Raw genomic sequence first — 144,179 nt, forward strand, 5'->3', positions numbered from 1 at the left:
AAGGTTTAGGTATAGGTATAGGTTTTAGGATATAGGTTTAGGTTTAGGTTTAGGTTTAGGTTTAGGTTATAAGTTATAGGTTTAGGTTATAGGTTATAGGTTAATGTTTAGGTTATAGGTTTTGGTTAAGCTTTATGTTTATGTTTAGGTTATAGGTTATAGGTTATAGCTTTAGGGAATTGAGAATAGGTTAAGGTTTAGGTTTAGGAAATTGGGTTTGGGTTTAGGATCGGGTTTAGGTTTGGGTTTTGAAGTTTAGGTTTAGGTTTAGGTTAGGAAGTTGAGATTAGGATTAGGTGTAGGTTTAGGTTTAGGGATTTGAGAATACATTTAGGTTTTATGTTTAGGTTTAGGTTTAGGTTTTAGCTTATAGGTTTAGGTTATAGGTTTAGGTTTTAGTTTTAGGTTTAGGTTATGGGTTATAGGTTATGGGTTAAGGTTTAGGTTAAGGTTATAGGTTTTGGTTTAGGTTTAGGTTAACGTTATAGATTTAGGTTATATGTTTTCGTTAGATTTAGGTTTAGGTTATAGGTTATGGTTATAGGCTATAGCTTTAAGGAATTGAGAATAGGTTAAGGTTTAGGTTTAGGAAATCGGGTTCGGAATCGAGTTTAGGTTTGGGTTTTCAAGTTTAAGTGTAGGTTAAGTAGTTGAGATTAGGATTAGGTGTAGGTTTAGGTTTAAGGATTTGAGAATACATTTATGTTTTATATTATAAGTGTAGGAAATAGGTTTAGGTTTAAGTTAGATTATAGGTTAAGGTTTAGGGAATTGAGAATAGGTTAAGGTTTAGGTTTAGGAAATCGGGTTCAGGTTCGGGTTTAGGTTTGGGTTTTCAAGTTTATGTTTAGGGTAATGAGTTGAGATTAGGATTAGGTGTAGGTTTAGGTTTAGGAATTTCAGAATATATTTAGGTTTAGGTTTTAGTTTATAGGTTTAGGTTTAGGTTAAGGTTAGGTTATAGGTTACAAGTTTAGGTTATAGGTTATAGGTTATAGGTTAAGGTTTAGGTTATAGGTTTAGGTGAGGTTTAGGTTATAGGTTATAACTTTAGGGAATTGAGAATAGGTCAAGGTTTAGGTTTAGGAAATCGGGTTCGAGTTCAGGATCGGGTTTAGGTTTAGGTTTTCAAGTTTAGGTTTAGGTTTAGGTTAGGAAGTTGAGATTAGGATTAGGTGTAGGTTTATGTTTAGGGATTTGAGATTACATTTAGGTTTTAGGTTTAGGTTTAGGGATTTGAGATTACATTTAGGTTTTAGGTTTAGGTTATAAGTTTAGGTTTAGGTTAAGGTTAAGTTATAGGTTATAAGTTTCAGTTATAGGTTATAAGTTATAGGTTAAGGTTTAGGTTATAGGTTTTAGTTTAGGTTTAGGTTTAGGTAATAGGTTATATGTTATAGGTTATAGCTTTAGGGAATTGAGAATAGGTTAAGGTTTAGGTTTAGAAAATCAGGCTCGGGTTCGTGATCGGGTTTAGGTTTGGGTTTTCAAGTTTAGGTTTAGGTTTAGGTTAGGGAATTGAGATTGGGATTAGGTGTAGGTTTAGGTTTAGGGATTTAAAAATACATTTAGGTTTTAGGTTTAGGTTTAGGTTTAGGTTTTAGTTTATAGGTTTAGGTTATAGGTTTAGGTTTTGGTTTAGGTTTAGGTTTAGGTTTATGTTATATGTTATAGATTATAAGTTATAGGTTATAGGTTTAGGTTTTAGGTTTAGGTTATAGGTTTTGGTTTAGGTTATAGGTTATAAGTTATAGGTTATAGGTTGAGGTTTTAAGTTTAGGTTATAGGTTTTGGTTTAGGTTAAGGTTATAGGTTTTGGTTTAGGTTTAGGTTATAAGTTTTAGGTTTAGGTTAAGGATATAAGTTTAAGTTATAGGTTTAGGTTAGGTTTAGGTTTAGGTTTAGGTTATAGGTTATAGGTTATAGGTTTAGGGAATTGAGAATAGGTTAAGGTTTAGGTTTAGGTTATAGGTTATAGGTTATAGGTTTAGGGATTTAAGAATACATTTAGGTTATAGGTTTAGGTTATAGGATATAAGTTTAGATTATAGGTTATATGTTATAGGTTATAAGTTTAGGTTATAGGTTATATGTTATAGGTTATAAGTTTAGGTTATAGGTTATATGTTATAAGTTATAAGTTTAGGTTATAGGTTATAGGTTATAGGTTAAGGTTTAGGTTGTAGGTTTTGATTTAGGTTAAGGTTATAGGTTTTGGTTTAGGTTTTAGGTTTATGTTAAGGTTATAGGTTTAAGTTATAGGTTTAGGTTATAGGTTATAGGTTTAGGGAATTGAGAATAGGTTAAGGTTTAGGTTTAGGACATTGGGTTGGGGTTCGGGATCGGGTTTAAGTTTGGGTTTTCAAGTTTAGGTTTAGGTTTAGGTTATGGAGTTGAGATTAGGATTAGGTGTACGTTTAGGTTACGGAGGTGAGATTAGGACTAGGTGTAGGTTTAAGTTTAGGGATTTGAGAATACCTTTAGGTTTTAGGTTTAAGTTTAGGCTATAGATTTAGGTTATAAGTGTAGGTTATAGGTTTAGTTTTAAGTTAGGTTATAGGTTAAGGTTTAGTGTTGAGGGTCAAATATTGCATATCAGACCCATTTATTGCATAGATTTACAAGCATGATATCGTTTAATAGCCTGATTTAATTGTATTTGTGATGCAGAGTATATTTACAAGCATGAACTGAAAAAGGGTGCTTAAACCATAGATTTGACGCTCTGATGACACCCAAGGCAAGGGACGGACTCCAGGGGACCAAGATCGATGGAATTACACACCAGGGATCCGAGGAAATCAAGTTATTCACGTTAAAGAGGCCCGAAATTGGTGAAAAATGCAAGATCATATAGTTCTCGCCATATGATTGGCTCAAAACTTCATACATGGCCTGAGGGCCATAAATTAACCGTACATATCAAATTTCAACCCTCGGATCACTATGGAAGTACCCCAACTGACAGATCAGCCCATAAACCGTTGATTCTGGGCCCACCTGATATCTAGAACTGTCTCAACTTTGGTCTCGACGGTTTAAATAAGATGAGAGAGTAAATGGCTGGATCAGATTTTCAAATCACATCACATTGGGGCTTGTACGTGAGGCGTGTACACTACACGTGTACACGTGCTGAGCCGCACCGAACCACGTTACGCGGGTCAGCAGCGCTGACTCGCATCTCCTTCTCAAATATGGCAACTGCCGTTTCACGTAAAACGGACGGACGCTGTCCGTTTTTACGGACGCTAGTGGGCCCCACAGAGCATACGTACGGACAATCCAAACCGTTCATCGTGTAGAGGGCCTCGACTACTACAAAACCTTGCTGAACTTTTGGACCCATGCAAGCACACGTGTGCGATACAGAGGCCATAAACAGGCGGTCCTGCGACCTTCAAAACGATTTTTGAGGTGATTTCTTCTCTGGGCCGCGTCAATGGACGTTCAAAACCACCCATTCTTCACTGAAATTTCATCCTGAATCTAATGGACAGGGTGGATTTCTCCAAAAATACCTCTATGGGGCCCACCGATCACGTCACCGCCGGACGTGCGAAAGGCTACGCACGTCCGCGAAATCAGACTTTCCAGGCAGTTGTGGCCCACCATTTTTTATCATATGGCAGATCTGAACCGTCCATCGTGTAGGCCAGCCAAAATACTTTCAAGAGACGCTGATTTTATAGAAATAATGCAAGGAACGCCAGAGTTATGAAGCCCCGAACTTGGCTGCGAAAAGGCTTTCGCTACGCGTGCGATAGCTTCCCAAATCCAATTTCCACCACTCCAAAAGCTATAAAAAGAGTTCCAAACGTGGAGAAGAGGGTATTCTTGAATAGGGGATGTTAGATAGAGAGAAAAAGGCGGAGAGAGAAGTGTTTGGAATTTTTATGTATTTTTTCTTTATTTTTCTTCTTTTTCCTATGATTATGTTAGGCTAAATCCCTTAGCTAGGGCTAAGAGGTGAAGCCTGTAGCGAGATGGGAGATTCTACTTTGTACCTTTAATTCATAAATTGAATTTGATTTAGTTAATTATTAAAGGAATATTTTTTTTAGTCTTTTATGGTCTGTTGTGACTGAAATTACAATGGGTTTACAATGGCTTTGAGTATCTCCTTCCCTTTTTTTATGTTTATGAAGTCAGGAAGCCCTGTTGTTCATCATTGTCCCATGGGCATGGTAGGATGACAGTACCCTTCCTGATCTTCATACATTGTTGATTAGTTGGTAATTAGTTTAATCCTGTTGTTTGCTTTATCTCCTGGGCATGGTTAGATGATGGAATCCATTCTAATTCATATACTTTTCATCTCTTAAAAACCAGATCAAGTAGGTTCAGATTGATTTCCATAAATCTTAATGCAGGCATAAGATCTCCCTGATCCCTACAAGTGGATCCTCTGAATCCCTAGTTTCCTTCCTCTGAATTCCTTAAAGTTTTAGATAATTGTTCCACAATTATTTCTTAAATTCTATTTGGTTTAGATCACATCTTAGTCTAGTTCTAGTTCAACTTGGTTTCAGATAACGTACAGGTATCAGTCCCTGTGGATTCGACCTCGGTCTTACCGAGTTTATTACTACATCACAATCCTGCACTTGGGGTGTGAACATTTAGGGAATTGAGAATAGGTTAAGGTTTAGGTTTAGGAAATCGGGTTCGGGTTCGGGATCGGGTTTAGGTTTGGGTTTTCAAGTTTAGATTTATGCTAAGGAGTTGAGATTAGGATTAGGTGTAGGTTTAGGTTTAGGGATTTGAGAATACATTTAGGTTTTAGGTTTAGGTTTTAGTTTATAGGTTTAGGTTATAGGTTTAGGTTTTGGTTTCGGTTATAGGTTTAGGTTTTGGTTAGGTTTAGGTTTAGGTTATAGGTTATAGGTTATAGGTTATAGGTTTAGGTTTTAGTTTTAGGTTATAGGTTTTGGTTTAGGTTATAGGCTATAAGTTATAGGTTATAGGTTTGGGTTTTATGTTTAGGTTATAGGTTTTGGTTAAGGTTATAGGTTTTGGTTTAGGTTTAGGTTAAGGATATAGGTTTAAGTTATAGGTTTAGGTTAGGTTTAGGTTTAGGTTATAGGTTATAAGTTATAGGTTTAGGGAATTGAGAATAGGTTAAGGTTTAGGTTTGGGTTATAGATTATAGGTTATAGGTTTAGGGATTTGAGAATACATTTAGGTTATAGGTTTAGGTTTAGGTTATAGGTTTAAGTTAAGGTTAGGTTATAGGTTATAAGTTTAGGTTATAGGTTATAGGTTATAAGTTTAAGTTATAGGTTATAGGTTATAAGTTTAGGTTATAGGTTATAGGTTATAGGTTAAGGTTTAGGTTATAAGTTTTGGTTTAGGTTAAGGTTATAGGTTATAGGTTAAGGTTTAGGTTGTAGGTTTTGGTTTAGGTTAAGGTTATAGGTTTTGGTTTAGGTTTATGTTTAGGTTTATATTAAGGTTATAGGTTTAAGTTATAGGTTTAGGTTATAGGTTATAGGTTATAGGTTTAGGGAATTGAGAATAGGTTAAGGTTTAGGTTTAGGACATCGGGTTGGGGTTCGGGATTGGGTTTAGGTTTGGGTTTTCAAGTTTAGGTTTAAGTGTAGGTTACGGGGTTGAGATTAGGATTAGGTGTAGGTTTAGATTACGGAGTTGAGATTAGGACTAGGTGTAGGTTTAGGTTTAGGGATTTGAGAATACATTTAGGTTTAGGTTTAGGTATATATTTTAAGTTATAGGTTTAGGTTTAGGTTTAGGTTAAGGTTTAGGTTATAGGTTTTGGTTTAGGGTTAGGTTTAGATTATAGGTTACAGGTTATAGGTTATAGGTTTTGAGAATTGAGAATAGGTTATAGGTTATAGGTTAAGGGTTTGGTTTAGGTTAATGATGTGGTCCCTGCAAATACAAATATAAACACGACCTGCTCCAATTGGCCAGGCCCCTCCAATGTTGTCCATAGAAAATGGACAGCTTTATCATGGTCATAACAGCGGTTCTTATCTTCCAGGGACCCCCGTTCAACATCCGGGTAGCTTCAACACACATCCAGGTCTACTCTATTAATTTTGAGCAAATACAAATATAAACACAGCCTGCTTCAAATGGTCAGGCCACTCCAATGCTGTCCATAGGAAATGGATAGCTTCATCATGGTCATAACAGCGGTTCTCACCTTCCAGGGACCCCCGCTCAACATCCGGATAGCATCGACGCAAATCCAGGTATGTTCCATCAATTTCGAGCTAATACATTTAAAAACAAGCTAGACATCTATTTTTTTATGGATGAGAACTAATTTTCCAGACTATTTATAAGGCAGTCCCTATAATGTAATATTTCATCTATACAGCTATTGACCAACAAATGAGATCCAATCTTCCAGACTATTCATCAGGCCATCCACACAAGAAACAATCCCCATTCTATAGGAATTCAACATCTATAAAATAAAAAATTACAACTTAGAATACAAAATTCATCGGGTAACTTGGACAGCCCAATAAATCAATCAAAACTGTCCATAAGTGTAAAACACATTTCAAGGGCTACCATGCAAAACAAAAAGGCTGATTGGATGATCAAACCATCCTAGACTCTGCCTTGTTTGTTGTAACCATCCTTTTTCCAACCCACAGATGGGATGGTTAGGATTGCCTAACAGAAGTGATTCCTTAGAATCATATGCAATCCTTTATGGAAGGTATCAAATAGATGGTTCATATTGTTGGTTAGACATATTTTTGAACAAATGATCTTGATTCTTGACCGTCCATACTGGAGGCCATTGATCAGATGGTTAAGATCATCACCCATAAAATGTGTTCCGAACCTAGTGGATAGTCTACATCAATCGATTGGACCATTTATTTCCCAATGCAAACTATGAGCACCATAACTTACACTGCATCTAAGAGCACTGGAGCATATCTCATAACAAGAGTTTTTCTTTTCTTTTCCTTTTTTTTTTTTTGGAGAGATGCTCCAGTGCTCTCAGAGAACTATAATAGTGCTCCTAGTTGTGTTGGATCATTTGACAGTCCAATCGATAGTTCTAAATTGTCTATCAAGTCCAAAACTCATTCCATGGGCTACCATGTAAAAAACACACTGATCATATGATCCAACCCATCCTTGATTTAACTTTATTTTCTTGGCCATCCTTTTTCTAAGCCATGGGACATTTAGGATTGCCCAACAAAAGTGATCCTTTGGAATCATAAGCAATCCATGATGGGACCTAAAAAATACATTGGTTAAACGTTTATTTGACATGGTAGTGCATGAAATGTTCATTGAACACAATGAACAATCTAGATAAATGTGTTGGAATGTCTAAGTGTCCCAATGCAACTGGACAGAGAAGAGCACCGGAGCATTACTCCTTTTGGAATCGCAATATAAAGAAAGAGGACACAAGTTATCGATGTGATTGCATGGAAAAACATGCATGAATCCTAAATAACTATTGAAGAAGATTTCCAGTTCGCACAATGGATGCATGTACATGCATACCAATGACCTCAATCAATTCACAAGAGTGAAAGCAATCTCAACCAATGATTTACCAATTTCACCTAAATACCAACTAGTGAGAGTGGAAATGGAAGTGCATACCTTGCAGCGTTGTGCAACATCTTGTGTTGCAAGCATGGCAGCATAGGGAGAGGACTCATCCCTGTCTGCCTTGACTTTCATCCCGCCTATATATAAAAAAAAAATGATGTAACCAATCATTTTAGCTTCATTAATATTAACCAAGATATAGTCCTAATACTGGAAATAGAATCGCAAAATGGTAGAAAATTAAATGACCAATAATCAAACTTTAAGTTTTAGGAACAAATAATAACACTGCTTTCAGATTTTTACAGCAATCTTCAGAGAAGTAGCGTCTCTTGGACAAGTTTTAAGTTAATGCAGAAGGATGCAATAATATATGGTTCTCATTACAATTTAAATTCAAGGGCTTGTTTTTTAAGCTTGTAAAGTATTTGGGTGGAAAATACTTTCCATGAAAATGACATTTTCCCCTAATTGGGAGTTCACTTTTTGGTGGAAAACATTTTCCAAGAATGTGTTTCCATAGAGATCCTAAAAAATTCCCAACTCTCCACCTAGTGTTTTTATTATTATTATTTTTATTATTATTTTTTGTATCTTCTCTCCAAATGCTTTCTTGAAAAAGAAAATGTTACTTCCTCTCATATTATTTTACAAGCTCCCAACAGTCCCTAAAAATCTACTTTGGCATAGTGCTGGAAACAGGCCAGGCCTGGGGTTGGCTTCAGCTTGTATTTTGAATAGTTTAGACTGGGCCTGACAGGCCGGTCCTATTCAAAATTTTGATTATGCAAGGCCCAAGACCTGCCCATCGACAGCCCTACTTCAGAACAGTCAATTTCAAATGCAGTTTGTATGTTTTCTTTTCTAAATGGAAAATTGAATTTTATCCTGCAAGTTGGGAGTAAATTTATACAGCTCTTTTTATATTCTTTATAGCAAAAAAGGATATCTTGTTCACTTAAATTAGCATAGATGTTGCACCAACTCTTCTCCAAAAAGCATCTAACAAAAAAAGTTCAAAACTAAAGGCATCTCATACCAGTAACGCGGACCATGGTTTCTCTTCCAGATAAATCTGTCACATGCTGCAATCCAGGAAAAAACAAAAAGAAAGATTGGGGCCTCTGAGAATGTCAGGAGAAGCAAAAAGGAACTGAAAGAAAAGAAATGGGACTTAACGATAAAAGTATCATTAAAAGATGCAAAGATGTGAGCGACATCGAAAACATTCTCTCCCTCTCATATAGTTGGTCCTAGTGTCACATTCTCCTCCTTGGGCTCCCTGGTCTTCCTTCGTGACTGTAAAATGCCTCACCAAAAAAAAAGCACCCAGATTAAAAATGACATTTTTCCAAAATTATGAGAAAAGCAAAACCGCAATAGCACCCTAGAACGTTTCGTATTTAATTCAAGCTTTGAAAAAAAAAACTTGTCATGTGTTACATAAATGCTGCCAATGGCTAAATTTTAAAATTAGACCTAGATGACATTCAGGGCTATAAATTTGAATCATATTTAAAAAAGAATGCATTGATTCCTTTGAATATTAGAATCTACAAACTAAAATAATTGTCAGGAATCGATACAAATGATGGGAAGTTCATTGTGTTAAGTACTAATCTATTGAACACCTCATTGGATTCAAAGAGAAACATACATCAAAAAGAAATAAATGCTTGGAACAGTATCTGACCTGGAATTGTTATTTGTAATATTTTAGCGTTGCCAAATGCTTCAAGAACTGGATTCGACTGCAATCATATCAATCAATACAATGTCAAATTCACTAAGAAGAGATGGTTTCAATGTATTCTAATTGAAAATAAAGGAAGGAAATCGATATAAAAGGATAGATGAAATAAAATGGCTTCCATTTTGGTAAAATCAGATCTGTGAGTGTGAATGATTGCAGGAGACAGTTGCTTCCTTTAGGCTTTAACATAGTCCACCCAAACTATAAAAGTTTTTTTTTCTTGAAATTTCTAATTTTAGTTTATCACTTTTTTATTGAAGAAATAGGAACTCAACTAAATAAACAATACTTTTGAAATATATATAAAAAAAAAAAAAAAAAAAAAATAGTTATTGAGGTAGACAGTACTGACCAAATCCAACCACTTGTAAGGCCATCATTTCTAATTTTATTGTTTTACATATTTCAAATTTCAACTGTAAGCCCTCTCTGAAAATGTGAGATAGTTAATAATCCTGCTCTTTAAATTTATACGTGGCGTAAATTAGTTTAACCAAAAGGTCCAAGATATAAGACCCAGGTTAAATAGATTAGTTTCAAATTTTGATTTGATGTAATGATTGTAATTTATAATTAATAAGCAGGAATTCTAAATGTTTTCTAAACCCAACCATGGACTCAAGTAGTTCATAACTTAAGGTTGTTGGTATAATAATTTGGTCTTTTGAAACATGAGATTAGATGGTATGGAATTGCATTTGGTCCCCTGCAAATTTCATTGGAGATTTGGAAAGCGATGGAAATGATTGGATTAATCGAGGCATCTTATCATTCAATCCTGATAGTAGATACTACTATGAGATTGTTTTTTGTGGATTGAGCAGATGGGCATTCTGCCTGCTACTATATATGTGACTCAGATGGGCATTATGCCAGCTACTCACTCTACCTTTGTTTGTTTAGAAAGCCCACTTCTTGGAAAATGATAAGTGCTTTCAACATTGAGCAGAGATTCACTAGAATACATCCATCCCTACATTTTGGAATAGGATATGGCGGGACTATAACCATTAGATCTGGGATTGGCTGGTGATTCAAACCATTTCCAAGATATGCCTTGCGGTCAATTGAGGATATCTAATAAGTAAGCCCTCCAATTATGGTGAAAATCCACTGTGGTGTGAGTACTTGTGTGTGTGTATGAAAAAAAAAAAAAAAAGCCCTCCAATTGGAGTACTCTAGCACCTAGATTGCTTAACATATTTCCATTGAATGTGGACCATCTCTTTAATTGTTGCTATGTGGGCCATTAATTTGAAAGTCTAGGATCGATGTTACAATGTTGAGATTTTTGAGACAGCCACCTTCATCATTGTTTTTCGTCAAATTAACAATGTGGATCACTGAATATCATCCCCAATCCAATGCCTTTAATCCCTACACATCGTATTGCAATATGCCATGAGTGGGAGATTCATAAAAATTGAGGGTTCAACAGAGTTTGCCACCCAAGTCTATACTGTGGTGTCATTGAGCCTCCACTCATCATTTTTTTTGGCAAAATAGTCTGCACCAACAACTGGTTTGCCCATGCAACCATCAACATATTGCTACAAACTACTTCCAAGCAAAACATTATGCATCAAGAAGGCCAATATATATGTTTGCTTTTGTATGTGTGTCCAATTTAACATAAACAACTAGCACCAGATCTGAAGCCTTTACAAAGAATAACTAATCTTACTCTACAAATACAAGGACCAATAGATCCCTACTTTGTACAGAACACATGCAGAGAAATACCCCTATTTTAACAAAATAACAAATATAATCTTTAGTAGGAATGGACATTTAATAGGTGATGAGAGCTGGAAGTGGCTGCAATGCTAATATAGCTGAAGGAAACATGGTTTTGATTGAATTACATTACTTACAAGTGCTAAGACAGACTGTCATGAATTACATTACTTACAAGTGCTAAGACAGACTGTCATGAATTACATTACTTACAAGTGCTAAGACAGACTGCGTTAAACAACACACAAGTGACTGAGTGATAACTATACCTCGGTGCATCTCTTAAAAAAAGTCGCACAGAGTCACAAGCTTAGGGACAGGTCTGCCCCACTGAATGATCATGAACAAAAAATAAATAAATCTTCCTGAAGGAATACTTCCTCGAAATTTCAGTAGGCAGGCACAAAGAAACAATTAAAAAGGACAAAACCCACACATCACAGTGGCCCCTCAGAGGCCCTTCTGCCCCTAGCTAGAGACAGGGAAGTTACAATGGGGATTGACGGCCCACCATTGGAAACTTTGTGGGGATTTAAAAAGTTTTGCTTCAGGATATTTGTGCCTACAGTTTATCTGAGTAGTAATAACCCTACGAACGGTTTGGATGACATATAAACATCATGTTCGGCATTCAAAATCCCCAAATCCCTAATTTGTAATATAAAAAAATTTCCAATTCGGGGTCCACATTCAAATCTATAAGCCATAAAATATCCAAATCCCTAAATGAGGGTCCACATCAAATTGGGAATCCACAAATTACTAAATCCCCCAATTCCTAAATCAACATTAAGATTGAGAGAGATTGAAAGAGGGAGATACCTCGCATTCATGATTAAGTCTTCCACCGAGCTCAGAGAGAGAGAAGGGCGAGCATGGGCAGGGAGGGCGTCGTTTCGGCTCCCTCCCTTTTTTGGATCAAACAGAGAGAGAGAGAGAGAGAGAGAGAGAGAGAGAGAGAGAGAGAGAGATGATGGACTGCATTTGGGCACGCGAGATAGAGAGGGGATGGAGAGGATTAGAGAGAGAGAGAGGGAGGGAGAGAGAGATGGGGTTCGGGAGAGGATTAGGGCACGAGAGAGAGAGAGAGAGAGAGAGGATGGAGAGGAATTTGGGGATTGAGAGGGTCGAGAGAGCGCTGATGCTCCTCAAACTCTGAGTTGTATGAACGGTTTAAAGGTAATCAAAGTTAAATGGGCCCCACTGTGATGCGTGTCGACCATCAACACCGTGCATTTGATGGGTCCCCTTTAAATTATGGGATATCCCAAAAATCAGCCGTATACGGAACTTAGGTGGGCCATACCATCTAAAATCATGTGAAGAAATGCCTAAAACATATAAAAGCACTTGGTGGGGCCCACTAAAATTTTGATGCATATGAAACTTGGTCTAACTCCTCATCCAAGTGGGACACACATAATGGATGGTCTGGATTTGTGAACCACATCTCAGCGGGCTTAACAAATGATTATGAATGATTTAATGGAGGGTAACCCCTCTCAACTTTTGTATGTGGTGTGGCCCGAAAGAGTCACGGATTGACTTGATTTTTAAGCCCCAGGCCCACCATGGAATGGTGCATCTGACTGGTGGGGTAGATGTTCGACACCCATCACGGTGGGGCCCACACAGCTCAACCGTATGAGAAGTTCCCATGAGCTCGACTGTACGGAACCTTTTCCATACATACATACATACATACATACATACATACATACATACATACATACATATATATATATATATATATATTATAAAAATATTATATATCCATCATTAAAATCCTCCTAAGGCCCACTTACTGTTTATTTGACATCCAATATGTTGATTAGGTCATACATGGCTAGATGAAGGGGAAAAACAAAAATCAATCTGATCCAAAACTTTTATGACCCCCAAATGTTTTTTAATGGTTAACGCTTATTCAACACCATTTCCTGGAAAGTGGTCCACTCAAGATTTGGATATATCTCATTTTTGGTCTCATACCGTAGGATGATCGTTAAAAATAGATAGACGACATGGATTAAACACATACATCATGGCAGGGCTCACATAGCACCAACCACCAGCCATTGGATGGTGTCAGGGGGAGTAGCCAATCTGCTCCCCTTATTTGTGGTGTGGTCCATTTAATCTTTGGATATGATTCATTTTTTGGATAATTCTCTAAAATTATCTTCAAAAGATGGATGAACGGTGTGGGTTGATCCCAAATTTTCGATAAATCCAAGTGCAATAAATCCACCAAACAGGGAAGGTGCCTTGGGAAATATGGGTGCTTGGAAGGTGGGTGGCGGACAAGGGAATCTTCAGCTTATAAAGCTTCGCCCTTGTGGAAAGGGAACTCCTCCGTGAAATAGGCATTCTTGGAAAGGGTTGGATTATCCTTGGGAAATGGTGAATAAAATCAGGTTTTGGGAAGACATGTGGGTGGGAACTTTCACCTTAAAAGGCGATTTTCCCATGCTGCTCAGGTTGGCCTTGGACCCTTATGTGGTGGTGGTCGGCTGTTTCTCCTGTGTTTTGAATCAAGCTGATATGTTCATTTTTCCATCTCATTTTATAACATGATCTAAAAATGAGGCCATTCTAAATCTTAAGTGGACCACATTGTAGGAAACAGTAGTGATTAGAGGTGTTTTGAATCAAGTTGATATGTGTTTGGATCAAACAGTGGCTATTAGTCTGTGTGACCTGAGTACTAGGTTAAATGACAATTAAACATTACAACAGGCCCTAAGAAGTTTTTGGTAGTACGTTGTCAGCCTGAAATGTAAATCTGCCTCATTTTTTAGCCCATGCCCTAAAACAAGCTGAAATAATGGACAGATGGTGTGAATAAAACATTACAACAGGCCCTGAAATAACGGTGTGATATGTGTTTGGATCAAACAGTGACCATTAGTCTGTGTGACCTGAGTACTAGGTTAAATGACAATTAAACATTATAGCAGGCCCTGGGAAGTTTTTAGCAGTACGTTGTTAGCCTAAAATGTAAATCTGCCTCATTTTGCCCTAAAACAAGCTAAAATAATCAACGAATGGTGTGAATAAAACACGTGCATCATAATAGGGTCCAAATGGATTGACACTGGCTAGCAGGCTGGTGTTGGAACACCAGCCAAAATGCCTGATTGGATACTGACACTACAAGTGACGACCTAGCTAGTGGTCGGTGTTTTATAAGCCCCACCATGATGTATGTGTTTCATCCTAGCCATCCATTCATTTTTTAGCAAATTTTAGGCATGATGCCAAAGATGGTATAGATCTAAGCCTCAGGTGGGCCACACCATGGGAAATAACGGTGATACAGATAGCCACCAACCTGTAGGGCCCACCGAAGTTGGGAAATGATAATATCTTGCTAGTTGCTATCTCCTGAAATTTCCAATATACCGAAGTTGGGAAATGATAATATCTTGCTAGTTGCTATCTCCTGAAATTTCCAATATCTCGTGATGAGATGACTACGTACATTTTTGCCAATTGGCATGGCCCACTAGATGGACAAACTGGATCACCACATGCACATTTAGCACTAGAACAAGGACCTTGCAAGTTACAACATTTGGATAGATGCCACTACCTTAACCATTCACTCATTCATACAATTAGGAGCAAGCCATGGTGTAATAATCACACCGGTCGGATGATCATAACCCTTTAAATGGACCCAATTTGCTAACAACCATCCATTGTTTGCGAGCCATAATTCACATGGTGCCCCTATCCATAATTGGCAATGGACCTGGATGGTTTCAAGCATAACCATCAATTAGGGCTGTCCAAGGGCCCTGGCTCGGTCAGTCTGTTCTCAGGTTTTGAACTACAGGTGACAATGTATTGGGTCAGTTAGCAGGTTAACAGACCCAAGTTGTTCCTAATGAAGGTTGGAGTAAGCCAAATGGGTATGGGTATGAGTAGGGTTGAACCATATCTAACCTAACCCAACCCAGCCATATAAATAATCAATGGGATGGGCTAGATGAACTAATTCAGCCCGGACCATATAGCCCAATGTTCCATTCTTAAACTTATGGCTACAACTTGTGTTCGAATCGAACCAAACCCAATTGACCCAAACCTTTAATCGGATCAAGTTGTTAAGGTCCTCGGTTCGGGTTAGGATTAGAAAATACCAACCTAAATTGCATTTGGGTTGAGCATATTCGGGTCAGGTTAAGTCAGATTGGGAATAATGAAAACATCAACCTGCCTGAGAGTCCTACTCGAATCTTTGTGTGGTTGTGCAGATCAGTTCCAGTTGATCGAGCCCAACTGAACTACTATTAAACTACATGAAGCTGCCCACTGCGACCTGTGGTCTTGGCTGCTCCGGTCCATTCAGATTCAAGTTCGGGTCTCACCGTTTCCGTTTTCACTGTTTCCCCGTAGTATGGCCCACTTCGACAATGGATCTATCTCATTTTTTAGATCTCATTCCATCATAGTACGGAGAAAATGATGGACAGTATATTTTACACTATCATCGTAGTTGGCCCACATTAATTCATATCTTCTCGTGTTTTCTCTTTATTCATATTTTTTTGATATTATGAACATGTTGGATGTCAAATAAACATTACTATGCGCCCAAGGAAGGTATCAACGGTGGAAATCATTATTCCACATTGTTTTGTGTGGCATGGTCCACTTGAGTTTTGGATTTACCAAAAATTCGAGATCATTGGCTTGTTCATTCATTTATCGAGATCATTTTAGAGAGCTATCCAAAAAATTATTCATATCCAAAGATTAATTAAATGAACCACACCACAAATAAGGGAAACAAATTGGCTGCTCCCCCTAACACCATCCGATGGCCTGTGGTTGGTGCTCTGTGGGCCCCACCATGACGTATGTGTTTAATCCATGCTGTCCATTTATTTTTAAAAATCATCCTACGGCATGAGACAAAAAATGAGGCATATCCCAATATGAAATGGATCACATTAATAGGAAACATTATTGAATAAGTGTCAACCATTTAAAACATTTCGAGGGCCATAAAAGTCTTGGATTGAGATGGTTTTTGTTTTTCCCCTTTATCTAGGCTTGTATGATCTAATCAACTGATTGGATGTCAAATAAAAAGTACACTAGGCCTTAGGAGGGTTTTAATGATGGATAATCAATTATTATTGTTTTTATGTGGTGTGGTTGGCCTGATATTTATATATAAGGCAATGGCTGGTGGTCAGTGCTATGTGGGCCCCACCATGGTGTATGTTTTTCATCCATGCTTTCCATCTATTTTTATGGATCATTTTATGATATGAGAGAAAAAATAAGGTATATCTAAGTCTCAAGTGGACCGCATTACAGGAAAAAGTGTTGGATGAACGTTGACCATTAAAAACGTTTTGGGGGCCATAAAAGTTTTGGATCAAGCTGATATTTATTGTTTCCCTTCATCTGGGTCTTTATGACCTAATCAACATATTAGATTTCAAATAAACAGTACAGTGGGCCTTAGGAGGATTTTAATAGTGGATATCCAACCATTATTAATTTCGTGTGGTGTGGTCCACCAGAGGCTTATATACCTATCATTTATTGTATAAAGCCCTACAATGATCTCTAAAAATAGATGAACGGAATGGATGAAACACATACATCATGGTGGGGCCCACAGAGCACCCACCACCAATAGCCAATCCACCTCCCAAATTTGGGTGCGCGCTTAAAACAAAGCCGCGCCTAAAGTCCTGGGATTTCATGCTCTCTCTCTCTCTCTCTTCTCTATCTCTCTCCGTTCCCTAATGAAAGCACCACTTAAACCCTTCTTTCCCTAATCCTCTCTCTCCCTCCTGATCTCTGCTCCATCTCTCTTTCTCCTCCCTCTCTCTCCAATGCACCAGCTGTGAAGAAACACCGGCCATGAACGCCCTCTTCTCTCTCTCTCTCTCTCTCTCTCTCTCTCTCTCTCTCTCTCCATTGCAGCAGTCGTGAATCTCCTACCTAAAGAAACACACGCCATGAAGCTCCTCTCCATAGGTTTGATATCTTCTTCTATTTATATCTCTTTTCATGTCTTTCAGATTTGATATAGGCTGACTGTTTGATGAAATGGCATGTTATCTCTTTGTTTCCCGCTAATGTATCATTTGTATAGAATTTCTTAGCCGTACATGCCGTTGGAAGAGATTACCTGGGGCGTGGTCCACTTATCAGGCGAGATACCCGACGAAATCAATGGAAAAAGGATGGCCTGACTCAATGTACGGGTTTGGCCCCCCTGATAAGTAGATTCATCTAGTTTTCTCCGCAGGTGTTGTTTGTGGTGAGGCCCACCTTTTCCATGGCTCAGATGTTCTGCACAGGTGCCATGTTTGATGGAAGGAAAGCATTGTATGTGAAAGTTCTCGTACAATGTTGTATATGAAAATTTCTCTATATTGACTGTTTGATCGCTGACGGTGTCTAGAAATTATTTTTTTCCATGGATTTTTTCCTTCACTAATTTTTTTATTTTTTTATTTCGTTTATTTTCAGTAATTTGAGAGTTTGAGAACGAAATTTGATGACATTGTTACATTCAAATAATGAAAGTTGATTGAAAAATAATGTGGGTTCTTTGCTGTTGAATTTAAATTGGTGCCGGGATTTTGTGGGCCCCGCACAACAGCGGACATAAAATTGTCCACCACCGCCTACGATTCTATACATGTGGGGCCTGTTTGGTGCTCCAGACTGTTGTTTTACTGGGTCCCACTATTAATGGGGGATTCCCTCAAATTTCTCTTCAACTAGGATGTTCGTTGAGGCTTGCTAGTTCTGTATGCACCTTGATGAAATATATCCAAGCCATGCGCAAATCTGTATGCACCTTTATGAAATGGCTTGCTAGTCCTGTATGCACCTCAAATTCTCTTTTTAAGCTTAAAATCTGATTAGTCCATACACACAGATTTCCAGCAAAAGGAAGAAGAAATAAAGACAGTTTTGTTACAGTGTGGTCCACTTGAGATTCAAATATGACTCTTTTTTAGGCTCCTGCCCTAAAATAATGATCCAAGTGAATGGACCACATGGCTAAAATACATGCATCATTGTGGGGTCCACCGAGCACTGTCCATATCTCTAATACATAATTACCATTAGCTAAAATGAGAGGAAGTCATTTTTAAGTGGCTGCCAAACAAGGCCTTGGATTTTGGTCAAAACCTCAGTAAAAGTTTCTGCATGTTTTGAAGGAAATAAAGAAATGAAGTTTGGGCCATTAAACAAAGGTAAACCATGTTGATAGAAACCAATCTACTTAGGCCACTGTTTGGTAGACACCTACAAACGAGTTCATCTCATTTTAGTTTACCGCCATAATGTATCCATAATGTATCAGAGGTCATGTTTTCTATTACATAGTTACTGTTATTATGAACTCATTATTCATTATAGATCTAGATTTCACTATTTTGTAGTAGATCATGTTTCTTTGCCTTTGCTAATAACCATTGCCCTGTAATTTTCAAATACATCTAGTATTATGAGAAGGGTTGGGGGAAATTTTAAGGAAAGATTACAAGAACTTGGAGGACTTTATGCAGTCTTTGATTTTGCTGTAAGTTGCCACTCTGTTATGGAGGTGAGCTTGCATGTTGATTTGATCTCATCTTAGACATCCATGATGAAAGTATCGAATGCATAAAGTGGAGACAATAGTTATATGTCATTACAATGTAGGAATTAGAAATTTGCAGTTATATATATTACAAACAAGCGACCCCTTTCTGGATATGATGTCAGTTCATGTTCTAGGCATTTGCTAGACCTATTACTTGGACACTTACTTTCTGAGGTTTGCCAAGCTGACATTTTGAGACACTTGGACAGTCCTAGACACATGCCACTTCAAAACCTACATGGACAAAGAGTAGTCTTAGCAATGTCATAAAAAGTGTTGCTTATGGAACATTTTAATTGAAGCGTGAAAATTCTCTACAAACTTCATTTCATCATTCTTAGTTCTTTTTGTTATGCAATTTCCTTTGTCAAACCAAAGATTCTTAGGCCTCAAGCTTGCCTTAATTCTCTTGTTGTGAAGAAATTTCTTGCAAGGACTTACTCTCACTCTAAGTTTTAGTTCATTTTCTTTTATAGCTACGATGACCCATGTGACAAAAGAGCACAGCTTTGTTGTCCTTTTTCCTCTTTTGTTCTTTTGTTGGAGTTCTGATTTTTTAAAAGAATAGGTAATGTTCAGATAATCTACTAGTTCTTGAAATGATCATGCATGATTTTAATGTTTCATTAGCTAATTATTTGTTAGTTTAGATTACTAATTTATTTTTATTTGAACTATGTGAATATCCTTATCTAATTTCCGCTGTCTTTGTTGTTTTCATTGTTAGGTTTTTCAACCTTACAACACATATACATGACTTCCAATATTTTGAGTAATGTACATTGCCTTTTTATTGTCTGGCCGACCTTACGATGAATCATGTCAATTTTGTCTTATCCAATAATCAGTGTGGGTTGCATTTTCCTTTTTGGGTGAATGGTTGATCTGATTCATTGGGGCTTTGCTTCGGATCAAACTGAAGAAACTCTATTAGCAACAAGTAACAACAACTTAAATCATGGTATCAAAAGCTACCCCAACCTGTAATTTTATATTGTTCTTCTTCCATTGTCTTTTTTTTTTTTTTATAGAAAAAATCTTTCAGGCCTAACTTAGAAAAATACCCTTTTTAGATTAGAAGCAGAACCCCCTTATTTTTCAGAAGATTGATTCTTTGGACCAAATTGAGGGTAGTTCCATTCCATTATTGATATATGTCTAGGCCCAAATTGAGATTATAATAGTTTCTTGTTCAACTTCAAATGCATGGACTCACAACTAGCTGTCATTTTGAAATTATGAACTAAAAATGGCGCCACTCATGTGTTGGTCATTTCTTCCATATTGAGTTAGATTATTGCAGTTCATTTGAAATGAGCATCCTAATGCGACCTTTGAACTTGATTTAAAATATGTTTTTCATGGCACAAATGCTTACATATGATTATCGTTCAGAAAGAATTTTTCTTCCGTCAAGAAATGCTATCATGTTACCTATTTCATAGAAGTTATATGAAGTATATCCTGCACATGGCAAGTACATATGGTGATTGGGACTGTTCGCTGGTTGTCACTACATTGGTGAGCAATGAGCCAAAATGACAGAGATTGGACTGCTCTAATCACCCATTTATGGCAAGTTTCGCTGGTTAAATGTGGAAGGATGTTTGTATTTTGAGTTAACTGTACCTTTTCAACAAACGTCTCAACAAAATGACTTCATCTAATAAAGATAATATAGGGTGAAAGCTATAGTAGTCTATTCATAATACTGGTTACAACGCCATAGCCAATGGACTGCAGATTGTCACCAATATAGCCTATCTAATGAGTATATTGTTGTAATTTCGCCCCAAGTGATCTTTGAAATATGAACCACGTTTTTCACAGCTCATATATTTAGACTGAGATGATAAATTGTAGGAAAATAAAGATGGTGTATGCAAACATTTCTTGTATATCAGTCCCTCGGGAGGACATGTTGCGAAGGAAGGTGGATTGTCTATTGACACCCTTGTGAGCTGACTTGGCATGATTTGATTGAGTCGCGTGTTGATGATAGAAATGGAAGAGTGGATTAGATGTGCCTTGGCCTCATCCAAGATGGTGCAACCCTTACCTTGAGGCCCACTTTGATGAATGTATTCATGATTCCCATCTATTTTGCTAGGTCATTTTAGCTTATGAGCTCATAAATGAAGTAGATTAAAATCTAAGGTGGACCACACTATAAGAAATAGTTGTGATTTAATATTGGACCATTAAAAACTTCCCAAGGCACACTGTAATGTTTATTTCTCTACCATTAAAAACTTCATAAGGCTTATCATAATGTTTGTGTTCTATCCAATTTGTTAATATGGTCACAAAAATCCATATGGAGGAAAAAAAAACTAATATCAACTTCATCCAAAACTTTTGTGGCCACCTTAAAAGTTTTTAATGGTCAATCACACCACTGTTTCCTATTATATGGTCCACCTGATATTTAAATTTATTTCATTTTCTGGGCTCATGCATTAAACTAATATGAAACAATGGATGGACAAAATAGAGCATGGGATAGCCTAATGATCAAGTCACCAAGGATAACTTTGGGTGACCTGACCTGACCTGACCTGACGTGAAAGGATTTGATTTGGCACATGTTTAGCTGAGTATGTATTTGATTAGGCCTATCTTTATGGCACAGTTAGACAACTTGTTTGTCATGGACAATCCCATCCATCATTCCATTTGATTCATGGCCATTAAGGTAGCATTGGAAAGAAATCAGCCATTTTTAAATAAAATGAGTGAAAAAACGAGGCAAATCCAAATCGAAAGTGAACCATACATCATGAAACGGTGGTTATTGAATGCTTGTAGGCCGTAAACGCTTTGAATTTTAAATCTTGGTAGACATGGGCATTTGAGTGACTGACACAAGTATTTAAAAGTTGGTTTATTCATGTTTTGATTTTCTAAACATTGTTATTGTGTGATTGATGAAAGGGAATTGCTAACTGTAATCAAGGAGAAATCCAGTGAAAGTTTGTTTGCTTTTATGATTCCTATTCTTACTTCCTCATTTATGAATAGTGTGAAAGATATTTGGATGATGTTTCAAATTGTAGCATGAGGATGTTTGTACGCTTCAATATTACAAAGAGTTTCCGTAATGTTTGACTTGTATTAGTGATTTGGATGTAAGATGCCTATTCAAAGTTGAAGCAATCATTAAGAGTGTAGGCTCAGGGTTCCACAATGCTTACATGGATGCATGATATAATCTGCTTATCAGGTGCAAGCCACTATATGGGTTGCCTTGTGTAAAATTCACGACAGTGTACAGATTTGATGGGCCACACATGTACATTAAATGCTTATTGTCCATTTCTTTTGCATATGTTTGCCTGTCAGATTTGTGACTGACTTGATTCTTGGACCCATCCATTTCTTTTGGATATTGTCTCCAACTTGAAAATCAGAACTGCCTAAATTTTGCACAAGAAGATTTAATCAATCTGGTACATCTAATAGAATTGTGCAAAGCTGGGATCTCACACGCATCTTTCATATTAGCATGTGCAGCTACATGTGGACGGGCATGGCTCCAACTTGAAAAGTAGAACTGCCGAGATGCTCACAAGGTGTGGTATAGGACATCTTTTGTTGTACGATTGTGACACAATCTAGTTAGCTAACATGAATCGGCTCATCTTTCTTCCAAACCAGGCATGCATTATTCCACATCCTGTCAATTTTCTCTGTATGGATGCATTGTGCATGAGGGCACAATAGTTTAACTATAACTTGCATGAGTAGTGAACCCTTGGAACAATTTGCAATTTGTAATAATGGAAGATACATGAACGCATCTAACACTGAAAATCATTTTGATGGAGAATCTACTTGTATGACCCTTAACATCTATGCATCTTATTTCTCTTCCATCTCAAGGTGGCATGACCAAGACAGACGCTCAGACCTTTCAGAAATTAATCCTGATGTTGTGCTTGAGGTAAGAATTCAACTAGGAATCTATTTATGTGGAAATTATTCATTAAAGGTCCTTGACTTGATTGTTTCAGATCTTTGCATATTGCTTGATGGTCATGTGTTGTTTATGCATTCACAGGTCCCATGATCATGCTAGGATGTGTGCTTATGCTATTAATTGTGTTCCTATATAATGCACATGCGTGGTTAGTTTCATGTGGATGCAGTGTCGCAATACTGAAGAATGTAGTGTAGTACCCATGGAAGGATCTTGGGAAGCAATCTTTAAGTGCTTACATTTAATAAAATGCACATTTAAGTTATTGATTATTGTGCTTACTGAAACACTAAAGATTTAAACTGAAGATACAATGGTATTTCAACACCATTTAGCTATCAAATTGGCATTTAGCAAATAAAATGGCTAGAGGCCCGAATTCAATGAGCAATATTAGATTGTTAAGATCGCAGAATCAAGTGTGGATTTGGGCTACATTCAACAATGGGGCCTCAATTTGTTATTTTGTATGCTCTTTGTTTTTTTTAAAGGGTAATTTGTATTGTCTGGGGTTGCCAACTTGCCATGCATTTATGCCATATGGTGGATGAGAACTAGACATTAAGAATTGTGCACTATTTGAATTCTAGCTCATGTTTTAATGGTAGCTACATTTTAGACAACAAATGCTACAAATGTCACACATTTGCTTGTTAAATGGGACTCAACAAATTTTATTTATTTTTACTTTTATTTGTAAATTATTCATTTATAAATGGAAAGGGTGAACATGTGAACACATGGTAGTGACGTAGCATTAGCTAGCAGCTCGAGCCAGAACAGATTTTGGCATGAGTGTGGGAATGCTGAACGAGTGGCACAATTGGTGATATGTACCATCTGCATATACTGTTTAATTTCCCCAGAAAACTGAAGCAAAACTTGTTCAATCTTAATTCTTTGCCAGGAATGAGCTATCTATACCAAGTTTCAATTTTTATTTTTATTTTTTGTCTCACTTTATATCTTTGTACAGACTGGATAAAAACCAGAAAACTAAGTTGAAATGGATAACGTCCAATATGGAAGCCTAAAATCGAACCCTTATTGCATTTTTATCACTCTAGTCTACCTAGCCTTGAGAAATTCTAGAAATTCTATACTCCCATAAGTTCTGATTCAAAAACAGGCAGAAGATAGGTGGAGTTAATATGTCCATCTCATCTTTCAATCCAAATTGCATTTTTTTTTCATATTTCAGAAATAGGAAAATACTTGTTCTTCGGGTGTCTTTTCTAATACTTTCAGGTGCTTTCTTGTACTAGCCAAGAAATCAAGTGCATGAAGATTCAAGTACTAGAAATCAAGTGATGCTAGCAATGATCTACAGATTTTCAATGCTGAGAACTTACAGAGCAACAGTAAAATCTACTACAGGTTTGTTTTCACAACCAAATTTAGGTGGATGCCCTTTTTTGTTGGTGGATTGGTGGTGGCCTTTTTCACCAACTTGGTGTCTACTTTGAGGCTAAATCATTTTTTGAGTTTTGCGATACTGAGTAATCTAAGAAAACCTGAAGTTTCTGACATAAGTTTCTAATGTAGAGTTTGAGAACCAAAAATGTTAGAAATATGAAGAAATTCTATGTCCACATTAAGATGTTTCTTGTTGCTTGATTTTTGCAGGTTCATATGTATGTAGATTCTCTCAGGAAAAGGTTATAGCTTAGTATCAGGTAACACCATTTTAAGCCAGGTTTTTTGTTTTTTTTTGCCAAACACGTAAGGAACCCATCAGAACATGAACTCAATGCTCGTGTACCATATCATTGGATAACCACATGCATTATGACTCATCAGATGTATAGTTCTGGATTCACCATCTATAAAAACATGTGTACAGTTGAGTGGGAATGAACCATCCATAAACCATGTGTGCAGTTGAGTGGGAATGAAAGGGACTAATTAAGTCTGGCAATAATGTGAAGGTTCATGTAACTTAAACTTTGCAATCTATTCTTGGTTGTCATTGTCATAAGGCTATAAGATCTAAACATTTTAGCCCTATCTATTAGTTGTTGCATGTTAAGGGTGTCTTCATGTGCAAATTTTTACACTTTGCTATATACCAATATGTGAAGACTTTAGCTGCATTGTACTTAGTGCTCTTTGCCTCCCGATATAAAGCAATCATTGTAATTTCTCCATTTCTCTATGTGATGTCTTCACTGTAACTTAGCTGCACTGGTCCTTTGCAATACTATTGTGTGGTTTTTGGCTTTTTGCTAATCCTTTGCTTTTGAGATGACTCAACATTGGGGAGATAAATGGACCCTCCTTGAAACCATAATGATAATTTGGTTTAAAAATCTCAACCATTTATTTTTATAAGCAGGCTTATTGTCATTTGGTCATGTTTCTATTCTTAATAACTTCTCTGAACTCTATGTGATGTGATAAGATTGTTTGTGTTTGGATGAATGTACTTTTATGTTTAGATGGCTAGTTTGGATTTATATGGATGTGAATGTGAATATGATGAACTATATTATATAACAGGTGTATATTAGGAAGAATATGATGAAATATGTATATATTGTAACAGGTATATATCAGAAAAAATATTCCAGCAATTTTGTGCTAGAATATTTTTTAAAAAAATTTTTAAAAAGAGACTTTTACCTACGAAAATTTTCGTAGGTAATAGTTTTTGTAATTATTTTTAGCAACGAAAATTTTCATCGCTAAAAGTTGAAGGAATATTTTTTAGCAGCGAATACTTTCGTTGCTAGAAGTAGAACGAATATTTTTAGCAGCAAAAATTTTCGCTGTTAAAAAGTCTTGTAAGTTTTTTTAGCGACGAAAATTTTCGTCACTAAAAGTGGAACGAATATTTTTAGCAGCGAAAACTTTCGCTGCTAAAAGTCTTGTAAAGTTTTTTTAGCGACGAAAATTTTCGTCGCTAAAAGTTGAACTAATATTTGTAGCAGCGAAAAGTTTCGCTGCTAAAAGTCTTGTAAGGTTTTTTTAACAACGAATTTCGTCGCTAAAAGTTGAACTTATATTTTTGGTAGCGAAAATTTTCGCTACTAAAAGTCTTGTACAGTTTTTTTAGCGACGAAAATTTTCGCCGCTAAAAGTTTAACGTATATTTTTGGCAGCGAAAATTTTCACTGCTAAAAGTCTTGTGATGTTTTTTTAGCGACGAAATTTTTGTCACTAAAAGTGGAATGTATATTTTTGGCAGCGAAAACTTTCGCTGCTAAAAGTCTTATGATGTTTTTTTAGCGACGAAATGTTTCGTCGCAAAAAATATTGCCTTTAACGACGAAAATTTTTGTCGCCAAAAGTTTTTAGCTACGAAAATTTGACTTTTAGCGACGAAAATTTTCATCGCTAAAAGTAGGATTTCTTGTAGTGACTCCGGCAACTCGATAATTTCATAATATGACAACCAATACCCATATAACATAACAACCGTGACTCCATGGGAAACCACAACCCATATAACATAACAACCACAACCCATCTAACATGATAACCACGACCATAATTACAATACAATATGAAGAACAGTTCTCTTCTACGGGCACCCAACGAGCTGAAAATCTCTGTTGAGAATGTCTTGTTTAAGCCTGACCGACCTTCTCTCAAGCTCTAGGCTTGGCATTGCGATACAATAGATGTTGCCCTTCTCTCAAGTTGTTATGGTTTATGGTAAGGTTCAAACAAAACATCCTTAACAAATTTTTTCAGCTCGCTGGGTGCCCGTTGAAGAGAATTGTTTTGCATATTGTATTGTAATTATGGTCGTAGTTGTCATGTTAGATGGGGTTGTGGTTGTTACGTTATATGGGTCATGGTTTCCCATGGAGTTGTGATTGTTATGTTATATGGGTCGTGGCTATTATGTTATATGTGTCGTGGTTGTTATGTTATATGAGTTGTGGTTGTCATATTAAATGGGTCGTGGTTGTCATGGATTGTAGTTATTAACATGGGTCGTGGTTCGCATGTTAAATGGGTCGTGGTTGTAATGGGTCATAGTTTTCATAGGTCGTGGTTGTTGTGTTATATGGGTCATAGTTGTCATGTTATATGAGTCGTGGTTCTCATTTTAGGCCCAAGGCCTATAAAATGAAGACTACGACGCATATAGCATGGTAACCACAACCCTTACCTCATGGGTCGTGATTGTTATGCTATGTGGGTCGTGGTTGTCATGTTGCATGGATCGTGGTTTCATTTGTTCACTTCCTTTTAAACCAAACCATTGGTACCCTAGCTTTAAGGCCCACAATGGGGTGATCTGATCCATCCACCTTGTCAGCCAGCTCACCGTGGGCCCAAAAAGTCCTGAGATAGGCAGTGTACACTTCTAACGAACATTACAATGAGCTTGAAAGTTTCAACAGTCACCATTATTTTTTATTATGTAGGCCACACGAGTACTGGATCGAGCTGATATTTGGGCCCTAGCCCTAAAATGACATGGCAAGAAGGATCGGTGGCATGGATGAAACACATACATGGTGGTGGAGCCCACAGACCACCGAGCACCAGCCATTGGTTGGTGGCAAGGGGAGTAGTCAATCCGTCTCTTTCTCGGGGGTTGAAACAGAAGGTAATTTCTTATTCACTCCAGGACCGTATGACTTCTGAACCAAGGACAGGGGCATTTTCATCCGAAATAATATCCAAAAGTTGTAGGAAGGCTACTCTTAGGATATCTAGAACGTCATAACTTTTTAAGTAATTTGACCAAACTTCGAGGTCAGTATGGTCAAAATCCCTTTTCTCATAATCAACATTAACTCCAGGATGCTATCCTTGCAAAACATCGGCCTTCATTTTATACGTTGGTTTCCAAAGCCATGGACGGATTATTTCACCTGATCAGCGTGAGTATTTCTTCTTAGATAAAGAAACGTTGGTAAAATCTGATGGACGATCCTGATCGTTGATTTTGATGATTTAGGTGTTTAAACCAAGAGACGCATTAAGAGCATTAACTTTCCCTAGACATACTGATTAATTTTCTAAGAGTATCCATGATTATACATATGCATGCGTAGGATCTACACCTGTCATCCATGTTTACAACGCAGACGGACTAATTCCTAAGCCTTCCTTTCGACGCCACTCACCCTGAAATTCACATGGTTAAATAGAACCCACCTGTTCGAGCAATGACTTTTAATTTGACGGTTGAAATTTGGAGTAAGATTACCTGATAATAGGGTATTGTTCACCATTAGATGGAGAATGCGTGTTCTATAATGTGTTGGTGAAATAGATGGACTGAGTGGATATATCACTGACATGATGGTGGCCCCACAGAGGTTAGGTTACAGGCTATTCATGTAAAAGTCTGTGAAGAGGAAAAGTGAAACATTTCTATTCCATCTTTAAAAAGCTCATCCTTTCTATCGAACATTTTCGTCCTTTCCTTTCCTTTCCTTCTCAGATTCTGAGTGAGTGGCGTGAAATTCTGGTTCCAAAAGCCAAACGCTGAGAGTTCCCCAACGCGTTCGAGTAGCAACCTATAATTTTAATTGCCGGTATGGCTCCCTCTCTCTCTCTCTCTTCTGCCCATCCATTGAGTTGGTTTTGGTCATGCACTCAGGCACACCAAGAAACGGATTTCATGGCCACTGTGATGTCCGTGTTTTATCCACACCGTCCATCCATTTTGGTAGCTCATTTTAGGGTGTGAACCGAAAAATAAAGCAAATCCGCTGCTCCAATAGACCACACCACAGTTAAAATCTTTCAAGGGCTAATCATGATGTTTTTTTTTCATCCAACCTGTTCATAAGGTCACACATCCCTTTATGAAGGGATAAAAACAATATCAGCATGATCTTTACCTTCCGAATCCAATAAGTTTTCAACGGTAGACATTCAATCCTCACTGTTGCCCGTAGTGTGGTCCACTTGAGGTTTGGATACAATTCTTTTTTAATCTCACAGGGTCATACGACCAGGGATAGCCCTGGTGGAGGGTTCCGTACGCAATCCAATTCTGCTTACCACTCACCAGTATTTGTCATCCGTAGCTTCCATTTCAATTTATTTATTTTATTTATTTATTTTTTAACTCGAATAAAATAAGATATGCATGATAACGGCATATACAGCTGAATAGATCTCTTAAGATATATTCTACTTGTACAAATACATTATTATAAAAGGAATTTTTTAAAAAATAGTACCTTATTAATATAATATCTATATTTCAATACTTTTTCAATTAAGTTTTCATTAAGCTGTCTCATTAATCAAATAGTTATCAAACGGTACCTTCACTTAGTTTTCTTTAAACTCAGTTAGTTTAAGGAATGATTATTTTTCTAAAATGACAAAAATTCACATTAATTAATGAGGTTGCTTAGGGCCCCTTGGATACAACCAAATAAGTTACTTTTTCTACTTATACAGTAGATATTTAAGTAACTTATTTCTGATAAGTAAGTTTGGTTTATGATTAATCATAAGTAATTTTTTTACTTAAAATTACTTAATTACTTCAGTTACTGTTTCTTTCTTGTTTACTTTTAATGAGCTGCTAAAAAGAGGAATCAAGAAAGACTAAAGAGAGGACAATCAAATAAGTATGTCTTTGCCAAACATACTTATTGTTTAATAGGTAAAAACTAAGATAAGCTACTTGAGGCATAAATAACTTATCGTAAGTAACATATGATCAAAATCCCATCTTAATAACAATTAAGTAGGTATGTACATGAGTAATGCTTCCCAATGAACGGTATTGTAGGTAAGCTACACGTGCTCAAAAGGAAAAGGTTTTTAACACTGAATTCATCCCCACGCAATCCGCTTCAATCTTATCATATATTTCCTGCCAATGGTTTTCGTGTGTAGGGAGTTCAAGTGGGGCCTATTGTGAAGTTCGTGAGAAATCTAATCTCGTCAATTTTTTAAGCTTATTTTAGGACATGCAACAAAAAAACGCGCAGAGAGAGAGAGAGAGAGAGAGAGAGAGAGAGGGAGCTGCTCCCCATAGGTGGGTTTGAGTCCTTACCTCAATGGTAGACTTTGAGGAGTTTGAACACGATGTCTTGCGTTCAATACCGATATGTGGTGAAATATGAGGTCTTGGTTTCGACTCCCATAGGTGGTGAAATCCCTGTATGGCGGTGAAAGAAATGCCTGCCTTTGAAACCTTTTAGGCTATACCTTGATGTTTATATGCCATCCAAACTATCTATAAGATCATTCCAACTGAGATAAAATGAAAACTCAAAAAACTTAGCCTGATATAAAACTTTTATATCCATATGAATGTTTCAATAGTAGTCATTCAATCATGGGTGTTTGCCCACTTGAGTTTTAGATCCACCTCATTTTTGGTCGCATGTCATAAAATGAGCTCTCAAAACAGGTGGACAAAGTGGATTTATCACAAATATCACGGTGGCCCACCTAGCTTCCGTGCAATAAAGCCTTGGCTAGGAAATCCATGTCCAGCTGGAAAAGGATTGCGTATGGCAGGAACGGGACTATTCTAGCACTATCCAGAGATGGTCTTAGCAGGGGCTTCGTGGGGTTAGCATGATATAAATGTTTTATCTAATCCGTCCATCCATTTTGAAAGACCATTTTAGGTCAAGAGCCCAAAACATGGGTAGATTGAATATTTGAATGGACCACACCATAGAAAGCAGTGGTGACAATGACCCCACTGTTGAAACCTTCCTAGGGCCCACCGTGATGTTTTTTTGACATTCAACATGTTCATAAGGTCACATGGACCTGGATGAAATGAAAAAATAAATATCAGCTTGATTGAAAACTTCCGTGGCTTTTAAGAGGTTTTTAGTGGTAGCTAATCAATCCCCACTGATTCAGTGGTGTGGTCCATTCGATCATTTATTCTTCTTAAATTTTGAGCTAACATAATAAAATGATTTTTAAAATTGGATGGACGGTGTGGATAAAATACATACATCATGGTGGGCCCACGGATCTCTGATAGGACTATCCGCCTCCATCTTTTTCTGGGCCGGGTAGTACCCAATCCACGCCCAACTTTAGTTAACATCACCAGGTTCTGTGGGCCTACCATGATGTGTGATATATCCAAACTGTTTATCCATTTGGTGTGATTATTTTAAGGCATGAGCACAAAAATTTGGTGGTTTCAAAGCTCAAATGGACCATACCACATAAAACAGGGGATAATAACGGCTGCCGTTGAAACCTTCCTAGGGCCCACCATGATGCTGATTTGCAATCCAACCTATTAAAAAGGTCACACGGACTTTGGTTAAGGGGAAAATAAATGTTAGTTTGATCCAAGACTTCGGTAGCTCAAGAAGATTTCAATGATAGGCGTTCAATCCATACTCCCTTACTTAGTGTGGGCCACTTGAGCTTTGGATTAGTCTCATTTTTTGGCACATTCTCTGAAATGAACTCCATAAATGGATGGACGGTTTGAATATAACACATAAATCATGGTGGCCCACGTAACTTGATCATGTCTCTCTCTACATATAACATTTTCACTATAATCATATTCCAAATAAGTTGTTGTGGATTCATCCTGATGCATCCATGACATCCATTGCAACCATGGTCCCTTGTTTGGCCGTGTGCCCAAAAATCAGGCCAATTGATGACTTAGGCGTGCCACATTAGCAGGAAAAGTTGTGTGGGGGAGGGCATGTGGCATGCCCTCTCAAGTGTTCCCTATTGATTTTTGCGTCCAGTATCAAACATGCATGGTTGCCCAATGCAGGTTAGAGTGGATGTCCCGAGCCCATCAAGATGACCCATGCAAATAATTGTGATGCAATTAGTTAGTCGTGAGCCCCATCGTGATGTGTTGACATGCATCCTAACCATCATGCATCTCGTCCACACCCTCTAAGCCCTTGGGAGGTTTCAACGGTGTGCATCACTGTCCCCTTGTTTTCTGTAACAGGGTTCACTTGAGCTTTGGACCTGCTTCATTTTTAAGCTCATGCTCTAAAATAATCTTGCCGAAATTGATGGACAGTATGTATTTAACACATACATCATGTTGGGCCCATAGAACTTGGTGACATCACTTCAGCAGCTTGATAGCTACTAAAGGCTTCAGTAGCTAATCTGCGTCCCGCATTCTTATACAAGACTAACCATGTTGCGTATATGCCATACAATCCATCTATATGAAATACCTACCCCAGGTGATGGTAGACTCAATTAAAAAATCAGGCTATTTTGAAACTAGGAAGGGGCGTCCACTTCAACTCTTCCTTATACGTTGGCCCGCAACTATTGGCCAGATTTTTGGAGGTCAAATGAGATAATACATAGATGATAGTCGAAGTGGATGTCATCAACAGATCACATGGGGCCGACAACAACCTTTCACCATTGCCCTTGATAATTTCCAACATGTGTGTATATATAGAGAGAGCATCCCCGCCAGGTCCGGCTAGGGCAGGCTCCACAGTCATGTGTATGTGAAATTCATTAGGACCATCAAGTTCGTCACCCTATGTTAGTCTAGGTCAAACATTCAGGCAGATCCGTGACTCAGGGGAGCTCCAGCAGTAGAAACTGTTTGGAGGGGACACCAAACCTTGATTTTTATAGGGTCCACTATATTGTGTATGTGAAATCCTATCCTTCTATTATGTGTATCACCCAATTTTATGCCCAGGGCTCAAATCGCAGGCTATCACACAATTCAGGTGGGCTCAGGTGTTATCAAGAGTGGTCATTCTCTCCCAACTTGCTCCCTTGGTGTAGCCCACCTAAATCACGGATTCCCTTGGTTTGTTTCACTCTTTACCAACATGATCCAATGTATATAATGGTCCGAGTAGATTTCACATACATGTCACGGTGAGGGCAACCGTGTTTGTCTTGGTTTTGTTCCAGGGAAGACCCTATATCTCTACAAATGGAGAGACACCCGTACATGGATACATATATATTCAAAACACAGTAATATACAGCTGAAAGAATAACTTAATATTTCTTTCTGACATTGATTGTCTTCGTTTTCTATTTTACAGAAATTGCGATGGCAGAGAGTGTTGTTAAATTATTGTTAGAAAAATTAAGTGCCCTTCTAAATGAAGAAGTATCTTTACTAAAAGGAGTACGCAGGGAAGTTAAAGAAATCAAGAAGGAACTTGATAGAATGCGAGCCTTGTTGAAGGATGCTGATAGAAGAAAGGATAGCAATGAAGAAATGAAAACATGGGTGGGAGAAGTAAGAGACGCTGCACATGATGTGGAGGATACCATCGACGAGTTCTTGTATCGCATGGACAGGCCACGACGAGGTGGATTCAAGGGTTTTCTCATTGACACTATCCATATCCCCAAGAATATTAGCGACAGTCATCAGTTGGCCAAGCGACTTCAAGAAACCAAGGTTAATGTTCAGAATATTTTTCAGCGAAGAGTTGGAGACGGTCCCAACCAAATAGAAGAAGTCACCAGATCCTATGATGTTAGCGAACTGTGGCGACGTGATGTAGAAACTTCTCTTTTCAAAGCGGACAATGACATTGTGGGGATGACAAAAGAAATAGATTTGATAGTAGGATGGTTAGTGGAGGAAGAACAACGGCCCACGGTGATTTCAGTGACAGGGATGGGTGGGGTGGGCAAGACCACTCTTGTCACTAAAGCCTACAAGAATCATCAAGTAAAGAAGCTCTTCAACTGCTACGCATGTGTTTCTGTCTCACAGTCTCTTAAAATTGATGAGCTACTACGAAGCATCATAAAACAATTACTTGAGGCTAAGAAAGAGGTCGTTCCAAATGACTTAGCCACCAAAGATGCTAGCGAGTTGAGGCGAATGGTTAGAGGACTTCTCGAATCAAAAAAGTACCTCATTATCTTGGATGATGTCTGGACCATGAATGATTGGAATAAACTAAGTGTCATATTTTCAGATTGTGGATGTGGAAGTAGGTTAGTAGTTACTACGAGAGACTTTAATGTCGCTTCTGCAGCAGGAGAGGGAAGACATGTCTGCAAGCTTAGGCTTCTGGATGAAGAAGAGGCTTGGGTGCTTTTCTGTAAGAAGGCATTTCCGAGTGAACCCTGTCCTTTAGAGCTTGAGCCATTGGCTCGATCTATAGTAGAAAAATGTGAAGGCTTGCCACTTGCAATTGTTGCCATCGGCGGCCTCCTGTCATTGAGAGACAAGACTGCATTGGAATGGAGTCGAATCTACAAAAGCCTAAGCTGGCAGTTGACAAACAATCAAATGCTTGAACCAGTAAAGCGCATCCTGCTGCTTAGCTTCCATGATCTACAGTACCGCCTAAAGCACTGTTTCCTATATTGTTGCATTTTTAATGAGGATTACTTAATTCACTGCAAGCAGCTAATTAGGTTGTGGGTGGCAGAGGGTTTTGTGGAGGAGACAGGTAAAATTACAATGGAGGAGGTGGCAGAAGACTACCTGAAGGAACTCATCCATCGAAACATACTTCAGGTTGTTGAGACGAACGAGTTTGGAAGGTTGAAAACTTGTCGAATGCACGATATTGTGCGTGAAGTGGCATTATCGGTAAGTCAGGAAGAAAAGTTCTGCATGACATATGATGAGCTGCAAGCAAGGCAAAATGGCAAAGTCCGCCGCATGTCAATCTACAGTAGTGGCGAAATTAATCATTCGATCGCAGGTATGACACATCTTCGTTCCCTCATGGTGTTTAATGGAAACATGTCTCTTTCATCTTCTTTAAATACGATGGCATCAAGCTTTAGATTGCTGAGGGTCCTAAATCTAGAAGGAGTTCCCATCGAAAGCATACCAGATGAAGTGACTAACATGTTCAATTTACGGTATCTAAATATAAGAGGAACTAATGTTAGGGAGCTTCCTGAATCTTTATGGAAGCTACAGAACCTTCAAACACAGGACGTCAGGAATACGGAGCTACAGAGGCTACCTAGTGGGATTGTGAAGCTACGGAAACTACGACACCTGTTTATTTATCGAATTACTGACAAGACTTATAATAGTTTTGATTACTTCAGTAGCATCCAAGTTCCTATAAGAATATGTAATTTAACAAGTTTACAGACTCTACGTGCTATCGAAGACAAAGAAGGGGAGATTGTTAGAAAAGTTGGAAACTTAACCCAACTGAGAACTCTTAGCATTTCTAAGGTCAGAAATCCATGGAGCTGAGTTGTGCAATTCAATCGGAAAGATGAAACACCTTCTGAAGTTGAGTGTCACTGCAAGTGCAGAGGAAGAATCACTTCAATTGGAAGCACTCTCTCATAACACTCCACCGCTTCTTCAGAAGCTTTACCTGAAGGGGCGTTTGGAGAAGGTGCCTCGATGGCTTAGCTCCCTTGTGAACCTCAACCGTTTGTTATTGAATTGGTCAAAGCTGAGAGAAGAAGATATGCTTTCATCACTCCAAGCATTGCCCAATCTGGCATTCCTTCACCTTCAGAATGCCTATGAAGGGCAGCACTTGTGTTTCCGCGATGGACGGTTTACTAAGCTCAGGAACCTTTGTTTACGGGATATGAAACAACTAAATCGGATAGTAATAGAAAAGGGAGCATTGGCAAGCATCCAAGAGCTAAATCTGATCAACTGTGGAGAGTTGAAGACCATTCCAGAAGGGATTGAATACCTCACCGGACTCCAAGTGCTCCTCTCATGGGACATGCCAACGGAATTGACATATAGGTTGAAACTAAAAGATGGATGCGAGGAGAACCGTAGAAAGGTGGGGCACATCCCCATCATTCAGCGTGGTCAATGGACAAAAGGAGAGGGATGGGTCGGGGAACCACTCAAGTAATCATCCATCCTTCATTCGTAGGTGAGGTAAGTCCAGCTGTACAAAGTTTCCTTTCTCGATGAATGTGCAAATTTACAAATTTATTTCTAAAATATATCGCGTCATGAGTAACTTGTCAGGCTAAGTGTACTAGGTCACCGTGATTTACGTATTTTATGGATTAAACTGATATTTGTGTTTCCCCTTCGTCCATGTCCATGTGATGTTGTGAACAGGTTGGTGACAAATAAGCATAGCTGTGGGACCTTGGAAGGTTTTAATAGTGTAAACCATGATTCCACTGTTTCCTGTGGTGTGGGCCACATTAGCTTTGAATATGCTTCAATTTTGGTCTAAACATGTAACACCCTGTATTTTTCAGTACTCGGTGTTACTAAGTAACCTAACTTAGTACAAATATTAATCTAGTTGGATTGGGTTGAGTTCCTTTTCCTTCAGAGGGCTAAGTGGTGGATTGGGTCCCTTTTCCACAGTCCCTCTTGAAGCCCACCCAGAGCAGCGCCCCCCCTATTAATCTAGTTGTGAAATGGATTAGGCCTGTCGAGGGGACATTCAAGCTGAATGTTGATGGATTGGCGCTGACCAATTCAGGTCCAGCAGGGGGTGGTGGAGTGTGCAGGGATAGCAACGGCAAAGTGATCTTCGCCTTCTATTTTGGCTTCGGGATTGCTTCCAACAATATGGCCGAAGTTCGGGCCATGTGCGAGGGGATGGAGTTATGCGTCAACCTCAGAATCGACAAGGTGTCAGTCGAATCAGATTCCAAATGGCTGATTGATTGCATTTTAGGAAAATCCACACCGGTTTGGATTTGGAGATATTGGCTAGAGAGGATCAAGGTGCTTGCCAGCCAAGGTAACTTTAGCTTTTTCCATATTCCGTGAGAGGTGAATGGGCCGGCTGATGGCCTGGCAAAGGAAGGTAGTTCGAAGCAAATTCATGACTTAGTCAAAAATCTGACGAGTCTTCCTCAGCTAGTGAGAGGAAGTTTATTTCTGGACAAAGTTGGGATCGGTTCCATTAGGAAGAGTAGAAGTACATTTGTATAGCACATGATAGATGGGGCCTCAGATTTTTGCATGGGCCCCATCCGAAGAGTTTTGTTCCTTTGTTCTGTTCCTTTGGGTTGTCAGTTTGTTGGTGGTGAGACCCATTCTTTGTGGTGCCCCCCACCCTTTTGTTCCGGTTTTTTTTAATCAGTGAACTCAGGTTGTCCGTTATTATTATTATTATTATTATTATTATTATTATTATTATTATTATTATTATTATTTTAAAGGTCCATGCAGTACATGTAAGTTATTTAGGAGCTTCTGACATATAGGCAAGTAGCTTGACCATGATGCTGTTGTTGTTGATGATGTAGTTGTTGGTAGTGACGATGATGGTCATGATCATGATCGTGATGCAGCTATTGGCAATGATGATAATGATTTAATGAACCACAATGTACTCCATAAGTTTAACAACCATAAAATGTTTTGCAATGGAGATAATGAAGATGATTACCAAAAAAAAAAAACCTAACTTAGTACAAATATCAACTTGACTTGAACATTTACGTTCATTACAGTTTAAATCTAACCGTTGAAAACAGTCTCAATCCATATATTAAGCCATCCATCCACTAATGTTGAGATGAACTATCACATCATCCGTATAACCCATTTTAGGACTCTTTATATAAACTATGAATCAATCATAACGTTCCATGGATCGATCGAATGATAAATTCCAATAATTTGACCATCGGGCTAGCAGGAATCATTAGTTGGCCGTAAGATCACTAAGTATGGTCCATCTGAGTTTAGGATACACCTCATCCTTTAGGTCGGCACCAATTCGAGTTGACAAAACAAATGGAAGATGTGGATTAGCTGATTTAGACCTTGAATCGATGGATCCACCATCCATCTAATGTATAAGTAATATCAAACGATTTAACACTCGAATACTATATATAGTTTATTGGCCCGATAAATAGGAGTGTTGTTGAGGATCATCTAAACTGGATTAGGGACCACTCAAATCAAATGTAGGCTCAATCTAACCGTCAACTTAACTTGAAACAACAAACTAGCTCAATATTGCATTATCAGTTATGACTCTTATAAAAGACAGGTCCTACAAATGAATAAATAAGTGTGTGTGTATATATATATATATATATATAAAACAAGTGATAATGGCATAATAAGATGAATAATATTATTAAAAATGGATTTTAATTAATAACAATAATGGAGCCATTAACATAGAGAGAGTAGGCTGGAACACAAACAAATGATCCCTAGAGCTTTTTGACCATTGATGCTCGAACCCATAGCAATCTGACCCTCAGATCGGTGGAAAGCCGCAAATAAATACTCCGACCACAGCTTGTGGCCCACCAAAGCCTTGGATCCACATAATCTTTAGCAAGGTGTCCTAATATGACCTATGGAATCATTTGAACGGAGTGGATTTTACCCAAACATCATGACGGACCCCACCTCAAAGCGCGAGTCACAGCGGAGATGTGCACTCGCGCTGCACCATTCCAGTACAACCGATCAGAGCTTGCTGACCCGTGCTCTTTCCAAAAACAGAGAGCTTTGCTCTCTCTCTCTCTCTCTCTCTCTCTCTCTCTCTCTCTGTCTCTGTTTTCTGACGGCCGACGGAAGCGTCCGTTTGGGACACGTGGTGGCCACCATCAAGCCTCACCTCGATGATCTAAACCGTCCATTCGGTCGAGGGTCCATGCGTGACCAAAACCTAATACATTTCACATGATCCGGCACGTACACCTGCACACGATCGTTTATGCAAGAAGACCCTACAAACACAAAGTTTCCATAAACGGAAACTGTTTTCCGTGAGCCAGCTTGGCGATCCGCGTGGGGGTTTTTGGGCGATCTAGACCGTCCCAAAAGAGGCCATCCTAGCCATCCATTTCCCTTTTTAGGAGCTAAGGACTTGGGAAGAAAACCTGCAACCGAAAATAGCTCTCCTGTAGCCGTTTCTTCCCTATTCGAACCCACCATGAAAATGTCCTTAAAGCTTCGAACAGTCGCCTCCACAAGCTCCTGTGGACCAATCTGAGGTGTCCAGTAGAAGCAAAACGAAGAAAAACTCGATGCAGCAAGGTCTGCCATTAACGACGGGTTTCCTTCTCCACCGCACCTGTCGGGCCATCAGGTGATTTTCTGGTCAGAATTAGAGTTCCCTCTGGCCAAGGATTGAGGGAAAGAAAGAAAGGAAAAAGGGAATGGAGAGAAGAGAGCGAGAAGGAGAGCTGCGACTGCCGCAACTGCTGCAACAGCACTACACCACGCAGCCGAGATTGCTGAGCAGGCCGCTCGTTTTGCTGAGTCCAGATGTTGGACGTGTGTTGCAGGTTTCGGAAATCCGATTCTCTCAGAGGTGATCTACCATCGAAATTGTTCCGTTTGCAGCAATTGCAAGTCCTTGATTTGAGTTACAATGATTCCTCTGGCTGTGATTTTATCTGAAAGGTGGGCCGAGACCAGCCCCTTGATGGACCGTAACTTGGGCTGAAACCAGCCCTTAGGCCACACCATATACAGTGGGCCGCGCCCTATAAGAGCAGGTGGGCGAAATCTGTTTCCCGGCCCAGAATTCAGGTTCTTTTGAAACCACGGTGGGCCACATTCCAAACCACGGTGGGCCTCACCAAGCTGCACGCTGGTATCAGGTGGGCCACACCATATACAGTGGGCCGCGCCCTATAAGAGCAGGTGGGCGAAATCTGTTTCCCGGCCCAGAATTCAGGTTCTCTGCTCATCAGGTGAGCCATTTATCTTGTTTGGTGTTGACCATTGGGCAGCTCTTTTGACTCTGTTCGGAAACATACGATCGGGAGCATTTGACCTATTGAAGTTTATCTGTGGGGCCCATTTTTATTTTATTTTTATAATCAAACCATTGCTGCAGTGGGACCCTGACGGACAGGAGATACCCAAGTTGGTCCGACCCATTCAATATATCCCTTGTTAAATTTTGACGGTGCCCACTAAATCAACAGCTTAGATTATCTTCAGGTGGGCCACCCTCAGAAATTGGGACGAGCCTGCTGGGGCACTTGTTTGGGGCCTAGCAAACTAGGCCAGTTAAGCCCAGTTCAGATTGGTTTGTAGATGGGAACCAGGCCCAGTTTCTGGGCCACCTTTGGAGCCATTAAGTTGGGCCAAATCAGGCCCAAGATTAAGTCTAGTTCGGGCCTTAGGCAAGGCCAAACTCTAGGCCCAATTTCCCATATTAATGAGCCCTTACAAACCCCACACAATGTCGATTATTTAAGGCCTTGGATAAGAGTGACTAATACAAACTATGACTATTAGCATTAGTCTTTACTATATTATCATTAATAAACATTCTATTATTATTACTTGAATTATTTAAGACATTATTAGTCATTATAAGAATATTAGATAATGTTGGCATATTTAAATATGAACTTGTGGATCATCATTTTTAATATTGAGCGGTTAATATTTCTACTATGAATGAATAGCCGTCAATAGACTATCTACGCTAATAACAGTCGTTATAAACAACGTTACGATTATTAGATATTCATATCCTATTCATTACTCAGAAATATTACCTTAGATAGCAGGTCATACCATGTACGACCATCATAACAATTATTATTATAATGATGAGCTAATATTAATTATATCATTAATGTTAATAGTTATGTTATAGCTATTAAATTAACATTTCAATTAATTGTCCATTAGCTAGAGCTCAAATCCCAAGACCTAAGCCTAGAACTAGACTCGAGGGTGAAACCCTAAACCTAAGTGATCCAAACCTTAGATTATAATCTTGGCCATAGATAGTTTGTAGAACTTTGATCTAACCATACAACTTATAATTCGTGATAAGATTCAAGTCTAAGGGCGTGCGCTCTTCCTAATAACATTGGGAGGCGAGGCAACAAATAAGGTGATGATTCTTCCCCTTAAGCTTTCCATCTCCAAATTAGTTTAAGTTATAGTCTTTATTAAGAATCAAAATTATTAATTCATAGCATGTGATCTTTTACATGATTTATATCTGATTTTCGGTTGATAATTGTGAAACATGATTGCATGCGATAGTTACTTACGTGATAGCTCTCATTTTAATTTATAGTTCACATCATGACCTGTTGTGATTATTATGCTTAACATATGCTTGCTATGATATAACGGTATATTTTCACATGAATTGTTGTAAGTCACTATGGACCTATATTCACTACACTTATTAGTAGGTAAGCCCTCTTGTGTATGTGAACTCATACTTAGGATGTAACATGATGGAGTGTGGAATGAAATGGACTCTCGATTGGAGGTTATGTGGGACATGAAATATTAATGTGGGATTTACTACCCATAGGTCATACGGCTTAAGTGGCTTAGAAACGATCTCTTTAACCGTCTTGGTTTAATCTTATCTAACCCATTTGCCTTTTCGATTTAATGTACCGAACACCCTTTTTCCACTGCGATTTAATGTCTGTCCGATGTTTCGATGATTTCCTTGTGTGCCTTAGGATGGCCTATACCATGAGGTGGAAATCCCTACTTATTGAGATTGATTGGCCATTGATCGATGGTTTCCATTAAGTCTCCTAAGCCGGGGGAATCTCATGAGCTGGGGATGGTGGTCATGGGAAACTATGCCCGAGCTGTTGGCCTACGTTGGGTGACGAGCCCCCCGTAATGACCATTGAGTTGCTAAAATTGGCTGATTGTAATTGGATTAATAACAGTTAACTAATCATGCATTCATAGCATATTGGCAATAACAGGTGGCTAATTCTTTATATTGTAGCACGTGCCCTAGAGTTGTTGGGGTATCGTTTCGCTAGCTCCCAGACCACCGACTATCGACCCATTGTTCCGACTAGATGATCAATTTCAGGTCGATGATTGCATGGGTGACGAGCCCAAGTCCGACTGGAAGTGCATTCATGCATCCATACATATAAAAAGACTGCATAATGTTTTGTTTTGATTCTCTTGTCATTTTAACTATGCTTAGCTAAGGCGACGATGTGTAATTTTGAGGGAAATTTACACTGAGTTAGCCACTCATCCATGAAATATATAACCGTACAGGTAGCACAGGTGGCTTAGGTGATATGCAGGTTCAGACTGATGAGGAGCTGTTATAACGGTCAAGGATGCGTAGTTGTACCTACCAAGGAAGCTGCGTGATCTTACGGCTTTCGTTTATTTACTTTTATATATTTCTCATATATGTAAATCTTGTAATGTTAACATGGAGATATTGGTTTGTATAAGTTATTATGGGCAAATTCTTGTATACTCTAAATGTAAATGAAAAATTTTCTTTATGCTAACTTGTCCATTTTATACTTATCTGTTAACTCTAATAAAAGAAAAAGATTATATATAGAATTTGGCTCTTTTTAAATTAACACTCGGATTCTTAGGAAACATGTCATATACTCGGGTCCTGAAAACACAAGGCATTACACAACACCCTATAATGAACTGGAAAAAACAGATCTTCAGTATAGATAAAATACATACATTCATGGTGGGCCCAACAGAATTTACTCATTGTCATAAAAGTGTGTTGAGTTACTTAGTGCGCAGATTAGCTAATGACACGTTGAGTAGCAAGACTCCCTATTGAAGTGACATCACCATGTTGTAGACCTCATCAGGGATGGCCATGTACGAAAAATCACACATATGTAGAGAATTTTAACTTTTCTAGTTGGAAGGATATTATAAAGACACACTACAAGAAAATGAGGCTTTAACCTCAGTTTAAAACCGTGGCTAAAAAGGTTAAAAACTGAGGCTAAAGCCTTTAGCCTCAATTTTACCTCAGTTATCCAAACCGAGCTTAAAACTCCCGTAGTTAAATGCTTTAGCCTCAGTTTTAACAATTGAGGTTGTCACGCCCCAAACTCGAAAACTGGGCTCACAGAATTTTCGATCACCGAATCCGGTACCGACAGCCTCCGTAATACCCTATTCTCAGCTCCCGACACCCATATGCCAGATTCTGATCTTGGGATCGTACAAGGAAGATTTTTAGTATGATTTTTTTGAATGGTTGATCTATTTAAGCGATTACACATTGTGTACGTGGTATCAACGCATATCGAAGAGACGAACCTGTTTGATATATCACACATACTATGGTGCACCAGCTTAATAGTAATGAGAGAAACAATAGCAACTCCAATAGCAATTGCATGCATCTTCAAAAAGTATAAGTCATCTATATGAGCAAACCACAACTCGTGAGTTTATTGCGTGGCGGGAATAAAACACGGCTTATCAGGGCGCTCCCGTAAAGACATGCAAAACAACCATAGGCATGTTATCAATCCAGCATATTATCATATGTGAGCAGGTTGTCAATTAAGCATGTTGTGTAACTGCATATGTTATTATGAACATGGCATCAATAATAGGCATGTCACTCAACAAGAGATCATGAATCATTAAAATAGCCAATCATTATGAATAAGATAATCCAATTTCATTTTCTACTCTAGGGTGTACAATGGAAAGGCAATGGCAGAGCTAGCATGTGGAGTCATAGTAAGCCAAATGTCACATGCTAAGGATGCAATGCAATATGCAATTTAAAAGAACTAACAAGCTGGAGTGTGTAGTCGAGATGATAGTATGTGGTATCATAAGCTGTGAGGTTTATTACAAGGAAATTCTATCCAAACCAGTCCCATACCTAAATTTGGATAGCTAGATTCAATGTGGCAAACTCCTGTAGCCATTGCGAAGATACATATAATGATTTGGTTACGCATCACCAACTTGAGTGGATAGTGGATGGATGAATGAATAAGTCAAGTACTGAGTATGCAACTGCTGTACAGTAGCCTACCAACCACTAGTAGCTCACCCAGGCCCTTAGGCCCCGCCCACATTAGTATTCGCCCACGTGTATCTGCCCACGTGAGCAACAGTGACAGGATGTCATTATATCAATACCGTATATCTTTGGGATCATCACCGGGGTCTAGCATAATGCTGTCAGCTATACCAAGGCTATGCGATGCAAGGCATGAATGTTATCTTCCGTATCAAGGCTATGCGATGCAAGGCATGAATGTTATTGGCCACACTAAGGCCATACAATGCGATGCAAGGCCTACATAACCAATGTCATATGCAAGATACAGCTCAAGCATACCAATCAACATATAAATCCAACTCATCTCTAGAGCATTATATATCAGTACAGTTCTCTCTGGATAATCACCGGGGTCTAATACACTATACACTACATTGTCGCCCTACACTGGACGCACAACTGTGCAAGCGAAAGAGACCTCACTACCTGCCTGACTAGTAGTCTGCCAATACCTACCCGGCACATCAGTAACGGACCCATTTACGAGCTGGTCAAACTCAGCCTAGCAATTGACCCCTACTCTCGGGCGGGTAAGGCCACACCCCCTTCTAACCGACCACGACATAGTGGGAGATGCGGCCTCTTGGTATTTGGCCCTCATGCGCTCATACATCCACTCGGTCTAGGCGTTGGAGCATCCTCCATGGTACCATAAGGGTTTAAGGGCTTTCACCCTGGGACATCCTTCGCCCCCCGTGCTTAACAAGAATTTTCGGTGTCCAATCCTGCCATCCACACTATATCTGTGGAGGCTACAACCCTAATGTTGCTAGGGCATGTAAGTGCAATGGTTATTTACCCCTTTGATTATCAAATTTTATTGTGTCAAAATCACAGTCTATGTCTTGTGTAGCATATTAATATACATGTTCAAGGCAATACATCACCTGCACAAGAACAAAGATCTACTTCAAGAACTAAGATGTACAAAGGGGGAGATTGACAATGCTTCAAGTCAAGAACAAAGAACTAAGATGTACAAAGGGGGAGATTAACAATACTTCAAGTCAAGAACAAAGATCTCCTTCAAGAATGTGCTGATGAGGGTCGAATATTGCATATCAGACCCTAAGTATTGCCGAATTTTACGTCCATGATAAGGCTTAATAGAATATTTTAATTGTGTTTTTGTTGCAGGGTGTAATTAGGAGTGTTGACTAAAAAAGAGTATTAAAAGTATTGATTTGATGCTACGAAGTCACCAAAGTAAAGGACAGACTCCAAAGGACTGAGATCAACAGATTTACATGCCAGGGATCCGAGAAAATCAAGCCGTTCATGTTAAAGAGGCCCAAAAATGGTCTAGAATGCAAGATCATAGGGTTCCCACCATCCGATTAACTCGAAACTTCATAAATGTGATGGGGACCATAAATTAACTGTACATATTAAATTTTAACCATTAGATCACTCGATAAGTGGCCCAAAGGACAGATCAACCCATTAATCTCCAATTTTAGGCCACCTACAATCTGGATATGCTTTAAAATTGTCCTCAACGGTTTAAATAAGATGATAAATAGGATGGACGGAACGGATTTCTTAAGAGCATTACAGTGGACCCCACTTCACGTGGATGGTGTACACAGTGGGTGTACACCGGACCAAACGAAAGGGTCAAAGTCAGTTTAACCGACCTTCTCTCGATAAAAATGAAAGTTTCCATTTTTATAGCGCCCATAAGGCTGATGGTCGGTTCACAGTTGTGGGCCCCATACATTATCCAAATGGACAATCTAAACCATCTATTAGAATTCCACAGCTCATATTACTATCTCCTAGGTGACGAAATTTCAAGGTACAGCAGAGATTGATTTTTAACCGCCCAAACGTTGGACGGACTGCTGAATAAAAACTATGTGGGTCACACCAAAACAGACTCAAAATTAGCCATTCCAAACCGAAATTGCAATGGGAATGAAATGAATGGAGTGGATTGTCCATAGAAACCAGATAATGGCCCCCACCATCAGTCCAGCGCAGAAACAACATAGGTTCTACGTCCGAGAAAATCGGACGATGTGGGCCGGTTGTGTGATATTGATCACGGCCGGATAATTGATTCGAACCATTCGAAATGTCATTCAAGGGATTCTTACCCTCACCACGATGGCAAATTTCAAAGAAGGAAAGAATTTTCATCTCAAAATGGACTTCAACCGCAATTAGTTTCTATGTTTTCTTGCATTGAAACAGAGGGTCCGCTGTAAACGAGAATGCATAAAGAAAGTCGACTCCAGCCAGCGCATCTTCTCCGCCTCCGTCAGTCGTCTATATAAGAAAGAGAAAGAAAACGTGAGAGTGATATCTTGGCTTGGCTTGGACGTGAGACGGAGATAGTAATTTTGTTTTGTTTCTTTTCTTTTTATTTTTCCTTTCTTTTAAGGTGTAGCCTAATCATGTTGCTAGGCTAAACCTCTGAGCTAGGGCTAAGATGTGAAGCTTGTAGTGTGATTGGGTTGTTAGCTTTGCTTTGATTCATGGTTATTGAACTTTTGTGGATTTTAGTTTGATTATTAAGGAATACTTTTAGTTTTTAATGGTTTATTGTGACTCAAATTAGCTTTGAGTATGTTCTTTTCATTATGAGATTGTGAACTTAGGAGGCCCTGTTGTTCACCATTGTCTCCTTGGCATGGTTAGGTGATGGAACCCCTTCATAACTTTCACAATTCTCTTGTAATTGGCTGTGAGTTTGGTAAATTGTTGTTGATTGCCATAGTCTCCTAAGCATGGTTAGGTGATGGAATCACTTCCAAATCTACACCAATCGTATCTGTTGATGATTAGATCCATGAGACATTCAGAGATCTGACAAATCTCTTCTTACCAACTGGATAGGATGAGACTCTGATTCCAGTTGTCTCCTTGAATCAATACAAGGTAACTTCCTAATTGCTACAAGTAGATCTTTGGCACCCTAGTTCCCACTTTTATTTTTATTATTTTTTAATTAATCTATTCACAATTATTTCCTCATATTCGCTTGATTTAGATTACATCTTAGTCTAGTTCTAGTTCTATTTAATTTCAGATTACGTATAGATTTCAGTCCCTTGTGATTCGACCTCGGTCTCACCGAGTTTATTACTACATCACAACCCTATACTTGGGGAGTGAACATGCAGGTACCATCTATTTTAGAATATATGCATTTATCAGCTACATTATGCATAAAATCATGAGATAGTATTTTGGAATTTTAGGTTAGAATTTTTTCTATTTTTAGAAACTAATCTGTTTTCCTGTTTTGTAGGATCCTGACATAAACTTCTAATTTGGTAACCCCTTTCTGATTTCTTTACTTCTTCTATTCTTAGAATTAGGATTTTAGTTTTAGAAACTTTCTTATTCTAGGTTTCCTTTTTAGAAACTAACTTTCTATTTTTAGGAATTTTCTATTTCTAGGCTTTCATTTATTTAGAATTTTTTTTCTTTTTTAGAAACTAACATTGCTTTCTATTTTTGGATTAGGATTTCTAAATTAGAACTTTTTAACTTTAGGTTTAGAACTTTCCACTTTTGCTTTTAAAAACTAGGTTAGTTATTTTCCTTTTTAGAAACTCTTCCTAATTTTAGAAACTAACTCATTTTTCCTTTATTTTTAGAAACTTTCTAATTCTAGGTTTAGGAAACTTTTTTTTAGAAACTAACTTTCTATTTCCATTTTAGAATTTTCTAACTTTAGAATTTCTATTTTTAGGAACTATTTTCTTTTGTTTTCTTTTGCAGGATCTTAACATAAGAATTTCTAACTTGGTACCTTCCTTCTAACTTCTCCTCCTCTTACTTTCCATATTGTTGTAAGATCTTTTCTTTTGCTTTTCTTAGGATTAGCTTCAGAGTTAGGGTTTCACCATGTATATGCACGAGTGGGAACATCAGTATGCTGAGAAGAATAACCTATATTGGGATGTTGATTATGATAGAAATAAACCAATGTCTCAAAACTTTTCTGAAGCTATCATCGAGAACCGACCGGAATATAAAGATCCACCGGTTAAGAAGTCCTTACGTGATCATGTGTAGGAGAACAATTACACCCCACGGATTAACAAAACAGTATGTGAGTGTTGGGGTTATCATAACTATGCGAGTGAGAATTATTATCACCCATCCGATAAAAAGAAAACAATGCGTGATTATATTATGAGTGATAATATGTATTATCAACTATCAGATTCTCCCGCCTATGATCTGTATAACTATAATCAGTGGAAACATCAATGTTGGGAAGATGAACTAGCAATATACCCTAGTGAACATTTTCTTGGGTCTTCTACCTTTGAAACTCAATTAGAAACGATCTAAAGGAGACACTTCAGGGCGACATATATGATTTTTCAAGCCTTAGAAAAACAATAGAAGCACTCGCATTTCGCATTGATCGGGCATTGGATGCTCGTTCATCCCAGTTACAACTCAATCTAGAAACACAATGCGAGGAAAGTGATCCTAACTCGCTTATGGAAGAAGCTAAAATTACAAATGAAGAGTTGGAGTCCATTAATGATCATATAGTTCAATTTCCCGATGAGTTGATCTCGATGACTATCCAAAGGAATAATCAAGAGACGTGAGTATCTTTCAAATATAATGATAGTGACATACTTCATGACACACATGATTACACTGATGAGGTAGAGGTTAGTTTATTCGAACCTCAACCCAATCTAGGAATAGAATGTGAGGAATCTGATCCCATCCCAAGTGCACACTGCACGGAACTTGACGATGATGAGTATTGGGATTCAATCTCAAGTGTGGCCCCTGTCAATGATCAAGAGGTTCAAGAAGTTGTCAACCATAATGATCTACTCCACCTGTCTGACATAACTGATTTGAATGTGGAGAATGAACCAATTTCAACTAACCCTTCCAACCCTTGTGATACATATTTGGACCACTGCCCTGAATTGAATGATGATATGATTCGGGTGATGGATGATTTGCTTGATATGACTCTGGAATTTGAAACTACCCAGTTGAGGCCACAATCTGAGCTACACACTTTAGATGATTCGATGCCTCCATTGAGAAGCTTCAATGGCCAGAGTCTTCACATCAATTCTTCGCTTATTGTTTGTCCATCTGTCTGTGAAGGGCAAGAGCAAGCGAGCATGCGTCCATCCACTTCAAAAGATGATGGAATCCTTAGACAAAACTTCGATGCAGGAGACGAGTCACTCTCAGTTGATTGTCCCAACCCTTTGACTACATGCGTGGCACACTTTGTGGATTCTGACGACCTCATGATACATGAAATAGTGGATGTCTCATAAGACAGTACCTCAGTAGTCATCACTGACCGAGAGAACCCTTACTCTGAAGCCCCTCCTTCCTCAGACCCTGAATGTTTACCATGAAAGGAAGAGGAGCTGAAAATTGAACCGAAGTCTGGAAGTTCGGAATGTGTTGAGACTACATTACTTCCTGAGAATTTTTTTGAATTTTATCTACCTGTAGTCTCCGATTCACCTTGGTGTAGTAACTCTGAAACTTTCTTTGTCACAGGTGAATTGTATATACTTTGGATACCTCGAGCAATTTAACGAAAAATTTCTTATAAGGTACATAAGTTTCTCTGAAAAGTCATGATCCAGGGCATCCAAGCCTATTGCCAAAAGAGCTTTTGGATGATCCTGTTGAGGAACTTACTGAGAAATTTATCAAGATATTGGCCGGAAGAGGAACCTTGTGACATGATCGAGTAGTTTTTCCTTGCTTTCATAGGACTATGATAGTTTGTATTATGCTGTTCTAGGATAGATGGTTTTATGCCGTTAGCTTAGTTTGTTTGATACATTGTTTTAGGACAGTTTGCTTTTGTTGGGTTCTCTCTTGTGCTGACCTGCTCTCACGTTGATATCTTTGGAAGGCCTCGTGATTCTTTCATCCAGGTACTATCTTCCCATCATGTTCCATTTACTTTCGTTGTCCCATGTGCATTGCATGCTCATATGTTTTAGATTGAGGACAATGTAGATTTTAAGTTGGGGGTGGGAGATTAGGTTTCCTAATTAGTGTTTTTTTGGTCTTGAGCAAAAATTGTGAAAATTTTTAATTTTTCTGGAATTTCTTATGAATTCGAAGTGATTTGACGACCATCTAGGGCACTTAGAATTTCAAGATACGTGATGTTAGTAATTTATGACTCTTGAATTTAGTATCTGTTAGATTTCACAGTTATGTTTGAATTGTTAATCCTTGATTAGAAGTTGTCAACATTGATTGAGTCGTGATTTCACAGGTCATATCTCGCTTGCACATTAAGGTTTCGGTTTGATATTGAATGGTTAACTTGGTAATCACTAAGCATGTAAGGAACCAGCCTGAAAAATTTGTCGGTCATGATCAATTGAAGAAAAAGAAAATACCTAGCTAAAAAAAAAAAAAAAAAAAAAACAGATACCTTTGGAAAGGGTTGGGCTAATAATCTACACCATAGGTTTGCTCCCTATAGGTGTAAACTTAATTCCCCATGGATGATATGTAAAAAGGGTTGGGTGTACGGTCCTCACCATAGGTTTGCTCCCTATAGGTGCAGATTCGATTCTCCTCTCCCTCGATGGAAAAATCAAAAAGTAAAAAAGAAAAGAAAAGAAGAGAACTGTAAGGCACGTTCTGGTTTACGTTTTGGTTGTCCTGAATGCTCATTCAATCATCAATGTATCATGGAAATTGACAATTGGATCTCTCAATGATGGTAAGCAGAGATTTCATTATACACTCATGGTACTCAATGTTTAGAATTATTCTAATTAATGCATAAATACTTTAAACTTGATTATAAAATTTATTGTGCGCTTGATTCCAAGAGGAAGTAATGCCCAACATTCATGAATCTTAAAGTTTTAGTATATGGATTGTTTTTCCAAAAACCGCTTGAGTTCATAAAAATTGTCATGTAATTCTCAACTTATTTTTCGCATACTTTGCTCGGACTAGCAAAATCTGCCTGACTAGTAGTCTGCCAATACCTACCCAGCATATCAATAACGGACCCATTTACGAGCTGGTCAAACTCAGCCTAGCAATTGACCCCTACTCTCGGGTGGGTAAGGCCACACCCCCTTCTAACCGACCACGACATAGTGGGAGATGCGGCCTCTTGGTATTTGGCCCTCATGCGCTCATACATCCACTCGGTCTAGGCGTTGGAGCATCCTCCATGGTACCATAAGGGTTTAAGGGCTTTCACCCTGGGACATCCTTCGCCCCCCGTGCTTAACAAGAATTTTCGGTGTCCAATCCTGCCATCCACACTATATCTGTGGAGGCTACAACCCTAATGTTGCTAGGGCATGTAAGTGCAATGGTTATTTACCCCTTTGATTATCAAATTTTATTGTGTCAAAATCACAGTCTATGTCTTGTGTAGCATATTAATATACATGTTCAAGGCAATACATCACCTGCACAAGAACAAAGATCTACTTCAAGAACTAAGATGTACAAAGGGGGAGATTGACAATGCTTCAAGTCAAGAACAAAGAACTAAGATGTACAAAGGGGGAGATTAACAATACTTCAAGTCAAGAACAAAGATCTCCTTCAAGAAATGCAAGATCAAACTCAAAGTAAAGAACAACTCATGTACTACAAAGTCAAGCTTCAAAAGATCTCAAGTATAAGCTTCATGAATTTTAAAGATCATCTATCATCTGAAGAAAAGAAGGTTTAATGTTCATACATCATGTCGAAGGTATGGAAGACCTTAAATTGACCTTAGGGTAGGTCATATTGAATCATTTTATAGGTGTTTGGTCTGTTCTTCGACTAGTCCTGGACTCTGTTCGACTAGTCCTAGAACTGGCTCGACCAGTCTAAGAAATTCCACGACCAGTCTTAAGTTGTTACAAATTTTTAAAATTTTTTAGTTGCGCCACGACCAGTCCTGGAGACTGCTCGACCGGTCGTGTGAATAGTGCACAACTCGTTCACAACTAGTCCTGCAGCTACGACTCAAACTCCAGCAACTTAATTTGGTTCCTCACAACCAGTCGTGGACATGTCACAACTAGTCATGGAGGTCTCACGACCGGTCACGCAAGCCCTCGACCAATCATGGAACAGTTTTATCTGATCGCGCTTAAAATTTTCAAATGTTGTTGGTTCTACGACCAGTCGTAGTGTCCTCACGACCAGTCGTAGATGTGTTTTTTGCAACTATAAATAGAGCACGATTTTCAGAGTTTGATAATCCAATTCAAGTAAAATCAAGGCATCACTCTGAGAGATAAGTTTGTAAACCTCTTGAGCTTGATTATGCATATTTAATATTATTTTTTTATTAGCGTTTTATATTTGATTTTGTTTCTGCATTCCAATATAATTTGAAAGAGGAATTATGATATTCCACTTCTTAGAATCAAAATTAAATAGAGCTAGCCCAAATTGATTTAATTTAAAATCAATTAGAACCTAGAACTATTTCATAAGTGAGTATTGGACATTGAACTTTTATTTGAATTTCTACTCCGTCTTGGTTCTTCCAGGATGCAATAAAATGAGAAATTTAGGTATTTTACATTATTGTAATTTCCATTGTGTTAGTTTCGTTTGAGATTAAACAAAAAAAATCTCATTCTTTTTGGTTATTTGAGGAAAGCCAGAAAACTCAGAGAGTGTGGTTTTTGAATTGTGTAAGCCCACTTGAAAGATATAATTGTGAGGGTTTTAGGTGAACCTAAGAAATACCTATTTTCATAGTGAACGTTAATATCCACTGTATGAGGATATTAAGAGTGGAGTAGCTGTGTGGCTGTTATTGAACAGTTGTGTACACACAAGCGAACCACTATAATTTTTTGTGTTTTATGGATATGTGATTTTTTTTCTATATCTTTTATCATTTAAAGTTGTGGGATATATTTGTGGATGTGAATGTTGTAATATTTTCATTTCAAGCATTGTGGGGAATGTTGTAATAATGTAGATTTCAATTCTTGCTATTTCCTTTTTTATTCCTCTTCGGTTTGAGTTTTTGATATTCAGATCATTCTAGTAAGGTTGTCCTTACCATAAATCCTTGGTTTTTATAGTGTAAGGTTGTCCTTAGAACAACATTTGTATCAACCTCTCAATACTAGAATTTGAGGTTGCTTTACATTTCCATATTGTGGTTTGTTTAAAGTGTTATCTTTCCTTTAATTGATTAAATTTCGTTGTTATCATTTTAATTTGGCATAGTCCTATTCACCTCCCCTCCCCTCCTATTCACCCCCCTCCCCTCTAGGACATATAGCTTGGCCTTTTCAAGTAGTATCAAAGCCTAATATCTCGTTCAAATTGTTATATTTTTGGATTTATTTCCTGAGCTAATCGATCTAAGCTATTTATAAGATGCCAAATTTTGATAGCCTTTTAGTCACTAGGCCTCCACCATTTAATGGCAACAATTATGCTTATTGGAAAGCCAGAATGAGGATTTTTTTTTTTAAATCCATGGATGAGAGTGTGTGACAAGCCACAGTGACTGAATGGACCCCTCCTACCACTGAAGTAATTGGAATCGATGGATCTAAATCTATGAGAATTACACCTTACTTCTCTTGGACCACACTTCAGAAAAGTGAGAGTAAGCACTAAATGCAATCACTTGCGCACTATCACTGGATGAATTCAAAAAAATTATATCCTGTGATTCTGCAAAGCAAGCCTGCGATATTTTAGAAATGACACACAAGGAAACATCAATTATCAAGAAATCTAAAGTCCAAATCCTCACATCCAAATTTGAGGAAATACGTATGGAAGAAAATGAAATGTTTATGGACTTCTATACAAGATTGAATGACATTGTGAACTCTATATGAGATCTTGGTGATAAAATTTTAGAAAGTAAAGTGTGTGCAAAAATACTATGCTCACTTCCTGAATGGTTTAATTCTAAGGTAACTGCGATATAGTAACTTCGTGATACGGATAATATGAGGGTAGAAGAATTAGTGGGCTCTTTATAGACTTATGAGTTAACTTTTAAAGCTCCTAAAGGTAAATCTATCGCCCTTAAATCTTCTAAAAATGTTTTTTAAGAAAATAATAGCAATTCTGATTTAGAAAACTCTGAAGATGATATGGCCTTTTTAACAAAAAAGTTTTACAAAATTTTTAAAAGTAAAAAGAGGGATGATTTTCAAAAATCTAATGATAAGAAGAAATCTAAACCTAAAACTCAAAAATCTTTAAAAGACAGTCAGTGTTACAACTGCCATGAATATGGGCATTTAGCAAACAGGTGTCCTAAAAAGGACAAACCTAAAAAGAAAGGAATGTTGGCTACTTGGGATGAATCCTCTAACTCTAAAGCCTCTTCTGAATCAAAAGATTCTGAAACTAAGTCAGGCAGTGAAGTTAAAGCCCTTATGACTCTAGCCAAATTCACTTTTTCAGATAATGATGATTTAACTAGTGAAAAAAATCTGAATAGTGATCATGAAAATGAAGATGATCTTCAAGGTACTTATAATGCCCTTTACAATGAGAGTTGTAAAATTGCTGTTAAACTTAAACTTCATAAAGAAAAGTTTTCAAAGCTTAAAGAAAATTTTGATTATCTTGTTTTATAAAAATTCTACATTTCAGATTGTTTTGAAAAATGCAAATGCGATTTAGAATTTAAAACCTCCCTTATTGAAAATCTGAAATCTGAAAATGAAAAACTTAAACTTGAAGTCTCTTCACTTTTGAGTTTAAAGGATACATGGTGGTATGCCTAAGGTGATCCAAAGTTAGAAAAACTTTTATCTGGATCAAGAAAATATGACGACCGATCCAGTTTGGGTTACGATAGAAATATTCCTCCTAAACAGATAACCTCTTTCTGATTTCTTTACTTCTTCTATTTTTAGAATTAGGATTTTAGTTTTAGAAACTTTCTTACTCTAGGTTTCCTTTTTAGAAACTAACTTTCTATTTTTTGAAATTTTCTATTTCTAGGCCTTCATTTATTTTAGAAATTTTTTTCCTTTTTAGAAACTAACATTACTTTCTATTTTAGGATTAGAATTTTTAATTTAGAACTTTCTAACTTTAGGTTTAGAACTTTCCACTTTTGCTTTTAAAAACTAGGTTAGTTATTTTCCTTTTTAGAAACTCTTCCTAATTTTAGAAACTAACTCATTTTTCCTTTATTTTTAGAAACTTTCTAATTCTAGGTTTAGGAAACTTTTTTTTAGAAACTAACTTTCTATTTCCATTTTAGAATTTTCTAACTTTAGAATTTCTATTTTTAGGAACTAATTTCTTTTGTTTTCTTTTGCAGGATCTTAACATAGGAATTTCTAACTTGGTATCTTCCTTCTAACTTCTCCTCCTCTTACTTTCCATATTGTTGTAGAATCTTTTCTTTTGTTTTTCTTAGAATTAGATTTAGAGTTCAGGTTTCACTATGTATATGCACGAGTGGGAACGTAAGTATGCTGAGAAGAATAACATATATTGGGATGATGATTATGATAAAAATCAACCTATGTTTCAAAACTTTTCTGAAACTATCATCGAGAACCGATCAGAATATAAAGATCTACCCGTTAAGAAGTCCTTACATGATCATGTGCAAGAGAACAATTACACCCCATGGATTAACAAAACAGTACGTGAGTGTGGGGTTATCATAACTATGCGAGTGAGAATTATTATCACCCATCCGATAAAAAGAAAACAATGCGTGATTATATTATGAGTGATAATATGTATTACCAACCACCATATTCTCCCACATATGATCCATATGACTATGATCAGTGGAAACATCAAAATTGGAAAGATAAACCAGCAATACACCCTAGTGAACATTTTCTTGGATCTTCTACCTCTGAAACTCAATCAGAAATGACCCAAGAGGAGACACTTCAGGGCGACATATATAATTTTTCGGGCCTTAGAAAAACAATAGAAGCACTCGCATTGCGCATTGATCAAGGGAAGAGGCTAGTTTATCCGGGCCTCAGCACAATCTAGAAACACAATGCGAGGAAAGTGATCCTAACTCGTTTGTGGAGAATACTGAAAGTGAGAATGAGGAGTTGGATTGTGTTAATGAGTATATGGTTCAATTTCTCGAAGAGTCGATCTTGATGATGGTCCAAAGGAAGGATCAAAAGACGTGGGTGTCTTTCAAATATAATGATAGTGACACACTTCACTCACATGACACGCGTGATTACACTGATGAGGTAGAGGTTATTTTATTCGAACCATAACCCCATCTAGGAATAGAATGTGAGGAATGTGATCCCATCCCAAGTGCACACTGCACGGAACTTGAAGATGATGGGTATTGGGATTCAATCTCAAGTGTGGTCCCTACCAATGCGATTTAGAATTTAAAACCTCCCTTATTGAAAATCTGAAATCTGAAAATGAAAAACTTAAACTTGAAGTCTCTTCACTTTTGAGTTTAAAGGATACATGGTGGTATGCCTAAGGTGATCCAAAGTTAGAAAAATTTTTATCTGGATCAAGAAAATATGACGACCGATCCAGTTTGGGTTACGATAGAAATATTCCTCCTAAACAGAAGAATACTCCTCCTAAGTTTGTAAAAGGAGAGTCCTCAAACTTAAAAGGGAATAGTTCAAATCAAAATTTTTCTTAAAATGCTAAAACTTTTCAATCTTTCAAACCTAAAAGTAATCATATCAACTATAAAAATCAAAATCGAAACCCTTAAGCTAAAAAAATAGTTGATTTTCTTAAGGATCTCTTAAAATCTAACTCAGTGGGTTATTCTTACAACAACTACAAACATAAGAAGACCAACTATACTTCTAAACCCAAAACAGTTATGAAATGGGTTCCTAAGGTTACCTGCTTGGTTGCCCACACGGCTTTCAAAGCTCCAAGTCATTCAAAGTGGTGTTTAGACAGTGGATGCTCAAGGCATATGACTGGTAATAAAGGTCTATTCACCGATCTTAAAGACATGACTGATGATTCGGTCACATTTGATGATGGTAGCAACTGCAAGATTATTGGACAAGGTATGGTTTAACTCTTTAACCTCCCTTTATTTAAGAATATTTTATACGTTGAAGGGTTAAAACACAACCTGTTAAGCATATCTCAAACATGCGATAACAATCATAGTGTAAAATTTACTAACCAAGGTTGTGAAATTTTAAACAAAAAGGGTTCTGTTATATTAACTGGTTGTAGAACTTCTGAAAACTGCTATATTGTTAGTGATTCTAGCTCATCTAGTCAATTGTGTTATATGGTCTATACTGATGAGACTGAGTTATGGTATAAACGCCTTGAACATGTACACTACCATAATTTGTATAGATTGAGCAAAAAAGAACTGATAAGAGGTCTACCTAAATTACAGAAAGTAGATAAAATATATGGCGAATGCCAGATTGGCAAGCAAACTAGGAGTACTCATAAAAAGGTACACTCCAATGTCACATCAAAACTGCTGCCCATATGGATCTTATAGGACCAACCAGGACGGAGAGTCGAGGTGACAAAAAATATATACTGGTAATCGTGGATGACTATACCAGATTCACCTAGGTAGCCTTTTTAAGGGATAAATCAGAAACCCTTGATGAAGTAAAAAAAGTTCTCAAACGAATCCAAATAGAAAAAAGTTCTTAAGTCTGTAAAATCTGTATTGATCATGGATTAGAATTTGAGAATAGCAGTTTTGAGAAATTCTGTTGCGATCAGGGAATATTACATGAATTCTCTGCACTCAAAACTCCACAACAAAATGGAATTGTTGAAAGAAAAAATAGAGTGCTTCAAGAAATGGCAAATGTAATGTTGAATAGTCTGAAGCTTCCTAAAAATCTTTGAGCTGAAGCTGTAAATACTGCATGCTATATAATCAACCGGGTTTATACAAGTAAAACTTATAATAAAACAGCTTATGAAATATGATTCGATAAGAAGCCTACTGTCAAATACTTTCGAGTTTTTGGTAGCAAGTGCTATATTTTACGTGACCATGAAAATCGGGGTAAGTTTGACACTAAAAGTGATAAAGGGATCTTTTTAGGGTATTCCTTGAACAGTCGAGCATATCGAGTGTTGAATAAGAGGACTGATGTTATTCAAGAGTCCATTAATGTGGTCATTGACGATCACCTAAATTCACCTGCCTCAAGTTCAGATAATGATGTTCTTTTAATTGACAAACCAGATACTTCATCAAATCAAACTAACACTGAACTGAGGACTGTTAAAGATCATCCAACCATCAAATTCTTGGAAACCCTATTACTGGTGTGCGCACTTGTAGACAATTAGAAAATATATGTAATTACGTGTGCTTTACATCCCAGATAGAACCAGCTAACGTAAAAGAAGCTCTTACTGATGAACACTAGATTGTTGCAATGCAAGAAGAGCTTAACTAATTTGTGAGAAATGATATTTGATATCTTGTTCCTAGACCTAAAGATAAACATATTATCAGAACTACGTGGATTTTCAAAAATAACTCTAATGAACTTGGTAATATAATTCGAAACAAGGCTAGACTATTGTACAAGGGTACACTCAAATTGAAGGCATCGATTATGATGAAACCTTTGCCCCAATAGCTCGTCTTGAATCAATTAGACTATTTATATCCATTGCTTTCTTTAGAAAATTTAAAATTTATCAAATGGATGTAAAGAGTGCTTTCTTAAATGGTAATCTGCATGAAGAAGTGTATGTTGAACAACCAATGGGTTTTGAAGACCCTAAGAATGTTGATCATGTCTATTGCCTTAAAAAGGCTCTCTACAGTTTGAAACAAGCTCCCCGGGCATGGTATGAAAAATTGACTAAGTTTCTACTAAGTCATAATTTTCTAATGGGAAGTGTTAATAAGTCTCTTTTTGTTAAGAAACATATCGATCATATCTTAATAGTGCAGATCTATGTTGATGATATTATTCATGGATCTACCTGTACTAACATGACTGTTGAGTTTGCATATTTAATGAAATCTAAGTTCTAAATAAGCATGGTTGGGGAATTGAATTATTTTCGAGGGTTGTAAGTAAAACAACAACTTGATGTTATTTTTATTTCTTAAACCAAAGATGCTTTGAACTTAATTAAAAAAATTTGGATTTGAGAATGGGAAATTTTTTGATACTCTTATGAGTACAACATGTTCACTCCCCAAGTATAGGGTTGTGATGTAGTAATAAACTCGGTGAGACCGAGGTCGAATCCCAAGGGACTGAACCTGTACGTTATCTGAAACTAGGTAGAATTAGAACTAGACTAAGATGAAATCTAAATTGATTATACTTTGAGGAATAATGGTGAAATATTAATGTAAAACTTAAGAAATTTAGAGGTAGGAAACTAGGGATTCAGAGGATCCACTTGTAGAAATCAGGGAGATCTTATGCCTACATCAAAAACTCAACTGGACTTAGAGTCCCATCTTCATCCAGTTAAAGGGTGTAACCATGGAAATCAAACTGAACTTACTTTGATCTAGTTCTTAAGAGAGAAAGGTATATGAATTAGAATGGATTCCATCACCAAACCATGCCCAGGAGACAAAATAAACAACAGAATTAAACTAATTCCAACCAATCAACAATGTATGAAGGTTAGGAATGGTACCGTCATCCGACCATGCCTAGGAGACGATGATGGACAAAAGGACTTCCTGACATCATAAACATAAAAAGGAAGGAACATGCTCAAAGCTATCGCAGACCCATTGTAATTATTTCTTTTACATTGAGGACAATGTAGATTTTAGGTTGGGGGTGGGAGATTAGGTAACCTAATTAGTGTTTTCTTGGTCTTGAGCAAAAATTGAGAAATTTTTTTAGAATTTCTTGTGACTTCATAGTGCTTTTGACAGCGATCTAGGGCACTTAGAATTTCAAGATACGTGATGTTGGTAATTTACGACTCTGGATTCAGTTATCTATTATATTAGATTTTACAGTTAAGTTTGAATTGTTAATCCAGAAGTAGAAGTTGTAAACATTGATTGACTCATGATTTCACATGTCACATCTCGCTTACACATTAAGGTTTCAGTTGATATTGAAGTGTTAACTTGGTAATCACTAAGCATGTAAGGAACCAGCATACAAAATTTGTCGGTCATGATCAATTGAAGAAAAAGAAAATACCTAGTTAAAATTAAAAAAAAAAAAAACAGATAACTTTGAAAAAGGTTGGGCGAATAATCTTCACTGTAGGTTTGCTCCCTATAGGTGTAGCTTTAATTCCCCATGGGTGATATGTGAAAAGGGTTGGGTGTACGGTCTTCACATAGGTTTGCTCCCTATAGGTGCAGATTCGATTCTCCTCTCCCTCGATGGAAAAATCAAATGAGTAAAAAAGAAAAGAAAAGAAGAGAACTGTAAGGCACGTTCTGGTTTACGTTTTGGTTGTCCTGAATGCTCATTCAATCATCAATGTATCATGGAAATTGACAATTGGATCTCTCAATGATGGTAAGCAGAGATTTCATTATACACTCATGGTACTCAATGTTTAGAATTATTCTAATTAATGCATAAATACTTTAAACTTGATTATAAAATTTATTGTGCGCTTGATTCCAAGAGGAAGTAATGCCCAACATTCATGAATCTTAAAGTTTTAGTATATGGATTGTTTTTCCAAAAACCGCTTGAGTTCATAAAAATTGTCATGTAATTCTCAACTTATTTTTCGAATACTTTGCTCGGACTAGCAAAATGCTGCCTGACTAGTAGTCTGCCAATACCTACCCGGCACATCAGTAACGGACCCATTTACGAGCTGGTCAGACTCAGCCTAGCATTGCCCCTACCCTTAGGCGGGTAAGGCCACACCCCCTTCTAACCAACTATGACACAGTGGGAGACGCAGCCTCTTGGTATTTGGCCCTCATGCGCTCATACATCCACTCGGTCTAGGCATTGGAGCATCCTCCATGGTACCATAAGGGTTTAGGGGCTTTCACCCTGGGACATCCTTCGCTCCCCGTGCTTAACAAGAATTTTCGGTGTCCAATCCTGCCATCCACACTATATCTATGGAGGCTACAACCCTGATGTTGCTAGGGCATGTAAGTGCAATGGTTATTTACCCCTTTGATTATCAAATTTTATTGTGTTAAAATCACAGTCTGTGTCTTGTGTAGCATATTAATATACATGTTCAAGGCAATACATCACCTGCACAAGAACAAAGATCTACTTCAAGAACTAAGATGTACAAAGGGGGAGATTGACAATGCTTCAAGTTAAGAACAAAGAACTAAGATGTACAAAGGGGGAGATTAACAATACTTCAAGTCAAGAACAAAGATCTCCTTCAAGAAATGCAAGATTAAACTCAAAGTAAAGAACAACTCATGTACTACAAAGTCAAGCTTCAAAAGATCTCAAGTATAAGCTTCATGAACTTCAAAGATCGTCTATCATCTGAAGAAAAGAAGGTTCAATGTTCATACATCATGTCTACGGTATGAAAGACCTTAGATTGACCATAGGGTAGGTCATTTTGTATACACAATTTAAATTGAATAATTTTATAAGTGTGCTTAAACTGTTCTTCAACTAGTCCTGGACTCTGTTCAACTAGTCGTAGTACTGGCTCGACCAGTCAAAGAAATTTTAAGACCAATCCTAAGTTTGTTACAAATTTTCAAAATTTTTTGGTAAGCTATGACTAGTCCTGGAGACTGCTCGACCGGTCGTGTGAACAGTGCACGACTCGTCCTCGACCAGTCCTGCAGCTATGACTCAAACTCCAATAACTATTTCTGGCTCCTCACGACCAGTTGTGGGCAAGTCACGACCAGTCATGGAGGCCTCACGACTGGTCATGAAGTGCCTATGACCAGTCGTGGAACGGTTTTATCCGATCGCGCTTAAAATTTTCAAATGTTGTTGGTTCTACGACCAGTCGTAGTGTCCTCATGACCAGTCGTAGATGTGTTTTTTGCAACTATAAATAGAGCACGATTTTCAGAGTTTGATAATCCAATTCAAGTAAAATCAAGGCATCACTCTGAGAGATAAGTTTGTAAACCTCTTGAGCTTGATTGTGCATATTTAATATTATTTTTTTATTAGCATTTTATATTTGATTTTGTTTCTGCATTCCAATCTAATTTGAAAGAGGAATTATGATATTCCACTTCTTAGAATCAAAATCAAATAGAGCTAGCCCAACTTGATTTAATTTAAAATCAATTAGAAGCTAGAACCATTTCAAAGTGAGTGTGGACATTGAACTTCTATATTTGAATTTCTACTCCGACTTGATTCTTCCGGGCTGCAACAAAAGGAGAAATCCAGGTATTTTACATTATTGTAATTTCCATTGTGTTAGTTTCTTTTGAGATTAAGGCAGAAAAATCTCATTCTTTTTGGTTATCTGAGGAGAGCCAGAAAACTCAGAGTATGGGGTTCTTGAATTGTGTAAGCCCACTAGAAAGACACAATTGTAAAGGTTTTAGGTGAACTTGAGAAAAACCTATTTTCATAGTGAACGCTAATATCCACTGTGTGAGGATATTAAGAGTGGAGTAGTAGGCTCTGTGACTGTTGTTTAACAGTTGCTGTACACACAGGCGAACCACTATAATTTTTTGTGTTTTATGGATATGTGATTTATTTTCTATATCTTTTATCATTCAAAGTTGTGGGATGTATTTGTGGATGTGAATATTGTAATATTTTCATTTCAAGCACTGTGGGGAATGTTGTAATAATGTAGATTTCAATTCTTGCTATTTCCTTTTTTATTCCTCTTCGGTTTGAGTTTTTGATATTCAGATCATTCTAGTAAGGTTGTCCTTACCATAAATCCTTGGTTTTTATAGTGTAAGGTTGTCCTTAGAACAACATTTGTATCAACCTCTCAATACTAGATTTTGTGGTTGTTGCTTCCTTTGATTATTTGCAATTCATTTGGCTATCTTATTGTTTAATTCTGTTGTTATTTTTTATCATTTTAATTTGGCATAGTCCTATTCACCCCCCATTTAGGACATATAACTTGGCCTTTTCAAGTGGTATCAAAGCCTAATAGCTCATTCTAATTGTTATATTTTTGGATTTATTTCCTGAGCTAATCGATCTAAGCTATTTATAAGATGTCAAATTTTGATAGCCTTTCAGTCACTAGGCCTCCACCATTTGATGGCACCAATTATGCCTATTGGAAAGCCAGAATGAGGATTTTCTTAAAATCCATGGATGAGAGCGTGTGGCAAGCCACAGTGACTGAATGGACCCCTCCTACCACTGAAGTAACTGGTATCGATGGATCCAAATCTATGAGAATTACACCTTACTTCTCTTGGACCACACTTCAGAAAAGTGAGAGTAGTGCAAATGCAAAAGCACTAAATGCAATCACTTGCGCACTATCACCGGATGAATTCAAAAGAATTATATCCTATGATTCTGCAAAGCAAGCCTGGGATATTTTAGAAATGACACACGAGGGAACATCAATTGTCAAGAAATCTAAAGTCCAAATCCTCACAACCAAATTTGAGGAAATACGTATGGAAGAAAATGAAATGTTCATGGACTTCTATACAAGATTGAATGACATTGTGAACTCTATGTGGGGTCTTGGTGATAAAATCCCAGAAAGTAAAGTGTGTGCAAAAATACTACGCTCACTTCCTGAACGGTTCAATTCTAAGGTAACTGCGATCCAGGAACTTCGTGATACGGATAATATGAGGGTAGAAGAATTAGTTGGCTCTTTACAGACTTATGAGTTAACTTTTAAAGCTCCTAAAGGTAAATCTATCGCCCTTAAATCTTCTAAAAATGTTTTTCAAGAAAATAATAGCAATTCTGATTTAGAAAACTCTGAAGATGATATGGCCCTTTTAGCGAAAAAGTTTTATAAAATTTTCAAAAGTAAAAAGAGGGTTTATTTTTAAAAATCTAATGATAAGAAGAAATCTGAACCTAAAACTCGAAAATCTTTAAAAGATAGTCAGTGTTACAACTGCCATGAATATGGGCATTTAGCAAACAGGTGTCTTAAAAAGGACAAACTTAAAAAGAAAGGAATGTTGGCTACTTGGGATGAATCCTCTGACTCTGAAGCCTCTTCTAAATCAGAAGATTCTGAAACTGAGTCGGGCAGTGAAGTTAAAGCCCTTATCTGACCAAATTCACTTTTTCAGATAATGATGATTCAATTAGTGAAGAAAATCAGAATAGTGATCATGAAAATGAAGATGATCTTCAAGATACTTATAATGCCCTTTACAAGGAGAGTTGTAAAATTGTTGTTAAACTTAAACTTCAGAAAGAAAAGTTTTCAAAGCTTAAAGAAAATTTTGATTCTCTTGTTTTAGAAAAATCCCACATTTCAGATTGTTTTGAAAAATGCAAATGCGATTTAGAATTTAAAACCTCCCTTATTGAAAATCTGAAATCTGAAAATGAAAAACTTAAACTTGAAGTCTCTTCACTTTTGAGTTTAAAGGATACATGGAGGTATGCCCAAGGTGATCCAAAGTTAGAAAAACTTTTATCTGGATCAAGAAAATGTGGCGACCGATCCGGTTTGGGCTACGATAGAAATATTCCTCCTAAACAGAAGAATACTCCTCCTAAGTTTGTGAAAGGAGAGTCTTCAAACTCAAAAGGGAATAGATTAAATTAAAAATTTTCTAAAAATGCTAAAACTTTTCAATCTTTCAAACCTAAAAGTAACCATATTAACAATAAAAATCAAAACCGAAACCCTTTAGCTGAAAAAATAGTTGATTTGCTTAAGGAGCTCTTAAAATCTAACTCAGTGGGTCATTCTTACAACAACTACAAACATAAGAAGACCAACTATACTCCTAAACCCAAAACAGTTATGAAATGGGTTCCTAAGGTTACTTGCTTGGTTGCCCACACGGCTTTCAAAGCTACAAGTTACTCAAAGTGGTACTTAGACATGGTTGCTCAAGATATATGACAGGTGATAAAGGTCTATTCACCGATCTTAAAACATGGCTGATGGTTCAGTCACATTTGGTGATGGTAACAACTGCAGGATTATTGGCCAAGGTGCGGTTCAACTCTTTAACCTTTCCTTATTTAAAAATGTGTTATATGTTGAAAGGTTAAAACACAATCTGTTAAGCATATTTCAAATATGCGATAAAAATCATAGCGTAAAATTTACTAACCAAGGTTGTGAAATTTTAAACAAAAAGGGTTCTGTTATATTAACTGGTTGTAAAACTTCTGAAAACTGCTATATTGTTAGTGATTCTAGCTCATCTAGTCAATTGTGTTATATGGTCTATACTGATGAGACTGAGTTATGGCATAAATGCCTTGGACATGTACACTACCATAATTTGTATAGATTGAGCAAAGAGAACTGATAAGAGGTCTACCTAAATTATAGAAAGTAGATAAAATATATGGCGAATGCCAGATTGGCAAGCAAACTAGGAGTACTCACAAAAAGGTGCACTCCAATGTCACATCAAAACTGCTCCCCATATGGATCTTATAGGACCAACCAGGACGGAGAGTCGAGGTGACAAAAAATATATACTGGTAATCGTGGATGACTATACCAGATTCACCTGGGTAGCCTTTTTAAGGGATAAATCAGAAACCCTTGATGAAGTAAAAAGAGTTCTCAAATGAATCCAAATGGAAAAAGGTTCTCAAGTCTGTAAGATTCGTAGTGATCATGGATCATAATTTGAGAATAGTAGTTTTGAGAAATTCTGTTGCGATCAGGGAATATCACATGAATTCTCTACAAGCAAAACTCCACAACAAAATGGAATTGTTGAAAGAAAAAATAGAGTGCTTCAAGAAATGGCAAATGTAATGTTGAATAGTCTGAAGCTCCCTAAAAATCTTTGGGCTGAAGCTGTAAATACTGCATGCTATATAATCAACCGGGTTTATACAAGTAAAACTTATAATAAAATGGCTTATGAAATGTGGTTCGATAAGAAGCCTACTGTCAAATACTTTCGAGTTTTTGGCAGCAAGTACTATATTTTACGTGACCGTGATAAAGGGATCTTTTTAGGGTATTCTTTGAACAGTCGAGCATATTGAGTATTGAATAAGAGGACCGGTGTTATTCAAGAGTCCATTAATGTGGTCATTGATGATCACTTGAATACACCTGCCACAAGTTCAGATAATGATGAAGTTCTTTTAATTGACAAACCAGATACTTCATCAAATCAAACTAACTCTGAACTAAGGACTGTTGAAGATCATCCAACCACTCAAATTCTTGAAAACCCTCTCACTGGTATGCGCACTCATAGAAAACTAGAAGATATATGTAAATACGTGTGCTTTACATCCCAGATAAAACCAACTAACGTAAAGGAAGCTCTTATTGACGAACACTTGATTGTTGCAATGCAAGAAGAGCTTAACCAATTTGTGAGAAATGATGTTTGGTATCTTGTTCCTAGACCTAAAGATAAACATATTATCGGAACTAAGTGGATTTTCAAAAATAAGTCTGATGAACTTGGTAATATAATTCGAAACAAGGCTAGACTGGTTGTACAAGGGTACACTCAAATTGAAGGCATCGATTATGATGAAACCTTTGCCCCAGTAGCTCGTCTTGAATCAATTAGACTATTTATATCCATTGCTTACTTTAGAAAATGTAAAATTTATCAAATGGATGTAAAGAGTACTTTCTTAAATGGCGATCTGCATGAAGAAGTTTATGTTGAACAACCAACGGGTTTTGAAGACCCTAAGAATGTTGATCATGTCTATCGCCTAAAAAAGGCTCTCTACGGTTTGAAACAAGCTCCCAGGGCATGGTACGAAAAATTGACTAAGTTTCTACTAAGTCATAATTTTCTAATGGGAAGTGTTGATAAGACTCTTTTTATTAAGAAACATAACGATCATATCTTAATAGTGCATATCTATGTTGATGATATTATTTATGGATCTACCTGTACTAACATGACTGTTGAGTTTGCAGATCTTATGAAGTCTAAATTCGAAATGAGCATGGTTGGGGAATTGAATTATTTCCTAGGGTTGCAAGTAAAACAACAACCTGATGGTATTTTTATTTCTCAAACCAAATATGCTTTGAACTTAATTAAAAAGTTTGGATTTGAGAATGGGAAAAATTTCGATACTCCTATGAGTACAACACTAAGACTCTCAAAGGACTCTACAGGTAAAAGTGTGGATTCTAAATTATACCGTAGTATGATTGGCAATTTACTTTATTTAACTACAAATAGACCTGATATTGCTTTTAGTGTTGGTATTTGCGCTAGATATCAATTTGACCCTAAAGAGTCTCATCTAACTGCTGTTAAGCGGATTATGCGATATATCGCAAGTTCAGCTAATTTGGGTCTCTGGTATCCATATGATACTAGTGTTCAGTTGGTGGGGTACACTGATGCTGATTGGGCTGGAAATATCGATGATAAGAAATCAACCAGCAGTGGTTGTTTTTATATTGAAAATTGCTTAGTTTCTTGGTTTAACAAGAAGCAAAGTTCCGTATCGCTCTTAACTGTTAAGGCTGAATACATCGCAGCTAGAAATGCATGTACTCAGCTTGTATGGATGAATAAGATGTTAAGTGATTATGGAATTGCACAAGGTTCAATGGTTTTATATTGTGATAATTTCAGTGTAATAAATATATCTAAAAATTCAATCTAGCATTCACGAACCAAGCATATTGACATTAGATATCACTACATTCGTGAATTAGTGAAAGAAAAGACAATCTCTCTGGATTACATTTCAATCGAGACTCAACTTGCTGACATTTTCACTAAACCGCTCGACAAAAGCAGGTTTAATAAATTGAAATTTGATATTGATATGTGCAATTTAAATTGATTATTCATGCATTGCTGTATTATATTTTATATATTTATTAAATTATAATTTTAAATATCAGTATTATGTGAAAAGTGCATGTTTTTGTCTTTGCATGACCAGTCAAGGATGTACTCGACCAGTCATGGCACGACCGGTCGAGGACGTCCCATGACCAGTTGTGTAGCGCACTGGATCTTTTAATTAGGAAAAAAAATCATTTCTTCCTCATTTCCTTTTTTTTTTCTCCAACGGGCCGTAGCACGACCGGTTGTACCCAACTTCTTGATTCTTCAAGGTTAGTTCTTATTTTCATTTTTCTTGTAGATTTAAGTGCATATCACTTCATTTTCTTACTTGAAGTGATTTATTTCATATTTTTTTGAAGTTTTTGGGGTTTTCTTCTCCATTATCCATTTTTTAGAAAACCCACTCTACATTTTTTGTAACCTCTTGATTTTCTGTATTCTTAGTTGCAAATGGATAGTAGAGGTAGAAAGAAGACTTCTCGGGGTCCTTCAACATCCAGATTAACACCATTAACAAGGCACCATCTTCGGTCACCCGAAGATGATCCCTCCTATGTGCAGGATTTACAATTGTGCAATGTTATTGTTGAATGACCTGTTTATCTTAATCATATTGCTCCTTTTGAACTCCTTCCTCTTCTCCAATCTATAGGATGGGCTAACATTCTACATTGGGGTGGGCCGGCATACCGATCTATTGCGCAGGCTATGTTTGCATGTATTTTTGAATTTTCAACTGAGAATTTAACATTTTCAATAGCAACTAGAGAAGGTCCATTTGAAATAGACTGTCATTTGATTTCTGCTTTAATGGATATACCTGTTAATGACGAGGGTATTCCTATTCACACTCTGGCTGAAAAACCGTCGGAATCAAAAAAATGAGTGCTCACTAGAGCATTATGCAAAATAGATGCCTAATAGACTCAAAATGGGAATGTGCTTGCTTCAAAATACTTATTACCTAGATACAAAGTTCTTCACCAGATTTATCTGTATCCACGTTCTGGTAACAAAACCGAACTCACCTCTTATGGTTCAGATTTTTCATTCCATCATCTCTGGTACTAAAGTCGGTGTTCCTTCCTTAATTTGTTATTCTATCATTCAATTCCGTCTCCATCCTGGATACAGTGATATTCCTTTTGCATATCTTATGACTGTGTTAGCTACTCACATGCTTACTGTTATGCCTGTTAGAGAGGCTCCTATTCATTACCTTATTTTCAACAACTCAAATATAAACAAGATGAAATTGAGATTGGCCCCTGGCCAAGTGGATGTTAGTGATGGTGGAGCTGAAGCGGTGAATAAAGAAGAAGAAGGCGATTTACCTCAAGATGATATAAATATGGACGATATATTCAATGAGATTGAATCAGATTCTGAGGCTGACCCTGACTATTAGCCTTCTGGTTTTAATGAGAGGTTGCGTTCTCTTGAGGAATAGGTGGCTCAGATACGTGTAACCCAAGATTCTCAATTTGCATATATGCGCAAGTATATGAGGCGCGTCAACAAGGGCTTACACCAAATTGATCCATCAATTCCTGCTCCCTCTTCTGGATCTGATTGAGTGTTTTCTCTTATGGCATGTAATAACTCTTATGATATTTTGCTTTCTTTCAGTTTTTTTAACTGACTTTGGATGATCTTGGTTTATGCTGGTTACTTCTATAAGCTTGATTTTTGATCATTTACGTTGAATGAACAATACTTGCTTTTATCTTTCATATCTTGCCTAGTCTACTCCCTTATATCTTAATTGCTTCCTTTGTCTAATTGTGACAAAAAGGGGGAGAATGTTTTGGTTATTTATGGATATGTATATGGATATGGATTGTGCTATTCAGGAGGAGTAAGTAAATGTTCTGGTTATTATAACTGGTGCATGATTCTTTATTGAATATGTAATGCCTCTCTTGATTTTAATAACTAGTGCATGAGTCTTTATTGAGCATGTAATGTTACTCTTGTTTTTAAGAAGTGTGTTTTATCACAAATTTGACAAAGGGGGAGATTTTAAGTGCAATGGTTATTTGCCCCTTTGATTGTCAAATTTTGTTGTGCCAAAATCACAGTTTATGTCTTGTGTAGCACAATGATATACATGTTCAAGGTAATACATCACCTACACAAGAACAAAGATCTACTTCAAGAACTAAGATGTACAAAGGGGGAGATTGACAATGCTTCAAGTCAAGAACAAAGATCTCCTTCAAGAAATGTAAGATCAAACTCAAATTAAGGCACAACTCATGTACTACAAAGTCAAGCTTCAAAAGATCTCAAGTACAAGCTTCATGAATTTCAAAGATCATCTATCATCTAAAAAAAAGAATATTCAATGTTCATACATCATGTCCAAGGGATGGAAGACCTTAGATTGACCTTAGGGTAGGTCATTTTAAATACATAATTCATATTGAATCATTTTATATGTGTTTGGTCTGCTCTTGGACTAGTCCTGGACTCTTTTCAACTAGTCCTAGAACTGGCTCGACTAGTCTAAGAAATTCCACGACCAGTCATAAGTTGTTGTAAAATTTTGGAATTTTTTGGTTGCGCCACGACCACTCCTGGAGACTGTTCGACCGGTCATGTGAACAGTGCACGACTCGTTCACGACCAGTCCTGCAACTACGACTCAAACTCTAGCAACTTAATCTGGTTCCTCACAACCAGTCGTGGAGGTCTCACGACCGGTCGTGCAAGCCCTACGACCAGTCATGGAACGGTTTTATCTGATCGCGCTCAAAATTTCAAAATGCTCTTGGTTCTGCTTCCAGTCGTAGACGTGTTTTCTACAACTATAAATAGAGCACGATTTTCAGAGTTTAATAATCCAATTCAAATAAAATCAAGGCATCACTCTGAGAGATAAGTTTGTAAACTTCTTAAGCTAGATTGTGCATATTTAATATTCTCTTTTTTACCCAATTTGATTTTGTTTTGCCCAATTAAGAAAGAGGAATTGGAATTCCCTTTAACAAAACTAGAGTTACCCAATTGTTTAATTTAAAACAAAACCATAACCTTTCAAATGGGTTGGAATTTTAAACCTTTGTTTTCCCAAAAGGAGAAACCATTTTAATTAAACTTGGAGCTTTTGGAATAAATAAAAAATCTTTCTTTTATTATGGGAATCAAAACAATTTTTTAAATTGGGCCCATAAAAACAAATTTAATTTTGGGCTAAAAACACAAGGGCTAATATCCACATTGGGTTTGTTCAATTTGGGGTTGTTGTTTAACTTGGGTCACACAGGCCATATAATTCTTTGGTTTTGTGGATTTGGGTTTCCTTTGGCTGCCACAAAGGGTATTTTATTAAAATTTTATTTTCAAGTGTTTTTATTTGTAATATGAATTTAATTTTTTATTTTTTTTATTCCTCTTTTTGAGTTTTTTCACTTTAAATTGTTTCCATAAACCCTTGGTTTTATTTAAGGTTGTTTAAAAACTTTTATCCCTCAATCAAAATTTGATTGCTTTAATTTCCATTTTTTTTAAATCTATCTTTCCTTGTTATTATTAAATTTATTATCATTTTAATTTCATATCTTATTCACCCCCTTATGACTTTTGGTCTTTTCGGGCTTCTTGTTCTAATCACCAAACGATATGGTTATCGATTTCGCATACCCCGGGTGTGGGCCCCCATATCGAGTCCCTCAACTCGAACTTGAACCTTTAAACCCGGCGTTCGATGCAGTCTGTGCCCCATATCCGGGGGGAGATGGCCGTCATTCAAGAAAAATAATTTGGGGCCCAATTTTGGGTTACCCTTAAGAAATAGAATCCAACAACAATTTGGGGGTTCAAGTACAAAACCTTACCCTTACAATTCTTTTCCCATTCCCCAAGGCAACCCTTTTTACCAACTAAAACAATCATCATTCTTTACCTAGGTAACAACACCAATTGGGCCCATTCATTCCCCTCACCAACCTCACCACCTTCCTCCTCTCTCTTTCATTTCCTCCCAAATCTCTAAATACTTCCCACGGGGCCCAAACACCGGGCCCCCAAGGGCCCAAACCCATTTAGAAAAGCTGGTGGCAACTCTATTTTTCATCATCAAAAAAATTATTTTAAATTTCCTTTTTTGGGTTTTTTTCCTTTTGAAAAAAAAAGGAAGAAAGTGTAAGTGTTCATCATCTCATTTTTTAATCCTTAAACTACTTATTTTAATAACCCACTTTTAATTATTGTTATTAAGACATATCTCCCCTTTAAAAACCTTTCTTCCTTCCTCCCCAATTCCCCCTTTTTCTTTTCCTTCCTTTTCCCTTTGGTGGCCCAAACTTGTATTGTGACCGACCCCCGGGGACCACGCTCGGGCCCAAACTTCGGGCCAAGGGTGTGGGCCCGCGTTGATTGAAAAAAAACCCAAACGTTGAATTCCGAAACTTTGTGGGCAACCTAACAATGGAAAAACCCCAACCCACCCTTTTAAGTAATTTTTACACCTCTACCCACCCATTACATAATCAACAAGCCCTGTCCCCCTTATAATTTTTTCCCCTCCATTTTTTTTAACGTAATGGGAACCCACGGAAATCCTAGATTTTTCCCCTTCCCTCCCATCCCCCCTTTTTTGAATTCACCGGTCTTAACGTGTGAAGGGGGGGATCGAAGGTAGTTTATCATCCATTTTTTAATTTTTGGGCCTCAAATGGGCCCCTTGATGATGATTGAAGAGGGACCAAGTGGCGGTCCCTCCCATCTACCGTGTTCCCCCCTCATTTTTCCCCTTCCTCCTCTCCTTTTGGTTGTGGCCCATTTAAATTAAATGCCCATGTAAATTTCCCCCTCCGGTGGCGGGAGAAAGGGAAAAACAAAACCGTTGATTGGAATTTGGTGGGGCCACTTCATGGGCCCACCACGGGGTATTGGTTGGAACTCACACCATCAACGTACGTGGGGCCCCCTGATTATTTGTTTAACCGTCCGTTTGGAGGATGGTGCCACTGATTAGTATTTTATCCCCTCTTCATCCGTTTTTAACCCACCTCCCTCTCCTTGGGGGCCAGAGATTGTATTATGATCCACGTGGATATGGGTTTGGATACCCGGTGGAGCGGGACTGTGGACCACCCAAGTATTTATCTTAACCCCACCCAGTGAACCCACCGCCCAATGGGGGGGGAAGGCACCCGACCCGGGATTGGGATAATAAATGAATTTTTTTTCCCCTCCGGCGGCCTTTGGAAATCCAAGGATGGGAGTAACGTCATTTGGGCCCCACCGTGTTTATGTATAACCCCACACCGTCCCACCTTTCTTGCCACCCCTAAATGGGGGGCCACCATGATGTATTTCTCTCCAAGGTTCATTTTTAAAAGCCCCGGGGAATACTGATATTCCAATATTTGTTTATATGGCAAAAGGTTTGGGCGGGGCCCAAATTGATTTATTCATTAAGTTAGGTGGACCACCCGAAATATGGGGATTAACCACCCTTAAACCCTTTTTGATTGGGGAAAAATGAAATTTGTTTTCCTTTTAAATCCTTCCATGACATTTGGAGGAGGAACCCCCACCTTTAATTGTATTTTACCCCACGTCCTCCACCATTTTGGGGCCAAATGTGAACCCATAATGTGTTGGACAAATTTTGGAATGTGGAAGGCCAAATATGATTTAAGGCTGTTTGGCCATTGATTATTATGGCCTGGGCCATGTGATGTATTACCACCCTAATTGTTTATGGGGGCCCCATATGACATTGCCATGACCTTTGAGGCCCCTTTAATGTCTTCCCCCGTGTCCACCATTTTGGGCCATGTGAAGCCGGAATTGAGAGCCCAGGAATGTGAGGCCCACCCGTTGATAAGGCCCTTGGTAAGGCCCATGTGTGTATTAGGCCTTTGAATTAGGCCCATGTGATGTATTTCCCGGGTTATGTTTATAGGCCCATTAGTGGGATTGGGCGCCCACATATATGAGGCCAATGGTGGGTTCGTTGGCCCATTGGGCCCGAGGGGTCTTACGAGAGCCCATGTGTGGGCCCACATTTGGATTTGAGGCCCATATGGGATGTTTTAAGGCCTTGGTGAGGCCCATTTATGTTTGGGTATGTGAAGGCCCTGTGTGAAGGGCCATTTGGCCCATTATGTTATCTGGGGCCCATTTGGGAGGCAGGGAAGGCCCATTGGATGGCGGAATTTATACCCATTTGTATTTTTAAGCCCTTTGTAGGCCCATTATTTGGATTGAATTGTTGACCATGGGCCCATTGTTTCTTGTGGGCCATTTACAATTTGGTTAAACGTCAATTGTCAAGATGGTTAAATTCCATATTGTGACCTTCCCTTGGGCTTGTTAAGGCTAAATTCCAATGTTTTCAATGTGCGATTTTGATTTGAGATTTTCAATGACCGATTATCGATTTTCAATTGTCATGAGATTTCATCTCTTTGACCGATTTGTTGATTTGATTATCGATCGATTCGATTTCATGATTGATTTGGATTTTGATTAATGACCAATTTCCGATTGATTATCGATTATTTTGGTTATTTCAATTTGCGATCGATTCCGATTATCATGATCGATTGTCGATTCCGATTAACATGACCGATTTGCCGATTCCGATTATCGATTGATTTTAGTTATTGTGGCCAATTGCCGATTAGCGATCGAGGCCGATTATTATGACCGATTGTCGATTTCGATTGTCATGACTGATTGCCGATTCCGATTAACGCGACCGATTTGCCGATTCTGATTGTCGATATAGACCGATTGTCAAGGCCCAATATGATGTATATGAGGCCTATGTGATGAGGCCCATTGTGATACATTTAAGGGCCAGGCGATGTAGCCCATTGTGATGTATGTTAGGCCCATATGAAAGGCCCATCGTGATGTATTAAGCTATTGAGTGAGACCCATGGTGTTGTATATTTTGCCTTTGTATGAGGTCATGAGTCTACTATATGTTAGGCTCTATGCGAGCCATTCCTTGGAAGCAATGTTGGTTAAATGTCCACATTGTCGAGCCGATTATCAATGCCAGTTATTGATATTGACTATGAGTATGTGACAGCATAGCACCATGATACATGTCCATACGCATCATTTGCATATTTGTTATGAGATGTGACTGACCATTGCATATGTCATTGGGCAGGCTGATATGAGACTCCCTGATAGGTGGAGGTTATCTCACATGAGCGCACGACATGCGTAGGATTGATGTATGATTGGATTGTATGACTCATGCATCACGCATTTTTTTATATGATTACTGTACACCCTAGCGACATCAGGGCCGTAGCCTCCACAGGCATGTCGTGGATGGCTAGATGGGACACCAAAAATCTGTTCTAGCATCGGGTTGTCATATATGACCCTGAGTGAAAATTCTTAAACCCTCTTGGTACCAAAGGATGCCCCAATGTTGAGATCGAGTGGATACATGAGCGCCTGAGTGCCGAATACCAGGAGGCTGCGTCTCCCACTGTGTCGTGGTCGGTTGGGAGGGGGTGTAGCCTTACCCACCCGAGGGTAGGGGCATAGCTAGGCCGAGTCTAACTAGCTCATAAATTGGTCCGCTATCGACGTGCCGGATAGGTATTGGCAGACTATTGGCCAGGTGGATAGTGAGGTTTATTACGCTCACTTGGATTGTACTGCTGGGAGAGGGGCAGTGCCATTTGGAGTGTACTAAAGCCCGGTGATGATCCCAGAGAAGAACCATGCTGATATGTGGACTTATTAAGTAGGAGTTGCATACTCATTCATTTATTCATTCACTATTCACTCGGGCTGGTGGTGCGCAACTATTTGTTATATGTACCTTCGTAATGGCCAGGATTTCGGTTGGGGCACGCGACTAACTTGAGATCAGGAGTTTACCACATCGAGTCTGACTATCCAAATTTAGGTACGAGACTGGTTTGGATAGAAGTCCCTTATGATGGACCCCATAGCCTGCGATACTACGTGCTATCATCTCGACTTCACACTCTAGCATGGTCATTCCATTCGCAGCGCATATTGCATTACATTCACGGTATATGGCATTTTGAGTTACTATATTTCTGCATTTATATAGTTTAGATACAACTGACGTTATTCGTGAACTTATCAGGAATTGCATATTGTATCGCATCCTCGGCATCTGATATTTGGCTCTTTATGATTCTTCATTTGCATAGTTGTTCTATATTGCATATTCTGATATTGATTTACTCATGGACTTATCTGTATTTTCGCTTACTCTGTTATCGTATGATTTATGATCTTGTCAGTATTTCTGTTTACTCTGATAATTCATGCTCTTGTCAGTATTTCTGTTTATTCCGATATTGTACAATTTATGGATTACCAGTATTTTCGGTATTGTATGATGATGGTATTGTATTGAATACTTGACACTTACCTTGTAAACACACTTTCACTACCCTCTAAGCTTTCTATAAACTTATGCATGACAGATGTGTGCAGGTGGCATTAGGTTGCAGCAACGTTGAGCTTGGAGCGTACATCTGTCTTCTGGAGCTTTGATTTTGATATATATATTTCTCTTTCAGCATTGTACTCAAATGATTATATTAGTGGATAAGTGATGATGATATTGCCTTTATGTTTTGGGTATACTTGTGGTTATGCTTCTTATGAAACAAATATATGTTAGAAAATCCTCCTTGTAGAAATCCCAGGATCGGAACCTGGCGTGTGGACGCTGGGAGCCGAGAATGAGGTACTAAGGAGGCTGTTGGCACTGGGTTCGGTAATCAGGATTCCTGTGAATCCGATTTTCGGGTTTGGGGCGTGACACCCATCACTAGGTGCGTTTTACGTAGTGTGACTTCCATACTAGACTTGAATTACATGCAAGGCATGGAGTCGTATAGGTCAAGTGTAAGTCCCACTTGGTAAACCAATAAGCCAACCCAAGGGCATAAATGTCCAACCATAACGCTTTCAATGGTGTGGATCTAATTCCACAACTAAGTGGGCTCCACACATTCTACCAACTAAAAACAATGCATAATCTCAAACACAAAGGAGACAGATTTTTTTAAACCACGAAATTTCATTACTGGAAAAAATTTACAGCCATTCAGGAGGGTCCGTACACAAAGGATGAGGACCACTCCTATCGTATAACTCTATCTGCACTAGCCACCCAATAAGGCGCCCCTACTACCTGGAAACGAAATACAAAAACAACAAATAAAACCCCTAGGGAGCACAACGAATTGCCCCTATGCCAGCATAGTCCATGGCAAGAGCACCCTGCACAAGTCGGGGGAAGTCGGAGCGAGATCCAAACAACCTGTTCGGGCACCCCTCGCTGGTCATTCTAGCTAGGGCGTCTGCCACCGAGTTCCCTTCGCGAAAAGTGTGGCTAAGAGTGAGGTTGAGGGTTTGGCAAAGAACCTAGATAGCTCCCATTTTGTACTAGATGTTCCAAGAGTTGAGAGCTTGGGGGTCGATTGCCGCCTTGGCAATGGTCATGGAATCTGTTTCCACTATTACGTTGGATAGGCCCAATTTGTAACATAACGTGACGCCATCTAGCGTGGCTTGGGCCTCAACAATGGTGTTCGTAGAGGTGCCATAGTTTCTGTGGAAGGCGAACACAAGCTTGCCGTGATGGTCCTTGTAGATTCCTCCTCCTCCGTTCGCTCTTGGGTTGCCCCTCGAAGAGCCATCCACATTCAGTTTCAACCACATTCAGTTTCAACCAACCCCGAGGCAGTCTTGCCCATCTGACAAGAATGAGTTTGCTATTAGGGGGAGATTTGGCTTCGGGAATTTGGAGGGTCTGAAGAGTGATGGAGTCTGACATAGAATTTCAATCCGCAGCCGGAATGGTGGCCGCAATTTCCCTTAACCAGCATGAAACCTTGAAAATGATCTGCCGGTCGGACATTGGTTGGTCATCAAAACGAGCATGATTCCTACTAATCCAAATCTCCCAAATAATGATACACGGGGCTATGCCAAAGAGGCAGGATAATCTGGTTTTGTTGCTGGCTTTTGAAATCCAAAGGCGAAGGCGCTGGTGGATTGACTGGTTGGGGGGAGAGACCAGGCCAAACAGACGGCCGAAGTAGCTCCAAACAGAATTAGCAATGGTCCCAAGGCTGAAAAGGTGATCCATATCTTCCTCTCCACCAGAAGTATGAACAGGGGGAGGAAGAAAATGATGTCCCCTGTTCAGTGGGCGCTGCTGTAAGGCTGAAAGCGTCTGAGAAAGTTGCCGGCTGGAGGGGGGATACCCTGATCCCGTAGAGTCGCATGCTGAGCTAGAAGCAGGCACCGACTGGAGAGGTGGTGACAATCTACATCAGTTACAAGAGGAGGCTAATGAAATTCCAGAATTCTGCACTGCCTGGTCCACAGGGACAGCTCCATGGATTAATTTCCAGGTGAGGATGCTCATTTTCGGGGGGAGGGCCGTGTTCCAAACCCATTTGGACCAATAAGGGGCTGACTGATGATGCCTAATTCCATTCCAAGCTGATTTGACCGAGAATTTGCCTGAGGAGGATAGATCCCATATTAGGCGATCAACCCTGTTTGATATCGCAACTGGGATCGCTGAAATCGTCTGCATAGTTGCTTGAGTAATGAAGGGCTAGATTTCTGTCAGACTTCTTGTGCGGGGTTGAGAATAGAAATCCCGGACCATTGTATCCTTGAGGTGCTGCGGAATGGGACTTGCAGCCACTCCAGCGAGCATACCACAACCAGTCCAGTTCTGGAACCAGAAATTGATCCTCCCTTCACCAATCAACCATTTGGAGTGATGTAGAGTGAATTGCAGGACCCTGAACATTTCTAAAATATATTGGGTCATGAGTAATTAGGTAGGCTAAAGCGTACTGAGTAAACTCTGTGGGGTCCATTGTGATTTATCTATTTTATCCACTACGTCCAGCCATTTTAACAGATAATTTTATAACTTGAGATCAAAATTTAAATATATCCAAAGCTCAAGTCAACCACACCACGGGAAATAGTATGAATTTAACATCTACCATGGGCCACATAAGTTTGCGATGAAACTGATATTTAGGTTTTTCCATTATGCATGTCTGTGTAATCTTATGAACAGCTTGGGTGACAAAAAAACATCACCGTGGGCGCTAGGAAGGTTTTAACGGTGTAAATCATTATTCACACTGTTTCTTGCGGTCCACGTGGGCTTTGAATATAATACAATTTTAGGCTCAACCCCAATAATGATCTTTTAAAAAAAAAAAAAAAAAACACGGATGAATGGTATGGATAAGCTACGAACATTCATAATGGGCCCACTGAATTTACCCATTACCATAAAAGCGTGCTGAGTTACTTATTATGCAATCCGGATTTCGAGATTTTGTGTGTGATCCATCCTTAAAAGCGCCATCTGAATGGATGCAGCGAGCTTAGACTATATATCTTTTATCAATAAACGGTTGGATCATTAGTAGGCCTCATTTGAATGGGACGCGGGTTAGCTACTGACGGGTTGAGTAGCTAGACTCAGCTACTGAACCGAGGTCACCAAGTTCTGTGAGCCCCACCATGATGTATGTGTTGTATCCACACCGTCCATCCATTTGGAGAGATCAAAATGATACAAAGGAAGAGGTTGATCCAAAGCTGGAGTGGACCCCACCACAGAAAACAGTGGGGAGAGTGACATCCACTGTTGAAACCTTTCTAAGGTCCACCATGATATTTATTTGAGATCCAACCTGTTCATGTGTCAACGCAGATATGAAAAAAGCGAAAACAGAAAGATGGCTTGATCGAAAACTTTTGTGGGCCTTAGAAGTTTTTAATGGCGGGTGTCACTATCCCCACTGTTTTCTATGGTGGGGTTCACTTGAGCTTTGGATCTGTCTCATTCTTTGGTTCATGCCATAATATGATCTCTCCAAATGGATGGACAGTGTGGATGGTGGTTTACCCTAAAAACCACACTCCGCAGTCATCTTAGGAACTAGTTGGATGAAAGATGTTACCTCAGAGCTGGTATAGAACAGTAAGATATCAGAATCATTTCTGTACTCCAATCTTGGATGGGTGATGCATCAATCGGGCACATCCATGTTGTGGACCTCATCATGGATGGATCATGTACGAAAAATCACAAATGTAGAGAATTTTAACTTTTATGTTTGGAAGAATATTACGAGGACATGGGCTTTTAGGCCGAGTATTTCAGCCCAACGGCGGCCAAAATAAGCCGGGACCAAAAGCTGGTTGCCCAGTCTGGCCCCTTTAGCCCTACTATCAAGCTCATAAGGTGGGCAGGCTGGGCTTGCACTTGGGTTTTACACTCATGAACCAGGCCCAGACACGCCTGGGCGTGGCAATGCACACATGCAAGCAATTATATACCATACAAGAAACATACAAACTGTGCATTATGTTCTCTCACCATCTAGATGGATGGGCTAAAAATCAAATTAGCTGGATGTGTAGGTTCTCATATAAATCCGTTAGTGCATCTGTCATGAAAATGTTGTTGTATCAATTACCGATATATTGTTGTATCTGTTATGGATCCATCGTTGTATCTGCTAAAAATCTATGTTTATGTGTTCTTGCTATAGATTTATTGCTAGCTCTAGTCTGAGTTCTGAGGAGATTAGCAAGGTTTTAAACATGAAAAGAGTGAAATGCATGACCGAATGTCCTGACTTCTTCAAGGATGTAGAGCTGAAGGGCGTGTAGTGACCTCACCAAGGATGTGGAGGTAAAGGGTAGTATTTGTCTTGGGTGAGAGGCTTTGGAGGCTATGTATGTCTATTGGATGTATTTTTAGCATGGAATTTCTTGGACAAGAGTATGTTTCTATGATAAGTGTGTTTGTCTATACATAAATGTAGCCGGAAATGGGTTTTATATAAGACTATGGGCTTTCCTTAATATGGTTGTTGGTTGGGCATGGCTATGAGTATTGCAAACCATGGGTTTTTTTATCAGCATGGTTGAAAAGTTGGCTTTAGACATGTAATATGTTGCATTTGTGTAAGTAAAAAGAAGCAGAAGCTGAAATCAGCTGCTGGGAGGGTGCTAACAGACAAAAGCCTCCATCCAGAACTGAGGAAAGCCACCCAAAATTCTAAGAATAGGACACAGCCAAGGAGTTGTATAGATTATATGTGAAAATTGCTTTGGGACGAGAAGCAGTGTTTGTGTTTATGGGTATGTCAAACGTGTTTCTTTCGATGTCAATGGTTATACCATTGGTATGTGAATATAAATTTTCATGGTGGAGAGAAAATACTAATGGCATTTTAGGGACATTGGCTAGGTGATATACATGTCCTAAGTGGAATGCAATATATTGTCTGTCAAGAAATTTCTGAAATGTTTGGCTTTCAACATCTTTCCCTAACCAAATTTCACCTTCATGGCCAAAGCTAGCCTACATGTTTGAACACACAAGGAGTACTTAATACTCGTTCGGTCCGCTGATGAGCAACTACAGCATTGTGCTTATCTCCTACGCAATCACAATTTGAGTCCCAGTCTCCGCAAATAGCAACCTGACTGGACATCTGCCTGCTCGTTGCCGGGGTTCAAGACTCTGAGGCATTTCGACAAACACAAGTTGCAAGCCTGAAAGGCAGCCTTCCTACGCTGCTATCTCTCTCTGTGTTCTTGGGCTGTGACCTGACTCTCTCTGTTGCGTCTATCATCTGCCTTTGGAGAAGATGCTACTGGTGTCATAAGTCCCATTACAGCCTCCCCAGAGACGAAATCCTTCCATGCTGAGCCATGCAATCTTTCCATGCACCGCGCCTCGTGGACAGACTCTTACCTGGCCTTCCTACAACTATATGCTGCACTCGATGTCAGCTGCTCCTCCCTACTCTCATTCAATTTCACGTACATACAGGTTTTCAAGGTGGTGTATCTACAAATATTTAATGGATTTATAAAATGGCCCAAAAACATCAACGTTCCAAATTCAATAAACAAATTCCAATTTTCAACAAACAAATTCCATTGAAACCTTTTTGGAGTCACAGTAGTTTTAGACCAATATTTGTTTTTACTCTTCATCAAGGTCTGTGTGACCTCATGAGAAAATTGGATGGTAAATAAACATTATAATGGGCCCTACGAATGTTTTAACAGTGAGAATCATTGTCTTGATTACAGTGGGCCATTGGATAGGAATTGTCCACTGTGAATTGTACATGTGCGTGATATCATCATTTCAATTTATGGCTTGATGGTGATAGGATTTTGTTCTATTTCATTATTCGGTCATTGTTAATTTTGGGTTATAAAAATCATACATCACCGTGGGTCCATGAAGCCCCAGCCTGGACCGATTCCTTCCAAGCAAGGCTAGCACGCAATCCGCTTCAGCTGATAAGGGGCTGCGCTGATATACGGGGTATTAAAAATAGATGTGAGGCGTTGTCATGGTTGGCTTACGCGGTTATTAGCTGGCTGTTGAAAGTATCCTTTGAATACCGTGACGCGCCTTCAGTGAATCCCTTGCTGTAGGGCTTAAGGTATGTATATGTCCTGTATCTGTTCCGTTCATCCGTTTCTCCTAGCTCATTTTCGGGCACTAGCTAAAATATTAACTGATTTAAATCTCGAGTGGACCACACCACAGTAAGCAGTAGTAATTGAATGCTGACCATTAAAAACTTTTAAGTAGCCATCGATTGTTTATTTGCCATCCAACGTGTAGATAAGGTCACACAAACCTAGCCGAAGGGACCACAGATATCACTACTGTTTCATGTGGTGGGTCCAACTGAGATTTGAATCTGCTGCATTTTTGGGATCATATTCTGAAATAAGCTGACAAAACGGATGTTGGGAGTGGATATAAGATAAATGCATCTAAGGTGGCCCCACAGTAAGGTAGATCCCAAAGCTGCGTCGGTAAACCCTTGGTTAGGAAAGGATCCCCGCCCGCTTCTCAATTGCGTGGTTGAGATTGAATTCCACAAACCAAAGGACAGAACTTTACTGTCCGTGACAGCTGTCGGAAAACTATTCAAGGAAAAAATAATCTGTCTTCAATTATTAAATAAAATGAAAAGTATAAAATGGATCCCAAGTGCATATATATATATATATATATATATATATATATATATATATATATATATATATAGATATGACATTCTGGTCAAATATTCATCAATCCTGACCATTCATTAGTTTTTCCTTAATTTTCTTGGGTCACTTCTAGAAAAAAGTAATCAATATTAACTGTAGGATGCTATCTTTTCAAACAATAGCCTCTCATTTTATAAGTTGGTTTTCAAAGCCATGGACGGATGGTTTCACCTGATCAACATCACTGTTCTTCATGGCTAACGAAACGTTGGCCAAATCTGATGGACGATCCTGATCGTTGATTTTGATCATGCCGCTGTTTAAACCAAGAGACGTATTAAGAGAGTCAATGTTCCATAGACATACTGAATAATTTTATAAACTGTACTTTAGAAGAGTATCTATGATTATACACATGCTTGGTGGGTGGACCTGCTTATTCCTTTTTGTTATCAGGCTCATCCTTGCAAAATGTAAAGCTTCTATTCTTCCTATATATGAAAATACCGTTTTTTTGGGGAAAAAAGAAAGTTCCTCAACATTGAAAATTCCAAAGACCCATTGTAAAGTTTTTGTAATGTTGGTCGGGAACCCCGTTAATTAAAGGTTAAAAAAAGGGAAAAGAAAATTTCCCTTTAAAACCCTATTTTGGCTTTTTGCTTTTTTTTTTTTAATTTAAGTGGTGAAACCGGTTCCAAAGAAATGGATTCTCCGCGGAAAGAAGATCCGTAATTTTAATTTGGTTGGTTTATTTTTAATTGGCGTTTTGGATATTAGGCCACCAGGGAATGGATTGCCCCACAGATGTCCGGTTTAATAACCGTTTCATTTTGGTGCCTTTTAAAGGTGGAAAAATAAAGCAAATCCCACTAAAATCACCTTCAGGAAACATTTCACCCCTTTCTTTCCCCCCTAGGTTTGACCAAGTTTGGAAATCCCGGGTTTCAAAATCAGCTGAGAATTTCGAGGCCCCAAGAAGAAAGATCTTAATTTAATTTCCGTATGGGTCTACTTCTTTTCCCACCTAAAATGAGTGGTTTTGGTCAATGCCATTCAGGGGACCCCCAGGGAGTGGGATCCTTTGGCCATCCAATAATTGCCGTTTATCCCACACCCCCATTCCATTCCTTTTTTTTTCTTTTCTTTTTTAAATAATTAAAAATAAAGCAATCAGCTTAAATTCCCAAAACACTTCAAAACGTGGGGAATTTAAAAAAAATTAAAATTTTACACCATTATTTTTTGATAATTTTCATTAAGATTTAAAAATTTTTTCAAATGAATTTTTAAACCAAATTTATCCAAAACAAAAGATTGAACCTAGGCCCCAAAATTTTTCAACCAAAACTTTTCACCTGCAATTTTTCCCTTATTTGTTTCTCTTTGCTTGGCCTTCTTTTTAGTTAATAAAATTTGCCCTTGGGGTTTAATGGGATTGATCCATGGATTTGAAAATGCAACTTCTTAGTGGATCAGATCATCCGATATTTATGATATTTTTATAAATTTAAAGTCGCTTAAAATTACTTAAATTTTATTATTTTTTTTTTTTTTCTTTTCTTTTTCATAATTAGTCTAAGATCTTTGAAGAAAAAGTTGTAATAGTCTTTCCCAAATTATTTCTACTTAATAATACTTTTATTAAAGGGTGAAATAAGTAATAATTGAATATAATATTTTTTAATTAAGATCCAAAGCCACCTTAATAATAAATTAAATTGTCCAATGGAACTTAAAACCATCGCAGGGACTTTTCCAAAAAAAGCATTTAAACCTAAGCCCCACCCAATTTTTACTTTGAACCCAAATTTTTGGGGGCCAAGGAAATGGGATGTCATGCGTATGTCACGGGGCTGGTTGCTTGCCCTATATAATTTTAATTATAAAATTTTTTTAAGAAGGGAGAAAGGAAAGAAAAGTAATGCCTTACAAAATGCGAGGGGATTATTGCGCATACATGAAAAATTATTTTTTTAAAAAATTTTTTTATTTTAGTATTTTTGAAACTTTTTTAAAAAAATATTTTAGTTTAAAAATTTTTTATCCTTTTTAACCCTTTTGGGAATGCCTAAAGAGAGAATCCAAAACCAAAAGAAGGAGGAAAAGTGGGGAAAGAAATGCTTAAGAGTTTTTCTACCTTAATTTAAGTCATATTTTGTTCCACACATTAGGTAAAAAAACAAAAATTAGCCTAATAAAAATTTTATAGCCTATAACAAAACCCATTGTATCCATTGACTATTGTTAGTTTATATAAAGATTCTAAAACTATTTCAATTATTTGAAATTTGTCAATTTAAAAAAACATTCCAATTTTTTCCAAGATTCTCAAGTTCAAAATTCTTTTCAGAAATCACACGCTGTACATACGGGGCCCACTATAAAGTTTTTACCATTTTCCATCCATTTTGAAAGCCATTTTAGGGCAGGAACCCAAAAAATAATTAATTTATATAAATAGAAAGAGGGGAAAGAAAGGAAAAGGGAATATGTTTTTACAAACCATTCAATAATGCGGATGGGAAAAATATTTAACTTTCAAAATTTAATGAAAAATGCACAATTTTGGCTGGGCAAGTTCCCATTTTTTTTGAAAATTCTATTTTATATTTTTAAACCCAAAATTAAGGAATAAATAAATATGAAGATTCAAATTCAAATTAACAACATAGGGGATTGGGAAAAAGAAAATGCATCCCAAAATAAAAAATTGTATTATATTTTATCCCTTCAAAACTAATATTAAGGGTTCCTCCCATTTAAGATTGGATTGGATCAAAAACCTTTTAGTTTTAAAAACTTTAAGTATGATGTCAACGGTTAGATGATTAAGGTGTTAAGACTTATAATTTTATTAAAGGGTAAATGTGTAAAAATGAATTCTTTAAAAGATTTTTAAATGTTTAAAAAATGCCCACGATAAGCGATTAATTAGAAAATGAAAAGTTTTAGCTGAATATTTATTAATGTTCAGGTTAAACAGCCAGTTGACGATAAAGGGATACCACCGTCGAATCTTTGGTCTTTATCCAGATCATGTAGTTTATTGTGTCACTAGGCGGCTCCTCACCAGTATCCCTTGATTCACTTTAGGTTTCATTGTCCCTAACTCCCTATAACTTAATCAGATTTGTAGTAAGGCTAACTGCCCAAGGATGACCACAACTAGAGATAAAGGTCATCACCTGACCCCAAGTGTTGAGAAATCATACCACACATATCATCATCATCATGATAGGGTCACGATATTCATATGTGCTCGACAGTCACTACGGGGAGGTGGTCACCTAATGTTTTACCAACATGTCGGGCTTCTCACTTAATGTTTTACCAATGTGGCAGGCACGTCACCCTAATGTAGGCCAACAGCTCGTACGCAATGTCTCATACCACCATATCCGACCCTCAAGTCTTATCGCATCATATCATGCTAATATTTATGAATGAACCTCATTTATTAAAAATAGGGTATCCCAGATTTCATATTGTGTTGCAAACATTAGTCAAATATGCGATCTATCGGTGCAATGGACAAATTTGTATGTCTAAGTAAAACCCCGTACAGACTGTCATTGGGTGCAAGCATCCAATGTAGTTTCAACTACTACTGATCACCTAAGTTCTGCCTCCGTCAGGCACAGTAGTCGGGATGGCTGAATTCGACGACCATCCCTCGTTTCAAGGTTAGCCAGGGTTCAATCTCTTTCTATTATAGTCTACTTTATAAAATATGACTAATTAGTGATATAGCATTTATTTAATATTAACAGAAATCTTCAGCTTAACTCTAATAAAGCAATGTATCTCAAGGCAAACATTAATCAAAATTTAGAAGTATCCGTATTCAAGTCACAACAAAATATGCAAGGAACATAACCAAGGCTATAAACACATTAAACACCCTTAAAATATACCATTATCATCACAAACCATAATCAATCACCAACAAGCCAAGTATTAAAATGAGTAAGCATTTCATCATACATGTTAGCTACCAATACTAACAAAATCAAGGCTTTGGGGGGTGCCTTCTATAGCTCCTACTGGGACGTAGTTAGCTCTGATATTTTTTAAGCCGCTAAAGAATTCCTAAAGGGAGGCCCCATCCCCAAAGCTTTCCAATGCACCCTAATCTGTCTCATTCCGAAAAAGAATAACCCAGCTCTCATCACGGACTTCAGGCCTATTAGTTTGTGCAATTGTATCATGAAAATTCTGTCCAAGATCATGGCCTCCAGATTGGCTCTCATCCTTCTAGCTCTCATCTCCGCGGAGCAAGGGGCCTTCGTAAAAGGGCGTATGATTTCTGATAACATCTTTATTGCCCACGAGATGATCATTCATGAGATCGACCATAAGGTCTTCGGCGGGAACTTCATCATCAAGCTAGATATGGAAAAGGCTTACGATAGGATGGAATGAGACTTCATAGTTCAGGTTTTGCAGAACTTCGGCTTCCACCAGCAATGGATTGAGCAATTAGAATGTTGCTGGAGAGATGTATGGTTCTCTATCCTCATTAACAGATGGAGCTTTGGTTTTTTCAAGGCTACCAGAGGTGTTAGATAGGGCGACCCTCTCTCCCCAACCCTTTTTATCCTGGCAGCTGAAGCCTTTAGCAGGGGTATCTCTAAACTATTCTCCGATGGAACCTGCCAACCGTATAGCTTTCCCAAGCACTGTCCAACCATTTCTCACCTTTTTTTTTGCTGACGATGTGATCCCGTTTCTCAATGGCAGGTCTAACAATGTGCGAAAACTTCTAGCATTTGTTCGAGAGTATGAGGCGTGCTCGAGCCAGAGAGTCAATGACTCTAAGACTGTCTTCTTTGCCCCAACTAGAACATCCAGACTCAAGGCTCAACGTCTGACTAACCTCACAGGATTCAACCAAGGTTTTCTCCCTACTACCTACCTGGGCGTCCCTCTTTCAAAAGGCAAAACCAGGAAAGAGATGCTTCAGCCGCTCATCCTCAAAATTACTAGCAAAATTGAGGGTTTGAAGGCTAAATTTCTTAACCCAGTAGCCAAATTGACTCTCCTTAAGCACGTCTTAACTAGCATGCCTATCCATTTGCTCTCAGCAATTAACATTCCTAAGTCAGTCATCATCTCCCTCAACTGAGCTTTTGCCAATTTTTTCTGGGGAAGAATAGAGGAGGGGCCCAAAAAGCATTGGATTAAATGGTTGAAACTTTGCACCCCTATTCAACGGACGACTGGGGATCAAGAAAATTGAAGAAGTCATGTTTGCAGCCAGAATTAAAATGTGTTGGAACCTCCTTGAGAGCAAATCCCTATGGGCTTCCTTTTTTGCAGTGAAGTTTTTCTGGAATTTAATCTTCCGTGGTGGTGTTGTTCGGTCGGTATCCTCTCCAGCCTGGAACGAGATTCTCAAAACCCTGCCCATTGCTTTGCGCCACTCCAGATGGCTGGTTGGAGAAGGTAAGATAAGCATTTGGATACACAACTGGTCGGGCTGTGGTGTCCTAAGGGTAGCTATTGTGAGATCGATTCCTCCCTCTCTTCTCTTTGCATCTCTCAGCGACTTCCTCACTCGCAATAGCCGATGGAACTTTTCTACAATTCAAAACTTCATTGCCCCATCCGCAATGCAATCCATCGCTGGTTCCCAGGTTTCCTTGGCAAACCGCCCAGACCAACTTATCTGGGACTTAACCACCTCAGGTAAGTGCTCTCTTAAATCAGCTTGGAACACCACCAGATCCCAACGCCTTGTAGTTCCTTGGACCAACTGGCTTTGGCACAGGCTTCTCCCACCAAAAATTTCAATTTTCGCCTAGAAAACTGTCCTCAAAGCAGTCCCGGTAGATCAAGCAGTTAAGAGGTTTGGTGTAAACCTCGCCTCTCGTTACGAATGCTGTAGATCTCCCTCCCCAAACTCCTCTTCGTCAGCGTAGTTTCCTCGCAGAGCTCCATTCATAGCAAACAGCTCTAATCAGTCTCCCCAGCTCATTAGACAGTCCCACGGATCTTCGGCTCCCACTTCAGGGGGTGCAGAGGAAACTTTAGATCACCTCTTCTGCCAAGAAACCACGGTAGCGCAAGTTTGGGCCTACTTCCATAGTCTATTTCGCATCCCTTTCATCCTCAATCAACCCCTATGTCCCCTCATCCATCAGTGGTTCTCAGCAGCCGGCAACCACTCTTGCATCCCCATGCTGGTTGGACTCCTCCCTCCCTTGATTATTTGGGAGATTTGGAACAACAGAAACTTAGCTCGGTTTGAGGGCAACATCATGTCAGCGAAGTCTATCATTTTCAGGGTGTCTTGCTGGCTAAGGGAGCTTGGTTCGACCATTCAAGCAGAGCTCAGGATCCCCTCTACTGATAGCATCATCCTACAAAACTTGAAGACAGTTAGTCCCCCTCCCCTGCCAGCTATGCTCCCCCGCATAGTGAGGTGGACCAAGCCTCCCTTTGGTTGGCTGAAACTCAATACTGACGGATCTTTAAGAAACAACCCAGGTGCCAGTGGTGGTGGAGGGGTTTGTAGGGATCATACAGGTACTTTGATCTTCACTTTCTCAAGACATTACGGTATAGTGTCAAACATAGTGGCGGAAGCTCAGGCTATGCTCGATGACGTATCTAGCTCTATGTTCGAATTTGGGCCTCTCTAATGTCATTGTAGAATCTGATTCGACTACGTCAGTTAATGCGGCAAAGGACCCGGTTGCGGCTTGCCCTTCGAACATATGTACATAATGGGTGAAATTCTCTCCAAAAAGAAAAATTTAAACCTTCTTTTTTATCACATCTTCCGCGAAGGTAATGCGGTGGCGGATGCATTAGCAAGGTTAGTGAGTGATGGGAGCCCTGACAAAATTTATTAGCGTAGCTCTGACCTTCCTTTGCCTATTAGAGGAACGCTTGTCCTCGATAGCATAAGGCTTGGCTCCATGAGACGGCCTTAGCCGACATTTCTCTAATTTCTCCCCCTTCTCTACTCCCTTACCTTTTTCTTGTTCTAGTCCTTTGTTCATAGTTTCATGTCATGATAGGAGCGGTCTGTGGTCTTTTTGTTCTGGCCCTCCCAAAATATTGTACATTTCTCAGGTCAATGAAATTTCTGGCATTGCCTTTTTCCAAAAAAAAAAAAAAAGTAAGCATTACTATTTACAAGTTATAGTGCTCTTAGTTGCATTGGGACACAAAGTGCAATCCAATATTGATATATAAAATAAAAATAAAAAATTACTAACAAAATCAAATATTTATAAGGAAAAGCATTTAGGGAATAATTGACTTAAGGGTTCTTACTAAATCAAAAGGGATCATATTCTATCACCCTCAATGGTTAATAAATGAAAACCTATGAGAATTATCTGCCTCTTAGGAGGATTTCTCCCAATTTGTGGTACTTCTAGGGTAAGGTTTTACGGTAAAATCACCGATACTTAATCAAATGCCAAAGTTAATATGAGATACACATGATTTAATTTAAAACGACTTTGATTATGAAGAATGACTCAATCCTTATATCTATTGTTGACGAAAGGGGTGTGGTGGAGGATTCGGAAGCTGTTAGGGATTTTATTAAAGGGACAAATGATAAGAAGATGTTAAACCTCATAAGCACTCACCCACCTTTACACACACACACACACAAACACACACACACACTCTCTCTCTCTCTCTCTCTCTCTCTCTCTCTCTCTCTCTCTAGGGCAGAAATTTGTGTGGGGTAAATGGCTTCCCAAAAAAACCTCTTTATAGCACCAGAAATGGTGCAAATAGCCTCAATGCCAAGGGTTAAGGCTATTAACCCTATGGGAGGTTACTTTTCACTATTGCGGCCCATAGAAAAGTACATGCATTGATCTAAGTCATGGAATATGTGATTTTAGTAGGGATCTATGTAAGAGTCCTGCCATTCCGACATCTAGATGTGTCAATCAACAGTTAAGGTCATATTTTAGTTCAATGGTCACTGATGGCCGATCAAGGCTGCGCCCATACGAATATGGCCAACGTATTATCTTACATCATCGTCTTATGTTTGATCGTATTTTAACGATCTAAAAGCCACAACTTCGTTAAGATTTAAATGGAGAAAAATAGCTTAAGTTCTTGACAAATCCTAAGGGCATTCATACATCTCATGCGCTCGCCTTGCTAGCTCAAGTTGAGCGATTCGGTGCATCATCGTAGTTCAAGGTCCTGCGATGGATGTCAAGCCCTCTAAGATGAAAATCTGTCTATAGTTTCAGGTTTAATGGCCCACTGACGAGTGATCTTGAGCTTATTTAGATAATCATAGCATTTCTAGAATGAATTTGGTAATGAGTTTTCTTATGTATGATGATTAAGGTTTAGATTATTTAAGTTCATGGTATGGCCTATTCGTAGTTAACAAAAATGACGATTTGATCCTAAGTACCTTACACTGTTGGTTCTTAAGCTAATAGAGTAATTGAGTCAGTTCAGTTTGTTAATCAAGATGCGTTGTAACACCCTGGTTCTCAAAACCCGAGGATAATCGCTCCTCATAGAGAACCCAAGTATTACGTTATAAAATGGACCATCATACATCTAAATAATGTCAAAATTTCATAACATGGAGTGAGACAACATTGCATTAATTAAGGATATCAAGAGTAACCACAAGGAAGTCTAATACATGTAAATGGGAGCAAAATGAAATCCCAAAACAGGGAAAATATTTTTACATCTTAAACAAAACACATAGTCTGGAATATGAAAGTAAGTAAAACTTAAAATATCAGTTGAGCTCCCATTGGTCAACTACATCGGCATAGGAACCCTCCTTGCCAAACTCTACCTCAGTCGTCCCTGAGATCTCATCATAGGGGTCTCCACCTGTCATCAAACCTGCATCTATTTAGTGTAACCGCACGATTGAATGAGTGAAAACTTAGTGGGAACTTCCCGCAAAGATTCATGCATATCACATCATTTTAAAATAGTTTAAACCACACATAATCAATCATATTGAGAGTAATATGAATTTAAATGTAAATGGATGGATGTATGAATGTATGCTTAAGTCACAGACCTGGGGATGCACATCCAACTGTCAAAATAAAGGGTCGCTCGCAGTAGTAGACTACCTGAAAAAGACCATACAGACCGCCCGCGGTAGATTAACTACTTGGAATAGGCCATTCAGATGAGTGCACCCGAGGATATCTCCTGAAAAAGTACACGGTGTACGCCCGAGGCGAGTCTAATCCCGGAAAAGCCTTATGCAAAGAAAGAGCGCCCAAAGTGGCACAAATGCACATGCTCTGTGAGTTTAACTGTAAGTGTTGGAACTTTTAGCAAATTAGACAGAGTGTGGCTTACATTGAGCACTCGGAAAAGCTCATGTGTCATGCGTGGATGTCATGCACCATGATACTCATGCAAACTCCATATGATTAACAAGGTTTCTTTCATAAACGTTGTCAAAGATCACCATATATTAAACATCCAAGCAAGATTTCAATCATAGATTCATTTACGTTTTTCTAGGTCCAAATGAGGGCCCATAAAAGAAATATGTCAAGTACGATCAATTGTTGATAAGTTCTGGTTATGTTCCTTATAGAAAATAACATTCCACTCACAATATTCATTATACAATATGTAACATAGAATGAATTGAACTTTCTTTACTCTTATCATTACTAATTGAGATATGAATGTAAGGGTTCAATTACCATCCACATTATTCTATACATATTAGATTTAAACTAAATGAAGTCTAGCACATATAAGAAGCAATAATACAATTTATAAGATGGGTGGAAATATGATTCTTTACTTCTTATTAAGCTAATAGGAAGGTACATATAGGCAAACCATTTCAAATGTAGCAAGAGAAGTATATTACTAAAATCCTATAAACATGAATTAGAGTAATATACTTTGGAACATCCATTAGTAATTATCAATATCAACTAAGCAAAAGGGAGCGAAATTAGAAATTATTCCACTCATTAAGCTTAAAACCAATTTGGATTGAAATGAATGAAAGAAGTCGTGTGGGATATCCCTCACCTTAATCAAACAACTTAGATGTGTGGCCCGCTAGATGACATGTGAAAGCAACCTGGTACGGTCAAATCTTGGATTTATATCACTTGGCAGCTACAAGACTAGAGTAGGCTAGATCCAAGCCCAAGCCAACCGAGCCAGACTCGGTGATTCAGCCGAGTTGACTCGCTAACAACCAACGATCCAATCTCCCTCTCTCTCATTCTTCTCCTCCTTATCTTCTCTTTTCTTTCTTTCTTCCATTTTTTTTTTTTTTCTTTTCTTCTTTTCTTACTCTGCCGTGAACTTCCAGCAGGTCTGGACGCAACAGACAGCGAGTCAGAGACCCTGTTCGGTTTTGAACCGAGTCGACTCAGCGACTCGCTTCTCTTCTTCCTCTTCTTTATTAACTTTCTTCTCTTTCTCCTTCTTTCCTCATGCTCTCTTCCACTCTCTCCTTTTCTTCTACTCCTTCCTTTCGGAATGTCCCGCAACTCCCCTGAACAAGGATGCAACAGAGGTGAGTTAGACTCAGTAACGAGTCAGGCTTATGAACTCGACACCACCCACGACTCTCCCTTTCTCTCTGTCTTTCTTCCTCTTTACCTTACCCACTTCTTTATCTTCCTTCTCAGATTTCTACCGGCCCCGTGCCCGACCTGGAGTCAAGTCAGATCCACACCTGACTCGTCTCAAAACTCGGCCAACTCGTTTGGTCTGGATGTAACTTGACCGGTGAGAGAGACCCATCATTGAACCCCGAGCAGACAACACCCTCCCTCAATTTCTTTCTTCTCTGTCAATCGTGTAGAGTAGACTTGGACCAATCCATCAACTCAACAACGAGCCGAGTTGGTGCGGTACGAAGACAGTGGCCCCGATTTCTCTCCAGAACTCTCCCTCTCTCATTTTCTCTTCCTTTCTTCTTCTCCTTTTTCCTTTCTTCTCCTCCCTTTCTTGCGCCCAACCGTGGGACTCAGAAGCTGCAGCAGCGAACCGAGTCGACCAGACCCGAAGCGACTCCGAAAACGGCGTATTTTTCTCTCTCTATCTTTTCTATTTTCGGAAAGGATTGTCCTAAAAGGCAACCATTTATAGGGTGTATTAATCCTCTTCTAGAGGATTCGAATGCAACTAATCCAGGGGATTAGTTACGATTTCTCGGTTTCAAACTACGAGATTTTGGGACGATATAATCGAGCTTTGGTTGCGTGGATTCAATCAAGTGTTATGGATGCACATCGGGCACCATGGCCCACAGGATGGACGGCCCTAATCAGGAAATGGGCCCCATCACTAGGTGATGGGTTTCACCAGCCGGTTGGAGAAGGTGTGGGTGATCATGGCGAAATCTCATCGGACGGCTGACCTCATGATCTGAGGCATTTGGACGGCTTGGATTTGTCTAGAGATCAACACAGGGTCCACATTTTGGACGTCAGTGATTAACATTTCTCTAGATCGTTCATTTTCTCATGTCGGCTTCCATTTCTCACGGCATATCGGGATTTCGTGCGAGTTTTCGTCTCTTACTCTAGCAGGGAAGAGATGCGCCCTAATATTGACGGTTGCGATGCTATTGGAGGTTTCTAGAAGAAATCCAACGGAAGGGATCGTGACAGCGCTTGAAACGGCGGGATTCCTTCCGCCCTTTTCATTCGCTGTGAAAACCCAAAAGCAGGTTGGATCGGAGGGCTGAGATTTCTTTATTTTTCGAAATAAAGGGTTGGGATGCAGGACCTGAGCTGTCTCGGTTTGCCAGCTCACAAGAGGAACGGAGTTCCGTTTTTGGCAAAATCGTGCGTACAAGGCACTGTTTGCGGACGAGGGTGTTCACCCCTGTGTGTGACCCTCGTGCAGAAACGCCACTGATCCTGGTCAAATCCACTTTCTCATCATGATGGACGGTTCAGATTGTCTGAATGAAGGGTCACGGTGGGCCAGTTTCATCATAAAGGGACCCCGTCCGTTCAAACAGTTGTCGGGCGGGAACGAGAGAGTTTTCTCTTCTTTTTGGTTTTGCTCGGGTCAACACCTGATTTGACGCAAATTCGGATCCGATGCACTGCATGTGCACATGCATTATTCAGATGTGGAGTCCACATTTATGTTTTGTGGAATCCACACCGACCAATCAATTCTAAAGGTCCAACTAAGACATCTGGCCAAAGATCAAACGGATCTCTAAAGCTCAGGTGGGCCATACCAAGTAATCTTGTCCTATGTATTGATCTTTAGCAATCAAATTTCTGAAGGTCTCTAGGCCTATTTAAGTGAACTTCTAACCATGTATTTAGTCATAAAAGGTTGGGATGAGGGTGGTCATGTAGTGGGCTGTTAACCTAGGTGTTGTAAGCCTAATGATCAATGGGTTTGGTAATTTGGTCCCTTTTAATAAGGTCAGGGTCTCCCATCGAACGGTTTTAACAGTTTCTAGGGTCGTCTAACTACAACCTAAAGGTTGATTTCTGTAATCGATGGTTGGATTAGAGGAATGAAGTGTTAGATTGATCGACAGAACATTAAAGGTATGATGAGCAGTGGGGTCTCGTGATTCAGACTTCTAAATCTAAGGTAGGTTATTAGATTTACCTATTCAGGGGATGACAATATGAAAATAGGTTTCCCCTATCAATGTAAGGGTCCATCTTAAAAGTCAATCAATTGGATGACTAGACCTATGGGTGAAAAGTGCCCTAGACATTGAGATTGATGTATAATTGTGTTCATGTGCTGTTCTTGACATTTAAGGGTCCATTGTCATCACGGTCCAAATCAATTGGTCCAGATGGATGGATTTTAAATTGTCGGGTGGTGATGTACAGTGTAAACTTAGTATGTTCCCACACATGTGCAACTAGTTTCAGATCTATACAGTAATACCCGAGTAAGGAAAAAGACGAGGTGTTACATGCGCCCCTATTTGTTTTGACTTTAGGCAAGTCTTTATTTAGTAACGGTTGTCTTGATTAGTCAGTGATATGTTGGATAGATCTGGGTCCTAGTTGAATAGGTCACAAGGTTAGGTCCAAGAGTTTGTGATCGGGTGTATTCATTAGCTTTCTACGGTTAATGGATCGAATTTGTGTGGTTCTTTACTAATTACCCTTGCGTATAGGTTAACATCAAGTGTTAAATGTTAGTAAATGATAAAATAAGCTAATTCTATCCATTTTTTAAAGAATTTTTAAAATTCAAAATGGCGAAAATCTAAGACGTTACAATCTACTCTCTTTAAAAACAATTTCATCCTCGAAATTGCGTGATATCAATAAATACATATATTCTCATTTTGTACGCCTAAGTTTTCATTAATTTAACATTCATATATGTGCTATGGTGTATAATAACTACACTATCCTAGCTTTTTGTAGTTTATCCCCCTTCAAAAACTTTCAATCTCAAGATTCCCTTAAATTTTTTTTAAAGAATTAATATTCATGACATTAGTTCCCCCCTATCCAGAGTAAAAATTTCTATTTTTAGTGTTCGGTTAACATGAAGAGATGATTGTATTGAACTTGAATATGATACATCGATCCTCTACCTAGCCATGGTTGAACGCTCGTTGTATCTCTTCCTAATCCTGGTGGATCTTCGTCTTCTGCTCGATCAAAGCAGTAAGTCCATTAGTAGTCACCTAAGATTGGGAATCAGGTCAAGTTGTGAATGCCTCACAAGTGTATAGTTTCATAATTCCATAGTCCGATCATTCTAGATGTTTGGAAAATATCTCAAATAATTGAAAAGTTTAAGTTCAGATGTATAAAACTTTCCTTCAGGTCTTGTTTAAATCTGGTTCTTGCTTAATTTATATTCAACTTGGTGGGTAATGAATTTTCCACGATGCTTAAGTTTAAATGACTATCTAAAAAGGATTCTTAATGGCCTAAGATATCATCTCTATATTCCCGTTTCGATCCTGTAACCTAAGGGGTATTGGCCCACCAGACTTTGGTTATGTTGATTTTGAAAAGGGAGGAAGAATTGGAAGTTATAACATATTATGGAGGTTTGGAGAGATTGCGACGCAAGGATGGGCGTGGAGAAGGGAAGGGAAAGAATATTGTCTCCTCAACGTGATGTGAACCTTGAATCCACCAGGTATAATGGCTCTTGAATCCACAAGGGAATAAGAAAAATCATAATATTTCATTCAAATCCAACCCTAAAACAAAATGACAATACTTTAAATAATAGTACTCAAACCCCAATCAAGAGTCCTAATTCGACTAAACTGGAATAGAACAAAATTGTAAAACATGATAAAAATAAAACAAATCTAATTTAATCACACAGGTTGATTTTTGACTTGATAAGAAAAAAATCCAAGAAGACACTGAAGATTAAAACCTTAAGATGAAAAAGTTATGTTGGTTTCATCGGTGACTTGCAGTTGTAAAAATTTTCAATTTTAACTGGTAAGTTGCTGGTAATATTTTTGGTATATTTAGTTATTGAATTATTTTTAGAATTTTTATGGTATTTTATCATCAATTCTATTTTTGTCCCATCAAATTTCATGTTATTTCGAATTTCAAAAAAATTATAAAAATTTCAGAAGTACCAACTATCTAAAATTGATGATTTTTCTACATAGTTACAAAACATTCTAAATTCAACATCATTTAATTTTATTTTTATTATTTATTTATTTTTCTATAAAACTATACTTATAAAGTTTCAATCTGATTTTTGAATCACCCCAATCGGAGTTATATTGAAAAAGATATGTATTTTTGAAGTCAATATATTTAAGTTATCAAAACAGGGATCACCTTTGATTTTGGGGGTCGACTCTTAATCTTTATTTAATTGGGGATCAACCCTCACCTTCTATTTAATTGAGGGTTGACCTCGGGCTACTATCTCTAAATCCCTTTGCATTTGTGATTCTTGAAATTCTAAAATTAGATTTTCCATTCTTCCTTACCTCGGTCCACCCACTTAAGTGGTCTTTATATGGATTTAGGCTAATCGAAGTTTTTACCGACTCAATTTCATTGAATAAGGCGATCCTAAGATACAAATTGCTACATCCAAAGTCAAGCAAACTCAGGAATTTGATCATAGGGATCCCATTTCTAAATCTCAAGTTCAAAAATAATAATAATAAAAAATTGTTAAAATTTTGTCCTAGGGTTCTTGTTTCTAAATTTGAAGTTTCAAAACAACGCAATCTGAAAAATTTGGTCATAGGATTCATTATCCCTAATTTACTGAATTTCTTACATTATCGGATACTCCTAAACTAGAAAAATCCCCGTTAAGGTCCAAACCTCTAATCTTAAGCGCCTTAATATCTAGTTATGGTTGTTTATACAATCCTCATTCCCAAAGTCTTGGTTATCACAATAATCCACTCCGATACCATTCTATCACATCCCAAAAATCGGCACCCAAGTACATAGATTCCAGTCTCGAGTTTCCAGGTGTGAAGCTAGTAAAAATGCATGTGGGCAAGTTTCTACATGCCCGCGCAATCCGGTTAACATTCGCCCATCATCAATAATTAGAAGAGTTTTAAATCGACAACATCAAAAGTTAAGTAAAGATTACTAAACTTAGGAATGTATGGTTAACATTCTAATTGTACAATTCTAGTAGTGGTGTTCGCTTGGATGGGAACTACACAAGACGCAATATATATACCCAAAACGAATAAAGTGTAAAGTATTTTATTTTTGCCCAACACTTCGAAACATAATGACAGTGGTGTAAGCAGATCTAAGCCTACCCATTTGAGATATTAGGGTACCTGCATCCATAATATCTCTTGTTTTTTATTTTAAAAGATCATCCTAGGTAGGAGTAAGTGATCAACTCAGTGATACTATTATCCTAAGTTTCACATGTTATCAAACAGATATAAGCATAAGTGATGATAGCATATCAAAACACAAAAACTCTACCTCTGGTTCTTTAACTGCATGAATGATATGAAATGCATATGCATGTCTTAAGATCAACGATACCAATATATAATCACATTAATATACACGCAATGGTTGGCCTGCAGCACAACCTAATAAGAATACATGATTAGTTGACCATTTATTGATGTTCAGGTCAAATGATAGGTTGGCAAAGTAGGAATACCATCATCAAATCTCAGGTATTTATCTGAATCATGTGGTTCGTTGCAACACCAGGTGACTCCTCACCAGTATCCCTTGATCCACTTTGGATTTCAATACCCCTAAGTCCTGATAACTTAATCAGATTTGTAGTAGGGCTAATCACTTAGGGACAGCCATGACTAAGGCAAAAGTTATCACTTGACCCAAGTTTGGAGAAGGCACACCACCCATATCATCATCATCATAATAGGGTCGCGACATTCTTATGTGCTCAATAGTCACTACGGGGAGTCTTGGCACCCAATGTTTTACCAACATGGTGGGCTTGTCACCCAATATTTTGCCAATGTGGCAAGCTTGTTGCCTTAGTGTAAGCCAATAGCTCTGACACAGTGTCCCAAACCATCATGTCTGGCCCTCGAGTCTTATCGGATATATCACGCTAATGGTTAGGAATGAACCTCATTCATTGGTAATATGGTATCCTGAATTTCATATTGTGTTGCAAAGATTGGTCATATATGTGATCGAGCCACACAATGGACTGATATGATTATTGAAGGGGAACCACACACCGGCATTGGTTGTAAGCATCCCATATAATTCCAACTATTCTAGATCAACCAAGTTCTGCCTCGGTCAACCACATGAGTCGAGATGGCCGAATTCGTCGATCATCCCTTGTTTCAAGGTTAGGAAAGGCTCGACCTCTTTCTATCATAGCCTAATTTATCGATCAGTATGACTAATTAGTGATATAGAATTTATTTGATATTAACAGAGATCGCAAGCTTAAATCTATCAAAGTAATATATCTCAAGGCAAACATCAATCAAAATTTACAAGTATTAATATTCAAGTCACAACAAAATATGTAAAGAACATGCCCAAGGCTCTAAACACATTCAATACCCTTGAAATCTACCATTATCATCACAAGCTCTAATCAATCATCATCAAGGCAAGCATTAAAATGAACAACCATTTCATCATACATATTAGCTACTAATACTAACAAAATCAAAGATTTCTAAAGCATTTAGGGCATAATTGACTTAAGGGTTCCTACTAAATCAAAATGGATCTTAGTTTATCACCCTAAATGATTGATAAATAGAAACATTGGAGAATAGTCTGCACCTTAGGAGGATTTTCCCCATTTTGTGGCACTTTTAGGGTTATGGTTTACAGGAAAACCACTGTATCTAATCAAATATCAAAGCCATTGTAAGATGCACATAATTTAACCTAAAAGGACTTTGATTAGGAATAATGGCTCAATCCTTACCTCTTATTGTTGACGAAAGGGGTGTGACGGAGGATTCAGAAGCCACCAGGGTTTTATTGAAGGGGAAAATGGCAAGAAGATGATAAACCTCACAAGCACTTACCCACCTTAACACACACACTCTCTCTCTTCTTTTTCTCTTCTGACATGGGGAGGGACGTGATGAGGTTGTTCACCACTTTCCTTAAGAGACATCTACTCCGAATCCACAGAGCTCTCTAGACTCCTCACAGAGCTTCCTCGAATCTACGAGGGATGGAGGTAGAAATAATTTCTAATAAATTTGAAATAACTTGGTTGATATTAAAAAAATTACAACCCTTTAAATAATGAGCTCAAACCTAGCATGGAGCTTTAGATTTAGACTCCAACTCAAACACCCTAAAAACGTGACTTACTATAAATAGTAAACTTACTATTTATAGACGGTCTCTATTCCTACTAGAGTTCATGGTTTTCGGCCAATAGTAGTCAGTGTCCAATTTGACCCAACCACGTTATTCTCCTAACTTTTCTAATCCCTTTTCATGTTGGGCACGACTTCTAGAACTCAAAGGATCAAATGTTATACTTAAACTAACACTAACTATTTATAATAAAATGAAAATAAAAGGAACTTTTGACCGCCAATCTGATGGAATCTCACAAATCTGGCATGGGCATCCCAACAAAGGAGGGTTAGTTGGATTAAGTAGGTTTTGCTACCCTAAAATCATATATAATATGTTGAAAAACTCATCTTGGTTTGCGAGATATGATTGGTTTAAGGTTCTGATAGTCAGGATCATTTTCACCTCCAATCAGGCCTTCTCTGGCCTATCTTTGCCATGAAAGTGTTTGCGACCCACTCTACATATCTCCACTCTAGGGTACAAATTCGTGTTAGGTAAAGGGCTGCCCCAAAACAACCCCTTTATAGCACTAGAAATGGTGCAAATGGCCCCCATGACCAAGGGTTAAGGGTATTAACTCTATAAGAGGTTAATTTCGACTATTGAGGCCTATAGAAAAGTGTATGCATTGATCTAAGTTATGGAATATCTGACTTTATTGGGGATTTATGTAAGGGTGCGATCATTCTTACATATGGATGTGTTGATCAACGATTAAAGTCATATTTCAGTTCAACAACCATTAATGGACGATCGGAGTTGTGGCTATATGAATACGGCCTGCATAATATCTTACGTCAGTGTCTTTAGTTTGATCATAATCTAAAATTCCAAAAGCTACAACTTTGTCAAGATTCTGATGGAGAAAATTAACTTAAGTTCCTGACAAATCCTAAGCGCATTTTTAAATCTCATATGCACACCTTGCTAGCCCAAGTTGAGCAATTAAATGCATTATCTCTGCTTAACGTCCCATGATAGACGTCAAGCCCTCTAAGATGAACACATTTATATAGTTTCAAGTTTAGTAGCTCACTAACGAGTGGTGTAGAGCTTGTTCAGATAATTATGACATTTTTAAAATGAATTGGGTAGCGATATTTCTTGTATGTGATGATTATGATTTAAATTATCTAAGTTCATAATATAGCTTATTCACAATTAGCGGAAATGACGATTTGATCCTAAACACCTTAAATTTTTAATTCTTAAGATAATAAAATAACTAGGTCAGTTTGATCAGTTTATTAATTAACATTCATCTCTAGTTGTATTCGCTTTAGTAAGTCTTTATTTAGTTACGATAGTCTTGATTAGTCAGTGATAGGTTGGTTAGATCTACAATATAAATGAATAGATCATAAGGTTAAACCCAAGAATTTGGTGATCGAGCGTATTTGTTAGCTTCCTACGGTTAATGGATCGAATTTGTGTAGTTCTTTACTAATAACACTCACATATAAGTTAATATCAAGAGTTAAAGATCAGTAAATGAAAAAATAAAGCTTTCTAACAAAAATTTTTAAGAATTTTAATAATTCAAAATATAAAAATCCGGGACGTTACATGTGGTCCGCTAGATCATTCAATTGCTTCATTTTTTTTTAGTTCATGTCATAAAATAAATTTTCACAATGGATGGATGGTGTGGATAAAATACATACATCACAGTAGGCCCACAGATTCTAATAGGACCGTCCGCCTCTTGCTAGGTCTTGGTAGGGTAGTACCCAATCCACACCTGACTTCAGTTAATGCCATCAAGTTCTATAGGCCCACCATGACGTGTGTTATATCAAAAACTTTGATCCATTTGGCTAGATTATTTTAGGGCATGAACCCAAAAATTTGGCAGATCCAAAGCTCAAGTGGACCATACCATATAAAACGGATGATAATGAGGATAGCAATTGAAACCTTCCTAAGTCCCACCATGATGTTCATTTGCAATACAACTCGTTCAAAAGGTCACACATGCTTCAATTACGGAATATATATATATATATATATATATATCAATTTCATCCAAGAATTCCGTGGCCCAAGAAGATTTCAGTGATGGGCCTTCAATCCACACTATCTTCTCTAGTGTGGTCAACTTTAACTTTAGCTTAGTCTATTTTTTGATCACGCTGATATTTGTATTTTCCCTTCATCCATATCCACGTGCATTTATGAACAGACTGAATCTTTTAAAAAAAATAAAATAAAATTAATAATAATTAAAAAATTAAAAAATCATGCAAGCCTTAGGAAGGTTTCAAGGGTGGACATCACCGTCCCCTTGTTTTCTGTAACACGGTCCACTTGAGTTTTGAATCTGCTTCATTTTTAAGCTCATCCTCTAAAATAATCTTGCCAAAATTGATAGGCGGTGTTGATACAACAGATACATCATGTTGGGCCCATAGAACTTGCTGACATCACTTCAGCACACATACATCATGTTCGGCCCACAGAACTTGGTGACAACACTTCAGCAGCGTGATAGCTGCTATAGGCGTCAGTAGCTAATCTGCGTCCCGGATTCTCATACAAGACTAACCATGTTGCGTATATGCCATCCAATCCATCAATATGAAATACCCACCCCAGGTGATGGCAGACTTAAAAAATCAGGCTATTTTGAGACTAGGACGGGGGCGTCCACTTCAACTCTTCCTACACGTTGTTGGGCCAGGAGGATTGGCCAGATTTTTGGAGGTCAAATGAGATAACATATACATGATAGTCGAAGTGGGTGTCATCAACAGATCACATGGAGCCTAGAACAACCTTTCACCACATTTTGATGAAAAACGTTTGCGCTTTATAATTTCCAACATATATGTGTATATAGAGAGAGCATCCCTGCCAAGTTCTGTTAGGGCAGGCTCTAAAGTCATGTGTACGTGAAATCCATTCGGACCCAGGTGAGCTATACCAGTGAAAATTGTTTTCAGGGAACACTCACCGTTGATTTTTATAGAGTCCACCATGTTGTGTATGTGAAATCCTATACTTCTATTATGTGTATCACCCAATTTTATGGCCAGGGCCCAAATCCCAACCTATTATGCAATTCAGGTGGGCCCAGGTGTGCTCAAGAGTGGTCATTCGCTCCCAACTGGTTCCATTGGTGTATCCCACCTAAATTATGGATTCCCGTGGATTGCTTGGCCCTGGACCAACATGATCCAATGTATCTAATGTTCCAAGTAGATTTCACATATAGTCATATATAGCCCAAAGAATAACGTAATATTTCTTTCTGACATCGATTGTCTTCTTTTTCTATTTTTCAGAAATTCCGATGGCAGAGAGTGTTGTTAAATTCTTGTTAGAAAACTTAAGTGCCCTTCTAAATGAAGAAGCATCTCTACTAAAAGGAGTACGCAAGGAAGTTAAAGAAATCGAGACGGAACTTAATAGAATGCGAGCCTTGTTGAGGGATGCTGATAGAAGAAAGGATAGCAATGAAGAAATGAAAACATGGGTGGGAGAAGTAAGAGACGCTGCGCATGATGTGGAGGATATCATCGACGAGTTCTTGTATCGTATGGACAGGCCACGACGAGGTGGATTCAAGGGTTTTCTCGTTGACACTATCCATATCCCCAAGAATATCTGCGACAGGCATCGGTTCGCCAGGCGACTTCAAGAAACCAAGGTTAATGTTCAGAATATTTTTCAGCGAAGACCCAGCCAAATAGAAGAAGTTGCCAGATCCTCTGATGTTAGCGAACTGTGGCGACGTGATGTAGAAACTTCTGTTTTCAAATCGGACAATGACATTGTAGGGATGACGAAAGAAATAGATTTGATAGTCGGATGGTTAGTGGAGGAAGAACAACGGCCCACGGTGATTTCAGTGACAGGGATGGGTGGGGTGGGCAAAACCACTCTTGTGGCTAAAGCCTATAAGAATCAACAAGTAAAGAAGCACTTCGACTGCTACGCATGTGTTTCCGTCTCACAGTCTCTTAGAATTGATGAGCTACTACGAAGCATCATAAAACAATTACTTGAGGCTAAGAAAGATGTTATTCCAAATGACTTAGCCACCAAAGATGCTGGCCAGTTGAGGCGGATGGTTAGAGGACTTCTTGAATCAAAAAAGTACCTCATTATCTTGGATGATGTCTGGACTATGAATGATTGGAATAAATTAAATGTCATATTTTCAGATTGTGGATGTGGAAGCAGGTTAGTAGTTACGACGAGAGACTCTCATGTGGCTTCTGCAGCAGGAAAGGGAGGTCGTGTATGCGAGCTTCAGCTTCTAGATCAAGAAGAGGCCTGGGTGCTCTTCTGTAAGGAAGCATTTCAGAGTGAACCTTGTCCTTTAGAGCTTGAGCCATTGGCTCGATCTACAGTAGAAAAATGTGAGGGCTTGCCACTCGCAATTATTGCCATGGGTGGCCTCCTGTCATTGAGAGACAAGACTGCATTGGAATGGAATCAAATCTACAAAAACATGAGCTGGCAGTTGACAAACAACCAAACGCTGGAACCAGTAAAGCGCATCCTGTTGCTTAGTTTCTATGATCTGCGATATCACCTTAAACATTGTTTCCTGTATTGTTGCATGTTTCCTGAGGATTACTTAATTCACCGTAAGCAGCTGATTAGGTTATGGGTGGCAGAGGGTTTTGTGGAGGAGACAGGTAAAATTACAATGGAAGAGGTGGCAGAAGAATATCTGAAAGAACTCATCCATCGAAACATACTTCAGGTTGTTGAGACGAATGAGTTTGGAAGGTTGAAAACATGTCGAATGCACGATATCGTGCGTGAAGTGGCATTATCAGTAAGTCGCGAAGAAAAGTTCTGCACAACATACGATGAGCTGCAAGCATGGCAAAATGGCAAAGTCCGCCGCATGTCAATCTACAGTAGTGACGAAATTAATCATTCGAGCGCAGGTATGACACATCTTCGTTCCCTCATGGTGTTTGATGGAAACATGTCTCTTTCATCTTCTTTAAATATGATGGCATCAAGCTTTAGATTTCTGAGGGTCCTAAATCTAGGAGGGATTCCTATTGAAAGCATACCAGATGAAGTGACTAGCATGTTCAATTTACGGTATCTAAACTTGAGGGAAACTAATGTTAGGGAGCTTCCAGAATCTTTATGGAAGCTACAGAACCTTCAAACACTGGACGTCAGGCATACGGAGCTAGAGAAGCTACCCAGTGGGATTGTGAAGCTACGTAAACTACGACACCTGTTTATATATCGAATTACTGACGAGTTTGCAAATAATTTTAATTTCTTTACTAGCATCCAAGTTCCTATAAGAATATGTAATTTAACAAATTTACAGACTCTACATTGTATTGAAGAGAAAGAAGGGGAGTTTGTTAAACAAGTTGGGAACTTAACCCAACTGAGAACTCTTAGCATTTCTAAGGTCAGAGAAATCGATGGAGCTGAGTTGTGCAATTCAATCGGAAAGATGAAACACCTTCTGACGTTGGCTGTGACTGCAAGTAGAGAGGAAGAAACACTTCAATTGGAAGCACTCTCTTCTAACCCTCCACCGCTTCTTCAGAAGCTTTTACTGTGTGGGCATTTGGAGAATGTGCCTCGATGGCTTAGCTCCCTTGTGAACCTCACCTATTTGGAATTGATTTGGTCAAAGCTGAGGGAAGAAGATCCGCTTTCGTCACTCCAAGCATTGCCCAATCTGGTGTACCTTTATCTTTACAAGGCCTATGAAGGGCAGCAGTTGTGTTTCCGAGATGGACGGTTTACCAAGCTCAGGAAACTTTGTTTACGGGATATGAAACAACTAAATCGTATAGTAATAGAAATGGGAACATTGGCAAGCATCCAAGAGATAAATCTGCAGAGCTGTGAAAGGTTGAGTACTCTTCCTGAAGGGATTGAATATCTCACCGGACTCCAAGAGCTCCGCTTATGGGGCATGCCAACGGAATTGACGGATAAGTTGAAACTAAAAGATGGAAGCGAGGAGGACCGTAGAAAGGTGAGGCACATCCCCATCATCCAGAGTGGACAGTGGACAGAAGAGGAGGGATGGGTCACGGAACGACTCAACTAGTCATCTATCCTTCATTCGTTGATGAGGTAAGGCTAGCTGTACAAAGTATCATTTTTGGATGAATGTGCAGATTAACTCTAAACTATATTGCATCATGAGTATCTTGGTAGGCTACGCGTACTGAGTAAACTGTATGCGATCCATTGTGATTTATGTAATTTATCCACTCCGTCCAGCCATTTCACCGGATAATTTTAGACTAAAAATTAAATACATCCAAAGCTCAAGTGAGCCACACCACATGAAGTAGTATGAATTTAATGTTCACTGTTGAGTCACATAAACTGATATTTGTGTTTTCCCTTCATCCGTGTACATGACAAAAAAAACATCATGGTGGGCTTTAGGAAGGTTTTAACGGTGGAAATCATTATTTCCACTGTTTCCTGTAGTGTGGTCTACTTGAGCTTTGGATATGCTTCAATTTTGGGCTCAATCCCCTGTGATGAGCTGAAAAAATGGATGGATGGTGTGGATAAATTACATACATTCATGACGTGCCCAGCAGAATTTACTCATTACCATAAAAGCATACTGAGTTAGTACGCAATTCGATTTCCAGATTTAGTGCATGATTCATCCTTAGCACGCGGCGTTTGAATCGAGGCAGCAACCTTTGACAGTGTATCCTGCATAAATAAACTGTTCATATCATTAGCAGGTCTCATTTGAATGAGACGCGCGGATTAGATACTGACTAGTTGAGTAGCAGGCTTGCTAATGACGCAAAGTCACCAAGTTCCGTGGCCCCACCATGATTTCTGTGTTGTATCCATACCGTCCATCCATTTGGAGAGATCATTTTATGGCATGATCCAAAGCTGGAGTGGACCCCACCACAAAAAATAGTGGGGAGAGTGAGGCCCACTGTTGAAACCTTCCTAAGGTCCGCCATGATGTTTATTTGAGATCCAACCTGTTCATGTTTCAGACATGAAAGAAGGGAAACCACAAATATCAGCTTGATAGAAAACTTTTGTGGCCGTTATAAGTTTTTAATGGTGGGTGTCACTCTCCCCACTGTTTTCTATTGTAGGGTCCACTCGAGCATTTGATCTGACTCATTCTTTGGCTCATGCCCTAATATGATCTCTCCAAATGGATGGACGGTGAGGATACAAAACATACATTATGATGGGGCCCACAGAACTTGGTTAATTACATCACTTAAGCAGAGAGTCTTGCTACTCAACCTGTCAGTAGCTAATTGGCGTCCATTTCAATGAGGCCTAAATCCCTATCCCTTGCCACCACACTGAAGGATGGACGGACCTGGTACACATATATTAGATTTGGATCCTTGATTTGTGGTTGGCCGTGGATGGTGCTTTTATCCTAAAAACCACACAGCGGCAGTCATCTTAGGAATTAGTTGGATGGAAGATGTTACCTCAGAGCTGCAGGTAGAACCGTAAGACAACAGAACCATTTCTGTACTGCTACCTTGGATGGGTGATGCATCAATTGGGCCCGTCCATGTCATGGACCTCATCATGGATGGACCATGTACGAAAAATCACAAATGTGGAGAATTTTAACTTTTCTGTTTGGAAGAATATTTCAAGGACGTGGGCTCTTAGGCACAATATTTCAGCCCAACCGTAGCCAAAATAGGCAAGGACCAAAAGCCTGTTGGCCAGCCCGGCCCATTTGGCCCTATTATCAAGCTCATAAGGTGGGCAGGCTGGGCTTGCACTTGGGTCTTACACTCATGAGCCAGGCCCAGACATGCTTGGGCCTGAAAGTGCACAGGAGCAATTACATACCATACAGGAAACGTACAAACTGTTGATTATGTGCTCTCACCATCTAGATGGACGGGCCAAAAATCAAAGGTGGATGTGTAGGTTCTCATATAAATCCGCTAGTGCATCAGTCATGTACCAATTATCGATCTATTGTTATATTTGTTATGGATCCATCGTTGTATCTGCTAAAAATCTATTATTTATGTGTTCATGCTAGAGATCTATTGCAGCGTCTCTAGTCAGAGTTTTGAGGAGATGAGCAAGGTGTTGAACATGAAAAGAGTAAAATGCGTGACCGAATGTCATGACTTCATCAAGGATGCAGAGCTGAAGGGCGTGTAGTGACCTCACCAAGGATGCAGAGCTTTGAGGAGATTAGCAAGGTGTTGAGCATGAAAAGAGTAAAATGCGTGACCGAATGTCATGACTTCATCAAGGATGCAGAGCTGAAGGGCGTGTAGTGACCTCACCAAGGATGCAGAGCTTTGAGGAGATTAGCAAGGTGTTGAGCATGAAAAGAGTAAAATGCGTGACCGAATGTCATGACTTCATCAAGGATGCAGAGCTGAAGGGCGTGTAGTGACCTCACCAAGGATGCAGAGCTGAGGGGTAGCATTTGTCTTGAGTGAGAGGCTTCAGAGGCTATTGATGTCTATTGGGTATATTTTTAGCATGGAATTTCTTGGACAAGAGTCTGTTTCTATATATAATAAGTGTGTTTGTCTATACATCAACGTAGGTGGAAATGGGTTTAATATATGACCATGGGATTTACTTAATATGGTTGTTAAACATATTGTTTTTATTTTTATCAGCATGGTTGAAAAGTTGGCTTTAGACATGTACAATGTTGCATATGTGTATTTGGACATGGTTGCTTTTACATTATATGTGGTTTTACTTTTCAAACATATTTACTGTATGGATTATATGTGAAAATTGCCTTGGGACGAGACGCAGTGTTTGTGTTTATGGGTATATCAAATGTGTTTCTTTGGATGTCAATGGTTATGCCATTGGTACGTGATGTAGAGCGGGTCGCCGACAGTTACATGGCCAAGATGGATTAGAAAAGGCCCGGTCGACAACAGAAGTGATCCAGACCATCGAACCTTAAATCGGGCATATCTCGCAATCTGGAATGAGTTATCTGACGTAAAATATATGATTTTGGGGTAGAACGAGCTACTGAAGCCAACCAACCCAGTTATACTGAGTTGCGCAGCCCGGAATTACAAAAAACCCCTGGATCGACGGTCGTTTCCCTATTTTAATTTCGTTTTTACTATAAATAGTAAGTTTTAGTTTGATTATAACTCTTCATCCGTTGGGCTTTAGGAGTTGTGCCCAACATGAAAAGAGCTTAGAATAATTAGGAGAACGGTTTGGTGAAGCCAAATAGGACACTTACTATTTTTGGCCGAAAACCTTGTGCACTAGTAGACATCACGACCGTCTATAAATAGTAAGTTTACTATTTATAGTAAGTCGCGGATTCTAAGAGTTTGAGTTGTAGTTTGATTCTGATTTCTTTCCCATTGCTTGGTACCCCTATTTAAAGGGTTATGAACTCGTTTTTATTGATCAATTAATCAGTTTCGAATTTATTAGAATTTATTTCTATTTTTCTGTTTTCTTTCCTCGTGGATTCGAGAAGTCTCTGTGAGGAGTCCAGAGAAGCTCCGTGGATTCGGAGTAGTTATCCTCATCACGTTCATCCCTGCGTCAGTACGTGAATATAAATTTTCATGGTGGAGATAAAATACTAATGTCATTTTAGGGGCATTGGCTAGGTGATTTACGAGTCCTAAGTGGAGTACAATATAGATGGACCTTTTTTGTATGCTGGCTAGAGCAAAATATATTGTTTTTATTGAGCTGGGAAAAAAAAAAAGTGGAGTACAATATATTGTCTGTCAAGGCAATTGATGAAATGTTTGCTTTCAACTCTTTCCCTATGCAATTTCACCTTCATGGCCAAAGCTAGCCCACATGTTTGAACACAGGACAAGTACTTAACACCCGTTCAGTCCATTGACGAGCAACTACAGCATTGTGTTTTACAGAAAACTAGGGTAACTGGCCCAAATAGCATAGGACTGGTTTTGGGATCAGGGGTGTTTATCTTCCTCATTGAACTTAGCCTTGATTTTCTATCCTGAATATTAATAAGGCTATGTTTGGATCCAAAGCCCAATGCAGTGCCACAGCTAAGATTATACTATATTAAATTATTTGTATTATGTTACAATCATTAGTAAGTTATTAATATTATATAGCTGTATTGGGATCGAATTTGGCGGAGGCCAATGTAGTTCCTCTTTTCTTTCACTTGATCTCATTCTAATGGTTATTAAAGTGGGTTTGGAAGTCTCATTTTTAGGGATGGATGGGATGCACACTTGATTGGAAGTCTCAAAAATTATGCTAATGACGCAATCCTAACCACCCAATTGATGGATATCAAATTAATATTAAAAGTCAAACAATGAGTGGTCAAAACAAGAAGGGAAATATTGACAGTTACCACTATCATCTTGTACTGCAGTTTTCTGGTTTATACTTCATCCATACGAGGGTAAGTGGTTTGGTCAGTTTAGATTGCCATTATGGAATCCGGATCCTCTGTTTGCCACAAAAAGAAGATTCATGTTTTGCTGCATTCTGATTGGACCACGTCATCCTGCTATTATCAGCACTGCTGCATTAAATGCAGTGTGTGATGATGTGGCCGATTAGATTGCAGCAAGCAGGATTTTTCTGCTTGTGGCAGGATTTTTTTTTTGTTTGTTTGTTGTAAACAGAGGATCTAGATTCACCATTATGATGTCCATATGGCTAAAGAAAACATGATTCTAAAATTGTGACTACTCAGATAGCAAGAGGAATCCTTAGCCATCCTTTTTCAGAGTCATGGATGGGATTATTAGGATTTCCTGCAAAAGTTTGACACATTAGAATCACAAGTAATATGTGATGGGCCCCAATAAATAGATTGATCAAAATATTAATTGGATTCATTTTGTATAAGTGACCTGAACGGTCCAAATTAAAGACTAAAGGTCAGACATGTACAATTCACATATTATTATAATATTTGCATGGTAGTGCATAAAATCCAACCAAATCATTTCTTAAGCCCAGCTAGGATTCCCATCTTGATTGATAGAAAGTGGACAAAACCATTTAGATGTACTAAAAAATTGCCCACTTTATAAAGAGACCCAAACGCTTTGCCATCTGTATATGCTAAACTCAGACGGCGTGTCAATGTATATTGAGGGACCTAACACTCTAACACTCCCTCTCACGTGCAGGTTGGAACTTTACCTCGGGATAATGCATTCTAGTGGTATATTTGTTACTTTCAGGATTCAAACACTTGACATCTTGCTTTGATACCATGTCAAACAACTAGTCTTTCTAAAAGCTTGAGTCGTTAGAGGATGGTGTATCAATATATATAAAAGGACTTAATGTTTATGGTATGAGTTGTGAGTGTCCTTCCACCTAGTTGTGAGTTATGTGTCCCTTCACCCTTGCCTAGTATGTTCCTATGTGGAGTTTCATACCGCAGCGTGCAGAGTTTTAGAGTGTTAATTCAGGGGTTTTCTCCTTAATACCATCACTCTCCTCAAGAATATTCGCTATAGGCACCATTTTGCCACTCAACTGCAAGGTCTAAAGAGAAATATTGCAGCCATTTCAATGAGAAAAGATCAATATAATCTTACTAATACAGAAGATGGATCGAGCTCACAGAATGCTAATGAAAGATGGAAACATCGTGGAGAAACTGCTCTTTATGAAGACGATGATGAAATTGTAGGGCTCAAAGAAAGAATAGGTCGAATAGTTGTATGGTTGACAGAGGAAGAACCAAGACGTACTGTTATTTCTGTGGTGGGGACGGGTGGTCTAGGCAAGACCACTCTTGTGGCGAAAGCTTACAAGCATCAAATGGTAAAGAAGCTTTTCGAATGCTGTGTTTGGGTTTCTGTCTCACAGTCTTACAATGTGGAAGGGCTTCTAAAAAGGGTGATAACTGATCTGTTCAAGATAAACAAACTTGAGATTCCGAGCAATATGGGCAGCATGAATCGCAAACAACTAGGGGAGATGGTGCGTGATTATTTGAACAGAAAGAGGTACCTTTCCGTCTTAGACGACGTATGGAATGTAGATGCATGGACAGATCTTAATATTGCCTTTCCACGAAATAGATGTGGAAGTAGGATAATGCTTACTACTCGAAATCAGAATGCAGCCTCTGCATTAGGGGATGGAAACCGTCCATTTCCACTCGAGCATCTTCAAGAGAAAGAGGCTTGGGAACTCTTCAGTAAGAAGGCGTTTTGGAAGGAGCCCTGTCCTCCAGAGTTGCAGCATTTGGCACAAAAAAATTGTAGAAAAGTGTGGAGGCTTGCCACTCGCAATTGTTTCTTTGGGCAGCCTCTTGTCATTGAAAGACAAGAAAGCATTGGAGTGGAATCGAGTCTACGGAAACCTGAGCTGCCAGTTGACAAATGATAAAATGCTTGAAAGAGTAAAGCACATCTTGTTGCTTAGCTTCTATGATCTACGTTACGGCCTTAAGCATTGTTTCTTGTATTGTTGCATGTTTCCGGAAGATTATTTAATTTACCGCAAGCAGCTAATTAGGTTGTGGGTGGCAGAGGGTTTTGTCGAGGAGAAAGGTAAACTTACCATGGAGAGGCGGCGGAAGACCACCTGAAGGAACTCATGTTTTGTAACATGCTTCAGGTTGTTGAGACGAACGAGTTTGGAAGGGTGAAACCTTGTCAAATGCATGATATTGTACGTGAAGTGGCCTTATCCTTATCAGATGAAGAGAAGTTCTGCATGATATATGATGAGAAGCAAGCAAGGCAAGAAAGCAAAGTCCGCCGCATGTCAATCTACAGTAGTGGAGAAATTATTCAATCTACGGCAGGTATGGTACATCTTCGTTCTCATATGGTGTTTGGTGGAAGCACATCTTTTTCATCTTCTTTAAATACGATGGCATAAAGCTTTAGATTGTTGAGGGTCCTAAATCTAGAAGGAGTTCCTATCGAAAGCATACCAGATGAAGTGACTAACATGTTCAATTTATGGTATCTAAACTTAAGGGGAACTGAAGTTAGGGAGCTTCCCGAATCTTTATGGAAGCTACAGAACCTTCAAACACTGGATCGTCGGGAATACGAAGCTAGAGAGGCTACCCAGTGGGATTGTGAAGCTACAGAAACTACGACACCTGTATATATATCGAATTACTGACGAGTTCTATAATGATTTTGATTACTTAAGTAGCATCCAAATTCCTATAAGAATATGTAATTTAATAAGTTTACAGACTCTACGGGATATCGAAGACAAAGAAGGGGAGATTGTTAGAAAAGTTGGGAACTTAACCCAACTGAGAAATCTTAGCATTTCTAAGGTCAGAGAAATCGATGGAGCTGAGTTGTGCAATTCAATCGGAAAGATGAAACACCTTCTGAAGTTGACTGTGAGGGCAACTGGAGAGGAAGAAATACTTCAATTGGAAGCACTCTCTCCTAACACTCCACCGCTTCTTCAAAAGCTTTACCTGAAGGGCCGTTTGGAGAAGGTGCCTCGATGGCTTAGCTCCGTTGTGAACCTCACCCATTTGTCGTTGAATTGGTCAAAGTTGGGAGAAGAAGATCCCCTTTCATCACTCCAAGCATTGCCTAATCTGATGTACCTTTGTCTTCAAAGGGCCTATGAAGGGCAGCAGTTGTATTTCGGCGATGGACGGTTTACTAAGCTCAGGGTACTTTATTTACGGGATATGAAACAACTAAATCGGATAGTAATAGAAAAGGGAGCATTGGCAAGCATCCCGGAGCTAATTCTGATCAACTGTGGAGAGTTGAAGACTCTTCCAGAGGGGATTGAATACCTCACCGGACTCCAACAGTTCCTCTTAGGGGACATGCCAACGGAGTTGACAGATAGGTTGAAACTAAAAGATGGAAGCGAGGAGGACCGTAGAAAGGTAGGGCACATCCCCTTCATCCTGCGTGGACAGCGGACAGAAGCGGATGGATTGATCACGGAACGACTCAACTAGTCATCTATCCTTCATTCGTTGATGAGGTAAGCCTAGCATCTTTTCTCGATGAATGTGCAAATTTACAAATTTATTTCTAAAATATATTGCGTCGTAAGTAACTTGGTAGGCTAAGTGTACGGAGTAAACTCTGTGCGGTCCATTATGATTTATGTATTTTATCCACTCCGTACAACCATTTAAACAGATAATTATAAAGCTTGAGACCAAAAATTAAATATATCCAAAGCTCAAGTGAAACACACCACAGGAAATATTATGGATTGAAAGTCTACCCGTGGGCCACATAAGTTTCAGATGAAACTGATATTTGTATTTTCCCTTCATATATGTCTGTGTGATCTTATGAACAGGTGATGACAAATAAACATCACTGTGGGCCTTAGTAAATTTTTAACGGTGTTAATCATTATTACACCTGTTTTCTATGGTGTGGTCCACTTGAGCTTTGGATATGCTTCAATTTTGGGTTCAACGTCCTATAATTATCTGAAAAACGAGTGGACGGTGTGGATGAAGTACATACATACACGGTGGCCCAGCAGAATTTACTCAGTGGGATAAAAGCGTGCTGAGTTGCTCGGTACGCAATCCATCCTTAGTAGACCCTGTTTGACTGTGTTTCTTGTATAAATAAACAGTCCGGATCATTAGTAGGAATCATTTGAATAATGCCTAAATCCTATCCCTTGCCACCACACTGTCGGACGGACGGACGTGGGACACATATATTGTTGGCAGCGGATGGTGCTTTACCCTAAAAACCACACTGTCGGACGGACGGACGTGGAACTAGTTGGATGGAAGATGTTACCTCAGAGCCGGTAGGACCACAAGATAGAAGAGCCATTTCTGTACTGCAATTGGGCCCGTCCATGTTGTGGACCTCATCATGGATGGACTATGTACGAAAAATCACAAATGTAGAAAATTTTAACTTTTATGTTTGGAAGAATATTTCAAGGACGTGGGCTCTTAGGCACAATATTTCAGCCCAACCGTAGCCAAAATAGACAAGGACCAAAAGCCTGTTGGCCAGCTTGGCCTTTTTGGCCCTACTATATCAAGGTCATCAGCTGGGCAGGCTAGGCTTGCACTTGGGTCTTACACTCATGAACCAGGCCCAGACACGCAGTGCACAGAAGCAATTACATACCATACAGGAAACGTACAAATTGTGCATTATGTGCACTCACCATCTAGATGGATGGGCCAAAAATCAAATGTAGATGTGTAGGTTCTCATATAAAAATCCGCTAGTGCATCTGTCATGACTATGTTGTTGTATCAATTATCAATCTATTGTTGTATTTGTTATGGATCTAACGTTGTATCTCCTAAAAATCTATTGTTTGTGTTCATGCTATAGATCTATTGCAGTGTAGCTCTAGTCTGAGTTTTGAGGAGATTAGCAAGGTGTTGAACATGAAACCAATAAAATGTGTGACCGAAATGTCAGGACTTCATCAAGGATGCAGGGCGTGTAGTGACCTCACCAAGAATGTGGAGCTAAAGGGGTGGAAATGGGTTTTATATATGACTATGGGCTTTGCTTAATATGGCTGTTATTTGGGCATGGCTATGGGTATTGCAAAACTTGAGTTTTTTTTTATCAGCATGGTTGAAAAGTTGGCTTTAGACATGTACTATGTAGCATGTGTATTTGGACATGGTTACTTTTACATTTTATGTGGTTTCCTTTTCACACGTATTTACTGTATGGATTATACGTGAAAATTGCTTTGGAACGAGAAGCAGTGTTTGTGTTTATGGGTATGTCAAACGTGTTTCTTTCTATGTCAATGGTTATGCTATTGCTATTGGTACGTGAATATAAATTTTCCTGGTGGAGAGAAAATGGCATTTTAGGGACATTGGCTAGGTGATATACATGTCCTAAGTGGAGTGCAATATATTGTCCGTCAAGGAAATTGCTGAAATGTTTGGCTTTCAACATCTTTCCCTAAGCAAATTTCACCTTCATGGACAAAGCTAGCCTACATCTTTGAACACACGAGGAGTACTTAATACTCGTTCGGTCCATTGATGAGCAACTACAGCATTGTGCCGAACATTCTTTTTCTCCTGTGCAATCACAATTTGGGTCCCACTCTTCTCAAATAGCAACCTGACTGGACATCTGCCAGCTTATTGCCGGGGTTCAAGACTCTGAGGCCTTTCCACAAACCTAAGTTGCACGCCTGAACGGCAGCCTTCCCACACTGCTATCTCTGTCTTCTTGGGCTGTGGCCTGACTCTCTCTGTTGCGTCTATCATCTGCCTGCCACTGGTGTCATAAGTCCCATTACAGCCTCCCCAGAGACGAAATCCTTCCCTGCTGAGCCATGCAATCCTTCCATGCACTGCGCCTGGTGGACAGACTCTTAACTGGCCTTCCCACAAATATATGCTGCACTCGATGTCAGCTGCTCCTCCCTACTCTCATTTAATTTCACGTACACAGTTTTTCGAGGTGGTGTATCTACAAATATTTAATGGATTTATAAAATGGCCCAAAAACATCACCGTTCCAAATTCAATAAACAAATTCCAATTTTCAACAACAAATTCCCATTAGCCAAAGGAACTTAATATTTCGGATGATGATTTCCTATTTACAATCTGAGTGGCTTAATTTGAGCTGATATATGCTACAATTGCAAATTTTGAGTGCCTGGATATCAACCATTACACTCTTCTAGAGTATCAAACAAGTGCCCTTCTTTCATTATAGATGGTGCATCCCTGCGGTCCATCGGATCAACAATGAACCCATCCATGGCAGGTCCAGCAACTCTAGACACTGGAACGAGGATAACCACCATCCATGGTGAGGTCCATCACGCAATGGTGAGCCTATTCGTACAAAAGCATGCAAACCCTCCAGGGGCATAACATTCTAGGTCATGAGACCAAAAAAAGAGTCAGATTCTAGGGCACAACAGTGGTGATTGAACAACTGCTATTAAAACTTCCTAGGCCCCGATATAATGTTCATTTACAATCAACCCGTTGGATAGGTCACACACACCCAGTTGAATGAAGAAAAATACAAATATCAACTTTATCCATGTAAGGAATTTCCATAAATAATAAGGTTCATCAACGGAAATCAATGTCCCACTACTTCCCACCACATCCAAGCTACAACCAAACTACCACAAGAGATGGAGAGAACCTGTTGGCCCACTCGCAGAGATGAATTGTCACCGTCCCTGCTCCAGCTGCTATATTGAATGGCATACGGACACAACGAATGCGAGCCCAGTGGAAGTTTTTCTCCTTCTTTATGGGCCACAGTCAGCAGCCATCCTTCATTAATGGGCTACAGTCAACAAGCATTCTTCTTGCTTTGGTTCGTGTAGGACCGCCTCCGCACATGTACCAGGCCCATACATGAACCAGCCGCCGTACACTTTGTTCGCCCCCATCTTTCTCAGTTCTCCGCTCGCCTTGTCTTTCTTCTTGCCAGCTCTGCCACCGCCTCCTTTGTCCTTCTTCTCACTATCGTCTGGCTTGTCCTTCTTCTCGCTGCCACCACCTCCCTCTCCCTCTCCCCCACCTCCCTTGTCTTTCTTCTCACCCCCGCCTTCTTCATCCTTCTTCTCTATCTTCTCACGGACCGGTCCGACGCTAATGAGCTCTGTGAATCCCATCCTCTCTCGAAGCAGCCTTGTCAACTCGACCGTGTCAACTCCGTCGCCGATCACAACAAGTAGGTCCTTATCGCTGTCCACCGCAACGGATGTTGCACCTGCAAGCAACACGATCAAAATGACGACTAAAAACCCAAATCAGAAATTACAAAGACTGCTAGTCCATCAGGCTCTCTGGTTGATGGCATATCTTCAGTTCGGTTCAGAACTTCACGATACCAAGAAGACATATAGGTACTCTAGTTCAACATTTAAATGAATATATTGTCTGATTAGATTCCATTTCGGCACCCATTTGGGACGAATCTCAAATCGAATTGCAATTGGAATTCGGGTCAAGCACATCACATCCGTCCCCAAAAGTGGGACTCCTAAACACACTTTGATAACCATTAGGATGAGATGAAGTGAAAGAAAAGAGGCACTTTGTTGCCAAATCTGCCTTCATCGACTCAATGGACTCAGTTTGCTCAACTGACACTTGATTTTGATGACATTTTAATCTCGCATCGAATTATTTAGAATTGCAACCTTCGCATTACATCTGAGCTAAATTCTGATGAAATTACCTTCTACGCTGGCTGCAATTTCCATGGCCTTTCTCCGGCTCTTCCGATCGTCGGTTATCGGCCGGACTTTCATCACAATCTTTTGCTGTAAAAAAAAAAAAGAAGAAAAAAGAACAAGTTATTACAACGGAAATTAATCAAATAAAAATTCATATGACCCACTTCAAGAAATCACCAGCTAATATAAGATACCTTCATTGTCCCTCCTTTAGTGATCTACCACAGCCAAAACGTTGGTTGTGTATGATTGTTTTGTTGGAATATTTGGTTGAATTAAATAGACTATTAAAAATCGAGAACCAAAAAAGGAAAATAAATTTTGAGAAAGAAGAACTTATTGAATTGAGTCGAGGCGTGACTGAGTCACTCGGCTTGAAATCGAATTTGCTCCCCTTGGACAGCGTCCCAGGTGCAACAGGTTTCCAGAGCAATCGACCTCCAAGATACAACGACTATGACCCGGTCTCAGCAATGCACTCACTGTACATGGGCTCGAACCACTTGCAGTTTAATCCGAAAGTGCTGAGTTGACTCAGCGATGAACTCAGTAAAATTCTTAAAATTATATCAGAGAGAGTTTTATAAGAGATATAATAATTTCGTATATTTAAAACTGGAATCGGTAGTCTTTATATAGACTCCGAAGTGGTGCATAAGCACCCTTTACAAAAAGTTAGGTCCGTTGGGTTTAAACCCAACAGGGGCGACCAACCGGAAGGGATGCATCTCTCTGATTTAAAACGAAAAAGCGCAAGTGCGAGTACACTTTTGCACATACAGTCCTGTGCGCGCGCGTGTGTAGTAAATGGCATAGATTAGAGCTATTGGCATAGCCTCCCCATAAGACCAAATTCACATGCCCCCTGAAAGGGGCTCAAGCCCTAGGTAAAAAGACTATCTTATATACAAGATAGTTTACCTTTTCAAATTCGATGTGAGATAAAACCCTCAACACAAAAGTACCAAAGCTTTTCAAATGTGAAGGGAAATCACCGAAAATTTAAAAATTCAAATTTTAATATTATTTTAAAACAAAATATAACAATCCCCGACATGTTTTAAAATAAAACTCTTTCGGATTAAAGCGTAGTAGTTGTGCAATGGTGCCGGTGTCACCATAGACTTGAACCGACATTAGAGTAAGCAAGACAGGTCTACAGGAATCAGGTGACACCATAGTCTTGAACCTAAATCCTTTTAATGTAGATCGCAAGTACATGCCACTCACACAACTCTTCCTCTACAAGTGATTCTGCGGTTCGGTGCGTTTCGGTCATACACCATTACCTGGATTTCATGAGTGCTCTAGAGAATTCGCCTAGATTCTTATAGGAAGCGGCCTCCACCTCCACACCCATATAGGTGAATTCCATCAAGTGTATGTAGCAACTGTATACACCCCCAAAAATATGGCTATACATCCATTAAGAGTTCTAAAAACTCATCCTTCTGCGTTGCTGCTCGCACTATACACCATAGAAGGAGCTCATACAACTCAGTGCAATCGTCTACCTCATGTCTTGTTGTTTACCCATTGAACCTATCTCATGGGATCTCTACTTATATAGGTTGGGTTGCCGACACTGGCAGCTCATATATTAGGCTCAGCCCCATTCCCTCCGATGTATCATTGACTAACATTTTAGATAGTCCTTTGGTCAGAGGATCTGCTAGATTCTTTTCTGACCTAACAAATTCAATAGATATGACTCCATCACGCAACATATGTTTCACTATGTTGTGTCTGAGTCTAATATGCCTGCTCTTTCCATTATATATTTTACTCTTTGCTTTCGCTATAGTTGCTCGACAGTCACAATAAATAGATACGGCCGATACAGGCTTTGGCCACAATGGTATATTAGCTAAGAGATTTCTAAGCTACTCGGCTGCTGATCCAGCCTTTTCTAAGGCAATAAACTCGGATTTCATAGTAGACCGAGCGATACATGTCTGCTTGGTAGACTTCTAAAAGACTGTTCTTCCACCTAAAGTGAAAACATATCCACTCGTGGATTTTGTCTCATCTGAATCACTAATCTAGTTAGCATCACTGTATCATTCTAATACAGCAGGAAAACCATTATAATGTAAACCATAGGCTATACTGCCTTTTAGGTATCTCAAAATCCTAGACAAAGCATTCCAATGCTCTTTTCCAGGGTTATGTGTATATCTACTTGGTCTTCCTACTGCAAAAGCTATGTCTGATCTAGTGCAGTTTGTTAGATACATGAGGCTACCAATTATTCTGAAATACTCCAATTGAGACACACTATTTTTTGTATTCTTCATGAGAATCACACTATAATCATAAGGAGTACTAACTGGTAAACAGTCAAAATGGTTAAACTTTCTTAATATCTTCTCAATGTAATGAGATTAAGATAATATAATAATGTCATTTTTCCTGGTTACTTCAATACCCAAGATTACCCTGGCCTCTCCTAAGTCTTTCATGTCAAACTTAGATAACAAGAATTTCTTAGTTGTATTAACTAATTTAATATTAGTTTCAAAAATAAGCATGTCATCAACATAAAGACATAATAACATATTCATTTCTAAAAATTTTACTATATACACATCTATCTACATCATTTATATGATAACCATTTGATTTTAAAACACCATCAAATTTTTCATGCCATTGTTTTGGAGACTGTTTTAAACCATATAATGATTTAATTAGTCTATATACTTTATTTTCTTTTTCTGATATCTTATAACCCTCAGGTTATTCCATATATATTTATTCTTCTAAGTCTCCATTTAGGAAAGCTGTCTTAACGTCCATTTGGTGTACCACCAGTTTATATAGGAGGCTATCGCTATTAAGACCCTAATAGTTATAATTCTAGTTACAGGAGAGTATGTATCAAAGTAATCTATTCCTTCTTTTTGTTTAAAGCCTTTCGCTATCAACCTAGCCTTAAACTTATCAATAGTCCCGTCTGGTTTTAGTTTCTTTCTAAACACCCATTTACAACCTATTGGTTTATTTTCAGGTGATAGGTCTACAATTTCCCAAGTGTTATTAGATATAATAGATTTTAACTCATCATTTATTGCTTCCTTCCAAAAGGTTGCATCTGGAGAGTTAATTGCTTCTATATAGGTTGTAAGATTATCTTCTACTAAGAAAGTGAAAAAACCATCTCCTAGGTTAGTTTCTTTCTAACCCTAGTACTTTTTCTTGGTTGTATCTCTTTTACTACTTTCTCGTATGCATTTTTACTAGTAGACGCAATATCTGATTTATTGACTTCCTCTATTCCTATAGATTTAGATTTCATAGGGAATACGTTTTCAAAGAATTCTGCATCCCTAGCTTCTATAATTGTATTAGGATTTAGAATATTATTCTTAGTTTTTAAAACTAAAAATCTGTAGGCCGCACTGTTTTGTGCGTAACCTATAAATACACAGTCAGTTGTTTTAGGACCTAACTTTCTTTTCTTAGTTTCAGGTAATCCTACTTTAACAAGACACCCCCACACTTTAATATATTTATAACTAGGAACATGATTCTTCCAAAGTTCATATGGTATTTGTTTAAAAGATTTAGAAGGAATCTTATTCAGAATATAACAAGCAGATAGAATTGCTTCTCCCCACATATTTGAGGGTAAGCCTGAACTATTTAACATAGCATTCATCATCTCTTTTAGAGTTCTATTCTTACGTTCTGCTATTTCATTCTGTTCTGGTGTATAAGGAGTTGTAGTTTCATGAACTATTCCATTCTTTTCACATAATTCTCTAAATTAAGAAGATTCATATTCACCTCCTCTATCTGTTCTAAGTCTTTTAATTTTTACATTTAACTGATTTTCAACTTCAATTTTGTATTTAGCAGAAGTATCTAAAGCTTCATCTTTGTTCCTTAACAGGTAGACTTTAGTGAACCTAGAGTAATCATCTACAAAAGTTATGTAATATCTTTTTCCACCTCTAAACATGTGATTTCTAAAATCACCTAAGTCACTGTGTATTAACTCTAATAGAACAGATGATCTTTCTATTTGTTTAAAGGGTTTTCTAATGAATTTTGATTCGACACATGTTTCACATTTGTCAAATTCTTCATTAGATATATTAGGTAATAAACCTAATCTTTTCATTTTCTTCAAAAATGTTATATTCACATGACCTAATCTACTATGCCATAGATAAAAAGGTTCAACGATATAAACAGAACTGAATGTCTTCTTATTATTATCATTGGATACATTTATAATGAATAAACCATCGCTACAATATCTCTTACCAACAAAGGTTCCATTCTTAGTCATTATAAACTTATCTGAATCAAATACTAACTTAACACCAGCCTTATTGAGGAGTGAACCAGAGACCAAGTTTCTTCTAATGTCGGGCATATGTAGGACATCATTCAACATTAGAGTATTTCCAGAAGTGAGTTTCAGAAGTACTTTTCCTTTTTCTACAACTAGAGACGTTCTAGCATTACCCATGAACACCTGTTCATCATCTCCTGATACTTGGTAGGAGGTAAACATGCTACGATCCTTGTATACGTGCCTAGTTACACCAGTGTCTAGTACCCACTCCAAGTTGTTTACAAGGAAGACTTCTGACACTATAGCTACTATCATGTCAGACTCATTGCCTGTTTCTGTAAGATTAACCTGCGGCTTATCTTTATTTTTCTTAAGCCTACAGGTTTTGACATGATGCCCAGGCTTTCCACAGTTGTAGCAGTTTTCTTTTTTCTTGAATTGATTGTTTGCATTCTTCTTTTTGAACCTGCATTCATTTGCATAATGTCCAGGTTTGCCACAGTTATGACAGTTGCCCTTTTTATTATTATTTACCCGACTTGATTCCACAAGATTCGCCTTTGAATCTATCTCATTTTAATTTTCTTTTTGGTCCCTGATTCTATTGGCCTCCTCTATTCGTATGTGTACGGTAGTGGTTTTCAAAGAAACACCGTTCTTTTTATGTTTCATTCTATTCTTATATTCTTTCTAGGAAGGCGGTAACTTTTCTATTAGTGCTTCTGACAAAAACACTTCATCCAACTTGATTCCTTCTGTCGATAGTTCATGAACTAGATTTTGAAAATCATGAATTTGATTTGTGACAGGTTTATCATCTGTCATTTCATAATGAAGGAAATTAGCAATTGCATGTTTCTTAGCGCCTGCATCCTCTAATATGTATTTCTTTTCCAAAGCAGTCCATATGTCTTTAGCAGACACGTAAGAAGCATACACGTCATTTAGTTCGTTGGATAAAGAGTTTAGAATATAATTTTTATAATTATTTTCATCTATTACTTCAGTTTGATTTGTTGGATTTATAGTAAATAATTCAGATAAAATGTATGAAACTTTCAGTGTGGTCAGAACGAACATCAGTTTCTATTTCCACCGTTTAAAGCATTGTCCAGCGAACGGTTCGATTTTGGCTAACTCAATAGAAGCATTTACTGTTACTGTAGTCATAGTCTATGTAATTCAACAATTTGATTTCAAGATTGTTGGAATATTTGGTTGAATTAAATAGACTATTAAAAATCGAGAACCAAAAAAGAAAAATAAATTTTGAGAAAGAAGAACTTATTGAATTGAGTCGAGGCGTGACTGAGTCACTCCGCTTGAAATCGAATTTGCTCCCCTTGGACAGCGTCCCAAGTGCAACAGGTTTCCAGAGTAATCGACCTCCAAGATACAATTATAACCCAATGTCAGCGGTGGACTTATTGTAAAGGGGCTCGAATCACTTGCAGTTTTATCCCACAAGTGAACTCAGTAAAATTCTTAAAATTGTATCAGAGAGAGTTTTATAAGAGAGATAATAATTTCGTATATTTAAAACTGGAATCGGTAGTCTTTATATAGACTCCGAAGTGGTGCATAAGCACCCTTTACAAAAGGTTAGGTCCGTTGGGTTTAAACCCAACAGGGGTGACCAACCAGAAGGGATGCATCTCTCTGATTTAAAACAAAAAAGCGCACGCGCACATGCACACGGACACAGACTCAGCTCGGCGCGCGCGCGCGTGTGTGGTAAATGGCATAGATTAGAGCTATTGGCATAGCCCTCCCACAGGACGAAATTCGCATGCCCCCTGAAAGGGGGTCAAGCCCTGGGTAAAAAGACTATCTTATATACAAGATAGTTTACCTTTTCAAATTTGATGTGGGACAAAATCCACAACACAAAAGTACCAAAGCTTTTTAAATGTGGAGGAAAATCACCGAAAATTTAAAAATTCAAAATTTAATATTATTTTAAAACAAAATATAATATGTTTATCCCTCTTAACAATTTTCCACGGAATTTCAATCAAGGACAATGAAAACTTTGAGTGTGGTTGTCTTTTCGGCCACTCGAATTCTTGATTGTGCGGTCAAGACTCTTCCATTTATAACCATTCGAGAAACAGCTATGAATTTTCCTTGAAAGCTTCAGTCTTTTGAGAATGCGCTGCTTCGTTGAAGGTAAGAAGGCGGATTGGACTAGCAGACACCACTGACGTGGCTGGTGTGTTGACGTCACCAAGTTCTGTGGGTCCGATCATGAGGTATGTGTTATATCCAAACCGTCCGTATACTTGGCGAGCTCTTTGTAAGATATGAACCAAAAAATAAGACAGATCCAAAGATCAAATGGACCACACTTGAAAAAGCAGTGGGGGATTGAACGTCTGCCATTGAAACCCTTTTGGGGTCACAGACGGTTTTTTTTTCATTATAATATTTCCTTTTCCTCTTCGTACGGGTCTGTGTGATCTTATGAAAAGATTAGATGGAAAATAAACATTATAGTAGGCCCTAAATAATGTTTTAACGTTGAGAATTACTGTCTCAGAGCTATTTGTCGTGTGGTCCACCTGAGCTTTAGATATGAATCATTTTTAGGAAGATGCTCTAAAATGATCTCTCCAAATGTATGAACGGTGTGGATATAATAAATACAATATCGTGGGCCATGTAACTTTGGTCTCATTTGAACCGTTCGAACAACTTGGAGGGGACGACATCAGCGCTTGTCTTCGCACGACACTTACCCACACCAGTCAAGTCGGTGGTGTGTGGTCCAGCCAATCCGTTTCCAGTAAGAAGAGTCGCGGATTTCTTGCCAAAGCCTTTCGCAGTAGGTTTCTTCCATCCGTTTCGTGAGCTCATTCTAAAACTTTATTCCAAACTCACCTGTGTCAAAGACTCAAGTAAGCCGCACTAAATGATTGGGTAGGGAAATTCATATAGTTGAAACCTCACTGGAATCGAGAGTGATGTTTACATGCCATTCATACCTTTCATACGTCATTCCTACTGTGATGAGCCGACAACACAAATATTACCTGATTCAAAACTTCTTTGACCTCACTGAGTATTTTAATTATGTACGTTTAATCCTCACATTTTCAGCCCACTTGAGTAGTGGATGCGGCTTATTTTTTGCTGGAAGTCATAATATAAGCTCACAAAACGAATTGATAGGATGGATATCTCAAAAACATCACTGTAGCCTCACCTAAGCTCCCAGCTGAGGAACTTCATGCGAAAGGCTTTAGCAGGAAATCCGCGTCCAGCTTACCATACACTTCTTTGAAGATAAGAAGAAGCCTTACGGAGACGGCATCCGCCCGGACAGCGATATGTAGGGCCCACCGTGGTGCAAGTGTTTTATCCATTCCGTTAATAATTTTTCTAAGATCATTTTACGATATGAGACAAAAAATGAGGCAGGTACAGGTCTTATGTGGACCATAAAGTGGGGATTGAACTTCCACCATTAAAAACTTCTTAGGAGGTGGAGAAGTTTCGGATCAAGCTGATATTTGTATTTTCACTTCATCCACGTCCACATGACCTTATGAATAGGTGGATGGTAAAAAATCAGCACTGTGGCCCTTAAAAAGGTTCCAACGGTGGATGTCATTATCACTGCAGCTTCCTTTGGTGTGGTCCACTGGAGCTGTGGACCTGCTTAATTCTTAGTTTCATATTTTAAAATGGTCTGAGAAAAGCGACGAACGGCATGGATAAAAAACTTACATCACAATGGGTCCCACAGGCTGGACGCAATCCGCTTCCCACGGAGACGCTTTAAAGATAGATGCGGAACGAGATTGCGTGGAAGCAACCATTCATATCATAGCTAGTCAACCTACGCGGAGTTCACCGTACTGTGCGTGGGTACCTATATAGGACCCAAGTGGGACACCTATGATCATGGTGGGTCACTGGATAGGAAGTGTCCACTGTTAATTGTACATGGGCGCGATATCATCCCGATCAAATGATCACAGCCTTTCAATTTGGGGCTTGACGGTGATATGCTTTTGATCTATTTCGTTATTGGATCATTGTTAGTTTTGGGTTATAAAACCCATACATCACGGTGGCCCATGGAGCCCCTGCCTGGACCGGTTCCGTCCAAGCATCACTAGCACACAATCTGCTTTCGCTGATAATGTGCCGCGCCGATATACGATTGATAAAAATAAAAATAAAAAATAGATGTGAGATGTCACGGGATCGTGGCGAAATCAGCCATTCATGTTATGGGTAATGCACTCGATGATCAGGATAAATTTCATAATAATAATAATGATTTTCAATCCCTGAGTCTAACATGGGTAATGCACTTGATGATCAGGATAAATTTCATGCTAACACCATGGTAGAGCCCACCCAAGCCCTGACCTAGAATTCATCTACCTAACATTAATTAAGATTAATGACTTATTAAATTAGATTAACTAGTTGAACTTATTTAGGATCTTAAGGTGCCTTATCTATCATCTTTAGGTGTGACTCGCTGAAGTGGGCCTTACTCCACCTTGATCATCAAGTGAGTCACCCAATTTTAACGGTAGTACCCAAATCAGCTAATCCAAATTAGGCGGTCAATTGGGGAGTGTGACACCTGCCTTTAATTTTTAACATGGCCCATTGATATGTTTAGAAAAAAACCACTCCAACCATTACATGAAAAACTCAAGTTTAGCCACAAGACCTAAAAGGAAGCCCGGTCTATGATGTAGATGTGCCACACCAACGGAAATAATACATGAAAAACTCAAGCCCCAAACGGGCGGACAGTTTGAATATAATACATACCTCATGATGTGGGAAACGGATTGGTTACTACCCCGGTGCTCTGTGGGCCCCAGCATGATTTATGTGTTTCATCCGTGCTGTCCATCTATTTTTCTAAATCATTTTATGGCATGAGGCAAAAAATGAGATATATCACAATCTCAAGTGGATCACATTATAGGAAACAATGCTGAATGAATGTAGACCATTAAAAACTTTTTGGGGCCATAAAAGTTTTGGATCAAACTGATCTTTATTTTTCCCTTCATCTAGGTCTGTATGACCTAATCAACAGATTGGATGTCAAATAAACAGTACAGTGGGCCTTAGGAGGATTTTAATGGTGGATATCCAATCACTATTGTTTTCCTGTGATGTGGTCCACCTGAGATTTATATCCCTCTCATTGTTGGCATCATGCCCTAAAATGATACGTAAAAATGGATTAAAGGAATGGATGAAACAAATACATCATGAAGGGGCCCACAAAGCACTGATCACAAGCCACCAGGCCGGCAGCAAGGGAAGTAGCCAATCTATTTCCCATGACGTGACCCACATAACCTAGTGAAGTCAACACACCAGCCAAGTTCGTGGTGTGTGGTACAGCAGCCAATCCGCTTCCAAGGCACATCAGGATGGTCCCACAGAAAGTGCCAGCCAATGGAAGCGGATTGGCTGGGGTACCAATATAGTTGGTGTATTGATGTCAATAAGTTCTGTGGGTCTAATCATAGGGTATGTGTTATATTCAAATCATCTATTCTATGGATCTAAATATCGAGTGGACCACACTGCAGAAAGCAGTAGGAGATTGAACGTCTACCATTGAAACCTTTTTAGGGGTCACAGAAGTTTTGGATTAATATGAAATTTGTTTTTCCTCTTCATCCAGGTATTTTTGAGCTTACAAACAGATTGATGGAAAATAATGTTATGGTGGGCCCTACAAATTTTTTAGCGGTGAAAAATCATTACCCAGCTACTATTTGTGGTGTGGTCAAGTTGATCCTTGGATATAATTCATTTTTTGGATTATGCTATAAAATGATCTCAAAAAATAGATGAACCGTGTGGATATAATAAATACCTCACTGTGGGGACCATGTAACTTTGATCTCCTTTGAACCTTTTGTACAACTTGGAGCTCGAGGAGTGTAGGCGCTCGTCTTCCCATGACATGTACGTATTGACACAGATTAGATACGGACAAGGTCAGTAGCCAAATTGATACTGAAGTAACGTCACCAAGCTTTGCAGACCCACCACGGTGCCTGTGTTGCATACGTTCCATCCAACCATTCGTAGAGATCATTACCGTCCAACCATTTGTAGAGATGGTTTTACGGCACAGAAAAAGAATGAGATAGTTCTAAAGGTCAAGTGGACCCACCACAGAAAACCGTGGGAGTAGTCACACCTACTGTTGAAACATTTATACGGCCTACCATGATGTATTTTTGAGATCCAACCTATTCATAAGTTAGCATAGAGATAGATGCAATGAAAAAAAAAAATTTAAAAAAACAAAATCAGCTTGATCGGAAACTTCTGTGGCCCCTAAGAAGTTTTGAACGGAGGATGTCACTGTCCTCACTGTTTTCTATGGTGGGGTCCACTTGAACTTTAGATTTATCTCATTCTTTTTATCATGCCATAAAACGATCTCTCAAAATGGATGGACAGAATATTGGATACAACACATGCATCATGGTGGGGTCCACAGAGCTTGGTGACGTCACTTAAGTAGCGCTTTGGCTACTGACCTTGTCAGTATCTAATCGGCGCCCCTTACCTACACCCAGTTGCATAGCTGGTGTTTGGTACACCAGCCAAACCGCTTCCCAGCCAACCGGGTGCTGCTGTGTTATATCCCACGCAACCATTAATAATGGGCATTTTTGTCATTTTATGAAAAATAGGCAGAAACTAAAAAAAAATTAATTTTACCTAACTTTGATAATTATCTTGATTAATGTGGTGGCTCGATGAAAATGCTCATTTTAAAAGGTAGTGTTATGTAAATATAGTATTAATGGGGTGGAATTTGTTAAATTCCCTTCTTTAAAAGATTGTGGTTGATTTTTAAGTTCCACGCATGCAATGTACGGGACCCAAATGGCGTCTAGAGTTTATTTACCTTCTTAAATAGAAAATACGTGACCGTTGACTGACATTGGGGCCAGGTCGTGGGCAAGTATAACTAATACTCACCGTGTATAAGCGGTACGTGGACCACTGAATGTCTCGTCGTCCTCGTCGATTAGAGGAGGACGCGGATTTCTTGCCAAAGCCTTTTGCAATGAGCTCCTACACTCTAAACCTATTTGGGGCCCACTGTGATGTTTCTGATAAATCCACACCATCCATCCATTTTTTAGCTCATTTTAGTTTAGGAGACCAAAAGCGAGCAGAATCCAAGACTCAAGTGGGCCGTACTAAAGGAAAATTTCCACTGATGAAACCTCCCTAGGTCAACAGCGATGTTTACATGCCATCCATACTGAGGTTCGACAGCGATGTTTACATGCCATCCATACCGCTCATAACGTCACTACTACTAGGATGAACTGAAAATAGAAATATTAGCATGATTCATAGCTTCTGTGGCCATATGAATACTTCAACTATAGGCATTCAATTCTCATGTTTTCAGCCCATTTGAGTATTAGATCGTGCTAATTTTTGGCCTCATGTCCTAAAATGATCTCAAAAAAAGGATGGATAGGATGGATTTCTCACAAATATCACAGTGATCCCCACTTAATCTATGGCAGAGATTAAGCGTTTGGGCTGCCAAAGACTCTCTTTGGGAGCGTGAATTTGGAACCCCGGATTCAGAATCCCCTGAATTTTGGAACCCCTAGATTTGGAATCCTCTAATTAGGGGAATGCTATTTACAGCCACGCAATCTACATCTGTCAAACCCAAGTGCCCACGTGTGTAGATATGGCACATATACACGTGATCCCAAACATTCGAAAAGAGAATTGAAGGCTCCTTGGTCCAAACATCAGACCATAATACTCAAGAGTTGGGCATCACACCGTGGGTTATCCATTCCCTAAGCTGTGTTTCCCCTGTTTCACATGCGGACTGATAAGATTGAACATGTGAGAGATTCAAATCTGGGCCATTAATCAGGTCAGCCTAAGAATCAGATAGGCCTCCTCATTAGGCATAATGATGAAGATAATGATGAAGAAATGACACTATTGGCCAAGAAATTTAAAAAATTCCTCAACAAGAACTAAGGGAAAAACTTTTATGGAACAGGAAAGAAATATGCCTCAAAGTGACCCATCGTTAAATCTTCTAAAAGGTCAAAAGATCTCTAATGCTATAATTGTAAAGGTTATGGTCATCTTTTCATCAAGGGTCCAACTAAAATTGAGAATGTTCTTTATGTAGAAGGCTTGAAATATAATCTCATAAGCATATTGCAAAATTGTGACGGAGAGTATTTTATAAACTTTCCGAATGAGATGTGTGAGATCTCGGACTTCATCGTTAAATTAATTATGAGAGGTCTGTGCACTAGTGATAATTGCTATGTAATTAAAAGCAGTGGAGAACCTACTTCACCAGCTATATGCCACATGGAATGAGACAATGAAATTAAATTGTGGCACCAAAGACTTGCCAGGTCCATTATCGAAAATTTTCTCACCTCATCTCGAAGAATCCGGTGAGAAGGGCTAACTAAGATTTGGTAAAAAGCTCACAAATGTCTATGGGGATTGCCAGAGAGGAAAATAAATTAAAGTTACCTCCAAAAAGATATCTTTTGTGGCTACATTTAAGCCACTCGAGCTTTTACACATGTACCTTATCGGTCCCACTAGAGTCCCAAGCCAAGGAGGTAAGAGACATTTTTTGTTGTTGTTGTGGACGATTATTCCAAGTTCACCTGGGTCACCTTTTTATAGGTAGAAATCAAATACATTCGATGAATTCAAGAAGCTTGTAAGGCGACTTCCGGATGAGAAAGGCTATATGATTGATAGAATTTGAAGTGATCATGATAGAGAATTTGAGAACGATCTGTTCAAGAAATTACGTGATGAACATGGAATCCAACATGAGTTCTCGACCCTTAAAATGCCTCAACAAACTGGAGTTACTGAGATGAAGAGCAGGGTTCTTTAGGAAATGGCCTCAATTATGTTACAGTAAAAATTGATCAAAAAGTTTATGCGCCAAAGCTATAAACACAACCCGCTACATAATTAATTGAGTCTATTTAAGAGTAATGTTGGACAAAACAACACATGGATTATGGCATGGGAAGCCACCGAGTGTTAAATATTTCAAGGTCTTTGACAGTAAATGTTATAACTTAGATACCATGAAAACTTAAGTAAATTTGACTCTAAAAGCGACAAAAGAATTTTTCTAGGATATCCATTTAATAGCGTGCATGTAGAGTTGATAACTTTGTCATTTAAGAATTAGTTAATATGGTTGTTGATGATCAACCTACTGACAGCTCAAGTCTTGTAATTGATGTTGATGAGGATGAGGGCCCAAGCTAGATACATAAATATAATGAAAAGCCCTCCTCTCCCAAAGCACCTCAATCTCTGATTGACTTGCCAGTTGACAAGGATTATCCCCTCAATCAAATAATTGGAGATCCTAGCACTGGTGTGAAGACTAGGAGGCAACTTGGGGTTATAAATAGTTATATTTGATTCGCCTAAAAAATGAAACTAAAGAATGTTGTACAAGCTTTGTAAAATGAAATTTGGATGAAAGTTATGTAAGATGAGCTGCAACAATTTAAAAAAAAGGAAAAAAAGAAAAAAAAAGAGAGGTTTGGCATTTGGTATGTAGGCCACAAGACACAAATGTTATCGAGACTAAATGGATTTTAAAAAATAAATCCGATGAATTTGGAAATGTAATTAGAAACAAGGGTAGGGTAGTTACACATGGCTACTCTTAGATAGAGGGTATTGATTTCAATGAAACATACCTCTGTTGCACGACTTGAATCTATAAGGATTCTTATGTTCATAACTTGCCTTTAAAGTTTAAATTATTACAAATGGATGTTAAAAGTGCCTTTTCAAATGGTGTATTAAAGGAAGAAGTATATGTAGAACAACCAAAAGGGTTTATTGACCATTGATTTCCTCATTAAGTATATAGATTAAAGAAAGCATTTTATGTTCTTAAACAAGCCCCACGTGCTTGGTACGAATGGTTGACTCAACTTTTGGTCAACCATAATTTTTCAGGAGGAAAAGTGGACAAAACACTCTTTGTTCTAAAGACCAAGGATTCTATTCTCATAACCCAGATTTATGTGAATTATTTCTTAGGCTTACAGGTCAAACAATATAAAAACGACATTTATGTGAGTCAGACTAAATACGCAAAGGAATTGGTAAAACATTTTGGTCTTGAGTCTGATAGGTCACGTCATATGCCCATGAGCACCACACTCAAGTTATCAAAAGATCTATCAGAAAAAAGTGTGGATCAACACCTATACGGGAGCATGATCTTTTCCTCATAGCTAGCAGACCAGACATATCTTTTAGTGTGGGTTCTTGTGTCCAATTTCAGGCAGACCCAAAGGAATCACATTTGACTGCTATGAAAAGGATGATAAAGTATGTGGTTGGCACCTCAGAATTTGGTCTGTAGTACCATTTTGATACTTCAAGTACAATTGTTGGGGTACTCAAATGCTGATTGGGTTGGAAATATGAATGACAGAAAATCCACAAGTGGTGGTTGCTTTTACATCAGGAATTGCTTGGTAGCTTGGCATAGAAAAAATTGAAATCAATCTCTCTATCCAAGACTGAAGCTGAATACATCGTAGCCTCTAGTTGCTACGCTCAGCTCTTGTGGATGAAATAAATGCTATCAGATTATGGGATATCTTAAGAAATAATGGTTATATTTTGCGATAATGTGCTATCAATATATCAAAGAATCTAGTCCAGCATTCTTGGAGAAAACACATTAACATTAGGAACCATTTTATCCGAGAACTCATTGAGGAGAAAATTATTGTGCTAGATTATGTGCCTATCGAGAAATAATTACCTGATATCTTGACCAAGCCATTAGATTCCAATAGATTTGAAGATCTCTGGAAGTCCATCGGAGTGTATGCTATATAGATTGGCTAACCGTTTATTGTGCTTACACATATATTTGAGGATTCAAGCCTCATTTTTTATTGTACACATGAGTGTGTATGTCAGGATTAGGAACCCTAAATTTTGTATAAACTTCTCAGAAAAATACTTTTTGACACAGTTAGAAGGTAGTGCTCCCTAAATTTATCTATTTGATGGGTCCTCGGTGACATCATCAGGATGTCTCGATGGCATCGGAGAATCCCTTCGATGTCATTGAAGTATCGGGTCAACAACATGAAACCCCACGCGGCATTTCATTTTCATATTCCGATTTTGGGGGTTTTGTGTTCTTAGTCAATAGCAGACTCAAGGAGGAGTGATTTCTTGAGTCTAGGCTCAAAATCCATGGTTTCTGAAAGCAAATCTTCATGTTCAAGCCTCATTCTTTCAATTTGGTGCATTTCTTTGTCGGTGGCTGTCTCCTTCCTTTGGCATTCTAAGTTTCTTGTGTTCTTCTACATTTTCACTTTATTTTTTTCTCGATTGGTGGTCTGAATCATCAAGAAATCATGGTTAGAAGTCAAAATAACTTAGACTCTCAGCACAATCCATAGCTTAGTTGCATTTTTTCTCATCTATAGGGTTTTGTGTTGTCAATTGGTTGCGTAATTGGAGTTCCTCTTGCTATCCTTGTGTTATACCAATCAACACCATGTCAAAAGATAACAAAGGGAAGGCTCCAATGGATGTCAGGTCATCTCATCCAATCCGCTTGAAAAAACTGGCACTTAAGAGGGCTAATCATGCTTCCCATCGCTCACCATCTCCTCGGCCCTTGTCAAGTGCATCTGAACCATCCAATGAGCCTTTAGACCCCATTGTGAAAATACAAAGGTCATAAGATTATTTATGAACGTAGCGTCGACGTTAAGTGCATTCAACCTTAACGCGTAGATGACTGTTATGATCCATAGGTTGGGAAAATATACTGAAATTCAGGGGTATGGTTCAAAGGAAATGTGTATATAGATTTTTGTCTAAATGTAAAAACTCAATCCTTCATCACCCATCCATTGATGTTGATAATGGTGGCAGTCTCACTCAGGTTACCCCTGTAGGTATACCAAACTAATTAGTATTCTAGTGTCTAGAGATATCCAACGAGATTATGACTTGAACTCCTAAAGGTACGTTTGATGATGACCAAGTTTCTTTGCAATAGGTGTGATAAGCCATGGATAAAAAGCAATGCCCTTTGGTTATCCATGATTTATAGTATGTTTAGGCTTCTTCACTCGATCTTCTTTATGCATGTCTATCCAAAGGGGTCTAACCATATTGACTCGGCGTGCTTTATGGTTGATATACTTTACAATGTCAGGTCATACGTTAGACTTTGTCTTCCTTTTATCATTCTACATTATATTGCATATATCGTGAGAGGAAATCAACCGACAACTTTGTCGTTCAATCATCTTATTTGCCCATTAGCAAGGGATTACGAATTTTAGCCGGTAAATGATACCCTTGTACCTCCCACAAATATCACATGCAATAACTTAAAGAAGATGAATCTCCCACCACCGGAGGAGGAAGAACCAGATGCAGGAGAGCTTGTACAAATAGATGTTGGTGGCACACTACCCAATGAGCCCTCACAACCACACTAGGCCAGGCCAGACGCTACCGCATCAGATCCATTAGCTCGATAGCAAGACCACATGGATCAGTTACTTGCGACACAAACGGAAACTCGATCGACTCATACTCAAATTCAGGTAGAGTAGATCCAACACAGCAAGTGTCTGACCAGTCTGGAGTAGATGATTCAGAGTTTACAACACATCGCTTAGGAGATCTTGGGATATCTGACTTGTCGCCGTGATGACGTATCAGTAGCGAGACCATTGAGTCAGGGGGAGTAGAGCTCTCATAGATAGAGGAGTTCTTAGTGTTTAGTGTTGATTAGTCATTGACTATCCCGGTCATATATTTCTTTTTGATAACCTGAATATAGATTGAGCATATTGGTATACATGTATATGTTATGTATTTTTTGGATGATATGTAGTTTAGATGTTGTGTTTTAGACATATTGTGATTGCTAGGTGTGTGTGTGTGTGTGTGTGTGTGTGTGTGTGTGTGTGTGTGATTATCTTGCTGCATCTTTTGTAAATCACTAACAAAAGGGAGGAGAACATAATCCCACCAAAGGTGTACATATATCATTTTTACAAGCCTTTTTGGTGTAGGGATTTAGGGGGAGCAATGAAAATTATGTATTCATGTCTGTTGAGTATTAAGTTATATTTGTAAATTATGGATAAAATCAAGTGAGACATGTAATTTTGAGGACCGTATTGTATTTGTATTTTTGGTTGTCATGTGACAATGTTTAGAATAGTTTTTGTCACGTAATTGACAAAGGGAGAGATTGTAAGTGAGGTTCTCCTACCTTTCTCCCTTACCTTGGCACTACAAAGGCACATTTTCTTCAAGGTTGTTATTCAATGGAGCCGAAGAAGAAGGCTCATCCACTTTGAGTAAGAAAGTTATTTTTGAGTCTTTTTTGTCTAGAAAACTGATTCTTGTATAGAATTGGATTTCAGAGTTTAATAAATCAAACTCGCCAAGTCCTTATGTAGGCCTCCGATGGGAGCATACATGTATTGTCCTTACGTAGGTCATTTTGTTCAGTTTGAGGTCCAAACTCATTAAGAGCTTGTATAGGCCATCAACGAATGTTAAATGTGTAGACCTCGTTTAGTTTGTAAAGGTTTATGGTAAATTTGATTTAAAACCATTATGATAGTGAAATCCGGTACACTCTAGGAGAGAGTGCATCAGTTGGGAGTGGAATAGGCACATAGCCGAACCACTATACATAAAGTGCAATGGGTTGAATGAATCTTGTTTATTGTTGGTTTTAATTTTATAGAATTTTCATAAATGCATATGCTTATTGTAGCCCACATGTTTGATAAATTACACACACTATGATTTACTATATTCATGTTTTAGATTTGAGTTGAATTCATTTATCTATATCTTATGTGATTGGAGGACTTTAGAAATTTAAGTTAGGAATTTTTAAAAGGTCATATTCACCTCCTCTAGGACTTAGCCTTACTTTCTACCTCCTATCATAGCGTTTATTGACTTTGGACCGTAATTTCATGATTATTTTTGGAGTCTTTGTACCCTGATGCAGCGTCTTCTCAAGTGGACACGCACCTACTCGTAGTTTGGTGAAAGTTCAACATGCATTTATAGGGGTTGCAGTGCAAGTCGGAGTAAATTGGTACTATTTTAGGGGTTCGATGTGGGTCGGTGTGCGTCAGTGTGGGGTTTGATTATTTCCAGAGTCTTCATACCCAGATGTAACATCTTCTCAGGTGGATACACAACCACTCATAGTTCAGTGAAAGCATTTGACGTGCATTCGAAGGAGCTGTAGTGTAAGTTGGATCGACATGTGTTCGACAGGAAACACCTTAATGAATGTGGTGCATATCCGTAATGTCTATTTGTTTCATTCGGCCATTCCAATATGATATATTAACATATAAGCTGATCAAAATCTCCAATGGACCACACCAATGGAAAAAAGATGAATTTCTATTAATACAATTTTATAAGAAGCAAGCGGACCTTATGATGTGGTCCACTTATAATATGGAGAAACCTCTTTTTATTTTATTTTATTTATTATTATTTTTTTAAGGCCTAATGCCTGAAATTGCTATGGAAGAAAAGATGGATGGGAATGATCCCAAAATTAAATCACAGCCAAAGCTCAATTAGACCACATTACAGGAAATAGTGTGAAAATGATGTATACTGTTGAAACCTCCTTGGGGCCCATATTGATGTTTATTTATCTTCCAACATGTTCATAAGTACACATAGATATAGATGAAGGGAAAACACAAATATTAGATTCTAGGCAGCTTCAATCCCCACTATTTTGCCCATGTGACTTTTTTATCTACTTGATTTTTACTTTCAAAAGCAGATTGGGAGAGATTTTAGGGCTCACCCGAGTGATGAATTAGGCTATATCATAGTCTAGGCCTAATAAGTGGTGGTGGACAGGTTGGATGACGCGTACATGTCACAGCTCGATCGCATTATTGTAATAAAGAAAATAGAGAAATGAACGGTGTGGATAAAACAAATAGATGGACAACATTGTCCACTTGAGGTTTGGATATGTCTTATTTTTTGGCTAAGGCTTTGAAATGATCTAGAAAAATAGATGGATGGCATGGATTAAAAAATACATAAAAATGGGGCCTACAAAGCATTGTTCAATAGCAACCTCGCTACTCGTAGTGTCAGTGGCCAATCCTGTACCTAGATTTTTATTTTTTATTTTTTATTTTTTGGTGAAAAGGATGATTCATTGAGATCAACTAAAATGGCTATACAACCTACAATGATAAGAAGGCCATTCAGGCAGCCCCAGCTACAAAAATATCATGGGGGGCCTATCGTAAGGGGTCACAATTTGACCGCCTATGTACAAAAATTACCGAGAAACTGAAAAAACAACCAGCGTAAGAGTAGACGAGACGGTCCTGATAGACCCTAGACCAACTTTATCTAGGAAAATCGGACTTCACACCTGCGTCGGGAGAGAAGCCGTATGAAGATGCAGAGTTGTCGACTGATTCCCACTCCCTTCCCAAGTCATACTGTCTGTCGGGCTGTTTCCTTCTCGAAGAGTGTGATTGAAGGTGAAGCTGCCCAACTGCTTCAAGATGTTTATCCTAGCAACCCAAGGTTTTCATCTCCATGGGGTGCCTGACTTTCCCATGAGAAGGTCAATCACCACTTTAGAGTTTGATTCAACTATCACTTTGGTCAGCCCTCTTTTTAGACATATCACCATACCGTCATAAATTGCTCGTAGTTCCGCGAGGTTATTGGATCCTGTTGAGGGTCAAATATTACATATCAGACCCAGTTATTGTATGGATTTACAATCATTGATACTGTTTAATAGCCTGATTTAATCGTGTTTGTGATGCAGAGTGTATTTACAAGCATGAACTGAAAAAGGATGCTTAAACCATGGATTTGACACTCTAATGACACCCAAAGCAAGGGACGGACTCCAGGGGACCAAGATCGATGGAATTACACACCAGGAATCCGAGGAAATCAAGCCATTCACGTTAAAGAGGCCCGAAATTGGTGAAGAATGCAAGATCACATAGTTCCCGCCATCTGATTGGCTCAACACTTTATACATGGCCTGAGGACCATAAATTAACCGTACATATCAAATTTCAGCCCTCGGATCACTATGGAAGTACTCCAACTGACAGATCAGCCCATAAACCATTGATTCTGGGCCCACCTGATATCTGGGACTGTCTCAACTTTGGTCTCAGCGGTTTAAATAAGATGAGGAAATAAATGGATGGTTTAGATTTTGATAGAACATCACAATGGGCTCCGTTTATACAGCGTGCACATAAGGTACACAACGCACGCGAGCCGCACCAAAACGGGTTAGCAGCGTCTTCTTCCCAAATACGGCAATTGCCGTTTCACGCCGTGTAACGGACGGAACTGTCCATTTTTACGGACGCTAGTGGGCCCCACACATTGTCCAAGTGGACAATCCAAACCGTCCATCGTGTAGAGGGCCTCGACTACTACAAAATCTTGCTGAACTTTTGGACCCATGCAAGCACACGTGCGCGATACAGAGGCCACAAACAGGCGGTCCTGCGATGTTCAAAACGATTTTTGAATTGATTTCTTCTCTGGACTGCGTCAATGGACGTTCAAAACCACTCATTCTTGACTGAAATTTCGTCCTGAATCTAATGGATGGGGTGGATTTCCCCGAAAATACCTCTGTGGGGCCCACCGATCACATCAGCGTCGGACGTGCGAAAGGCTATGCACGTCCGCGAAATCGGATTTTCCAGGCAGTTGTGGCCCACCATCTTTGATCATATGACAGATCTGAACCGTCCATCGTGTAGACCAGCCAAAATACTTTCAAGAGACGCTGATTTTACAGAAATAATGCAAGGAACGCGAGAGTTATGAAGCCCCGAACTTGGCTGCGAAAAGGCTTTCGCTGCGCGTGCGATAGCTTCCCAAATCCGATTTTTACCACTCCAAAAGTTATAAAAAGAGTTCCAAACGTGGAGAAGGGGGTATGCTTGAATAGGGGACGTCAGATAGAGAAAGAGAGGCAACAGGAGGGCTCGTTTTGGAAGGCTTCAACGTGGGATGTTCGACAGGGAGCTAGGAAAGTAATTTTTATTTTTTTCTTTTTTCTATTCTTTTCTTTCTATTGTATTTGTTTTGGATCCAACCCATTCATGTTGGGCTGAACCTCTTAGCTAGGGCTAAGAGGTGAAGCTTGCAGCGTGATGGGGGACCTTTTTGCTTGTGCCTTTTGTTTAGACTGAACTGATGTTGATTTTAGTTGATTATTAAAGGAATATTTTTCTTAGTCTTTAATGGTCTGTTGTGACTGAAATTACAATGGGTCTGCAATGACTTTAAATATTTCTTTTCCCCTTTTAATGTTTATGACGTCAGGAAGCCCTGTTGTTCACCATCGTCTCATGGGCATGGTCGGATGGCGATACCCTTCCTAATCTTCATACATTATTGATTGGTTGGTAATTAGTTTAATCATGTTGTTTGCTTTGTCTCCTGGGCATGGTTAGATGATGGAATCCATTCTAATTCATATACCTTTCATCTTGTGAAGACTAGATCAAGTAGGTTCAGTTTGATTTCCATAATTCTTGATGCAGGCAAAAGATCTCCCTAATCCCTACAAGTGGATCCTCTGAATCCCTAGTTTCTTTCCTTTAAATTCCTTAAAGTTTTACATTAATCTCTCACCATTATTCATAATTTATATTTGATTTAGATTGCATCTTAGGCTAGTTCTATTTCTACCTAGTTTCAGGAAACGTACAAGTTTCAGTCCCTGTGGATTCGACCTCGGTCTTACCGAGTTTATTACTACATCACAACCCTATACTTGGGGAGTGAACAAGTTATTGGCGCAGTTGCCGGGGACTGACGGTTACGATTCTTTGAAATTAATTAGTTTTAAAATTAGTTTGAGATTAGGATTTTATTAACTTTAGTTTAGATTCTTATTTCTATTTGATTTTTAGAACTAACTTGTTTCCTGTTTTGTAGGATCCTGACATAAATTTCTAAATTGGTAATTCTTTCCTAAAATTCTCTACTTTTTTCTGTTTTTAGAATTAAGGTTTAAATCTTAGAAATTTTCTAATTCTAGTATCCTCTCATCTGTAGGAAATAGAAACTAGGTTATTTCTTAATTAACTTTCTACTTTTATTTTTAGTAATTTTAACTCTCTTAGAATCTAATTTGTTTCTTAATTTATTTTTAGAATTTTTGTTTAGAAACTAACCTTCCTATTTTTTAGGCCTTTAAGATAGAAATTTCTAACTCGGTAAGCTCCTTCCCTACTTTCTATTTTTCAGTTCTCTTTTAATAATTTACTTTCTAGTTTAGATCTTCCGTAATTTACTTTAGAAATTTCCACTTTCTTTTAAGAATACCTTCTTTTAGAAATTAATTTACTGTTATTTTTCTTTTAAAGGATCATTCTTCTCTTTTTAGAATCTAACTTATTTTTATTTTATTTTGCAGGTTTTTAACTTAGGACTCCAATTTGGTAAATTCTTTCCAACTCTCTCTTTCTTTCTAGATTTTCTTTTCCTTTCTTAGGATTAGGTTTTTAATCGAGGGCTGCGAGTGTTTTCATGCCCAAGTGGGCCCGTGACGACACTCGACGTCTCTTGACTGAAGGAGGATTGGTTGAGGGGTTGACTATCCATCGCAGGATTAGACACCGCTCGAAATCCCCTGAGTTAACTGAGGTTATGGCTGAAGACCAACCTCCTCTACTTCCACCTAGGGTGGAGGATACCCAAGATGAGAATGAGGTGCAACAGGCACCCCCACCTCGTACTTTACGAGATTATCTACAACTGGCGGGAGTGAGTATGCCCTCATGCATGATTTTTCCTGAAAATACAGGACAAATGGACATCAAGCCAGGAGTTATCCAACTCCTTCCCAAATTCCATGGACTTGAATCTGAAAGTCCATATTCACATTTGAAAGAGTTCGATGAGATAATAGCTACATTATGTTTTCCTAATGTATCTGAGGATACAATTAGGCTGAAACTCTTTCCTTTTTCCTTAAAAGAGAAAGCTAAGACGTGGTTACATTCACTACGTCCTAGATCCATTGGCACATGGAACGACATGCAGAGGGAATTCATAAAAAAATTCTTCCCACATCATAAAACGATTACCCTCAGAAAAGCAATCATGAACTTTGCCCAAAAGGAAGATGAAACATTCTTCCAATGTTGGGAAAGGTTCAAAGACTTGGTCAGTTCATGCCCACAACACGGATTTGAAACGTGGCGCATTATAAATTTTTTCTATGATGGACTGACATCTTCCATGCGCCAAATGGTCGAGACAATGTGTAATGGAGAGTTCATTAATAAAGATGTCGACGAGGTATGGGACTACCTCGACAGTTTGGCTGAAAAAACACAATCATGAGACTATTACCCAATGGCGAACACCACGTCTAAGCCGACTCAATTAAAGGAGAAAGGTGGATTATATCTCTTGAAAGAAGAAGATGATCTCAAGTGTAAAGTTACTACGCTCATAAGGAAAGTTGAGGCCATGGAAGGAAAGAAGGATAAGGTCAATGAAATTGTTTGCGGCATCTGTGATTGCAACATTCACACAACTGAAAACTGTCCTACAATACCTGCCTTTCGAGGAGTGTTGAATGAACAACCAATGCCGTAAATAATTATCAAAGACCTTTTACTGGACCTAACTCCAACACATACAATCCTGGCTGGAAAAATCATCCCAACTTTAGTTGGAGGAATGGACAAACGGCGACTCCTCCAGGTTTCTTCAATCAAAATCCAAATCAAGTGAAACCTCAAGAGGAACCAGTTCAAAATCCCATACAAGAGCTGGCTCAGGCAATGCGGGGAATTACAGATTTTATGCAAAAGATAGATTCTCGTATGACGGTTATAGAAAAGGGGATGCTTCCTGCACAACCTCTCCCCAATCCTAAACCGCAGTACGAAAATAATGATCCCAGCTCTTCAAATCAGATGGGGCATGCTAAATCCATCACCACTCTTAGGAGTGGGAAGATCATTGATAAAACTCTTCCGGTTAGGCCCGAAAAGCCTCAAGAACCAGAAGAGGACAACAATGATGGATCCAATGATACCCCACAAAAAGTAGAACCAGAACTTCTAGAGAAGTCAGTTGCTCCATTCCCCCAACGGTTGGTTTCACCAAAACCTCTCTCTAACTCTCAGGATATCCTAGAGGTGTTGAAACAGGTGAAAGTCAACATTCCTCTACTTGATGTCGTTAAACAAATACCTTCATATGCCAAATTCCTGAAAGACTTATGCACGACCAAAAGACGGAAAATTATTCAAAAGAAAATCTTCTTGACTGAGAAAGTGAGTGCCATCCTGAAGCAAGACGTGCCACAAAAATTCAAGGATCCCGGTAGCCCAACCATATCATGTGTGATCGGGAACCATCGAATTGATAACGCACTTCTTGACTTAGGAGCGAGCGTCAATCTGATTCCCTACTCGGTATACAAACAGTTAGGTTTGGGTGAATTAAAACCCACCTTAACCACACTACAACTTGCTGATCGCTCTGTTCGTGTACCAAGAGGGATAATTGAGGATGTGTTACTCCAGGTCGATAGATTTTACTATCCTGTAGACTTTATCATCCTGGACACCGAACCCATCAATAACATGAGCACTCAGATTCCCGTCATTCTTGGTCGCCCATTCCTTGCCACGTCAAATGCAATTATCAATTGCAGGAATGGTATCATGACTATGTCTTTTGGAAATTTGACATTGGAGTCAAACATTTTTTTCAATAACAGCAGCAACGCAGAGGATGATGACGATTTCCACGACATTAACATGATTGACTCTTTCGTGGAAGATACGACGCCTCTGACCTTATCCTCCGACCATCTGGAGACATGCCTGGCCCACTCCCATGATTTTGGTGATGACATGCTTAGGGAGACGTGTGCCTTGCTTGATACTGCACCGGTACTTGAAGTTAACCGGTGGAGGCCATAATTTGAAGAATTGCCACAAACCGATGTAGTGCCTCTACCGTCTAACCTCAAGCCACCGAAGCTTGACCTAAAACCTTTGCCCTCTGATTTGAAATATGCCTGTTTAGGTCAAGATGAGACATACCCGGTGGTGATCTCTGCCCACCTGGAGAAAGAACAGGAGAGTATGCTTATATCTACTCTCATTGAGCATAAAGGAGCTCTGGGATGGACGATAGCGGACCTCAAGGGAATCGATCCCTCGATTTGTACTCACCGCATATATCTTGAGGATAATGCAAAAACCGCTCGGCAACCACAACGTAGACTAAATCCAAATATGAAGGAAGTGGTTAAGGCCGAGGTTCTTAAACTATTAGACGTGGGTATTATATACCCTATATCTGATAGTCAATGGGTGAGTCCAACTCAAGTGGTCCCTAAGAAGTCCGGAATCACCATCGTAGCCAATGCTAATAATGAACTCGTGCCAACTAGAGTCACTACTGGTTGGAGAATGTGCATTGACTACAGGAAGTTGAATACCGTCACGAGGAAAGACCACTTTCCTTTACCATTCATTGATCAGATCCTGAAAAGGTTAGCTGGTCATTCCTATTACAGTTTCCTTGACGGGTATTCGGGCTACAACCAGATAGAGATAGCCCCTGAAGACCAGGAAAAGATCACATTTACATGTCCCTACGGCACCTTTGCCTATCGAAGGATGCCATTT

The 144,179-nt window shown here is 38.6% G+C and overlaps 3 protein-coding genes, 1 long non-coding RNA gene and 1 other non-coding gene across 5 annotated transcripts; 3 read left to right on the forward strand and 2 right to left on the reverse strand.

The window, feature by feature from the left end:
* Positions 1-7,591: 7,591 nt before the first annotated feature.
* LOC131255955 (uncharacterized) lies at positions 7,592-8,860 on the reverse strand. Its single transcript, XR_009176532.1, has 3 exons — positions 8,740-8,860; positions 8,600-8,645; positions 7,592-7,697 (listed from the first exon to the last, which is right to left on the reverse strand). It is a non-coding gene; the product is annotated as an uncharacterized LOC131255955 (long non-coding RNA).
* A 19,165-nt stretch (positions 8,861-28,025) lies between these two features.
* LOC131255321 (disease resistance protein RPM1-like) lies at positions 28,026-115,504 on the forward strand. The gene is made up of 3 exons (XM_058256020.1): positions 28,026-28,163; positions 103,247-106,037; positions 115,229-115,504. Exon 2 carries the CDS (start codon positions 103,255-103,257, stop codon positions 106,009-106,011), a length of 2,757 nt encoding a protein of 918 aa, XP_058112003.1. The 5' UTR covers positions 28,026-28,163; positions 103,247-103,254; the 3' UTR covers positions 106,012-106,037; positions 115,229-115,504.
* Positions 32,645-34,780, forward strand: LOC131255320 (disease resistance protein RPM1-like). The gene has a single exon (XM_058256019.1). It carries the CDS (start codon positions 32,645-32,647, stop codon positions 34,778-34,780), a length of 2,136 nt encoding a protein of 711 aa, XP_058112002.1.
* On the forward strand, positions 112,515-113,859 carry LOC131255322 (disease resistance protein RPM1-like). The gene is made up of 2 exons (XM_058256021.1): positions 112,515-112,713; positions 112,892-113,859. Exons 1-2 carry the CDS (start codon positions 112,515-112,517, stop codon positions 113,857-113,859), a joined length of 1,167 nt encoding a protein of 388 aa, XP_058112004.1.
* A 26,102-nt stretch (positions 115,505-141,606) lies between the features above and the next one.
* Positions 141,607-141,713, reverse strand: LOC131257086 (small nucleolar RNA R71). Its single transcript, XR_009177106.1, has one exon. It is a non-coding gene; the product is annotated as a small nucleolar RNA R71 (small nucleolar RNA).
* Between the last annotated feature and the right edge of the window lie 2,466 nt (positions 141,714-144,179).

The sequence above is a fragment of the Magnolia sinica genome, chromosome 9 (assembly GCF_029962835.1).
Source record: "Magnolia sinica isolate HGM2019 chromosome 9, MsV1, whole genome shotgun sequence".
In the NCBI taxonomy this organism is placed as follows: domain Eukaryota; kingdom Viridiplantae; phylum Streptophyta; class Magnoliopsida; order Magnoliales; family Magnoliaceae; genus Magnolia; species Magnolia sinica.

Excerpts from the sequence above, each read along its gene's own strand:
- LOC131255320 (XM_058256019.1), top strand. The coding sequence starts at position 32,645 with ATGGCAGAGAGTGTTGTTAAATTATTGTTAGAAAAATTAAGTGCCCTT.
- LOC131255321 (XM_058256020.1), top strand. The coding sequence starts at position 103,255 with ATGGCAGAGAGTGTTGTTAAATTCTTGTTAGAAAACTTAAGTGCCCTT.
- LOC131255322 (XM_058256021.1), top strand. The coding sequence starts at position 112,515 with ATGCTTCAGGTTGTTGAGACGAACGAGTTTGGAAGGGTGAAACCTTGT. Across the intron at positions 112,714-112,891 it reads AATTATTCAATCTACGGCAG|GGGAACTGAAGTTAGGGAGC; the intron begins GTATGGTACATC and ends TCTAAACTTAAG.